General features: G+C 48.3%; 2 protein-coding genes across 3 annotated transcripts; one reads left to right on the forward strand and one right to left on the reverse strand.

The window, feature by feature from the left end:
• Positions 1-829: 829 nt before the first annotated feature.
• On the reverse strand, positions 830-33,803 carry gnl1 (guanine nucleotide binding protein-like 1). The gene is made up of 12 exons (XM_038815618.1): positions 33,489-33,803; positions 24,110-24,278; positions 21,374-21,510; positions 14,279-14,430; positions 13,806-13,877; positions 12,472-12,679; positions 10,523-10,618; positions 6,490-6,675; positions 4,490-4,668; positions 3,407-3,581; positions 3,101-3,241; positions 830-1,297 (listed from the first exon to the last, which is right to left on the reverse strand). The coding sequence occupies exons 1-12, from the start codon at positions 33,562-33,564 to the stop codon at positions 1,041-1,043; spliced, it is 1,848 nt and encodes a 615-aa protein (XP_038671546.1). The 5' UTR covers positions 33,565-33,803; the 3' UTR covers positions 830-1,040.
• A 10,200-nt stretch (positions 33,804-44,003) lies between these two features.
• On the forward strand, positions 44,004-106,148 carry atat1 (alpha tubulin acetyltransferase 1). Of its 2 annotated transcripts, XM_038815295.1 has the most exons (12): positions 44,004-44,527; positions 55,295-55,355; positions 58,086-58,177; positions 60,485-60,542; positions 61,800-61,913; positions 70,958-71,059; positions 74,392-74,437; positions 80,947-81,030; positions 83,726-83,936; positions 101,407-101,513; positions 102,288-102,333; positions 105,371-106,148. In XM_038815295.1, the coding sequence occupies exons 1-12, from the start codon at positions 44,433-44,435 to the stop codon at positions 105,786-105,788; spliced, it is 1,434 nt and encodes a 477-aa protein (XP_038671223.1). In that variant the 5' UTR covers positions 44,004-44,432; the 3' UTR covers positions 105,789-106,148. The 2 variants fall into 2 exon arrangements, with proteins under 2 accessions (XP_038671223.1, XP_038671224.1); XM_038815296.1 differs by lacking the exons at positions 101,407-101,513; positions 102,288-102,333; positions 105,371-106,148 and adding an exon at positions 84,883-86,432.
• Positions 106,149-127,879: the final 21,731 nt, after the last annotated feature.

The following is a 127,879-nucleotide window of genomic DNA, read 5'->3' on the forward strand; positions in this document are numbered from 1 at the left end:
AAGATCCCGAAAGGGCTACAGATCACAAACCCACTCAAGTCGACCTAACCTGTGATTATCCCTCTCCCTGGATCTGTAATGATTTGATTACCTGCAAATACTCGCATTCCAAGCATTGTCCAGCATCTCTGACTTTGTCTATATAAATGTTTCTGGAACATACCTCGCCATTCACCTGAGGAAGGAGCTGCGCTCCAAAAGCTCGTGTTTGAAACAAACCTGTTGGACTTTAACCTGGTGTTGTAAGACTTCTTACTTGTAGATATCAGATAGTTTCCCTCCTTTCTTGAACACAGGTGTCACATTTGTGGTTTCCCAACCGGTGGGACCCCTGTACTAGCCAGGGAACTTTGAAAGGTCACAACCAATGCATGCCCTACCTCTGCAATCATGTATTTTCGCGCAAAGTACACAGGCCATCAGGAGGAAACCCAGAGGGGCAGCTAGGTGGCGCAGTGGTTAGCACTGTTGTTTCATGACACCAAGGTCCCACGTCCGATCCGGGCTCTGGATCACTGTTCATGTGGAGTTTGCACATTCACCCTGTGTCTGCGTGAGTCTCACCCCCAGAACACAAAGATGTGCACAGTAGATGAATTGGCCACGCTAAATTGGAGTACTCTAAAGTTATTTAAAAAAAGAACCCAGCCCTTTACTGTCCCTTCACACAAATGGAATCCCGAATCCTAGGAACCATCCAAGTAAATCAGTTCTGCCACTTCTCCAAATCCTTCCTAAAGTGTAACCTGACTGCAGAGACAGCAACCCTCTCGCATTTAGCCCTTCCTGCTCAGAGCCCAGTAAACACGAGATGAAGAGCAAGCTCCAATTGCTAAGGTAAATAAAGCTTTATTGAAATAGAACAATACATTAACAGTAAGGTTTGGAATGGGTCTCCCCAATACACTCCGGAATGAAGTAATACACAGCAAGGTACAAAGCTGCTGCAGGAAGATGCACATGCATCGTTTCTTCTTTTAAAGTTCACAAAAGGTCCCCCTCCCCGGGCCTGGCACCACATGGTCCGGTGCAACATGAGTTCAACACTCATCATTTTGGAGAAGAGCAAACTTGTTCTTGCTGAGGAAGGCTCCCTTGTGCCTTTTACCCACATCCCCACCCTCGCTTCCCTCTTCCTCCTCCTCCTCTTCCTCGTCTGCGTCGTGGTCTTTCTCGTCATCCTCCTGATCGGAGCTGGAGATCTCGTCCTCGTCTTCGGAGCTCTGCTTGCTCTGTTGCCTGTGCGCCTCCTGAAGGGCTGCAATCTCCAGCGTCTCAGTGTGTTGCTGCCAGTCCGCTAAGAAGGTAAGGGCCGGAAGAGGTAGGGGGAGAGAGAGAGACATAGACAACTGAAGTTACTTCATTTGCTTAGTTTCCTCCCCACCACCCCACTTTCCGCTCTTCCCTTTCAGATGCCCAGTATCGAACCAGTTGTCAGCTACAAGTGTAGATTCAGGCTGGAGGAGCTGCTAGGCCTAAACGGAGGCGATGGCGTGCAGTGGCATGATGCAGTCGGGTAAGGCGCCGGGGCCGGATGACTTCCCAGCGGAATTTTATAAGCAGTTCACGATGGAGATGGGAAAGTTGCCGGCTACACTGAGAGGAGCATCGATTTCGCTAATCCCAAAAAAGGGGAAACACCCACTCGAGTATGGGTCCTATAGGCCTATCTTGCTTCCGAATGCAGATGTGACAAGTCCTGGCAACGGTATTGACAAGACGTTTGGAGGGGTGTGTACCAGAGGTGGTCTCTGAGGATCAAACAGTGTTTGTGAAGGGGAGGGAGCTCTCTGGTAACATTAAGAGGTTTTTGAACTCGGGGTATTTTTGGTTCCACAGGTGAACTCGGGGTATTTTGGGTTCCACAGGGTATCAAGGCAGGGGTGTCCATTGTCCCCGCTGTTATTCGTGTTGGTGCTTCGGGCCTTGTCTTGATTTAGGCGGGGTGGGTGGGTGGGTGGGGGAGGAGGGGGGGGGGGGGGGGGGGGTGGGGATGTCCTTGTATTCCGATGACCTGCTCTACGTGATGGACCTAACGGTCCATCAACAAACAACAATAGGTCATTGGCATGGGCAGAATCATGGGCAGACTGGAGAGGTTTGGGGCCTTTTCGAGCTATAAATTATTTATTCTTAAAATAAATTTAGAGTACCCAATTCATTTTTTTTCAATTAAGGGACAATTTAGCGTGGCCAATCCACCTAGCCTGTACCTCTTTGGGTTGTGGGGGCGAAACCCACGCAAACATGAGGAGAATGTGCATACTCCACACGGACAGTGACCCAGAGCCGGTATCGAACCTGGGACCTCGGCGTCATGAGGCAGCAGCACTAACCACTGTGCCACCGTGCTGCCCTCGCATAGGTGGAATTTGACACGGTTGGTGGAGCAGATTAAGAGCAACATTAAAAGGTGGGAATCGCTGCATCGACATTGACGGGGCGGGTGCAGGTGGGCAAGATGTAAATACTGCTAAGATTCCCGTTTCAGTCCCTCCTGATTTTCCTCCCCAAGGCTTGTGTCGGAGGGTAGAAGCGTTAATCTCAGAATATGTGTGGGCAGGAAAGGGGCAGACGGTGAAGAGGGCTCTGTTGCAAAGGCAAAGGCGGGAAGGAGAGCTGGCACTCCTAAATTTGCTGAATTACTATTAGGCAGCGAATGTGGAGAAAGTGAGACGGTAGTGGCCTGGGGAGAAGTCTTGCAAGGGGACGAGCCTGAGGGCTCGGGTGACAGCACTGCTGCCATTCGCCCTAAGGAAGTACATGAGTAATCCGGCGGTGGAGTCGTCCATAAGAATCTAGAACCCTCGGGCACATGTCAGTGATGGCTCCACTGTCATGTCGAATGCGTTTGGAATAAAATACCTTTCAAAAAAAAAATAATAATAATTCGATCTCTCATGTCAAGAGTTACAAGCAAAGACAGGACAACTTTTTCACTTCATAACTAGGCAAACAAGACATGCTCTTAAACGTTGTATGGAAATGGCATAAACAGGGAAGGAGCACTCCCGAATTCACAAGGTACCTCATTCCAAACTCAAATCGGGCCCGATTCCCCACACTGACACTTTGGAGCCAAGGTTGACTGGGTGCTCACCTTTCTGCACGGTGTAGCCTGGGGGTCTCATGCACAGACACAGGCGCCCATCTACTGACAGTCGAAGGATGCTGTTCGCCGCTCTGTACACATCATTCCGTGCAGCTTTAGCTGTCTTGTAACCTCTCTTCTCTGCCCAGGCTGCAAAGAGACAAATAACAGATGGTGTGAGGAGGAGGTCATGGACTCCCACTCCTGGTCCAGCCATTAGTAATATTAGTCAGATGAACAAAGAAGCCAACCTGTAGATTATTTTTCTAAAAAAATCAGCAACCCACCAGCCTTCCGTTCTGGCCATGCAGTTACCTTCACAGATGTCCCAGGCTGTGAACTTGGCCTCAGCCTGCTCCCCAGGCCTGTCTTCCTCCAAGTCGGGGTGTCTGAGCTTCAGCAGCTTCGGTACAGGAATCCTCGTGGCCAGGTAGCCAACCGAGGTGTAAGGCTCCTGAATCTGTGCTATCGGATAAATTCCGGCAAGAATCTAGAGAGAGGGGGAGGCAAAACTACATTCGTTAGGAAGTTGGCAAGTGGCTCAGCCAAGTGGAAAGTGAATGGGTTTGTGCATTTAAGGAAAGAAGTCGAGCATTTAAATGACAGCCCATTAATGACATCCCCTCGAATCAGAAGTCTGTGGGTTCATGTCTCATTCTAGAGCATGGAGCACAAAATCCTGCTCAACATTAAAGTGCTGTACTGAGGGAGTGGCTAACGGTCTTGTGGTGCAACGGGTAGGCAACCTCCGAGCCAGAAGTTCCAGGTTCGAGTCCCACCCCGGATTTGATGGCAAAAGGAAGATGTGTTCACAATGCAGCCAAGCAGGTTGAGCAGAAACCTGCAAAATCCTTCCATCACACACCAGTGGCAGGCGGTTAAGAGCCCGCACTCCTATGGAGCACAGTGTTGGGCAACCTAGGCCAGTGAATGGGCTGCAAGATTGAAATCAGGCACGTTCACCAACTATGGCCGTGATTAAGACTGAATACATTTAATGCACGCCGAATATTTCATAAAAGTTATGGAAAATGCTGACACATTCATACATTAAAAGAACTGTCATTGACTTCAAATGGTAAAAATAAAAAATATTTACACTTTGTTGTGTGAACCGTGCGCGATCAGCATGCACCTCACTTGCCCTTGCTTTAAGTGCATGTCACTTCAGTCACACCAGTAGGTTAAAAAAAACAATGTGGTCTGAAATCAGCAGAATGTGGCACCCCTTCACGTGGGCAATGGTCAAAGACAAAAATCTCTCGCCCACCGGGCTGCAGGTTGCCCACCGCTGACAGCACCTTTAAAATGCCCTAAGCCAAGTGCAAGCTCCAGTCGCAGTATTAACCATCAACCTCCTGAAACCAGTCTTTCCTGCCCGCAAGCCGTTAAACTGACCTGCTGCTGACGGTCCACCAGTGACGGGAAGATGAGACCCGGGCAGTCGCAGAGCTTGACGGTGGGAGTCAGGAAGTAGGTCTGGAAATACTTTGTGTGACCCGGGGTACGGGACACGCTCACCACCTTCTTCCCCACCAGGCCATTAATGAGAGACGACTTGCCCACGTTGGGAAATCCTGTTGGGAGGATGAAGTGAGGAAAGTAAAAAAAGAGAACAAGTTTGCACCATATTTGCCCCGCACAAATTAACGCCACGGGAGGGAGGTCGAGCTCCTTTCTTTCTCAGAGGCAGCTGAGGTCCGCATCGGATTCTGAACAACTTTGTACATTTGATCACAGAGCCCCTGTTAGAAAACGTGATTAGGGAAAGGAACGAGGGGGGGAGAAAAGGAACGAGGGGGGGAGAAAAGGAACGAGGGGGGGAGAAAAGGAACGAGGGGGGGGAGAAAAGGAACGAGGGGGGGGAGAAAAGGAACGAGGGGGGGAGAAAAGGAACGAGGGGGGGGGAGAAAAGGAAACGAGGGGGGGGGAGAAAAGGAAACGAGGGGGGGAGAAAAGGAACGAGGGGGGGGAGAAAAGGGAAGGAGGGGGGGAGAAAAGGAACGAGGGGGGGAGAAAAGGAACGAGGGGGGAGAAAAGGAACGAGGGGGGAGAAAAGGAACGAGGGGGGGAGAAAAGGAACGAGGGGGGGAGAAAAGGAACGAGGGGGAGAAAAGGAGCGGGGGGGAGAAAAGGAACGAGGGGGGGAGAAAAGGAACGAGGGGGGGAGAAAAGGAACGAGGGGGGGAGAAAAAGGAACGAGGGGGGGAGAAAAAGGAACGAGGGGGAGAAAGGAACGAGGGGGGGAGAAAGGACGAGGGGGGGAGAAAAGGAACGAGGGGGGGAGAAAAAGGAACGAGGGGGGGAGGAAAAGGAACGAGGGGGGGGAAAAGGAACGAGGGGGGAGAAAAGGAACGAGGGGGGGAGAAAAGGAACGAGGGGGGGGAGAAAAGGAACGAGGGGGGGAGAAAAGGAACGAGGGGGGGAGAAAAGGAACGAGGGGGGGAGAAAAGGAACGAGGGGGGGAGAAAAGGAACGAGGGGGGGAAAAAAGAACGAGGGGGGGGAGAAAAGGAACGAGGGGGGGAGAAAAGGAACGAGGGGGGGAGAAAAGGAACACGAGGGGGGGAGAAAAGGAACGAGGGGGGGAGAAAAGGAACGAGGGGGGGAGAAAAGGAACGAGGGGGGGAGAAGGAACGAGGGGGGGAAAAGGAACGAGGGGGGAGGAGAAAAGGAACGAGGGGGGGAGAAAAGGAACGGGGGGGAGGAAAAAGGAACGAGGGGGGGGAGAAAGGAACGAGGGGGGGAGAAAAGGAACGAGGGGGGGGAGAAAGAGAAAGAACGAGGGGGGAGAAAGGACGAGGGGGGGAGAAGGAACGAGGGGGGAGAAGGAGCGAGGGGGGGAGAAGGGAAACGAGGGGGGAGAAAGGAACGAGGGGGAGAAAGGAACGAGGGGAGAAAGGAACGAGGGAGAAAAGGAAGAGGGGAGAAAGGAACGAGGGGGGGAAGGAACGAGGGGAGAAGGAACGAGGGGAGGGAAGGAACGAGGGGGGAAGGAACGAGGGGGGAAGGAACGAGGGGGGAAGGAACGAGGGGGGAAGGAACGAGGGGGGAAGGAACGAGGGGGGAAGGAACGAGGGGGAAGGAACGAGGGGAAGGAACGAGGGGGAAGGAACGAGGGGGAAGGAACGAGGGGGAAGGAACGAGGGGAGAAAGGGAGGATATTTACAGAACTTGTACAGTAAGGCAATATTTTAAAGCTTTCTGAAACTGCAGCCGATAAGTTAAGCCGATAAGGCACTGCCACCTGCTGGCCATTCAGGTGTCCTGCAACAATAGCTGTAACCACTGGGAAAGGAGGCTGTGGGCATTTAAAGGTTGGTGAACAAGCTGCATGATTTCAGCAGCTTCCCAGCATTGCCCTGATAAAAGCCAATGGTATTGGTCGTGCCTGCTCACCCACACAGCCCACGGTGAGGATGCCATCCTTGTACAGTTCATCCACTGGCACGCACATTTCCATGGCAGAATCCGTCTGATGCTCCACCAGGACTGCGTCGTCTTCGTCCTCCTCGTCAGTCAGGTCTTCGTGCTGAGTGTTTGCCGCGTCCCGCTCCATCTTCTCTTTCCAACTGGTCAGGTCCACTATAGCAAGAGACAGAGAAACAATTACACAACTGGGAGAAGGTGGGAAGGACCAGGGCTGGAATATAAAGCACAACCATTCACTCCCACCACCACCACCGACACAGTAGCAGCCGCTTATACCATGCAAGACACACTGCAGGAACTCACCAAGGTTCCTTAGGCAGCACCTTCCAAACCCATAACCGCTATCATCTGGAGGGACAAGAACAGCAGACTCATGGGAACAACATCACCTGGATGTTCCCCTCCAAGTCACTCACCATCCTGACTTGGAAATATATTCACTGTTCCTTCACTGTCGCTGGGTCAAAATCCTGGAACTCCCTCCCTAACAGCACTATGGGTGTACCTACACCACAGGGACTGCTGCGGTTCAAGGCAGCAGCTCACCACCACCCTCTCAAGGGGCAATAAATGCTGAGCCTAGTCAGCGACCCCTACATCCAGTAATTTTTTTTTTTTTTTAAACGGAGAACGCTTTGGTACAGTTGTACTGAGCTTTGGAATAACAGCATTCTGAAGGTAACGTACGAACCCACAAGACAAATCTGGCTTTGGACTAGAGACAGAGGGCAAGTACAGTGCAGATTTACCAGAATGATACCAGAGCTAAGCAGCTTACATTCCAAGAACAGCGTGCACAGACCAGTCATGCATCACCTCGGCTATAAATGACTAAGGGGTTGATCTAAGGAGAGGTTCAAAGGGGTTGAAGGCTAGAGCTACAAGGAGACAATATATTTCTTACCCCTGCGCCCGTGGCGAGGGGCCCAAAACAAATGGGCTTTAATCTTAAATACACAGCTGGCTGTTCAGGGCCGATGTCAGGAAGCACTTCATCACACAAAGAACTGTGGGAATCCGGAACTCTCTTTCCTCCATACAGCTGTTGAGGCAAGGATTCAACTGAAAACATCACTACCGAGACTACAGATTTTTATTGGTATTAAGGGTTAACGAATCAAGGTGGCAGATGGGTTTGACATGCAGGTCAGTCAAGGTCTAACGGAATGGTAGAACAGGTTAGAAGGGCTGAATGGTCTCCTCCTGTTCCTCAATTTCTTTTTGATAGCAGTCGTGATAGATTGAATAGGGAGAATCCAGTTCCAGTGGCAGGAGGGCCAGTAAGCGGGGTCGCATGATTTAAGGCGCTGGAGGAAAGAAAGCCCAGAGGGGAGATGGGTCTCCCTTTCAACCTATAGCAAGATGTGACGATCTAGAACATCCTGCCTGAAAGTATGGTGGCAGCGGATTCAATCGAGTGAAAAAGGAACTGGAGAAACATCTGCAAAGTGTCACGCGAGTGTCTTTTTAAGAAAGGTTTGGTTTGACCATATAGCTTGTAGCACAGCTTTCAGAGATGTCATGTGTGGGTGGAGCTGGACTGTGGCTGTCAGGTGAGAGGGGGTTTAGTGTTTTGGTTCCTTTTTTCAGTTTGTTGGTTTGGACTGCAGCAGGAAGCAGTGTTACCCTGTTTTCGGTTTTCATTTTAAAGCTGTTTCAGGGAACTGAAAGCACATTGGGTGTGGCAAATTACCTTGGTAACTTTAAAGATAGAGTTGCTTCCCGGAAGGAGTTTTGAATCTGTTGGTTGGAGGCTGGATCTCGGGGAAAGGACCAGTCCCATTCAAGTGAAAGGGGTTTTGGTTTATCGGATTTTTGTTATTGAATTGGAACAGCTACTAAGGGGGATTCATTAAGAGTTATATACATAGATTACTGTAACTGTTCTATTTTCTTCATGTTTGTAATGGACAACAAATTCTTGCTGTGTTTTATATATGTTGATTACATTCTTATGATAAACTTGTTTTGATAAAAGCTCCTTGGAAGTCCGATGAATCACACCTGAAGTGAAGGCTCTTGTGCTCATCCTAGTCAAGCTCAACATAAAAGTTATAGGTCAGGTGAAGTTCATAATACACTTTGGAGTTTCTGAGCCCTGGCCCAAAACAAAAGGAAAACTGAATCAATGTGACAGAGCAAGATCTACCAGAGGGACAGTGGGACTCACATTAAAGAAAAACGAAGGGAGAAGGGATATCTGAACTAGGAGCAGGAGTAGGCCACGCAGCTCCTTGAGCGTGCTCCATCATTTAATAAGATCATGGCTTCTCTGATTGTAACCTCAACCCCACATTCCTGCCTTTTATATATGATAACCTTTCACCCCCTCGATGATCAAGAATTCAGCTAGCTCTACCTCAAAAATATTCAGAGATTCTGCTTCCACGGTCTTTTGAGGTATAGTTCCACAGACTCACTGCCCTCCGGCACAAAAGTCTCCTCATCTTTGTCTTAAACGAGTGATCCACTCAATTTTAAACACAGACCACTAATTCTAAACTCTCCGACAAGAGGAAACATCCTCTCCACATCCACCTGGTCAATGCCCCCCAGGATCTTAAAGGTTTGGATCAAGTCATCTCTCGCTCTTCTAAATTCACATGGATACATACCTCACCACTCTTTCCTCATAAGACAACCAGCCCATTCCAGGTATTAAGTTTAATAAACCTTCTCTGAACTGCTTCTAATGCATTTCCTTAAATAAGGAGACCAATAACTGGGCACGATACACTAGCTGTGGTCTCACATCGGTACAACTGAAGAACAACATCCCTGCTTTTGTACTGAATTCCCCTCACAATAAACAGTAATATTCTATTAGGGAGAGCAAGCAACAGCAGTTACCAAAGACCAGGAAGGAGAACAAAAAGCCAGCATCGGTCAAAGGGACAAGACGTTGAAGGGGGATTTTGGTGGGAATTTTGCCGTTGAAAATTGTTTCCTCAAGAGTGTGGTGAGGTTGGAAAGACTTCACTACTGCTTTTTTGGGTTTCCCCAGCCACGTGGAAGAGTTCCAAGCGAACCAGGGAGTGCCAACTGGTTCAGCTGGTTGAGCCTCACAGACCAGGCAGTCCTGACTTCATTCAGGTCAGCTCAGAGATACTCGACTTCAGCCAGTGGCTGCACTGGGTACATCCAATAGACCTCTGCTCTCCAAATGGGGAAGAAACTGGGGGCTAGGAGGGTGGGAGTGCATGTGTGCGAAAGGCTGGACTCCGCCCCGTTCAGCACTATACCGCGACAATCTGTTCAGGTGAGGACACTAGCAAATTGGTCTGCCATGTGCCCACTATTTGCCCCCGGGGGGGGGTGCTGCTGCTAATACCAGGCACTGACGGTCATTACTGCAAAGATTGTGGGAAACACAGCTGAGTTTTGTAATCTGACAGGGCATTATTGTCTGCAATCCTGAGCACAACGCTCAAGGAAGGGTGTCCAAGGCCTTTGCGGGGAGTTCAGTCACTTAAAACTGGGATTACTCCTCTTCGGGCAGAGATGGATAAGAGGGTGGAGGCATTCATAAAGACACTGCTGCCTCACAGCCCCGAGGTCCCAGGTTCGATCCCGGGAGTTTGCACTTTCTCCCCATGTTTGCGTGGGGTTTCGCCCCCACAACCCAAAGATGTGCAGGGTAGGTGGATTGGCTACGTTAAATTGCCCCTTAATTGGAAAAAATGAATTGGCTACTCTAAAAGAATCAAAAAAAAAGACGAGAAGGGAGGAGAAATTTCTTCACACAGTGGGTCTCTGAGATCTGGGACGAACAAACCGTAAAAGGGGATGGTGAAATCCAATTCAAACACAAAGCAACTGGGTGTTTGCTGAGTTATGGAGGGAAAGGCTGTGGTATGGGATGTAATGTGAAAAGAGCTAGCACGGGTAAGAATGGCCTCTTTTGTTCCCCCCCCACCCAACACACACGTTTATGATTAAATTAATTCTATGGGATCAGAATGTTTCATTCCCTTGAGCAAATATGGGTAACACGCCTTACCTTTCCCCTGCGTGATGGTCTCGCAGGCTTTAAGGAGCTGCTTCGGTCCCACGGCCATCGTCTTGACCCGCCTCCTCCGCCTCCGCTTCTGAAAAACTAAACTCCACAACAGACAACCAGAATGAAAAACACAGTCCTGCTGGTCAATCCTTCATGACTGAAGAGATGCATTTTTACACTCTGAAAATGTTTTATCTAACGCCAATAAAACTGGCCATCACTTACAGCACCTGTCACAAAGGATTTGGTGGTGGTCTTTTGGGGAGAGGGGGGGGGTGTAGAGATTGAACTTTCACGCACCTCTCATGTCAGGGGACTAAAACCTAGCATTGTTTTTTTTATATATAAAATACATCTAGATGTCTTCATGGCTATTTCTACAATGTTAAAACTGGACAAATATCTTCTTTTTTTTTTAAAAAAGCTGAATCTCTATCTGTCTATGACCTTCAAACAGAAGGAGTTACCTGGTTGTATGGAAGAAACTTGCACCTGGTTATTCCCGACACCTATTGGTGGGCTACACAGACCAAATTCAAAGAGAACTACACAAACCTTATCTGTATTTCCTAGGTTGGCCAACCGGAGTGTACCTGTTGGCTAGCACAAAGGGCCCTGCTATCATTCTTTAAATTCTTAACGGTTGAGATATTTAACTATCTTAGGGACCTGGGCGAGGAATACAATGTAGAGATGTGACCCATGTGAGATGGACTCTGGTTGATGGAACCAGTTACGCGCTGCAAAGTCAGTCTGCTGTTTGCCATCCTATAAACAGCCTACAGAAAAAGGGCTGTGCCCCTGACTGAATACTTGGCCCCAGTTACGCTGCTTCAACGGGAAAATTTCATACCATCACTTACAAGACCGACTCATCTCTGCGTGCCTATTCCAGTGTGAAGTCAACTCCACTGGGAAAGTGAATTACACAGCATTGGTTTTCAACCCGCCGACTTCCGCGAAGGAATACCTCATTGGACTTTAATTCTGGACTTTGGATCCACGTCAAACAATATTTATTTTTTATGTGGTCTCCACACTAAGTCTTTCGTTCTCTATCCCTCTTTTACTGTATGAATGCAAAAGAGGCAACACTGCAACCTCCCCTTCCCCCAATGGTTAGAATATGTGCAGATAAACTAACTCTTTGAATTCATCCTCTCACGAGTTGGCTGTGGGGTTAATAGGAAACTGGATCATACCAAAATGGAGGGGTTTGGAAACATGTCACTGTTTATAATGGGAAGAAAATCAAAACGCCCTTCTGTTGACGTTTGGTGGTAGAGGATAAATTAGTGCTGTCTAAATTAAGAAACACCCCCAACCCACCTCCTGCCTGTTACAGAAATTTATGGTCAAGACTGAGCAGCCTGTTCCCAGTGAAGGGGATTAACCCTCTCACCCCATTCACAGTCAGACACTGGGCAGCCTGCTCCCAGTGAAGGGGATTAACCCTCTCACCCACCTCTCCCCCCATTCACACAGACACTGGGCAGCCTGTTCCCAGTGAAGGGGATTAACCCTCTCCCTCTCCCCCCCCCCCATTCACACAGACACTGGGCAGCCTGTTCCCAGTGAAGGGGATTAACCCTCTCCCCCCATTCACAGTCAGACACTGGGCAGCCTGTTCCCAGTGAAGGGGATTAACCCTCTTCCCCACCTCTCCCCCCATTCACAGCCAGACACGGGGATGCGTGTTCCCAGTGAAGGGGTTTAAACCTCTCACCCACCTCGCGCCATTCAGCCTAGTTCCATCACAGCGTAGGGTGGAAGGAGATTGGCAGTGACCAGGTGAAGATAGTTTAGACAGTAGGTGACACAGGAGAGGGCTCTGTCCCTCCACAGCAATGTGGACCAAGCTAGATAAAGACTGGACACAGCTCACTCTGACTCAACACCACCACTATTGCGAAACCAACAGCCATGGCACAGGTCCAGCCACTACTTACCAGCGCTCGGGTCTGTCTCACCCGGTTTCTCCCGCGGGTACGACGTGAAGCAGAGTATGTGGAGCTGAGGAAACTTCTGTTCGAAATAATGTTTCCAAGCCGCGACTAGGGAGGGTGGAGCCAGATCAATCTTATTCAGCACCAGGATAATATTCCTCTTCATTTCCCGGGTTACATAGTCATAAAGTGCTGGGGAAAAGTGAATAACCTGGAAAGGGGGGTCGGGGGGGTGGTGAGAGAGAGAGGAAGGAACTGGCTCAAGAAAGAAATTTGTAAGTAAAAAGGTGTACCAGGTAGAATAATCACAGCTAGCTTTTCTTAATATACTGGTGCGTATGGAGGAGCATGTACACTTATGTTAGTGCATATTTCTGCACATATTTGTTTGTAATGTGCATTTATACGTGTCTGTCTTATAAAATGTGTAGTTACCTTATTACCCACAAAACAAAACGAGAGGAGAGGTTTAGTCGGTAGATAATAAAATCAGTCAAGAATATACAACATGCAACAACAGCCACCTGTAGTTATATGGCAGTTTTAATGCAGTGAAGTGTCCCCCCCCCCCCCCCCCCCCCCCCCCCCAAGGCATTACCCAGGGGTATAATCAAACAATATCTGCCATCGAGCCATACATCAGGTGGTATCAGGACAGGTGACCCAAAAGCATGGTCAAAGAGTTACACTTTGAGAAACGTAGCTTGAAGGAAGTAGAGAAGGCAGCAAGAGGGGTTTATGGACGGAATTCTGGAGCTCAAGTCTAAAGCACGGTTTCCAATGCTGGTGCCATGGAGGTGGGGAGACAGGGGAAGGTCAGTGGACAAGAATTAAAAGAGCACAGAGGTATCGAACAGTCACCAGGGCTGCGGGATGTTACAGAAAGCCGTGGGTGGCAAGGCCACAGAGGGAATTTGAAAATAAGGATGGGAATTTTTTTTAAAGTGATGAAAACCAGAACAGAAAACCAGAGTTTGTCATTCAGTGAGCACCACGAACAAGAAACAGGTATTACGGTGCAGTCTCATTGCATGGAGATCAACTCGGTGGGTTGGGGGACACCAGGACAGAACATCAATCAAGTCCAGTGTGTCAAGCCAAGCAGCCAAGACAGACACAGCAGCAGCGAGGAGGAAGAGACAACCACTTGATGTGTGACAATAACACTGTCCGAGGTACGTCGCAGAGGCTAAAGGGATTCCAGAGAGACTAGAAGTCACTCAAGTGGCGAGTTTGTACAGAGCAGTAGCAATTACCAACATCCTACGCAAAAGCCCCTTTGATGTCCAAGCCTACTTTTCCAGGCTGAAGCCTCATGGCCCTTCCGCAGTACATACCGGGTGCCTGATGTCTGTGATCAACAGTACAATGTCGGACATCTCCAAGACTCTCCACAGCTGGCGCCAGGTCTACAGGTTAGAGACAGCGAAAGAATAAATATAAAAACTACTATAAAAAATAACAGGAAATAAATAAATAACTTGTCAGTGGCAGAGTGCATTCTCTGTATGGGAGGCAAATCACAAAAAGAGTCCAGAAATTCCAACTGCAATAATGAATAGACAAAATTAAAAGTAGTAAATACCCACTACACAAGCCTTCCACCCCACCCAGGTTATTGCATTACAACAGCGACTACACTCCAAGAGGGACTTCGCCTGCTGCAAAGCACTTTGCGATGTACTGAGGTGATGAAAGACACTGATAAATGCAAGATCTTCCATTACTCAATCTTCTTCCATATTTCTGTCACTTCCTACCCTCGTAACCACTATCTTGATGACATATCCGCAACACTCACGCTCCTCACCTCCAGGTTGTGCTCAAAGTAACTGAGCTTCACAGGATCGAACGTGCTGTAAATCTTCTCTAAGTATTCACGGAACGCCTTCTCCTCTTGCACCAGAAGCTGCTCCTTCGTCATTGTGTAGTTCCAAGGAGATCGTTTTGGAAAATCCAACACTGGGCAAGAGAGGAAAACACACATACACAGAAGGAAAGAAAGAATAAAATCATTGAAAAGCACACAGCTTATGAAAAACACAGGGGCAGCATACAGCAGCTGAACTACACCTGGCTGTGAAGACCCTGCAGCGCAGAAGGGACACAAGTTGGGCTCCTCTGGTGAGTCACACCCAGTGAGAATCTTTTCTTTTAAATTTAGAGTAGCCAATTATTTATTTCCCAATTAAGGGGAAATTTAATGTGGCCAATCCACCTCACCTGCAAATCTTTCTGGGCTGTGTGTATGCGTGTGTGTGTGGGGAGAACCTGCAGGCTTCACCAACCAATGTGGGTTCATTGCTGGAGTTGAAAAACAGGAGAGTTCAATGAACCTCTACTGAACCTTCGTTGGACCACACTTACTCCGAACAGTACTGGCCCACAGAAGAATCCACAGAATTCCTACAGTGCAGAAGGGGGCCATTCAGCGCATCAAGTCGGCACTGAAAGTCTCAAAGAACACCCTACCAATGCCCTCCTCCAATCCCACCTAACCTAGACATCTTTGGACTGTGGGAGGAAGCTGGAGCACCCAGAGGAAACCCACGCAGACACGGGGAGAACGTGCAAAATCCGCAGTGTCACCCAAGGCCGGAATCAAACCCTGGTGCTGAGAGACAACAGTGCTAACCATTGTGCCACCCATATTATTATAATTTCCGAATTATAAGAAGGATGTCGGGGCACTGGAGAACATGCAGAAACAATTCACGTGGATGCTACTAGTTAATAATAATCTTTATTGTCACAGTAGGCTTACATTAACACTGCAATGAAGTTACTGTGAAAAGCCCCAAGTCGCCACATTCCAGCACCTGCTTGGGTACACAGGGAGAATTCAGAATGTCCAATTCACCTAAAAAGCACGTCTTTCGGGACTTATGGGAGGATGCCAGAGCACCCGGAGGAAACCCACGCAGACACAGGGAGAACATGCAGATTCCACAGACAGTGACCGAAGCCGGGAATCAAACCTGGGACCTGGCGCTGTGAAGCCACAGTGCTAACCTACTAGGAGAGGATACATATCATCAGGAAAGGTTGAACACGTTAAGCTTTTTCTGGAACTGACTTAAGGGGTGACCAAGTAAAGACTATTGTAACAATGAAGATTTTCAATAGGATACATGAACAGGGGCTGATATAGGTGCCATAAATAAAAGGGTGACTAAAAAATCCGATCAGGAATTCAGGACAACTTCATTACTTAAAAGGATGTCAATTGCATTATTAGAGTATTTGAGGTGAAAAGCGTACATCAAGGACTCTATACGAAGAGGTCTGCAGCTCCCTGGGGTCTGAGAACATTGCAAGAGGTGTGCTGCCTCCCGTGGGTTTTCCTAACACTACCAATCTCTCCCCCAGGTGCAACAGAGACGGCAACGCCTGGGAGACCCTTGCTCAGAAGAAGCCTACTTGAAGGCCCGGAAAAAGGAGCCCGAGAAAGGAATACCAGCGATCTACAGTCCAAGGACCGACCCCACCTCCCAGAAACACCTGCCAAGTTTGCGGTCGAAGATGCAGCTCTAGGATCGGGCTCATCAGCCATACAAGGGCCCACAGAACCCATGACCACAGGAGTTTCTTAGGTGAACAATCATACTCGTTAGCGAGTGATCGCCAAAGACAACCGACTAATCAATAGTCAGAGTCAGCACCGTTCAACTCCTCCCCCCCGCAACCCCAACTATCATGAGATAGCATGTTTTACAACATTAAAACTGGATTTCCAACAATAGGAACTTCTTCACGTTTGAATCTGATCATAAATGTTATTTTATGCTGATGTGATGTTTGGTTTATTACCATTCTCTCTCAACACTCCCTCCCTGGCTGAATTATCTGAACACACTGGGATAGAAGTTTCTATGCAGCCAAGGTACTGAAGGCAGCGAGCCCTGGGTCCAAATCCTATTTGGTACAACCTACTTTAGGGGAGGCAGGATTTTCAACAAAAAAAAAAGGACCACGCCAGGCCGAAGTCTGACCATGATATGAACGAGTGCTCGTCAAAAATAGCACCATACTGAGACAGATTTATTGCTCGACACGACCAAGTTTCCTACCAAAAGTAATTAAAAAATAAGTACTGCTGCCTCACGCCGCCAAGGACCCGGGTTCGATCCCGGCCCCAGATCATTGTCCATGTGAGGTTTGCACATTCTCCCCGTGTCTGCGAGGGTCTCACCCCAGCAACCCAAAAAGGATGTGCAGGGTAGGTGGGTTGGCCATGTTAAAATTGCCCCTTAATTGGATAAAATATATATTTTTTAAATAAAAATATATATAGTCATTTGGTAGTACAGAACTTTAGTCGCGCTAAAAAAATATTTTGTCAAAGCTTTTCGTCTTGCACTCATCAGGACAAATTACAAGAACACCAATTTCAAGAAAAAACACTTTCTATTGTATGAGAAGAGGGTGCTGATTGATTGGCAAGTGGACTCTGATTAGTGGACACGTTGCCATGGAGAACGCTCCAGTTAATGTGTGACTGACAGTCGCGTCCCAGGCATTGTTTGAAAATTTAAGCCTCGACAAACAAAACAATACTCAAAATAATGTCCAAACGCATTATTAATTTTAATACAGAATGAACTCTTGTGTTGTGTAAGAGGGGAACGTTTTGACTGGTTGGCAAGTTGACTTCCATTGCCCTTTTCTCCTGACCCGAGGGATATCATGTCTGGTTGTCAGAGAGGCAGATAGATACCCAGTTAGTTCCAGTGATGGAAGTGTGTTTTCATCAGAACTGGAACAACTAGTGGGAAGTGTCAGGTGTGGAGAATGGGGTTTGTAGTTGTGGGTGCCAAGAAATATATTGTATGCTGTAAATGGGTAGCTTGCTGATATTTCACCCTTGGTCCTCAGATTTAAATCCAGTCCAGAATGAGAAGAGTGAAAAACTCCTATCTTTTTGATTAAAGGGTAATACCTTTAGTTTTCCATACCCTTTCGGGCACAACCCACAAGATACAGCCGACTTCACTTACAGCATTGTCACTCATTGAAACTCAGGAGTTTCATTGTATTGAACCCTATCCTGGGAGTGTTTGATGGGAACAGGGTAGAGGGAACTTTCATCTGTATCTAACCCCGTGTTGTACCTGTCCTGGGAGTGTTTGATAAGAGACGGGGCAGAGGGAGCTTCACTCGTATCTGACCCTTGCCATTCTGCACTGGAGTGTTTGATAAGGATTATGCAGATTGAACTTTACTCTGTAACTACTTTGGCAGGGCTTGATGAGTGAATCAAATAGGAAATGCTGCCTATCTCGGTGCCAATGCCCTGCAGCATTTAAACAGCAAAGTTATACAAATCTTCTGCACAAGTTAATCTCGCTGCTACCAAAAACATTCTAATGACATTCTGCCAGCAGGGACAAAAAGCAGAGAATCTCCTGCAGTATTCACTATTGATGGTGACAGGGCAGTTTTCACACAGCGTGGTGTCAGCAACGTTAGTCATAGAAATGCTGATCATTGTGGAATGTTAAGAATCCAGGTTTTGTGTGAAGAGAGTTGCAGCCCTGGGGCCTAACTGGAGGGAACACCCAGCACTATCCCCAACTAGCTGTAATCAGCTGACTCCCCTTTCAACTGGCTGCTGCTGATAAACACTGGCTATGACCGGGGCAGCGGCCTTTTGTATTTCTTGCAGTTCTGTCCTGAAAAGGCACTGGCACACTCAATTCCAAAGCTGCCAGCTGCCAACTCAGTAGTTTGCCCGTGCTCAAATGTGTGAGGCCAGCCAGCGCAGTATTCGACTGCACACAGCGTCACACCCAAGGCTGTTCATGCCCTCAACCCTTGTCCACATGCTATTGTCCAGTAGAATAAAGGACAAGAATTCCAGTTTTGGACCAGGGTTGACAGGGGTCAATTATAATTACTGACCATCACCCAGGGCAAAGCAGCCCACTTGATTGGTTACTCCGCACCATTCACCAACTTCAAAGCTCACACCCTCCACCACTGACACACAGTGTCGACCATATACGAATTGCACTGCAACAACTCGCCAAAGCTCCTTTGACAGCACCTTATAAACTCCTGACTAATACTATCTGGAAGGACAAGGGTAGCAGATGCATGGGAACCCCACCATACCTGTGAGTTTCCCTCCAAGCCCCCCACACCATCCTGACTTGGAAATAAACCTGCCTTTCCTTCACTGCGGCTGGGTCAAACTCCTGGAACTCCCTCCCTACACCACAGGGACTGCAGCGGTTCAAGAAGGCAGCTCACCACCACCTTCTCAAGGGCAACTAGGGATGGGCAATAAATGTTGGTCCAGGCAGCGACACTCACATCCCATAAAATAATAAATCATAAAATACACACATCAACAGGGATGAACTAACTCGGTCCATGTTTCAACTGGTGCTGAGGACCTTCCTGGTCTGTCCCACTCTGCTCCAAACCTCTGACCCAGCAGGGGAGCCTCACATTCTCAGATGTTATAGCTACGTCTTTTTGAAAACTTTGCTGTGACCAACTACCTTGTTTCTTCACCCATCCCAGTGCTTTGTCCTGGTTCAGAGATTACTTAATGGTGCCAACCAGGAAGAGGTTTTTTTTTTTTTAAACAGACGTGTGAAATATTATGACGGGTTTTCGATAGAATAAAGTGAGAAATCATTGCCACGAGTAGGAGTTTCGGTAACCCGAGGATCAGACTTGAGATCATTGAAAAAAAAAAGAGCCGAATGGGAAGTTGAGAATTAATTTGTGCAGCACGTACTAATTTGTTGCTCTCCACAGTCAAACAGCCCACCGGCTGGCCTCACACATTGCTGCAAGTGCTCAGCTGATCAGGCAGCAGCTGAGGGGAGGGAAACACTCACCGAGATAATATGTCTGTGATCTTCCCTCGGAAACTGAGAAACGCTAGAAATATAATAGGCTTTGAGCCAGGAAGACGTTGGAACAAGGACAAAAGGGAAGGTCTGTGACAAGGAGGAAGACAGAAGAGTCTGAGCAGCAGAAGAGTCAGTCTTCCAGAGCAAAGAGATTGGTGATGTGGCAAGAACATAGACATAGGGCAACACTGTGGCGCAGTGGTTAGCACTGCTGCCTCACGGCATCAAGGTCCCAGGTTCGATCCCAGCTCTGGGTCACTGTCCGTGTGGAGTTTGCACAGTCTCCCCGTGTTTGTGTGGGTTTCACTCCCACAACCCAAAGATGTGCAGGCCAGGTGGATTGGCCATGCTAAAATTGCCCCTTAATTGGAAAAAAACGAATTGGGCACATTTTTTAAAAAAAATTTCAAAAGAACATAAACATGAAGTGTGCCGCTGCTTGAAAGAAAAATAATTTTTTTAAAGGTTCATTTACCTGGGGCTGGAGGAGATCAGGAAGGGAGAGGTCACAAAGGGTTTTGATGATGTGGAGATGCTCACCTGATGAAGGAGCAACGCTCCGAAAGCTAGTATTTCCAAACAAACTTGTTGGACTTTAACCTGGTGTTATCGTAGAATTTACAGTGCAGAAGGAGGCCATTCGGCCCATCGAGTCTGCACCGGCTCTTGGAAAGCGCACCCTACCCAAGGTTAACACCTTCACCCTATCCCCATAACCCAGTAACCCCACCCAACACTAAGGGCAATTTTGGACACTAAGGGCAATTTATCATGGCCAATCCACCTAACCTGCACATCTTTGGACTGTGGGAGGAAACCGGAGCACCCGGAGGAAACCCACGCACACACAGAGACGATGTGCAGACTCCGTACAGACAGTGACCCAAGCCGGAATCGAACCTGGGACCTTGGAGCTGTGAAGCGATTGTGCTATCCACAATGCTACCGTGCTGCCCCTTACCGTGTTGTAAGACTTCTTAAAGGATTTTGAGAACAAAGAGAGAATTTTAAAAATTCATTCTTTGGCTTAGCCAGAAGCCAGTGTCAGTGAGCGAGCACAGGTTTGCCGGCCGTTAAGGGCTGACAACACAGAAACAATTTCAATTTATGCGGCACCTTTAATGCAGTAAAACACCCCGAGGAGCTTCACTGGAATAGAATGAGAAAACATTGACAAACGGTGGGAAGATCTAGGGAGCAAACCCCAGAGCTTAGTGCCTATATTTAGATGTCAGCCGTGGCTCAGTTGGCAGCACCCTTGCATTCGGGTTAGACAGTTCTGGACGCTATTGCCAATCCAGAGAGCACATACTCCAATGCAGTACTGAGGGAGAGGCTGCACTGCCAGAGATGTCAGCTTTTCCATGAGACATCAAACCGTGGAGCCCGCACCCCCATTATCGGAGTAAGGGGTCGCTCATTTATGATAGAGATGAGGAAGAATTTCTTCCCTCGAAAGGGTAGTGAATCTGTGGAATTCTTTACTGCGAAGGACTGTAGAGACTGGGTTGTAAGTATGTAGAAGACTGAGATAGACAGATTTTTAATCAACAAGGGAATCAAGGGTTATAGGGATAGGCGGGAAAGTGGAGGTGAAGATCGTCATTTCAGATCAGTCATGACCTTACTGAATGGCGGAGCAGACACGATGGGCCGAAAGGCTTACTTCTGATCTTATGGTGAAGAGCAGGCCAGTTCACCCAAATGATCCCTTCCAATATTTGTCCCGCTGATTTCCTAGCGATTATCATAGCACCATTGTTGGGTTTGCTTATGCGAATCGACGGCTGCCTTTCATTGGCCATCAGGTGCTTTGGAAAATACTGGGATGGTTGAAGGCGCTATATAAATGAGAGTTCTCCTTCCTTAAACCCCAAAGCTGTTAAATGGAAGCCAGCAGCCAACGCTCTGTAGGGACCGAACTCACAGAAGTATGTTTTTTTTTTAAATAATCGATTTGACCTTTAGAAACTATTTTGCTCATTCCATAGGCAGTAAGCGCTGACCTTTAAACAAAACAAAGCACAGCTGTCACTCACCAGACCCCGGCTTGTAAATGTCAACAATGTCTACTTCCAGCTCAGCTTCTGGGGTGAGCTCCACGATTTTCTCTTGCGTGACCTTCTTCCTTCGCTCGATCTCCTCCCGGCTCTCTTTCTCCAAATGCAGCCGGAATCTGAGCGACACAGGAAAATGAGACAGAGAGAGAGAGGAAACATAATTTGGCTGAAAAAAGACCCGAAATGCTCTGAAACATGCAGCAGGCAGACATCACGTGGTCGAGATAATGGGTAATCAGGAGGCCAGCTTTCCAATTCACTCCATGGTCCACCCTCCGGTGTCTGCTGCCGGTTACTTGATCCAAGTAATGATGAAATCCTTTCTCTCAAAAAAGATTGCGTTTCCATGAAGAATGCACTGGGACTGAGGATGCAGTAGGAAAGGAAGGAAAAATTATTGCTGCTGTCAACTTTATGTCAACACATTACAGGTTAATGGGGGAATGATATTGATCGATTTATTGCCTTTGAGCACAAACCTTGCAGCCTGTTCAGTACATCTTAAAAGAAGTTTGTGGGCCTTGAATGAAAGGTAATGGTGTTGACAGTGACCATGCCCCTCTGGAGTGACTCCATGCGAAGGGGAAGCACACGTAAACACAATTGCAGCAGGGGACCTGGGCACCGCTGGCCAGGTCAGCATTTTAATTGCCCTCAAGGAGGTGATGAACCACCTTCTTGAACTGTTGCCGGCAGGTGTGAGAGGGGAAGAGGATGAATGCTGCATTCAATGAATAAACCTACTACCAAGCGACGGATGTGTGTGGTTTCATATTTTGCTGGACTGTATCTCTTTAGCCACTGAGAGATGAACTGGCTGGCTGGTGCACCTAGGGAAGAGATCTCAAGCGAGCTCCCAATGTCCCCGAAGGGTACAGAGTCAAGGACGTAATAGAGGAACAGAAAGATATTGTCCCTCCTCTTCCCCCCCCCCCCCCCCCATCACAGCTAACTCTTGCACTACCTTGAGACCAGGTCACAACAGGATGAGCACAATCAACCTGCCAACACAACAGTCTGCATAAAACATAGATGGAGGCCAATAGGTCCATTATGCCTGAACTGTGCTAGCTCTTTCCCAGCAGCCCTTCACATCTTTTAAACCCTCAAATGCAGCCATTATAATTATGCTAATAATGGTGATAATAAAATTTAATCCTGTTCTGCCCTTACAAATAGAGATACATTCAGCATTAAATCCTCCTCCTCCTTTAGGTACAATGTCCTACGAAGGCATTGGCAACCATGGACTTCCATTGGATTGGATATGGTTGTGAATTGGCAAGGTACTGCAGTGCTTTACCGTTGCCTTCTACACTACAGCTGACCCACAAACCCTCCCACACTCATTACCACCTGCCATCAGGCTCATTGGAAGGATTTACAGGCTGATAACTGGCCGAATACAAATAGGCTTGAATCAGAAACCAAAACTGAAAAATCTCTGCAGGTCTGACAGCATCTGTGAAGAGAGAAAATAGAGCTGACGTTTCAAGTCCATGGCACCCTTCACCAGAGCCAAAGTTTGCCACATTGCCAACAATGTGGCCATCAAGTCCTAAAGTGAGACTTGAAAACCGGAGCTTCTGGCCCAAAGGTAGGGAACACCACTCACTGTGCCACAGGATTCATGCAGCATTAAATCACATCTTCAAAATCAGCAAACCCTGGAAACACTCAGAAAATCTGTTAGCATCTGCAAAGAAAGAAACTGAGTCAACGCTTCAAACTATTGAATCTGAAAAGTTAACTTTCTCTCTCTCGCTCCATGGATGCTGCCTAACCTGGAGTGTTCATAACCCTCATATTGTATTTTAGTCATGGAAGGATATGTTGAAAGGCTGACACGGGGTCTAAATTTCAGCACAGGTCAAATGGCCCGTCAGTGCTCATCAAATTTACGTTAATTTTTTTTTTTTAAATCAGGGCGGCATAGGGCGCAGTGGTTATCACTGAGACTGCAGCACCGAGGACCCGGGTTCAAATTCCAGCCCTGGGTCAGCGTCTGTGTGGAGTTTACACGTTCTCCCCATGTCTTCGTGGGCTTCACCCCCACAATCCAAAGATGTGATTAGGTTGATTGGCCACGCTAAATTGCCCCTTAATTGGAAAAGAAAAATAATTGACTACTCTAAATTCCTCTTCTCTTCTCAGACCCACCGGCAGCAGTTCAAGAAGGTGGCTCATCACCTTCCTGAGGGCAATTAGAAATGGGCAATAAAAATGCTGACCTAGCCAGTGGCGCCCAGGTCCCCTGTTGCAGTTGTGTTTAAGTGTGCTCCCCCTTCGCATGGAGTCACTTTGCAGAGGGGAGTGGTTTCTATCAACCCCGTGGCCAATCCACCTATTCTGCACATCTTTGGGTTGTTGGGGGCGAAACCCACGCAAACACTGGGAGAATGTGCAAACTTCACACGGACAGCGACCCAGAGCCAGGATCGAACGTGGGACTTGGCACCGTGATACAGCAATGTTAACCACTGTGCTGCCCTGCCAAATTTACATTAATGGCGCTTCCAAGCTTAATGGACATTAGGACGGTGCGGTACTTCCTGAGTGCTTTGTCCATAGTTCAGGCAAACATTGTATTAAAAGTTCCTGGTAAAGACGTCACTGAAATCCTAATGGTTGCCAGGATGTGATCACCCCCTCCTCCCAGCCCCCGAGTGTGCTCGAGTGTTTGCAGGGGCATCAGCGCCCTCCGGTTTCCCTCACCTGTTCGAATCATATCCCGGCTCTCCCGCTTTCCACAGCGCTGGCTGCTGATTGAGTTTCCGCACCTGCAAGGTGAAGGATTCGCTGTCCGACGTGTCCGTGTGCTCCTCATAACGATCATGGCTCCCGCTCCGGCTATGGGAGCTTGACCTCACACCGTCGGGTAACCCTGAAACAGATCCCAGAGGAATGCTAGAAGGCAGCAGCAAACAAGGCAGTGAAAGCTCAGAGATTTTATGCTGACCTTCGTTGTTGAAAACACTAACAAAATAAAACATCCCGAAGGACAAGAGGAGATTTGATGGAGGTTTCCAAAATTAGGAGGGGGCTGGACAGAGTAGATAGGGCAAAACTGTTCCCACTTGTAAAGTGATTGTGGCGCAGTGGTTAGCACTGCTGCTTCACGGTGCCGAGGACCTGGGTTCTATCCCGGCCCAGGGTCACTGCCCATGTGGAATGTGCACATTCTCCCGTGTCTACGTGGGAATCACCCATCCCCCACAACCCAAAGGTGTGCAGGGTAGGTGGATTAGCCACGCTAAATTGCCCCTTAATTGGAAAAATTAAGGGGGAAAAAAAAAAGTAAAATTATTGTGAATGAGGGGGCGCAGATTTCAAGTGATTTGCAAAAGAAGCAAATGCAATGAGATAAAATGAAACCTTTCCACACAACGAGTGGTTGGGGTCTGGAACAATGCCTGAAAGTGTGGTGCAAGCAGGTTCAATCCAGGTATTTAAGAGGGCGGGCATTAGATGATTACTGAAATAGGAACAGTGTGCAGGGGTAATGGGGGGAAAGGCCGTCAAAGGGCACTAGGCCATGTTGCTCATTTGGAGATCCAGGCCAGACAACACACCGAATGGCAATTCTGAGATTAAAAGTCACTTCACAGGAACGCCATCAGGCAGGAAGGAGACACAAGTACACTGGACGAGAAGCTTGGTCAGACAGACAGTTTTCAAGGAGGATCGTAAAGGAGAAGGGAGAGAGATGAAAATCAAGGATGTGCAAGAGGTCAGAATTTGATTACGCATGAATGCTCAAATTACAAGCAAGCCATTCGGCCCATCAAGCCTGGACTAAAAATTCAGAAAGATTGTAGTTGATCTGATTGCGGTCTCTCAACTCCAAAGTCCTGCCTACACTTGATAACCTAATCTATCTACCGCTGCCTGGAAAATATTTATTGACACTGCTTCCACCTCTCTCTGGGGAGGTGTTCCAAAAGTTCACGACCCTCTGAGAAAATAATTATTCTCCTCTCCATCTTAAATGGGAGACCTTTCCTTTTTAGACTACTACCCCTACCCCTGCATTCGAGTCTCTCCTACAAGTGGCAACATCCTCTCAGCATCCACCTGGTCAAGTCCCCTCAGTAGCTGATGATTCAGTAAGATCACCTCTCATTCTTCTAAACTCCAATGGATGTGGGCCCAGCCTATCCAACTTTTCATCGCAAGATTAAACCCCTCCTAGAGGCATAAATTGAGCGAGCCCTCTCAACAGTTAGAAACGCATTTATATCCTTAATTACAGGGATGAGAACAGTGACGTCACGCAATGTTTAGAATAAAACGTGCTTGGCAGCTTCCCTTCTTCCTCTGCCTCTTTCAGGCGGTGTGAACAGAGACGGGAACAGTCCATTCAGCTCCTCGAGCTTACTCTGCCATTCTGCTAGATCATGACCTGGCTTTTTACTTAATTTACCTGCTTTGCCTTGTAGCCATCTGGGATGGCCACTTACAACCAGGAACAGAGAAGCTTGCAAAAGCATGGCGGGTAAAATGGACAGAGCAAGATTCAGGCAGGCTCAGAGCCTGAAATGTATATTTGCAAGTGAGGAATCCAGACTGTATCGAAACTCCGACCAATTAGCATTTGATAGCCCATTTCCACCAAGGCAAAGGACTGGTACTTGACTGACTGGTACAGTCCCAGACATTTCAGCACCACTCCCTGTGCTAGGGAAGCGTAAACAACAGGGTCAGTGACCGCTTGGCACCCGCCCATTTATTGGTTCGAAATCGAACAGTGTGATCAGGGATCACCCAATTAGTGGGGTCCAAACTGAAGGACCGCCCAAAAGAGCACGAAAACCCCCAAGCATAAGAAGAGAGTCACCATGGGTTTGTCCTCTTTTGGACCTGGCGCCCCGGCAACGGCCGTCTCCAATCACAGCACCACCAGAAGCAAGCCCACGTTCAACGCCCTCTACCAGATGGATGAGCCTAGCTGTGCAGCAGTTACTTCTACAGACTCGATAGATTCAGAATCGAACAGCAGCCACTGTTCCTCTGACCTAAGCCAGGCGCCTGAAGTTAAGTACAGGTTGTCTTAGTCGATAGGTGTAGTTAACTGGTAGTGTTTATGTTGCATGACTAATTGTGTGTGTAAATAAAGTACCCTTGACCTTGAACTAACTAACTGGTGTTTGGCTCTTTGATCGATAGCCGGTTGAACCTTGTGGTGGTATCATTTGATACCTGGCGACTCTGAGCATTAGAATATATATATCAAAAGGAGGGCACCCTCACTGACTGCCATAGTTACAGCAGAGCCACAGAAAAGGCAACAGCTTCAGTTCCCCTCGATACCATTCCCCAAAAAAAAACCACCTGCCAATCTCACTTTTTAAATTTTCAATTGACGCCCAAGCCCAACAGCTTTTTAAAAAGGAAAGATTCCAGATTTCCGCTATGAAGAGGTGCCCCCTGACATCGGAATGGCCTAGCTCCAATTTTATGGTCACCCCTTGCTCTACAATTAGCCCACCAGACAAAATAGCTTCTCTCAAATCCGTTAAAACATCTTAAATGGGCAGCATGGTGGCGCAGTGGTTAGCATGCAGCCTCACGGCGCCGAGGTCCCAGGTTCGATCCCGGCTCTGGGTCAAAGTTTGCACATTCTCCCTGTGCTTACGGGAGTTTCGCACCCACAACCCAAAGGCTAGGTGGATTGGCCACGCTAAAATTGCCCCTTAATTGGAAAAAGAATTGGGTACTCTAAATTTTAAAAGGGAAAAAATAAACATCTTAAATACTTCAAAGAAGCAAGCAGGAATAATTAGATTTAGCGCAAGCCCTGATCCTCAACAGGTTTACAGCCTCCAGTGCGAGGAATACCCATTCACCATTATTCTGTTTCCTGTCACTCAGCCAGCTTTAGTGCTGGAACTGGCCCTTTTTACTTTGTCCATAAATTTGTTATGGGGCACCTCGCGTGGCCTTTTGTAAGCCTCATGTAAGCCACACAGACAGCACTAACCTCATCAACCTACACTTTCCAAACAAACCTCAAGCAAGCTGGTTGAACACGATTTTCCCTTTTTTTTTAAATCTCCATCCCTGCTTTGCTTAATTAATCCAAGTGATCGCACATTTTGTCCTTATCTGGAATTATCCGAAAAGCTCCCCACCACTGAGGTTAGACTGATTAGCCTGCACTGTTACTGGCCTTATCCTTACACCCTTTTTTGAACAAGGCTCGAATATATGCAATTCTTTATATTTTCTGTATCAGAGGAGGATTGAAAGATTAAGCCCCGCGCCTCAGCAATTTTCACCCTCAACTTTCCTCCATATCCATGGATACATCTCATCTGGCTCTGGTGACTTATCAACTTTTTTTGGATCAGCCATTCCATTTAATACATCAGCTTTAACTCAGTGTATCAACCACTTCCTCCATTATGTCAGGTATTTTCTTCCTTGGTAAAGACAGATGCAGAGTACTCATTAAGAACCTCCGCCATGGGCAGCACGGTGACACAGTGGTTAGCACTGCTGCCTCAAGGCACTGAGGACCTGGGTTAGATTCCGACCCCGAGTCACTGTCCGTGCGGAGTTTGCACATTCTTCCCGAGTCTGCGTGGGTCTCACTCCCACAACCCAAAGATGTGCCAGGTAGGTGGATTGATTGGCCATGCTAAATTGCCCCTTAATTGGGGAAAAAAATGAATTGCGTACTTTAAATTTATAAAAAGATATAGAACCTCAGCCATGCCACCTATTCTATGCCGTTCTCTGATCGCCTCTCACCCCCTTTTAACATTATAAAACTAGAGGAGATTTTTGCTTCAACACTCTCACTCTCTTTCTTCTCTTATTTGTTTTTGACTTCCCTTCTGAACCTTCTAGATTCAACCTGGTTGGCAACTATATTATCCACCTGACATCCATCTTTTTCTGCTTTGTTGTACTCTTCCAGAAAGCTCTGCACTTCCCCCTTGTGAGAATGTACCTCAACTGTACTCAAATCATCTCCTCTTTCAAAGCAGTTCCGTTAAAGTTTTGCCTGCCAATCGATGATTCCACTTTATTTGGGCCAGATTACGGATTGACATTCCCCAGTTAATTATTCTCATCAGGATTCGTCCTTGTCCTATAGCCGCCAAAAGTCTGAGGATACTATGACCGCCGTCCCCTAAATGTTCCCAGACGGACGCTAGATCCATCTCATTCCACAAATCGAGATCCAGCATTGCCTCCTTCCCTCTGGAAAAATACTGATAAAGAAACCTTCCCAGGACATACCCTATAAACTTTTTTCCCCTTGGCGCTATTACCATCCCAATCTACAGTCGGGTAATTAAACTTCTCGCACCCTTTGTGTTTCCTCGCAATTTTGTTCCTCTACATCTTCTGAGAGCGGCCGACAGAATTCTGCCCTTGACCCATCTGGGACAACATATTCTCCCTCCCAACACTAATGTTCTCCAAATTAACATTGTCTGCCCCCACCCCTACAACCTTCCTGCTCCCTGGACATTGGTAGAGCACAATGAAGCAGAAGAGGGTTACATGTATCGGCCCTACACATCATCTATGGAATGTCACTCAGATAAACAATAGGAATTTCTGTGTTGGGTTGGGGGAGGTTCAGGTGAGGCACCAGTCACTTATTTTGTGTTTCTCCCTTCAAACATGAACCACCTCCTCTCAGGGCGGCATGGTGGTGCAGTGGTTAGCACTGCTGCCTCACGGAACCAATGACCCGGATTTGATCCCGGCCCTGGATCACTATCCGTGTGGAGTTTGTACATTCTCTTGTACAATTTTGCTTGGGTCTCACCCCCACAACCGAAACAGGTGAATTGGTCATGCTAAATTGCCCCTTTAATTGTAAAAGAAGAATTGGGCACTCTAAATTTTTTTTTTTTAAATTAACCCACTTGTCTCACAACCCGTGTTCGTTCTGTGGAATGGTTACTTTCCAATGGCTCACCCATGCTGTCTATCCTTCACAAGCCCACATGTCAAGTCTCTTCATGCTGCTCGACTTAGGCTGGCATCACACGCTGTGTTGAACATGCCCTCTGTCACCCTTCCCCCACTCCTGGTGTCAGCTTGCAAAGCCCTCCTGGAGCGCAGCCCAGGCTGACACCAACAACAGTGCCCCAGCAACAGCCAAGTGGAGATCAGGCTAACTCAGCAAAGCGGTGGAAATCAAAGCCAAGACCTGCCAGACTCTATGCTGGCTCAGCTACATGTCACTTCTCACTAAGGACTCAATGGTTAATCTTTGATAACGTACAGTAAAATCTGGTTTCACCAGTATACGTCAGCTGTCAAGAATCAGGTAAACATTGTTCCTGGCCGACAAGAATAGTCGAAGCTCACAACGTTCAGCAGGCAGGCGGGACAAGAGGTGCAGTGATTAGCACTGCTGCCTCACAGCGACAGGGGCTAATGTTCAATTCAGACCTCAGGTGACTGTGTGTGGAGCTTGCACATTCTCCCCATATGTGCGTGGGTTCCCACCAGAGTCCAAATATGAGGTTAGGTGGACTAGCCATAAGTGTTAGGTGGGGTTACGGGGATAGGGCAGGGGAGTGGGCCTGCGTAGGTTGTTTTTGGAGGGTCGGTGCAAACTCACTGTGCCAAATGGCCTCCTTCTGAACTGTGGGGATTCTATGAGTCTATAGACCATAATATGCAAGGTAAGCGAGAGGGAATAACCCAGAGATGTGTCCATGCTCCTGGCATGTGTGTGAGTGAGTGATTCAGTAGTCCGATGTCTCATGTATATGTGGAACCTTCTGTTGCGCCTCTTGACCCGCCTGTGCCTTTTGATCCGTCTGCGGGCGGATATTATGGTCTATATTCTTGCTTTTTTTTTTATTTAGAGTACCCAATTCATCTACTCCAATTAAGGGGTAATTTAGTGTGACCAATCCACTACCCTGCACAACTTTGGGGCGTGGGGGCTAAACCCATGCAGCCAGGCGGAGAATGTACAAACTCCACACGGACAGTGACTCAGAGCCGGGATCGAACCTGGGACCTCAGCGCCGTGAGGCAGCATGCTAAACACTGTGCCACAATGCTGCCCTGGTCTATATTCTCTATGACTGGGTTATTCTCATCATTCACCCTGTATATTCTAGTCTATGCTCTCTACCACTGGGTTATTCTCATTCACCCTTTATATTAGGATTGGATTTGTCACATGTACCGAGGGACAGTGAAATGTATTTTGCTGCGAGCAACTCAACAGATCATTAAGTATATGGGAAGAAAAGGGAATAAAAGAAAATACATAATAGGGCAACACAAGGTATACAGTGTAACTGCATAAGCACCAGCATCGGATGAAGCATACAGGGTGTAGTGTTAATGAGGTCAGTCCATAAGAGGGTCATTTAAGAGTCTGGTAACAGCGGGGAAGAAGCTGTTTTTGAGTCTGTTCACGTGTGTTCTCAGACTTCTGTATCTCCTGCCCGATGGAAGAAGTTGGAAGAGTGAGTAAGCCGGGTGGGAGGGGTCTTTGATTATGCTGCCCGCTTTCCCCCGGCAGCGGGAGGTGTAGATGGAGTCAATGGATGGGAGGCAGGTTCATGTGATGGACTGGGTGGTGTTCACGATTCTCTGAAGTTTCTTGCGGTCCTGGGCCGAGCAGTTGCTATACCAGGCTGTGATGCAGCCAGATAGGATGCTTTCTATGGTGCATCTGTAAACGTTGGTAAGAGTTAATGTAGACATGCTAATTTTTTTAAGTTTCCTGAGGAAGTATAGGCGTTGTTGTGCTTTCTTGGTGGTAGTGTCGACGTGGGTGGACCAGGACAGATTTTTGGAGATGTGCACCTCTAGGAATTTGAAACTGCTAACCATCTCCACCTCGGCCCCTTAATGCTGACAGGTGTGTGTACAGTACTTTGCTTCCTGAAGTCAATGACCAGCTCTTTAGTTTTGCTGGCATTGAGGGAGAGATTGTTGTCGCTGCACCACTCCACTAGGTTCTCTATCTCCCTCCTGTATTCTGACTCATCGTTATTCGAGATCCGGCCCATTTTGGTCGTATCGTCAGCAAACTTGTAGATGGAGTTGGAAACAAATTTTGCCACGCAGTCGTGTGTGTACAGAGAGTAGAGTAGGGGGCTAAGTACGCAGCCTTGCGGGGTCCTGGTATTGAGGACTATTGTGGAGAAGGTGTTGTTGTTCATTCTTACTGATTGTGGTCTGTTGGTCAGAAAATCAAGGATCCAGTTGGAGTGGGGAGCCAAATCCTAGGTTTTGGAGATTTGATATGAGCTTGGCTGGGGATTATGGTGTTGAAGGCAGAGCTGTAGTCAAAAAATAGGAGTCTGACGTAGGAGTCCTTGTTGTCGAGATGCTCTAAGGATGAGTGTTGGGCCAGGGAAATGGCATCTGATGTGGACCGGTTGCAACGGTATGCGAATTGTAGTGGATCAAGGTGTTCTGGGAGTATGGAGGTGATGCGCTTCATGAGCAACCTCTCGAAGCACTTCAATACAACTGAAGTCAGGGCCACCGGACTCAAGTCATTGAGGCACGTTGCCTGGTTCTTCTTTGGCACCGGTATAATGGTGGCCTTCTTGAAGCAGGTGGGGACCTTGGAGTGGAGTAGGGACAAGTTAAAGATGTCCACGAATACCTCTGCCAGCTGATGCGTGCAGGCTCTGAGTGCGCGACCAGGGATCCCGTCTGGGCCCATTGCCTTCCGAGGGTTCACTTTCAGGAAGGCCGATCTGACTTCGGAAGCTGTAATGGTGGGTATGGGTGAGTTATGGACTGCTGGGGCACTCGACAGCAGATTGTTGGTTACCTGCTCAAACCGAGCACAGAATGCATTGAGTTCATTGGGGAGGGGAGCGTTGCTGCTGGAGTTACTGCTCGGCTTCGCTTTGTAGCCCGTTATGTTGTTTAGTCCTTGCCACAATCGCCGAAAGTCTGTCTGTGACTCTAGCTTGGTTTGATAGTCTCCTCTTGACATCTCGGATGGCTTTGCGGAGGTCGTACCTGGATTTCTTGTATAGGTCAGGGTCGTCTGACTTGAACGCCTCAGATCTGTCCAGTAGGGAGTCAATCACGTGATTGAGCCATGGTTTCCAGTTGGGGATTGTATGTACTGCTTTCTTTGGCACGCAATCGGCCACACATTTGCTGATGAAGTCTGTGACAGTGGTGGCATACTCATTTAAGTTGGTCGCTGAGTTCTTAAATATGGACCAGTCCACTGTCTCTAAGCAGTCACGCAAGAGCTCTTCTGTTTCCTTGGACCAGCACTGCACGACCTTCTTAGCTGGATTTTCCAGCTTGAGTTTCTGCTTGTATGCCAGGAGAAGGAGCACCGTCTTATGGTCTGATTTCCCAAAATGCGGTCGGGGTATGGAACGGTAGGCACCCTTGATTTTTGAGTAAGAGTGGTCAAGAGTGTTGTCGCCCCTGGTGGGACAGGAGATGTGCTGGTGGAATTTTGGCAGTTAACGGTGGTTTATTCTCACTCACTGCAACTAATGGTCTATATTCTCTATCACAGATTTATTCTCACTCACACTGTATATTATGGTCTATATTCTCTATCGCTGGGTTATTCTCACTCACACTGTATATTATGGTCTATATTCTCTATTGCTGGGTTATTTTCACTCACCCTGTATATTATGGTATATATTATCTATCACTGGGTTATTCTCACTCACTTACTGTATATTATGGTCTCCATTCTGTCACTGAGTTACTCACTCACTGTATATTATGGTGTATATTCCCTATCACTGAGTTACTCTCACTCACTATATTATGGTGTATATTCCCTATCACTGAGTTACTCTCACTCACTGTATATTATGGTGTATATTCCCTATCACTGAGTTACTCTCACTCACTCACTATATCTAATGGTCTATATTCTCTATCACTGAGTTACTCTCACTCACTTACTGTATATTATGGTGTATATTCTCTATCACTGAGTTACTCTCACTCACTCACTATATCTAATGGTCTATATTCTCTATCACTGAGTTACTCTCACTCACTCACTGTATATTATGGTCTATATTCTCTATCACTGAGTTACTCTCACTCACTCACTGTATATTATGGTCTATATTCTCTATCACCGGGCTATACTCACCCTGGCGTTTCCTCTCCCGCCGCTCCTGCAGTTGTTTTTTCTTCTGTTTCACACTGAAGGGTTTTTTCCGCGGCATGGCGCCTCTGAGAAACCCACCCTCAGCCACAAACTGCTGCTCCTTCCCGCCTCCCCCCAGGCGGGGCCTCCGGCTGGACTCTTTGCCTGGACTTGTTACGGGTTATCCTCCTCAGGCTGCTCGGCCAGGTAACTGCTACTCGCCTTGCTCACGGGCTCTCTGCCACTCCGAGCGCCGCTCAGCCTGTCCACCAGGCCGCAGCCTCGAGCAACCCCATCCGCCCCGCCCCCTCCTGCGTAACTGCATCATGCACGCTGAAAGCCCCGCCCCTTCCTTGCGCAGCCGCACAATGCCCGCATATAACCACGCCCCTTCGTTGCGCAGCCGCACAATGCGTGCGTATAACCACGCACCTTCCTTCCGCAGCCGCAGAATTCACACGCTAAGCCCGCCCCTTTCATGCCCAGCCTCAAAATGCCCGCTGCTAGCCCCACCCCTTCTTTGCGCAGCCGCAGAATTCACACGCGTAACCCCGCCCGTTTCATGCCCAGCCTCAAAATGCCCGCTGCTGGCCCTACCCCTTCCTTGCGCAGCCGCATAATGCTCCGTAATAGCCATGCGCTCTCGGTGCTCGCCCTCTCTGCGCAGCCGGACAACGCCACATTCTGGCCACGCCCCCTCCCTACGCAGCTGCGGGAGGCTCGTCCCATCTCCGCCCAGTCGCATGACGCTCGTTGTCGGCCCCGCCTTGTCCGATCACGCTGCGCCCTTTGGCACAGCCGCAAAACATCGTCTGTCCTCGTTGCCGCCCCCTCTCGCTGGAGCTGCGCGATCCCGATTCTGAGCCGTGCGCGTGCCCCGCCCTCTCCGTGCTCTGCTCGGCCCGCCCTGACCTGCCTTTCCGGTCTGCGCAGCCGTGTGGCGTTCCGTGCTGGCCCCGCCCCATTGATTGAGCCGCCGCCTTTGCCCCGCCCTCACTGCCCGACCCCGCCCCCTTTGCAGACGTCCGATATCGCGCGCAGCCTCAACCCTTTCCAATCACAATCCTCTTCAGGTGCCCTCACCGCGGGACAGTTGTTGGCCCCGCCCCTCTGACGTCAAACCCGTTGCAAACCCACCTCTTTCCTGTCCTGACTGACAACCTCGTCCTCCGGCAGGTTGTCCCGCTCCCTGCTGCATTCATTCGCTCCGTCGGACGCAACCTCTTGCATTCCTCCTGACATCCCCGCGCTGGCGGACCTGCCTCCCTGCTGTCCCTGTCACTCAGCGGCCGCTCGTCCCGCCCCCTATTGTTCTGTCACTCATAACCCCGCCCCTCCTCCACAGAATCAACAGTGCAGAAGGAGACCATTTGGCCCATTGTCTCTGCACCGGCCCTTGGACGGAGCATGTGATTAACACTGCTGCCTCTCAGCGACAGGGGCTATGAAGCAACTGTGCGAACCACAGTGCTACTGTGCTGCCCCTTTGACAGCATCTCACAAAGTGCGCAAACCACAGAACCATCTTCACAAAGTCACATACTCGCCTAGTCAGTTAATGCTTCAAATGGCTAGCAATGAAACCAACACGTCCAACAATCTTTACCTCAATCACCCCCCCCCCCCCCCATGTTATGGATCAGTAGATCCGACTGCGCTTTGAAATGCACCGAACTCAACAGTACCATTCAATATTTTGGGGGCTAGGTGTGAAGCATTTGTCCATCCAAATAACAAGGTTCAATGAGTTCCTGCAAGAGGCACTCTTGGAGCGCAGTGGTAATGTCCATGCCTCTAAACCAGATGTTCTAGTTTCAAGTCTTACTCCACAACCTACTGGGTTAGGATTTGATTTACTGTCATGTGCCCTGAGGTACAGTGAAAAGTATTGTTCGGCATACATTCCAGACAGATCGTTTCCTACATGGCGAAAACACGGCATCAGGGAAGCAGGCAAGTTGTTGTCAACCTGACTAGGTCATGCATTTGACTTTTCACTCACCTGATAGCTCACTTTTAGTGTAGAAATATGGCATCCATGACTCCGAGGGACTGTCTCAGAAGAATAAAGTCCTTCTGATGTGTTTATGATAGGCAGTAAGAGCAGAAGAGTCTCCTGGTCAGCCAGAAACTGCAAAAGGCAATGGCAAATAACTGCAGTACCTTTAAATCGTAGAATTACTGCAGTGCAGAAGGAGGCCATTTGGCCCAACAAATGAGCTCTGACCCTCTGAAAGAGCACCCTACCTAGGCTTTTGAAATAGGGTTGGGAACTATGATTAAATATATTCCTGCAGGTACCATCCCATGAAGTTGTCCCATCCTCTAAGCATTAGTTGACCAACACTACATCCTCTTGATGTGCTAACTCCCTACTTGGGAAGCAAAAGGGCTCATTGTCCAATTGGATGGTGCTTCACTGCCAGACAAGAATGCATTTTCTCATTTTCAATATGTTTCTATCGTGTAAAGAGACATGTTCAAAGAAAATGACAAAAGAAACCCATCTTTTTCAGTCCTAAAGATATCTGTCCAGGATTGCACACACTTTGTTCTGGAGATCGATCAATGACTGGAGACTCCAAGCCAACCCAGAAGGAAATTTGATCGTGATCAAAAGTTTGGTCAAACAGAGAGATTTTCAGAAGCGTCTCAAAGATGGAGCAAAAGGTAGAGAGAGGCAAAATGGTTTATGGAGCAAATTGCACAGGATCTAGGCAGCAGAAGATAGGTCCACCAAAGATGTAGTGGGGTGCTGAAAATCAAGGACGGGCAAGAGGCCGAAATTGGAATAGCGCAGAGATCTCGAGGGTGGTCGGGTTAGTGGAGGCTATAGGGATGGGCATGATCAAGGTCCTGGAAGGATTTGAATACAAGGATGAGAATTGTACAATTGAGGCATTGTCAAGACAGAACCAATGTTACATGGGTGAAGAGGATTACGGACCAGAAACCCACCTTGAGAGGGCATCAAAGTTATGAATATTCTGGTTTAGCCTGGGACAGTGGCCAGGGAGAGGGACAGTAATGGTGGCAAGGGCATGCAGTTTGCATCGGAGGTCAAGGTCTTGGTCTTTCCAATATTTAGGCAGAGGAAATTGAAGTTGTCCAAAACATTTTGGCAACTAACAGTCAGGCAATACAGTCTCCAGGATTTAATGCTTCATCTCCTGGACACCGAGAAGTCAAGGAAAAGTACCATAGATGCACTCAAAATATTGGGTGCTTTTTTAAAAAAATTATTTCCTTTAATTTATACGGTTTAAGAATGTTAAAGATGAAGCAAAACTGCACTTTGACATTCGAGAATCATCTAGTTGGATGACAAAAGAGTAAGTTCATTTTACAATGAACATGGAAATGAATTGCCAGGTGACCAGTGGTGGGAGATTAGGTGATGAATATTTTGCAACACGAGGTCGGACCCTTTACAAGATAGATGCGCCATCCAAAAACAGTAACATGCTTTCCTTCTTTTTAAGCACAGGTCAGGTCAGGCAACTTCTGTAGTCTTGAAAAGTAAAATGGAGTTAACATTTCAGGTCTGTAACCTTTCATCAGAAGAAGATCACCGAATGGAGAGTTACAGCTGGATATCATCAGTGTACCTTTGAAAACTGAATGCATGACCATAGTATCTGGGCAATGAAAGCTCATTAACCGTTTCTGTCTTTACTTCAGATTTACAGCAACCGCAGTATTTTGGGTTTTTTTGGTTTCTTCATGGATGCCAGCTACAGTGAAATTGCAATGAATCAAGTTCTGATGACAAACAATTTTGCCATGTCAAAGTTGTCAACTGTTCCCACTGGCAGAATTGCAAATCCCGTGGAACAATGCCCATAAATCAAAATCCAGCACTGGTAACTCCTGTTTAGCTAAACTTGTCTATGCTTGTCGTATGTCGGCACCGACCAATCAGAGTGGAGTTAGGTCACACAGGATACACAAAATCACATAGCCCCAGAGAAGACCCTGTCCAATGTTCGCAACGGGCAAGGTACAGACTGTACCCAATCAGCCTGTGCTTGCAAAACACAAAACACGGTATCCAACATTCGATGTGACTCTGTCATTGGACAACATTTGCTAAATAATCCTCAGTATGCTAAGAATTACACAGGCCAGCAATTTAAGATTCTTAGTCAGGCTTGCAGTGTGGCACATTTGTGTGTACTGGAAGCTACATATATTAGTGCAATCTTTGCAGAGATAAAAACATGTACCCGTTGAGCCTGCCTCAGCTAAACAAAATAAGTGACAGCCATTCACTAGTTCATTCTTCAGGACAATGCCTTGACCACTCACAGGCGAGCTGCCTGCTTTAAATTTCAAACAATTTGAAATTATCTGTCAGCTGCCATCAACTGGTGCATTCTCCATGGTAACACCTCTGCAATCAGAGTCCACTTGCCAACCAATCAGCACTCTCTTCTCGTTTATATATATATATATATATATATATATATGCGTCGATTTCCCTTACATTGTATTCTTGTCACTGTCCTCACAAGTGCAAGATGTACAGAATGATCTGTTTGAGCTGCATGAAGAACAATGCTTTTCACTGTAGCTTGGTATACGTGACAATAAACCAATCCAATCCAAATTAAAAGCTTTGCCAAAAAATTTTTTTCCAGAAATACTCAAGGCAGCACAAGCCTTTTGCAAAGTCAGGATATTGTAAGGCGTGATCAAATTTAATAGACTTTTTCACAGTTCTGCTGTCCTTTCATTTAGCAATTGAAGCTGTTGTTTTTGACGTAGACCGGGTTACATTGAGATGTATTCACGTGGGAAAGGAGCCTCCTCAGGGCTGTTACGAGGCTCCTGTTCGCACAAATTTAGAGAATCCCCAGGGATTTGATTCATCAAGATTTTTTCTTTAATTCAGCATCTGGGACTATACATCAAAACATTTTTAAGTAAGAAGAAAAAAGATATATTAATTTTAACCTCAGGCTGATTTCTTGTGTAAAATACGCAAAGGGGTCTTCCAAAAGATTTAAAGTATTCCACAGCGGTGTAACGTTTGAAAGGAGTAAACACACCCAGAACCAGGCTTTTGGAAAGATGTGAACCCTGATCAGAGGGTTAGATAGGGTGGACAGCGAGAGCCTTCTCCCGCGGATGGGGGTGGCTAGCACGAGGGGACATAGCCTTAAATTGAGGGGTAATAGATATAGGACAGAGGTCAGAGGTGGGTTTTTTACGCAAAGAGTGGTGAGGCCGTGGAATGCCCTACCTGCAACAGTAGTGAACTCGCCAACATTGAGGGCATTTAAAAGTTTATTGGATAAGCATATGGATGATAAGGGCATAGTGTAGGTTAGATGGCCTTTAGTTTTTTTTTCCATGTCGGTGCAACATCGAGGGCCGAAAGGCCTATACTGCGCTGTATCGTTCTATGTTCTATGTTCTATTGGAGAGTGCAGAAGTGGTTTTGCAAGAATGGATCAGGGGGGCACGGTAGCACAGTGTTTAGCACTGATACTTCACAGCTCCAGGGTCCCAGGTTCGATTCCCGGCTTGGGTCACTGTCTGTGTGGAGTCTGCACGTTCTCCCCGTGTCTGCGTGGGTTTCCTCCGGGTGCTCCGGTTTCCTCCCACAGTCCAAAGATGTGCAGGTTAGGTGGATTGGCCTTGATAAATTGCTCTCAGTGTCTAAAAAGGCGAGTGGGGTCACTGGGTTACAGGATATGGTGAGGTGTAGGCTTAAGTAGAGTGTTCTTTCAAAGGGTCGGTGCAGACGCAATGGGCTGAATGGCCTCCTTCTGCACTGTAAATTCTATGATTCAAGGGATGATACCAAGATCGCGCCGGAGCGAGGCAACTCCCTGCGAGCTCTCCCTAACAGATCCACGTTCTACTTAACTTATACTCGTTCTCATCTTTTCAAATTTAATTCTAAGACTAACATTATTACTAACCTCTCTCTTTTATCTTTTCTTGCAGGCTTGAACATCCTCCGAGGCCCGTGGAGATCTTTTGACTCGATCCGACCTCCACGACCTGGAAGTGGATGGGCCCAAACCGGAGGTGAAGCCCCGACCTCGATTTGGAGCCGACCCGGATCTCGGAGATCCCAACCCGGCCTAACACCAGCCCGCTGAATGTCCAGCCCAGTCCCTGGAACTCCTGACCCGACTTCCAACAACGAGACCCGGCCCAACCCGACCCCGAGAGACCCACCCAACGACCTGACCCGAAGTGGCCCACCCAGCAACCCGACCTACCTGGAGGTGGAAGAAAAATCCACGTGGAGGCCCAAGCGGCAACTTAAAGACCCGATCCCAGGACATAGGAAAGAATATAGAACATACAGTGCAGAAGGAGGCCATGCGGCCCATCGAGTCTGCACCGACCCACTTAAGCCCTCACGTCCACCCTATCCCTGTAACCCAATAACTCCTCCTAACCTTTTTGGTCTCTAAGGGCAATTTATCATGGCCAATCCACCTAACCTGTACATCTTTGGACTGTGGGAGGAAACCAGAGCACCCGGAGGAAGCCCACGCAGACACTGGGAGAACGTGCAGTCTCCGCACAGACAGTGACCCAGTGGGGAATCGAACCTGGGACCCTGGCGCTGTGAAGCCACAGTGCTGTCCACTAGTGCTACCATGCTGCCCAGGATCGCCCAGGGAGGGATCAGACCATGGGACTCAGCCCAACCTGCCTCAGGAAGCCCCTGCCCATGACCCAGGACCCCCAAAATGGTGGAGACCGCGCGCGAGGACCCGAACGCGCTGCAAGATATTCCCATGCCCATGTTTGCCGGGATCCATCCAGATCGCAAACATGCCCCCTAGCAACCCCTCTACCTCAACCAGCGCCTGGACCCCGCCAGACGCAACCACCTACCTTCCACAAGAGCTGACGTCTGCCATCGGATCCTGGCACCATCCAGCCGCAGCCGCCGTCCGAGGAAGCGAGGGAAATGCGGCGCTCTGTAGGTTAGACTGAAGCAACACGGTTTCAAGACACCTATCCCCAGCATACTCCTGGCAAATGTCCAGGCGATCGAAAATAAGCTGGATGAACTTGACGCTAAACCTACCTCTCAGAGGGAAGTAAGAGACTGCTGTGTGCTCTGATTTACAGAGACATGGCTCAACCCCGCCTCACCGGACTGTGCCATTCAACCTGATGGCTTTGCAATTCACCAGGCGGATCGCACTGCGTCATCACGCAAAGCAAAGGGTGGAGGGGTTTGCCTCCTCATCAACTCCCCCTGGTGCTTGGATGTGGTGACCCTGGCGACCTACTGCTCCCCGGACCTGGAATACCTGACCATGAAGTGCCGCCCATACTATTTTCCACGTGAGTTCACTTTCGCCATTATCACAGCAGTCTACATCCCACCCCAGGCAGAAGTGAGGAAGGCGTTGGATGAACTGTATACAGTTATAAACAACTACGAAACAGAACACCCGGAGGCCTTGTTCAATGTGGCTGGAGACTTCAACAGGGCCAACCTCAAGAATGTACTGCCAAAATTCCACCAGCACATCTCCTGCCCTACCAGGGGCGACAACACTCTTGACCACTGCTACTCAAAAATAAAGGGCGCCTACCGTTCCATCGCCCGACCGCACTTTGGGAAATCAGACCATAAGACGGTGTTCCTTCTCCCAACATACAAGCAGAAACTCAGAGAATCCAGCTAAGAAGGTCGTGCAGTGCTGGTCCGAGGAAACAGAAGAGCTCTTATGTGACTGCTTAGAGACAGTGGACTGGTCCATATTTAAGAACTCAGCTTCCAACTTAAATGAGTATGCCACCACCGTCACAGACTTCATCAGCAAATGTGTGGATGACTGCGTGCCAAAGAAAGCAGTACATACGTTCCCCAACCGGAAACCATGGCTCAATCGCGAGATTGACTCCCTACTGAAGGACAGATCTGAGGCCTTCAAGTCAGACGACCCAGACTTATACAAGAAATCCAGGTAAGGCCTCCACAAAGCCATCCGAGATGCCAAGAGAGAATGTCAGACCAAGCTAGAGTCACAGACAGACTCTCGGCGGTTGTGACAAGGATTAAACAACATAACGGGCTACAAAGCTGAGCGTTATCTCCAGCAGCAGCACACCCCTCTCCAATGAACTCAATGAGTTCTATGCTTGGTTCGAGCAGGTAACTAACAATCCGCTGTCGAGTGCCCCAGCAGCCCATAATTCACCCATACCCACCATCACAGCTTCCGAAGTCAGATCGGCCTTCCTGAAAGTGATCCCTCATAAGGTGATGGGCCCGGTCGGGATCCCTGGTCGTGCACTCAGAGCCTGCGCGGACCAGCTGGCAGAGGTGTTCGCGGATATCATGAACCTGTCCCTACTCCACTCCGAGGTCCCCACCTGCTTCAAGAAGACCACCATTATACCGGTGCCAAAGAAGAACCAGGCAACATGCCTCAATGACTACCGTCTGGTGGCCCTGACTTCAGTCGTAATGAAGTGCTTCGAGAGGTTGATCATGAAGCGCATCACCTCCATACTGGGCAGCACGGTAGCATTGTGGATAGCACAATCGCTTCACAGCTCCAGGGTCCCAGGTTTGATTCTGGCTTGGGCCACTGTCTGTGCGGAGTCTGCACATCCTCCCCGTGTGCGCGTGGGTTTCCTCCGGGTGTTCCGGTTTCCTCCCACAGTCCAAAGATGTGCAGGTTAGGTGGATTGGCCATGATAAATTGCCCTTAGTGTTGGGTGGGGTTACTGGGTTATGAGGATAGGGTGGAGGTGTTGACCTTGGGTAGGGTGCTCTTTCCAAGAGCCAGTGCAGACTCGATGGGCCAAATGGCCTCCTTCTGTACTGTAAATTCTATGATACTCCCTGAATGCTTTGATCCACTGCAATTCGCATACCGTTGCAACCGGTCCACAGCAGACGCCATTTCCCTGGCCCTACACTCATCCCTAGAGCAGCTCGACAACAAGGACTCCTACATCAGACTCCTATTTATTGACTACAGCTCCGCCGTCAACACCATAATTCCAGCCAGGCTCATATCAAAGCTCCAAAACCTAGGACTTGGCTTCCCACTGCAACTGGATCCTTGATTTTCTGACCAACAGACCAATCAGTAAGAATGAACAACACCTCCTCCACAATAGTCCTCTAAACCGGGGCCCTGCAAGGCTGCGTACTTAGCCCCCAACTCTAATACCTGTACACACATGACTGTGTGGCAAAATTTGGTTCCAACTCCATCTACAAGTTTGTTGACGATACAACCATAGTGGGTCGGATCTCGAATAAGGACAAGTCAGAATACAGGAGGGAGTGGAACATCGACAACAATCTCTCCCTCAATGCCAGCAAACCTAAAGAGTTGGTCATTGACTTCAGGAAGCAAAGTACTGTACACACCCCTGTCAGCATCAACGGGGCCGAGGTGGAGATGGTTAGCAGTTTCAAATTCCTAGGGGTGCACATCTCCAAAAATCTGTCCTGGTCCACCCACGTCGACACTACCACCAAGCACAACAGCGCCTATACTTGCTCAAGAAACTAAAGAAATTTGGCATGTCTACATTAACTCTTACCAACTTTTACAGATGCACCATAGAAAGCATCCTATCTGGCTGCATCAGCCTAGTATGGCAACTGCTCGGCCCACGACCGCAAGAGAGTCGTGAACACCACCCAGTCCATCACACGAACCTGCCTCCCATCCATTGACTCCATCTACACCTCCCGCTGCCTGGGGAAAGCGGGCAGTATAATCAAAGACCCTTCCCACCCAGCTGAGTCACTCTTCCAACTTCTTCCATCGGGCAGGAGATACAGAAGTCTGAGAACAAGCACGAACAGACTCAAAAACAGCTTCTTCTCCGCTGTTACCAGACTCCTATATTATCCTCTTATGGACTGGCCTCTACACCCCTGTATGCTTCATCCGATGCTGGTGCTTATGTAGTTACAGTGTATACCTTGCGTTGCTCTATTATGTATTTTCTTTTATTCCCTTTTCTTCCCATGTACTTAATGATCTGTTGAGCTGCTGGCAGAAAAATACTTTTCACTGTACCTCGGTACACGTGACAATAAACAAATCAAATGAGAAACTTCAGTAATAAGGGTGGATCAGTGAGGTTGGGACCGTGATCCTTGGAGAGAAGGCAGCTCAGAGGAGACTTGAGAGAGGTGTTAAAAATTCACGAGGAGGCTCGACAAAGATGAGGAGAAACCATTCCCACTTGCCAAAGGCTCGAGAACGAGAGGGCATAGATTTTAAGGGATTTGCCAAAGAAACAAAATGCAATGTGAGAAAAAAGGGGTGGGGGTCCTTCGCACTGGAACTTAGGTCCCTTTCCTCCCCCATGATGGCGAGCGATGGTGGCTGGAGCGCCTCACCCAAGATGGCGGGCCGGCGGCGAGGTTGCGCCTCACCCAAGATGGCGGGCCGGCGGCGAAGTTGCGCCTCACCCAAGATGGCGGACCGTGCTAGACGCTGGATCTCCGCCGACCTTCTTTGGCGGAAGCGTCGCCTGGGCGACTTGCTGTCTGAGCGGCTGTCTGCAATTGTAATTAACGCCGAGGGTGGGAAAGGGGGAGGAGGGGGTGCGGAATGGAAAATGTTATTTGAAAAGAGCAGGAATCTTTAGTCCTTTCCCACATGTCCGGGGTGAAGCAGCAGCATTTCACTGTGGGAGGCGGTGCTGCTGGCTTTGGGAACCACCCTGAGTTCTGGAGAAGAAAGAGGGCCAGGGTCCCCTCTCCCTTCATGTCAATCATTGTTTGATATATTTTTTAAATACACCCTGCTCTCAGGATCTTTTTGTTTATTCTCACATTATTTTTAATCCATCAACAGTTATTCTGCAACATTTATTTTTGTGTATCTTTTACTTGTTTTTAAAATCCTTTTTAAAAAAAAATTGTTTGAGTGTTTGCTGCTGCTGACCCCCCCCCCCCCCCCCCCCCATCGAGGTTTCCTCACCATGGAGTTCCCTTTTGATATTAACTCCCTTTTCCCCGAGAGAATCTCAGTCCTGGATCACCATCTCCAGCCTGGTCGCAGGACTCATACCAGCAAGTAAGTGGTGCTCATTCTGCAGAATCTTGTTCTGGTTCATGTCCGTGCCCCTCCCCCAATCCCCATCACAACCTCCTCTCCCCATCATGATACCCCCTCGCTCGCGTTTTCTCCATCAAAACCTCAATCGTGTCCCGTCTCTCAGTTGCTCGCTCGTTCTCAATCATGAATCCCAGTTGCTTGCCCTCTCAATTGTAACCCCCAATCTCTTGCACTCAATTGTGAATACCCAATTGCTTATGGTCACTCTTGGCCGTGACCCCCCAACCGTCGGTTCTCTCTCTCGGTCGCGACCCCCAACAGTCGGTTCTCTCTCTCGGTCGCGACCCCCAACCGTCGGTTCTCTCTCTCGGTCGCGACCCCCAACCGTCGGTTCTCTCTCTCGGTCGCGACCCCCAACAGTCGGTTCTCTCTCTCGGTCGCGACCCCCAACCATCGGTTCTCTCTCTCGGTCGCGACCCCCAACCGTCGGTTCTCTCTCTCGGTCGCGACCCCCAACCGTCGGTTCTCTCTCGGTCGCGACCCCCAACAGTCGGTTCTCTCTCTCGGTCGCGACCCACAACCGTCGGTTCTCTCTCTCGGTCGCGACCTCCAACCGTCGGTTCTCTCTCTCAGTCGCGACCCCCAACAGTCGGTTCTCTCTCTCAGTCGCGACCCCCAACCGTCGGTTCTCTCTCTCGGTCGCGACCCCCAACAGTCGGTTCTCTCTCTCGGCCGTGACCCCCCAACCGTCGGTTCTCTCTCTCGGCCGTGACCCCCCAACCGTCGGTTCTCTCTCTCGGTCGCGACCCCCAACCGTCGGTTCTCTCTCTCGGTCGCGACCCCCAACCGTCGGTTCTCTCTCTCGGTCGCGACCCCCAACCGTCGGTTCTCTCTCTCGGTCGCGACCCCCAACCGTCGGTTCTCTCTCTCGGTCGCGACCCCCAACCGTCGGTTCTCTCTCTCGGTTGCGACCCCCAACCGTCGGTTCTCTCTCTCGGTCGCGACCCCCAACCGTCGGTTCTCTCTCTCGGTCGCGACCCCCAACCGTCGGTTCTCTCTCTCGGTCGCGACCCCCCAACAGTCGGTTCTCTCTCTCGGCCGTGACCCCCCAACCGTCGGTTCTCTCTCTCGGCCGTGACCCCCCAACCGTCGGTTCTCTCTCTCGGCCGTGACCCCCCAACCGTCGGTTCTCTCTCTCGGCCGTGACCCCCCAACCGTCGGTTCTCTCTCTCGGTCGCGACCCCCAACCGTCGGTTCTCTCTCTCGGTCGCGACCCCCAACCGTCGGTTCTCTCTCTCGGTCGCGACCCCCAACCGTCGGTTCTCTCTCTCGGTCGCGACCCCCAACCGTCGGTTCTCTCTCTCGGTCGCGACCCCCAACCGTCGGTTCTCTCTCTCGGTCGCGACCCCCAACCGTCGGTTCTCTCTCTCGGTCGCGACCCCCAACCGTCGGTTCTCTCTCTCGGTCGCGACCCCCAACCGTCGGTTCTCTCTCTCGGTCGCGACCCCCAACCGTCGGTTCTCTCTCTCGGTCGCGACCACCAACAGTCGGTTCTCTCTCTCGGCCGTGACCCCCCAACCGTCGGTTCTCTCTCTCGGCCGTGACCCCCCAACCGTCGGTTCTCTCTCTCGGCCGTGACCCCCCAACCGTCGGTTCTCTCTCTCGGTCGCGACCCCCAACCGTCGGTTCTCTCTCGGTCGCGACCCCCAACAGTAGGTTCGCTCTCTCGGTCGCGACCTCCCCCCCCCCCCCCCCCCCCCCCCCCCACCCCCCCAACAGTCGGTTCTCTCTCTCGGTCGCGACCCCCCCCCCCCCCCTCCCCCAAACAGCCGGTTCTCTCTCCCGGTCGCGACCCCCCCCCCCCCCCCCCCCCAACAGTCGGTTCTCTCTCTCTCGGTCGCGACCCCCAACCGTTGGTTCTCTCTCTCTCACCCGCTCTGCCTGGCGATCCTGACCCTTAGCCACTCGCTCTGCCTGGCGATTGCGACTCACTCGCGATCGCGACCCCCCTTCGCTTGCCCGTTCACTCTCCTGATCGAGAGACTAAATGTGCGTGTGCTTTTTCTTTTACTTCCATGGTGAAACTTGTCGCTTTGGCCTTCACCTCACCGTCACCATTTTTGAAAACATCTTTTTCCATATGTGCTTTTGATGATCTGTCACCAGGTGTTATGCTGATGGCATATATCATGAGCCCAGCCCATTCCAGTTCTCCTGCTTTCCTCCCAGCCCAATGTACAACCAGTGCATCACAGCCCTAAGCAAACAAGGAAAGAAAAAGTTGCATTTATAGAGCACCTCCTTGCTCATCTACTCCTGGGCCCGGGTCAAAGTGGGCTTCAACGGATCGAGGCAGCGGATGATTGAGCGCATGTCATCCAGCCTGATTGTCCTTCCCTTTCCCATGGCTAAGTTTGGGTCTGGGTGTGCCTCGAGAGGCTTGAGGCTTCCAGCCGGGGGGGCTGGAGTGCTGCATCAGCATCCAAAACAATATTTAAATTTAATTAGATAAGCTTCCTGTACATTTTTGTCCTATTGAAGAGGCATGATAGTCAGGATGTTGTCGGGGCCAATGAGCATTCAGCAAAGGATAGTCTGCACAGCTGCTCCTTGCTATGATGAGAAGTGAATCAAGTTGTTTTAAGACCGGGACCTGCCGTGTCGGAGTGGCAGTACTGGGTGGAACGGATGCCACGTTCTCCGAGGGACAGGTTTACGGTGAGGGGTAGGAAGGGCAATGCTGGGGAGGGGGGGTTGTGCGCCACACTGTCAGGTAGTTCTAAAGGGATGTCACACTGTGCAAAATGTAGTACTGAGCAGTGGTGGCTGCAGTATCGGAGTGGTGGTATGGAGTGGGTGGGTGGGGTTCAGCTGTACTCAGAGCGACAGTACTTGCAGTGTAGGGGGCTGCACTATTGGAGGGGCAGTACGGGGCAGCATTGCCCTATTGGAGGGGCGGTACTGAGGGGCAGCCTGGCTCTATTGGAGGGGAGTTACTGAGCGGCAGTGATGCAGTATTGGAGGGGCGGTACTGAGGAGCAGCGATGCACTATTGCAGGGGCGGTGCTGAGGGGCAGCGATGCACTATTGGAGGGGCGGTGCTGAGGGGCAGCGATGCACTATTGGAGGGGCGGTGCTGAGGGGCAGCGATGCACTTTTGGAGGGGTGGTGCTGAGGGGCAGCGATGCACTATTGGAGGGGAGTTACTGAGGGGCAATGTTGCACTCTTGGAGAGACACATAAATCTGAGGCCATGTCTGCCCGGTAACATGGCAACATGGTAGCTCAATGGCTAGCCAGGGACAGGGCTTCAGTTCCAGCCTCTGGTGACTGTGTGGAATTTTCACGCTGTCTGTGTGGGTTTCCTCCCGCAGACCAAAGATGTGCAGGTGAGGTGGATTGGCCATGCTAAATTTGCCCTTAGTGTCCAACAGGTTAGGTTGTGTTGCGGGTGGGCAGCATGGTGGCACCGTGGTGCCTCACTCGTGGCGCCGAGGTCCCAGGTTCGATCCTGGCTCTGGGTCACTGTCTGTATGGAGTTTGCACATTCTCCCCGTGTTTACGTGGGTTTCGCCTCCACAACCCAAAGATGTGCAGGGTAGATGGATTGGCCATGCTAAATTGTCCCTTAATTGGACACTAAATTTTTTTTTTTAAAAGGTTGCGGGGATAGGGTGGGGGTGTGGGCCTGGGTAGGCTGCTCTTTCAGAGGATCGGCGCAGACTCGACTGGCTGAATGGCCTGCTCGGGATTCTATTCTATGATTCTGTTTTGATGAAGAGCAGGAGGAGAGTACTTCCCGGTGTCCACGACAATATTTATTCCTCAGCCCTCCTCAAAAACAGCGGCCTGATTCTTAGCTCATTGCTATTTGTGGGAGTTTTCTGAGCAGTGATGACATTTCAATGGTACTTCATTTGCTGGAAAGCTGTTTTTGGAATGTCCTGCCATAGCGAAAGGCACTGTAGAAATGCAAGAACTTTCTATTTCTCTATGTGCTGCTCACGTGAGCAGTTTGAAATGTTCTGGATGGGTGCCTGCCCTGGACTGACTGCACAAATCACCCCCACCACTGGGCTGACAAGTACGGTTTGAATTGTTGCTGTTGTGCGATCTGCCAAAAAGCTAAAACCAGCCTGAGCAACGCAAATGCGAGCACAGAGCCTCGATTGTTGCTGCTTCCATGACTTACACAACAGCTGCTCCTATTTTACACGGATGTGATTCCTTGGTTTAATAAAGAAGCCTTGACACAGCTTTTCCATCAGTATTTTTTTCAAGGTTTCTGATTAAAATCTTACAATTAACGTCCCCTTGTTTCCTACCCACTGCAAACTCTAGACCCCCTGCCCCCCACCATTTCTCTGCTACTGACTGTATCTTGATTGACATTAACCCCTTGGTTTCTGTGGCCATCAGCACCCGGTTCCCCTGGGTTTCTGTGGCTATGACTCATCTTTCATTCTCGCACCACAGTATAAATATTTCCCGCTTTGTCTGTTAGCTTTGACAAAGAGTCATCAGACTCAAAACATTAGCTCTTTTCTCTCCCTACAGATGCTGCCAGACTTGCTGAGATTTTCCAGCATTTTCTCTTTCGTTGACATTAATCCAGTTGCCTCATACTGTCACTCAGTAATGCGTTTGCCCCCACCCCAGCTCAGCCCCCAACCAAACAACATTGTGTCACTGACTCTGTTTATATTGATAATACAATTCTCATGTTGTCGCTCAGTAATGCCTATTCCCCTCCCCTTGAGTGCCATTGTTACTGACTATATTTGTACAGATGTTAGTCCAGCTCTCTCACACTGTCACTCAGTAATCCCTCCTCCCTAACACTCTGTTACTGACTTATCTGTACAAATATTGTTCATGAAAGCCCTGCCTTCTCAACCTTGCCCATCGCCTGAGGTGTGGTCGTCCTCTGGTTATTTCACCACCAATTGGCTCTCCCCACACAAAGGGAAAAGCAACCTATGGTCATCTGGGACTATGGCGACTTTACCTTTTACAGATGTTAATTCAGCTCTCTCACACTGTCACTCAGGAATCCCTGCTCCCTAACATCCTGTGTTGCTGACGATATATGTACAGATGTTAATCCAGCTCCCTCTTGCTGTCACTCAGTGACTCGATTGGTAGTATAGTCTGTATGGTATGCATTAGTCATTTTCTTTGTTGAGCCAGATGTTGGAAGATTCTGCACATAGCCTTTCCCTGAATGATGCTAGAGCATGTTAACTGGTCAGCTAACAAGGTCAAAGATGATCTTGGCTTCATACATGATAATTTACAAACACTTTTTTTACCCATTTTATCTCGTGGGGGGGGGGGGGGTGTGAGGACATGGGGATGTGTGGCGAGGTGTGAAGGTGTGCGTGGGGTTGCTTTGAAGGCTAACATATTGGCCTTGATAGAAAGAAAACGGAGTATGTGTAAATGGTTCTTTGATTGGCAAGGCGTGATGAGTGGAGGGCCTCAACTTTTTACAATTTGCATCAGTGACTCCGATGAAAGGAGTAAAGGCCTGGTAGCTAAATTTGCAGAGGATACAAAGATAGTTAGCAAAGTAAAGTCGCCGTAGTCCCAGATGACCATTGCTGGTGTGGTTCAGAAGGCTAGGTCTTCATGAAAAGCCCCAGGGAATTGAACCCACGCTGTTGGCCTTGCACTGCATCAAAAACCAGCACTACAGCCAATTGAGCTAAACTATATAGTTAGGAAAGTATGTTGTGAAGAAGTCATCAGGAGTTTGTAGACGGATATAGATAGATGGGCTGAGTGATGGACAAAAGTCTGGCAGGTGGAGTATAATGTGGGAAAGTACGGAGTTGTTCACTTTGGCAGGAAGAATAAAAAAGCCGAGATGTATTTAAATGGAGAATGCCTGCCGAATGCTGAGGCGCAGAGGGATCTGGGTGTTCCAGCGTACGAGTCACAAAGTTAGTATGAAGGTTCAGCAAGTAATTATGAATGCTAATGGAATGCTATCCTTTAATATGAGAGGAATTGAACATAAAAGTAAGGATGTTATGTTTCAGATATACAGAGTAAGAAGTCTTACAACACCAGGTTAAAGTCCAACATGTTTGTTTCAAACACTAGCTTTCGGAACACTGCTCCTTCCTCGGGTGAATGAAGAGGTATGTTCCAGAAACATATAGACAAAGTCAAAGTCGCCAGACAGTGCTTAGAATATGAGCATTTGCAGGTAATTGAATCTTTACAGATCCAGAGATAGGGGTAACCCCAGGTTGAAGAGGTGTGAATTGTCTCAAGCCAGGACAGTTGGTAGGATTTTGTAAGACCAGGCCAGGTGGTGGGGGATGAATGTAATGCGACATGAATTCCAGGTTTGGGTTGAGGCCGTACTCGTGTGGGGAACTTGGCTATAAATTTCTGCTCGGCGATTCTGCGTTGTCGTGCGTCCTGAAGGCCACCTTGGAGAACGCTTACCTGGAGATCCAAGGCTGAATGCCCTTGACTGCTGAAGTGTTCCCCGACTGGAAGGGAACATTCCTGCCTGGTGATTGTCGCGCGATATCCGTTCATTCGTTGTTGCAGCGTCTGCATGGTCTCGCCAATGTACCATGCTTCGGGACATCCTTTCCTGCAGCGTATGAGGTTGGCCGAGTCGCACGAGTATGTACCGCGTACCTGGTGGGTGGTGTTCTTGCGTGTAATGGTGGTATCCATGTCGATGAGCTGGCACGTCTTGCAGAGATTGCCATGGCAGGGTTGTGTGGTGTCGTGGTCGCTGTTCTGAAGGCTGGGTAGTTTGCTGCAAACAATGGTTTGTTTGAGGTTGCACGGTTGTTTAAAGGCAAGTAATGGGGGTGTGGGGATGACCTTGGCAGGATGTTCATCTTCATCGATGATGTGTTGGAGGCTACGAAGAAGATGTCGTAGTTTCTCCGCTCCGGGAAAGTACTGGACGACGAAGGGTACTCTGTCGGTTGTGACCCGTGTTTGTCTTCTGAGGAGGTCGGTGCAGTTTTTTGCTGTGGCGCGTTGGAACTGTTGATCGATGAGTCGAGCACCATATCCCGTTCGTATGAGGGCATCTTTCAGCGTCTGTAGATGTCTGTTACACTCCTCCTCGTCTGAGCAGATCCTGTGTATACGGAGGGCTTGTCCATCGGGGATCGCTTCTTTAATATGTTTAGGGTGGAAGCTGGAGAAGTGGAGCATCGTGAGGTTATCCATGGGCTTGCGGTAAAGCGAAGTGCTGAGGTGACCATCCTTGATGGAGATGAGTGTGTCCAAGAGTGCAACAGAATTTGGAGAGTAGTCCATGGTGAGTCTGATGGTGGGATGGAACTTATTGATGTCATCGTGTAGTCGTTTCAGTGATTCTTAGCCGTGGATCCAAAGGAAAACAATGTAATCAATGTATCTGGTGTATAACGTCGGGTGAAGGTCCTGTGCGGTGAGGAGGTCCTGTTCAAACTTGTGCATGAAGATGTTGCCGTATTGAGGTGTGAATTTTGGCCCCATGGCTGTTCCGTGCGTCTGCATGAAGAACTTGTTGTCGAAGGTGAAGACGTTGTGATCCAGAATGAAGCGGATGAGTTGCAGAATTGCGTCTGGAGATTGGCAGTTGTCAGTGTTGAGTACTGAGGCTGTTGCAGCAATGCCGTCGTCATGGGGGATGCTGGTGTAGAGTGCCGAGACGTCCATCGTGACGAGGAATGTTCCTGGTTCAGCTGGTCCGTGGGTGCTGAGTTTCTGTAGGAAGTCCGTCGTGTCGAGACACCTTGTACGATGGGTTTTAAGATGCCCTCTATGTAGCCAGAGAGGTTCTCACACAGGGTCCCATTGCCTGAAACTATAGGACGGCCTGGTGTGTTGGCCTTGTGTATTTTCTAGGAGGCAGTAGAGACCTCCAATGCGGGGAGTACGTGGGATGAGAGCACGTGGGGTGCTCTGAAGGTCCGGATCCAAAGTCTTGATCAGTCTGTTGAGTTGGCGGATGTATTCCTTGGTTGGATCTGCAGGTAACTGTCTGTAGTGTTCCTGGTTGTTGAGTTGTCGGTATACTTCTTTGCAGTAGTCCGTTCTGTTCAGTATGACGGTGGCCCCTCATTTGTCTGCTGGTTTGATGACTATGTTGCAATTGTTTTTGAGAGCGTAGATGGCGTTGTGTTGTGCTTGGGTGACGTTTGGGGCTGTCTTGTGAATGCGACTGATGAATCTGGCATTGAAGCGACTCCTCACGGCTTGAGCATACATGTCGAGTCTAGGGCAGCGGGCTTCCGGAGGGGTCCAATTCGACTCTTTCCTATTTGGTTGCCGCACCGCAGATCTCTCGGTCTGTTGTTCATTGGTAGTCTCCTTGGGTTCGATGTCGGACTCTTGGGGTCTGTGGAAGAATTCCCGGAGCCTCATTTGCCTGATGAATTCCTCCGTGTGACACCGAATGAACGGACATCGCGCGACAATCACCAGGCAGGAATGTTCCCTTCCAGTTGGGGAACACTTCAGCAGTCAAGGGCATTCAGCCTCTGATCTCCGGATAAGCGTTCTCCAAGGCGGCCTTCGGGATGCACGACAACGCAGAATCGTCGAGCAGAAATTTATAGCTAAGATCCGCACACATGAGTACGGCCTCAACCGGGACCTGGGATTCATGTCGCATTATATTCATCCCCCACCATCTGGCCTGGGCTTGCAAAATCCTACCAACTGTCCTGGCTTGAGACAATCCACACCTCTTTAACCTGGCGTTACCTCCATCTCTGGATCTGTAAAGGCTGAACTAGCTGCAAATGCTCGCATTCTAAGCATTGTCTGGCAGCTTTGAATTTGTCTATATGTTTCTGGAACATACCTCTTCATTCACCTGAGGAAGGAGCAGTGCTCCAAAAGCTAGTGTTTGAAACAAACCTGTTGGACTTTTAACCTGGTGTTGTAAGACTTCTTACTGTCCTCACCGCAGTCCAACGCCGGCATCTCCACATTATCAGATGTACAGGGCATTGGTGAGACCGCAGCTTGAGTATCATGTGCAGTTTTGGTCTCCTTATTTCAGGAAGGATGTGAATACGTTGGAAGTGGCTCAGAGGAGATTTCCCAGATTGATACCTGGAATGAGCGGGGCCTGTGAATATTTTTCAGACGGAGGTAGATTTGCTCTTGTTAGGCAGTGGAATAAAAGGTTATCGGGGTAGATGGTGGCACTGTGGCACCATCGGTGATAGTGTTTAACACTGTTGCCTATGGCGCTGCGACCCGGCCTTGGGTCACTATCTGTGTGGATTTTGCACATTCTCCCCGTGACTGTGGGTTTTATCCCCACAAATCCAAAAGATGTGCTGGTTGGATTTGACCTGCTAAATTGCCCCTTAATTGGAAAAAAAATAATTGGGTACGTTAAATTTATATTTGTTTAAAAATCAGGGGTAGATGGGAACCTAGAATTAGAAACGCAAACCGATCCAATTAAATGGCAGAGCAGGCTCGAGGGGACGAATCGCGTATTTATTGAATCGCGCAGCATAGAGGGAGGCCATTCAGCCCACCATTCCTTGTGCCAGCTCTTTGAAAGTACCATACAGTTAATCCTGCTTTTCCAGCTCTGCATTTTTGCCTGTATTCTGAAAAAGTATTTCAGAATTCATCCAATTCCCCTTTGAAAGTCGCTATTGAATCCAATTTCCCACCCTTTTTAGTTCCTCAGAGCAATCACTGGGATGGCGGGATTTTTTTTGTCTTACAAGGTGAGATTCCCTAAAGTTTCAAGAACAAGAGGTGATCCTGTTAGAACTTACAAAATTCTTACTGGGCGTGAGAGGGTAGTATCATAGAATCCATACAGTGCAGAAGGACTGCACTGACCTGCCGAAAAAGCACATACCCAGGCCCACTCCTGCATCCTCGTAATATAACCTATACTAAGGGGCAATTTAGCATGTCCAATCCACCTAACCTGGACACATCTTTGAACCGTGGCGTAACGGGCGCACACGGAGGAAACCCACGCAGACACGGGCAGTAGGTGCAAACTCCACGCAGACAGTCACCCAGGGATGGAATTGGACCCAGGTCACTGCCGCTGTGAGGCAGCAGTGCTAACCACTGTGCCACCGTATCAACCTAGGTGAGGGTAGGATGTTACCCCTGGCTGGTGAGACTGCGAGAAGAGGAGGAATTTCTTCACTAGAGGGTGCTATATGTTTGGAATTTTCTGCCCCAGTGGGCTGCGGCATCTCAATCGTTGAGTATGTTCAAGGCTGAGATGAATAGATTTCTGGATGCTAATGACATCCAGGGATATGGCGACAGTTGGGAAAATAGTGTAGTGGTAGAAGATCCGCCATGATCTGTTTGAATGGTGGAGATGGCTCAATGGTCTAAATGGCCGACACCTGTTCCTTTTGGGGTCATGCACTCCAGACATTATAACTCGCTTTTTAAAAAAATGTCTCCCCTCCGGTTCTCTCACCAACTTTCTTAAATTTGACTCTGATTACTGGTCGTTCTCCTACCACTGGGAACTTTCTCCCTATCTGTCCTAACAAAACCTGTTCATGATTTCGGCCACTTTTATTAAATCTTCCATTTATCCTCTCCACCAAGGAGAAACCCAGCCTCTCTTAATACCTCCCGATTAGATGGCGTTCCTCATTCCTGGTGCCGTTCCCAGCAATTTCCTCCGCACCCTTACCTGGTCGTGCTTTAGAGCTGCCCTATTCTCCCCTTGCCTTTTGCGGAGGTAACTTCCACGTTCGCAGTAAGGAAGCCTGCTTGTTTATACTGTCGCCATCTTCTCTTTCCCCACAGGGCCACGCTCGAGAACCAGCTGGCTACAGTTTTGGACAAGATGGGGGAGGCCTCGGCCAAGGTAACGTCCACAGCGTCTCGCCGTGCCGATTGTCCATGTCTCCACTTTGCGCGGCCGCCCTGTGATCTCGTGGGAGACCCTCCCCTCAACCCAGACATTTAGAGTCAATGCACCAGTGCAGTACTTGTCATGTTGAGCATGTTCTTTTTACATTAACTGAATGGCCCACCTGCACTGAAGCTTAGGAGGTAGACTAACTGAGATGTTTATCATGATTGAAGTGTTGAGGTGGGTATTTTTTCTGGTGGAGGACCGGGGACGATTGTTTAGAACAAGAGGGGACAAAACCATCTTAAAGTTGGAGCTCTGCTGTTGGGGATGATATCCGGAAGCAGTCCTTCACAAAATGGAGTTGTGGATTAAGTTGAATGGTCCACTCATGTTCCAAAATAGCATCCCAATTGCTGCCCAGCTCTGACCAGCTGAGTCGACACCTCTTGGGTTAGAGAGAACCTTAACAGTTGATCATTGGTCAGCGACAGGAGGATGTGACAAGCAGCCCCTCGCCTTCATCTGAGCAGAGTGCTTTTATAAATCCTGTTCCTGTCCAATGGGATATGGGAAATTCTCCTCATTGTGCCGGAGGAGAGGGATTCAGCCGCTGACTCTGCCCCCGGGGCACCCAATTATTGGGTGTCTTGAAGATTCGTCTTCTCTTTGTTTATGGGGTGTCCCTGGCTGGGGCTGGAGTGATTCTCTTTTAGTGTAAATGGGGGTGGTGCACAACCCTGGGTATGGTTGGTGAGGTGCAGGGTTGGCTGGGATATAGTTTTTTGTGTGTCCTGCAGGTCTTGGGGGTACTGATCAGCAGATGCTGGCCGAGACCAGGTCCGGTGCTGTGGTTGGTATCCTGTAGTCCCTCGAAGCTTAGGATGTCCATGCTCGAAAGCCCTTATTAGAGACATCCCCCCCCCCCCCCGAATGACCAGCTTGTTCTCTTCTCCATTAATGGGTGATAGGCGTGTGCCAGCGATTACAAGCCAATGGTGGGGGTCTCAATCTTTTCTTATCCTGTGGTTCACTCTTGGTAGCTCTCATTCTCCTTCCTTTTTGTTTTCTTGCGAGGTATTGACGGCACAGATCATAATCCAAATATGTTGCTGCTGGTCCTCTTCTGTTTAAATGTGTGGAATGGTGTTGGTTCTGTACTGGGTCTGAGACTGGGGTCATGTTCCATTGTGTGATCTATATGTAACACCCTTTTGGAACTCGGGTTAGAATCATAGAATCCTTACAGTGCAGAAGAGACCATTCGGCCCATCGAGTCTGCACCAACCCTTTGAAAGAGCACTCCACCTAGGGTCTGGCCCTGTCCTATCCTATAATCCAGTAACCCCACCTAACCTTTTGGACACTAAGGGGCAATTTATCATGGCCAATCCACCTAACCTGCAAATCTTTGGACTGTGGTAGGAAACCGGAACACCCAGAGGAAATCCATGCACACATGGGGAGAACGTGCAGACTCCAGACATAGTCACTCGAGGCTGGAATTAAACCTGGCCCCTGGTGTTGTGAGACAGCAGTGCTAACCACTGTGCCATCATGCTGCCCTTGCGGTGCTTGTGTATTTTTGTTGTAAGTTTCCTTTTTTCTAACGGTGGGCATAAAGAGTCTGGGATTGGTTGCTGCATGGGTGCAGATGGGTCTTGTGTCTGAGGAGAGGAGGCTGCATTGTGTCATTGGTGCCTCTGGCACTGCTGGTGTGGAGGAAGATGTAGAACATACAGTGCAGAAGGAGGCCATCCGGCCCATCGAGCCTGCACCGACCCACTTAACCCTTCCTCACCTTTTTTGTACACGAAGGGCAATTTATCATAGCCAATCCACCTAACCTGCATGTCTTTGGACACACATCACTGTATATTGATGGCTGCCCGAACAGGGTGTGAAAAAGTTATCCTGAACTCCTGTGGCAATTGCGAGCAATCGCTGCGTGGGAAGGTGTCCATCATTTTACCTTCCTTGTTCCCTTGTCTCCCTTGTTCTCTGGTGGTGGTGCTTCTAGAGGCATCAAGTTATGTTTAATGATTGTGTCAAGCTCATTGTACAGCTGTTCTCCTGTCGCCCTCTGTATTCGTTTCTGTGGAGCCTATTTTTTCCCTGGTTGTCTTGTGGAATTGTTGCGTTGTTTGTTAAAATATAAAACCTCAATAAATACTTTTTTTTTAAATGGACTGGGCCTGTATTTTCTGTAGTTCAGAAGAATGAGAGTTGATTTAATTCATGTTCTTACCCGGGCTCTACATGGTGGATGCAGAAGGATGTTTTCCCTGGTTGGCAAGTTTGTAACGTTCGATTACCTTGGGTGTACATAACCCTCCTCATTGCTGCTAAGTGAATGTGGAATTTGCTCAGCACTGACAGCAATTGAAATAAAGCTGCAGACCAGAATGGGACTGGAAACAACTGGGCAATAGATTGCAACACTAAGTGAACACTCTTGTATAGTAACAATGCCGGTGCTCGCTGACAGTGGACAGATTTGCATATGCATAAACATGCTTGCTGTAATTGGTGGGGACTGTACTGAAACAGTTCAAATTAAAGAATAAGAAACTTGTGTAATATCCTGGATTCCAAGTCATTTGCTTGGGATTGTGTTTGTTGTTGGACTGCCATTCGCATGATGGACAACCTTGCCCAGGGTGCCCTGTGCGTGCAGTGTTCCCAGGCACCGATTGTCCGCAGTGGAATAGCTGTCAGTTACAGTGCTGTTTCTGTTGGCAGGCCCAGCAGCTGTCTGCGCCCATCACCAACACCTTGCGGATGCAGACCAACCAGCACCGGCTCTACCTTCTGAAAGATGGGCACGCTAACCAGTAAGTGTGGATTTCAGTTGAACTTCCTGCTTCTGCACAAGGGCCCGAGGGAAATCTGTGCTTAACCAGCAGGGGTGCTTCGAGCAGGGATGTGCGATGGCTGCTTGGGGGATTTGGTGAAGTATTTGAACGTGGTTGCACATGCTTTGCTCATGAAGTGCTTTCCCATGCTTGAGGTGCTTCCAGGCAGATGAACCTTGACAGGCAAAGCAGTTCAATTGGTTTATCATTGGGACGTCACGGCCAAGGCCGATCTGGCCCTCATGTACTCTCCTTCATCTGCCTGTTCTGATCCACGAAGGGAGGCACAGAAGCGCCTGCTCTCTCCTGCACAGACTTGCACCACTCTCACTTGCCCGCTAATGCAGGTGCTCTTCTGGAAGCCAGAAGCCGCTCTGTCTGCTCCCAAAACCCCATCTGTTGCCCACAGGCGTTGAGGCCAGTTGCAGCACCCCAGCTGCTTGCCCCGGGCAGCCTTGATGCGAAAGTGAGACCATCTGCACTGGCCCACTTACTCCATCAGGGCCAGATAGATGAAGCCTTTTGAAGAACTTTGAAATGCCGTAAGTTTGAGGACAAAGGAAGAAATAGGAGCAGGTGTAGGCCAGTCAGCCCTTTGAACCCATACCACCAATCACTGAGAATATGGGCCATGTTCTACTTCAACTCCATTTTCCCACACCCACACTATCCCCATATCCCTTGATGTTTTAAGAAAGGTGTTGCGTAAAAGCAAGTCTGTCTTTCTTCAGGTGTAAAAAATGGATTCTGAAGGTAAAATGACCGTACCATCTTATATCTAAAATTTTGCTGAGTGCAGTCAAGGCTGATCCTTGGGGTGGCAATTTTACCCAACCATGAACATCCGGAAATCCGTGAGATAGGTTGGAATGCCGGTGTTATCAATAGTAACTGCAGCAAAGAATAAACTGAGCACTCCTGATGCCACCGGTTTCCCGATTATTTGGGTTGGGTTATCCTCGCCACGTGGTCAAAGGTTCAAGTCATGACCAAGAGGGGTTTGGGTTTTCCTGCCTAGATATAGGCAGTATCTGAAAGGTAGACTCGGAGAAGGGCACATGTTAAAGGTAAATCTGGGTAATTTCAAATTAAAAAGGCAAAGGGTCACAGGTTCAAACTAGTAGAAAAGGCTAATGTGTCTGAAACGTGATGTTCGGACACAAATAGGAGCAGGAGTAGGCCATGTGACCTGTTGAGCCTGCTTCGTCACTCGATACGATAATTGGCTGACCTTGGGTTTCACTCTCCTGCCCAGCTCATCAAATCCCTTAATTCCACGGGATGCCAAAAATCTTTATCTATCCCAGATTTAAATGTATCCACAAGATGAAGCGTCCACATCCCCCTGGGGTAGCAAATTGGTCGGACATGGTTCTCCACAGAGCAATCAGCACGTGGTGTAGACTGCCGGATAACGTGCCGGCGGTGAAAGCCGGGAATCACCTGAGAGAACTGAGAGAGTATTCTGCAATTATTGGAACACTGGGCAGTGCGATTGAATGGGAGCCCAATGGCTGCAACTTCTCCCATGCTGTTGTGACCGACAATTTCCTGCCTTGGCACCCGCCCTCCGCCGTGAGATTCCGATTTCAGCCCCTAAGAGGGAGGATATTCGATTCCCAGCTCGTGTGGAGCATGAAAACTGACACTGACCCGTTGGGCTGAATGGCCTGTTCCAGCTCTCACAAGTACAATATAGAAGGAAAATTAAAACCCAGGAGGGGGTTGTTCCATTAGAGCTCCATTGTTAATTTTGAGGAAGGGCTATGCTGCCAGTGGTCTTTTCTGTTCACGGCCTTACTCCTGGGTAAAGAGGGACAGATTTGGAACCCCATCTCTGATACTTCCCACATTGTAATTCATTCATGGGATTTGGCCGTCACCGGCTGGACTAGCATTTATTGTCCATCCCTAATTGCCCTTGAACTGAGTGGCTTGCTTGGCCATTTTGGGGTCAACCTTGTTGCTCTGGGTCTGGAGTCACGTGTAGGCCAGAACAGGTAAGGATGGCAGATTTTCTTCCTTGAAGGACACGAGTGAACCAGATGGGGTTTTTTGGCACAGTCGACAATGGTTTCATGGCTATCATTGGACTGTTAATTCCAGGTTTGTTGGACAGAGGCATTTGACATAGCTGGGTTGTTGAGGGGTAGCGGAGAAAATGGAGGGGGCAGGGGTGAAGGGAGTGGTCCCAAGGAGGGGTGGGGAAGCCACGCCAATACGTGATATTGTTCACCTTGCCTGAGCTGGTAATTGACTGTGAACTGATGTGCTCTCTCTCCGCAGTGGGAAGGGGGTCACCATTGGTTTCCTGAAGGTCGGTCACAAGAAGCTGTTTGTGCTGGTGAGTCACCCCTCTTTCTCTTTGAACTGAAGACTGCAGTGAGGATGTGCCTGGCCCCGCGTGGGCTCTGAGTGGTTCAGGTTCCCTAGATTGTTTTTAACGGCAGGCTTGTAGATCAGAATGGTAGTGATCACCCATCACTAATCCACCAGTAAATTTAAACAATAGTGACCTCGCCAAGGATCAAGCTATATCTGTTGCATAATATGACACGTGCCCGATAGTCATTCTTGCCTTCTTCTCGTCACAAGTAGGCTTACATTAACACTGCAATGAAGTTACTGTTAAAATCCCCGAGTCGCCACATTCCGGCGCCTGTTCGGGTACACAGAGGAAGAATTCAGAATGTCCAATTCACCGAACAAGCACGTCTTTCGGGACTTGTGGGAGGAAACTGGAGCACCCGGAGGAAACCCACGCAGACACTAGGAGAACGTGCAGACTCCGCACAGACAGTGACCCAAGCCGGGACCTATAAACCGGACTCTCAGAGCAGAGGAAATAATATCTTATCTTATCTACCCTATCACCCCCTTCTTGATCATGTCAATCGATTCAACATCTTGATTCGATCACCCCTCAATCTCCTACGCACGAGGCCACAACAAGCCTAGGTTTACCACTTGTCCAGTTCTACCATGAGCCACTCCTGCTGATGAGTAAAAAGCAAAATGCTGCAGATGCTGGAGACCTAAAATAAAAACAGAAAATGCTGAAAAAAAACTCAGCAGGTCTGACAGCCTAAGTGGAGATAGAGAGAGCGAGGGAGAAAAACACACTCCAGAGTTAATAGTTAGAGTCCGATACGCCTCCCCTTTAGACTCCTTTGTTGGTTGGTGATATTTCTGGTTTGGTTTCCTCCCCCCACACCAGACTGTAACACCCGATTTTAATCCTTCCACCATTGGTGTCTGTGCTGCCTCGCATCTAAACTCTGCAAGTCCCTCCCTGAACCCCTCTGTCATCCTTTCAGTCGCTGATTAAAATCTAACGTTTTGTCCGAGCTTTCCATCACCCAGCTTAATATCCCCCCTGATGTAGCTTTGTGACATCAATCCGGTGATGCTCCAATGAAACTACGTTTGAGGGGCTGCACAAATGCTGGTCCTTGAAGCAGTCACTTTCCTTCGCAGCCTGTTTTCAGGATGTGAGGGGGTTGAATCTGATGCATCGTCAACCTCTGCCTTGCGCAAAGCGAGCGCTCACTTTGTCGCTCAGTAACACCACAGCTTTCTCTCTGTCCCCTTGGATATCTAGGACGGGCGAGGTGCGCACATCGAGATGGAGCCCCTGTGTGTGCTGGACTTCTATGTGCATGTTTCACTACAGCGGCATGGATATGGGAAGGAGCTGTTCGATTACATGATTCAGGTACAGACTTAAGCTATAAATGTCCGCGATGTGGTGGGTGGACGTACATTTGATGAGGTTTCCGAAGGGAATTGGATAAATAGAGGGAACAAGAAGAGGGAATGGTGTCCTGCAGTCAGTATTGCAGTGAGGCCTTGTGGGAACGGGTGTCCTGCAGTCAGCATCGCAGTGAAGCAGTCTGGGAACAGTGTCCTACAGTCACCATTGCAGTGAAGCAGTCTGGGAACAGTGTCCTACAGTCACCATTGCAGTGAAGCAGTCTGGGAACAGTGTCCTGCAGTCAGCATCACAGTGAAACAGTCTGGGAACAGGGTCCTGCAGTCAGCATCGCAGTGAAGCAGTCTTGGAACAGGTGTCCTGCAGTCAGCATCGCAGTGAAGCAGTCTGCGAACAGTGTCCTGCAGTCAGCATCACAGTGAAGCAGTCTGCGAACAGTGTCCTGCAGTCAGCATCACAGTGAAGCAGTCTGCGAACAGTGTCCTGCAGTCAGCATCGCAGTGAAGCAGTCTGGGAACGGTGTCCTGCTGTCAGCATCGTAGTGAAGCAGTCTGGGAACATTGTCCTGCAGTCAGCATGGCAGTGAGGCAGTCTGGGAACAGTGTCCTGCAGTCAGTATCACAGTGAAGCAGTCTGGGAACAGTGTCCTGCAGTCAGCATCGCAGTGAAGCAGTCTGGGAACAGTGTCCTGCAGTCGGCATGGCAGTGAAGCAGTCTGGGAACAGTGTCCTGCAGTCAGCATGGCAGTCTGGGAACAGTGTCCTGCAGTCAGTATCACAGCGAAGCAGTCTGGGAACAGTGTCCTGCAGTCAGCATCAGTGAAACAGTCTGGGAACAGTGTCCTGCAGTCAGCATCAGTGAAACAGTCTGGGAACAGTGTCCTGCAGTCAGCATCAGTGAAACAGTCTGGGAACCGTGTCCTGCAGTCAGCATCGCAGTGAAGCAGTCTGGGAACGGTGTCCTGCAGTCAGCAGTGCAGTGAAGCAGTCTGGGAATGGTGTCCTGCAGTCAGCATCACAGTGAAACAGTCTGGGAACAGTGTCCTGCAGTCAGCATCACAGTGAAGCAGTCTGGGAACAGTGTCCTGCAGTCAGCATCGCAGTGAAGCAGTCTGGGAATGGTGTCCTGCAGTCAGCATCACAGTGAAGCAGTCTGGGAATGGTGTCCTGCAGTCAGCATCACAGTGAAGCAGTCTGGGAACAGTGTCCTGCAGTCAGCATTGTAGTGAAGCAGTCTGGGAATGGGTGTCCTGCAGTCAGCATTGCAGTGAAGCATTGTGGGAACGGGTGTCCTACTGTCAGTTCTAGTTGAAAATAGTTAACTGGGAAGCAGTAATTAAGTAAAAGTCGGAGACAACATAACAATTATATTAAGTAATACAGAATAAGTAAATTGAACGAGAATTGGAGAAAGAGACTAAGGTAATGTTAGAGAAGTATCTTTTAAGATCTAGTAATTTGAAAAATTAGCAAGTAAGATGTAGTACATTTAAGTTTTAAGACTTGGCAGGTAAGGTCAGCCGAGTGGAATATGTGACCTGTCATATGTGGGGAATCATGTACCATATCCTAGATGACCACATACAGGAAATGCTGCCAACTGCAGAAACATGAGCTCTGGAGCTGGAGCGCCGGCTTGAGACACGTTAGAACATCCGCGAGGCTAAGGAGGCACACGGGGTGAGTTAAGGGTGTGAATTGACGTGTGGAGTTGTGATAGGGGTATAGGATCTTGACGTGCGACAGGGGGGTATAAAAGAGGAGGAGGTGTCGCATTATTAATTCAGAAGTCAGTTACTGCAGTAAGGAGGGACAACATCTTGGAAGGGTCTTCAAATTAAGCTTTGTAGGTAGAGTTTAGGAATAAAAAGGGAGTAATCACATTGCTGGCCGTGTATTATAGGCCCCCAAAAGGAAAAGATGGTCTGCAAAAAAACGGCTTTGGATTGGGGATTGGAGTAGGAATAAGACGGGATCCGGTCAAAGTAGACTGGGAACAGATTCTTATGGGAAAACCAACAGAAGCAAAATGGGTCAGTGACCAGAGGGCACGGATTTACATTAAAAGGAGCAGGAGGTTTGGAGGGTCTACAGCACGAAAAGGTCCCACAGCCCATTGCATCTGCGCCGGTCAAAATAACAATTTATAGTACCCAATTATTCTTTTTCCAATTAAGGGGCAATTTAGCATGACATATCCACCTTCCCTGCAAATCTTCAAGTTGTGGGGATGAAATCCACGCAAACACGGAAAAATGTGCAAACACCACACAAACAGTGACCCGGGGCCGGAATCGAACATGGGTCGTCAGCGCTCTCGGCCAGCAAATTAACTATTCTGACCCCATTCTCTTGCACTTGACCCATAGCCTTGTACACTGTGAGATCGCAAGTGTACATCTAAATGCTTCTTAAATGTTATGAGGTTCTCTGCCTCAACCACCCTTTCCAGCAGTGAGTTCCAGACTCCCACTACCCTCTGGGTAAAAATGTTTCTCCTCAAATACCCTCCAAATCTCCTGCCCCTTAATTTAAATCTACGCCCCCTAGTCATTGATCCCTCTACCTAGGTGAAAAGTTTCATCTTGTCTACTCTACCTTTGCCCCTCATAATTTTATACATCTCAATCATGTCCCCCCTCAGTCGGGCAGCACGGTGGCCAAGTGGTTAGCACAACCGCCTCACGGCGCTGAGGTCCCAGGTTCGATCCCGGCTCTGGGTCACTGTCTGTGTGGAGTTTGCACATTCTCCCCGTGTCTGCGTGGGTTTCGCCCCCACAACCCAAAAATGTGCAGAGTAGGTGGATTGGCCACGCTAAATTGCCCCTTAATTGGAAAAAATAATTGGGTAATCTAAATTTATTTAAAAAAAAAAAAAAATGTCCCCCCTCAGTCTTCTCCACTCCAAGGAAAAAAACCTCAGTCTATCCAATCTCTGTTCACACTAAAATTCTCCATCCGAGGCAACATTCTGGTAAATCTCCTCAGCGCCCTTTCCAGTGCTATCGCTATCACATCTCTCCTATAATGTGGCTTCCAGAACTACACACAATACTATAGCTGTGACCTAACTGACGTTTTATACAGTTCCAGCATAACCTCCCTGCTCTTAAACTCTATGCCTTGGCCAATATACCATATACCTTCTCAACCACTGAATCCACATGCCCTGTAATCTTAAAGGGCCGGTGTATGTGCACACCAAGTTCCCTCTATTCTCCGATGCTTCCCAGGATCCTGCCGTTCATTATGTATTCCTTAGCCTTGTTTGTCCTGCCCAAGTGCATCACCTCACACTTATCCAGATTGAATTCCATTTGCCACTGATCAGCCCATCTATATCCTCCTGTAATCGAAGGTTATCCTCCTCGCTGTTTCCCATCCCACCAATTTTCGTATCATCCATGATCCATCATCCTTTGGCGAACTGGTTCAGGCGGCCACCTGTTTCAGGTTAACTACCCCAGTCCAGTACCGGGAGGTGCGGCACTGCTGGGGGCGCCGTCTTTTGGATGAGACGTCATGCCGGGGTTTTGTCTGCCATCCTACGTGAAAGTTAAAGATCCCACAACACTCAAAGGAGTAGGCCATCTGGCCCCTCGAGCCTGCTCTGCCATTTTGTGGACTCGGCTCCACTTTCTGGCCCGAACACCATAAACCCTTAAACCCTTTATTCTTCAAAACACTATCTATCTTTTTCTTAAAAACATTTAATGAAGGAGCCTCAACCGCTTCACTGGGCAAGGAATTCCATAGATTCACAACCCTTTGGGTGAAGAAGTTTCTCCTAAACTCAATCCTAAATCTACTTCCCCTTATTTTGAGGCTATGCCCCCTAGTTCTGTTTTCATCCGCCAATGGCCCGCGGACTTCTGGGAAGGATTTTCTCCTAGCCAATAAATTGTGGTGGAGAGGATACCCGAGACACTACACGTGTAGTGTCTCCCACCCGCCCTCCTCCTCTAACCTAATAATAAGACCCATTGGGGTGAGCAGGTAAGTGCTATATTATATTATTATTTTTTTATTTGTTTTATATTTGTTTACCAGAACTTGGGTGAAATTAAGTGGGATGGCAGGGAAGGTAGTGCAATGTTCCTCCTGCAGGATGTTTGAGGTGAGGGATGCCGTTAGTGTCCCTGCTGATTTTACCTGCAGGAAGTGCAGCCAGCTCCAGCTCCTACAAGACCAAGTTATGGTACTGGAGCTGGAGTTGGATGAACTTCGGATCATTCGGGAGGCAGAGGTGGTCATAGATAGGAGCTTCAGGGAAGTAGTTACACCAAAGACTGGAGATAGATGGGTAACTGTAAGAGGGACTGGGAAGAAGCAGACAGTGCAGGGACCCCCTGCGGTCATTCCCCTGAGTAACAAGTATACCGTTTTGGATACTTGTGGGGGGGACGACTTACCAGGGGTAAGCCATGGGGTGCGGGACTCTAGCACGGAGTCTGTCCCTGTTGCTCAGAAGGGAAGGGGGGAGAGGAGCAGAGCATTAGTAATTGGGGACTCAATAGTCAGGGGCACAGATAGGAGATTTTGTGGGAGCGAGAGAGACTCACGTTTGGTATGTTGCCTCCCAGGTGCAAGGGTAAGTGATGTCTCGGATCGTGTTTTTCGGGTCCTTAAGGGGGAGGGGGAGCAGCCCCAAGTCGTAGTCCACATTGGCACTAACGACATAGGTAGGAAAGGGGACAAGGATGTCAGGCAGGCCTTTAGGGAGCTAGGATGGAAGCTCAGAGCGAGAACAAACAGAGTTGTTATCTCTGGGTTGTTGCCCGTGCCACGTGATAGTGAGACGAGGAATAGGGAGAGAGAGCAATTAAACACGTGGCTACAGGGATGGTGCAGGCGGGAGGGATTCAGATTTCTGGATAACTGGGGCTCTTTCTGGGGAAGGTGGGACCTCTATAGACTGGATGGTCTACATCTGAACCTAAGGGGCACCAATATCCTGGGGGGGAGATTTGTTAGTACTCTTTGGGGGGGTTTAAACTAATTCAGCAGGGGCATGGGAACCTGGATTGTAGTTTTGGGGTGCGAGAGATTGAGAGTAGAGAGGTCAGGAGCACAGATTTGACTTCGCAGGAGGGTGGCAGTGTTCAGGTAGGTGGTTTGAAGTGTGTCTATTTCAATGCCAGGAGTATACGAAATAAGGTAGGGGAACTGGCAGCATGGGTTGGTACCTGGGACTTCGATGTTGTGGCCATTTCAGAGACATGGATAGAGCAGGGACAGGAATGGTTGTTGCAGGTTCCGGGGTTTAGGTGCTTTAGTAAAGTCAGAGAAGGGGGCAAAAGAGGGGGTGGTGTGGCGCTGCTAGTCAAGGACAGTATTACGGTGGCAGAAAGGGTGCGAGATGGGGACTCTTCTTCCGAGGTAGTATGGGCTGAGGTTAGAAACAGGAAAGGAGAGGTCACCCTGCTGGGAGTTTTCTATAGGCCACCTAATAGTTCTAGAGATGTAGAGGAAAGGATGGCGAAGATGATTCTGGAAAAGAGCGAAAGTAACAGGGTAGTTGTTATGGGAGACTTTAACTTTCCTAATATTGACTGGAAAAGATATAGTTCGATATAGTTTTTAGGTCATCATTGGCTACAGGAATAGTGCCAGAGGACTGGAGGATAGCAAATGTGGTCCCTTTGTTCAAGAAGGGGAGTAGAGATAACCCCGGTAACTATAGGCCGGTGAGCCTAACATCTGTGGTGGGTAAAGTCTTGGAGAGGATTATAAAAGATACGATTTATAATCATCTAGATAGGAATAATATGATTAGGGATAGTCAGCATGGTTTTGTGAAGGGTAGGTCATGCCTCACAAACCTTATAGAGTTCTTTGAGAAGGTGACTGAACAGGTGGATGAGGGTAAAGCAGTTGATGTGGTGTATATGGATTTCAGTAAAGCGTTTGATAAGGTTCCCCACGGTCGGCTATTGCAGAAAATACGGAGGCTGGGGATTGAGGGTGATTTAGAGATGTGGATCAGAAATTGGCTAGTTGAAAGAAGACAGAGAGTGGTAGTTGATGGGAAATGTTCAGAATGGAGTTCAGTTACGAGTGGCGTACCACAAGGATCTGTTCTGGGGCCGTTGCTGTTTGTCATTTTTATAAATGACCTAGAGGAGGGAGCAGAAGGATGGGTAAGTAAATTTGCAGACAACACTAAAATCGGTGGAGTTGTAGACAGTGCGGAAGGATGTTGCAGGTTACAGAGGGACATAGATAAGCTGCAGAGCTGGGCTGAGAGGTGGCAAATGGAGTTTAATGTGGAGAAGTGTGAGGTGATTCACTTTGGAAAGAATAACAGGAATGCGGAATATTTGGCTAATGGTAAAATTCTTGGTAGTGTGGATGAGCAGAGGGATCTCGGTGTCCATGTACATAGATCCCTGAAAGTTGCCACCCAGGTTGATAGGGTTGTGAAGAAGGCCTATGGTGTGATGGCCTTTATTGGTAGAGGGATTGAGTTCCGGAGCCATGAGGTCATGTTGCAGTTGTACAAAACTCTAGTACGGCCGCATTTGGAGTATTGCGTACAGTTCTGGTCGCCTCATTATAGGAAGGACGTGGAAGCTTTGGAACGGGTGCAGAGGAGATTTACCAGGTTGTTGCCTGGTATGGAGGGAAAATCTTATGAGGAAAGGCTGATGGACTTGAGGTTGTTTTCGTTAGAGAGAAGAAGGTTAAGAGGTGACCTAATAGAGGCATACAAAATGATCAGAGGGTTAGATAGGGTGGACAGCGAGAGCCTTCTCCCGCGGATGGAGGTGGCTATCACGAGGGGACATAGCCTTAAATTGAGGGGTAATAGATATAGGACAGAGGTCAGAGGTGGGTTTTTTACGCAAAGAGTGGTGAGGCCGTGGAATGCCCTACCTGCAACAGTAGTGAACTCGCCAACATTGAGGGCATTTAAAAGTTTATTGGATAAGCATATGGATGATAAGGGCATAGTGTAGGTTAGATGGCCTTTCGTTTTTTTCCATGTCGGTGCAACATTGAGGGCCGAAGGGCCTGTACTGCGCTGTATCGTTCTATGTTCTATCTATCCGATCTATTCGCTTCTTAATTTTATATGTTTCTATAAGATCACCCGCATCCTTCTAAATTCCAACGACTACAGTCCCAGTCTACTCAACCTCTCATCGTAATCCAACCCCTTCAGCTCTGGGATTAACCTAGTGAATCTCCTCTGCACACCACCCAGCGCCAGTACGTCCTTTCTCAAGTAAGGAGACCAAAACTGAACATAATACTCCAGGTATGGCCTCCTAGGCAGCATAACCTCCCTAGTCTTAAACTCTATCCCTCTAGCAATGAAGGACAAAACTCCATTCGCTTTCTTAATCACTTGTTGCACCTGTAAGCCAACTTTTTGCGATTCATGCACTAGCACACCCAGGTCTCTCTGCACAGCAGCATGTTTTAATATTTGATCATTTAAATAATAATCCCTTTTGCTGTTACTCCTACCAAAATGGATAACCTCACATTTGTCAACATTGTATTCCATCTGCCAGACCCTAGCCCATTCGCTTAACCTATCCAAATCCCTCTGCAGACATCCGGTATCCTCTGCACTTTTTGCTTTACCACTCATCTTCGTGTCGTCTGCAAACTTGGACACATAGGACTTGGTCCCCAACTCCAAATTATCTATGTAGATTGTGAACAATTGTGGGCCCAAGACTGATCCCTGAGGGACACGACTAGCTACTGATTGCCAACCAGAGAAACACCCATTAATCCCCACTCTGCTTTCTATTAATTAACCAATCCTCTATCCATGCTACTACCCTTAATTCCATGCATCCTTATCTTATGCAGCAACCTTTTGTGTGGCACCTTGTCAAAAGCTTTCTGGAAATTCAGATATACCACATCCCATCCCCGTTCTCTACCGCACTGGTAATGTCCTCACAAAATTCCACTAAATTAGTTAGGCACGACCTGCCCTTTATGAACCCATTCTCCATCTGCCCAATAGGATAATTTCCATCCAGATGCCTCGCTATTTCTTCCTTAATGATGGATTCCAGCATCTTCCCTGCTACCGAAGTTAAGCTAACTGGCCTATAATTACGTGCTTTCTGCCTACCTCCTTTTTTTAAACAGTGGTGTCACCTTTGCTAATTTCCAATCCACCGGGACAACCCCAGAGTCTAGTGAATTTTGGTAAATTGTCACTAGTGCATTTGCAATTTCCCTAGCCATCTCTTTTAGCACTCTGGGATGCACTCCATCGGAGCCACGGCTCCTCATCAATGAGGACTGGGGGAGTTCCTTCCAATATCCTGTGTTAATGTGCCTACGTATCAGCAAGTGTATGTTTGTGACAGTTACATTGCTAAGCCGATTACCTTATTAAAGACAGGTAATGTTTATTGGCTCAACCTCCGAGAGTATAAATGGACACAACTGGAACAGTTATGATGGGGATCTTACATGGATTGTATCTCTGTTAAGTTGGAATACTGTAAAGTTGCTGTAAGTAAAAGACAAGCTTCTGTATGATTCCCCCATCATATACTAAATGTGAGTATTAACATCCTGGTCAACATTTATTCTCGACCAAGAATAGAGTAAATGTTTTTCCCTTAGCGATCGTTGCTATGTGTGAGATCTAGCTGAGTGCAAATTGATTGCCACGTTTTCCCTAGTGCTTCAGTGCCTGTGAACTGCTTTAGGATGTTTTGTGGTCATGACACTTTATAATAAAAAAAAATATTCCTTTCCTAAATCATCTCTTGAAAACTGAAGAAAGCTCCAGCCTCACTCAAGGACCTAGTCCAACCCTGACTCCGCTGCACCACAAGGGCAAAGAGGCAGAGGTTTAGGAAGGGAATGCCAGAACTTGAGGGCCTACGCAGCTGAAGCCGTGACCGACAAATGGTGGAGCAATGGAAATCGTCCAAATTGGAGGAGGGCAAAGATCTGGTCGGGCTTTCAGAGATAGGGAGGAGTGAGGCTGTGGAGACTATCCCTGTTGGGTGTAAAACCTTTTTTTAATTGGAAACAAAATCCACCTGTATATTTTGTTTGCTGCAGTATGAAAGTGTTAAACCTGACCACCTGGCCATTGATCGTCCCTCCAGCAAGTTCCTTTGCTTCCTCAGGAAACACTACGGCCTAGCAAGCACAATTCCTCAGGTAAGCAAGGTGACAATTCTGCTTTTAGATATTGCTTGCAGTTTCAGCATCCCTCCTGTAAGTGGGGCTGTGATTCTTTGAATGTCATTAGTACCACTCCTGGGGTAAAAGCCCAGGATGCATCTGGGGAATTGCCGCTGATTTGAGAGGTCCATGTACCCACGTGGTTATATCTTCAGCGGGGATTAAATCTGCAAGTCCTTTGCGTTACAGCAAGCAAGTGTAAAGGTCGTCGGCCAGAAATGTGAACTCTGTATCCCTCTCCACAGATGCTGTCAGACCCGCTAAAAACTTCCAGTATTTTCTGTTTTTACTAGAGGGGCAGAGTGCTGGGCGACACAAAACCGGGAGACATAGAAACATAGAAAATTCTACATAGAAGTAGACCATTCAGCCCTTCAAGCCTGCTCCATCATTCAATATGATCATGGCTGATCCTCTGTCTCAACACCATGCTCTCCCCTTACCACCTTGACACCTTTAGAGGCGACAAATCTATTCATTTCCTCAAAAATATTCAGTGATGTGGCCTCCACAGCCTTCTGTGGTAGAGAATTCCACAGGTTCACCACTCTGAGTGAAGAAATGTGTCCTCATCTCGGTCCTAAATGACTCATTCAGTATCCTGAGACTGTGATCCAAGGTTCTAGACACCCCCCCCCCCCCCCCCCCCCCCCCCCCCCCCCCCGGGCCACCGGAAACAACATTCCTGCATCCAGTCGGTCCACCCCATCAGAATTTTATATGTTTCAATTAGATGCCCTCTCATTCTTCTAAATTCCAGTGAATACAGGCCTCATTAACCCAATCCCTCCTCGTACGACAATTCTGCCTTCCCAGGAATCAGTCTGGTGAACCTTCACTGCACTTCCTCTATGGCAACCAAATCTCTCATAGTACTCCAGGTGTGGCCTCATCAAGACCACGAACAGCTGCAGTAAGACATCCTTGTTCCTGTACCCAAGTCCTCTTGCAATGAAAGCCAACATACCATTTGCCTGCCTAACTGCTTGCTGTAGCTGCATGCTCGCTTTCATTGACCGATGTACAAGGAATCGCAGAGCAGGGTGTGATTCCAAAGCATCCATCGATAAGCAAACTAGTTACTGTGGGGCCGAGACAAGTGGACGCGGATCCTGAGTCTGCTCCAATGTGGTTAAACTCACTACCGTGATTGTGGGATCACTGTAGTTCATCCTGATGTTTCATGGCATTTTTCCCAATCTGTCACCATTTACATAATACTGTACCATTCTGTTTCAAAAAGTTTGACGAGCATCAAAGAGAGGAGAATCGTCATTCCAAGAATTCCAACAATGTTAGAAAGTTAGATAAACCCATGAGAGAGAAAGAAAGAGTGGGGTTTTCTTACAGAGTGAGGTGAAATGGGGGCAGGCAAGCAAGGGGAAATGGGGGCGTGCAAGCAAGGGATATGGGGCGGCCAGGCGAGTTGAGGGGATATGGGGCGGCCGGGCGAGTTGAGGGGAAATGGGGCGGGCAAGTGAGGGGAAATGGGCCTGGCAGGCAAGCAAGGGGAAATTGGATGGGCAGGTAAGCAAGGGAAAATGGAGCGGGCAGGCGAGCGATGGGAAATGGGGCGGTCGGTCAAGCAAGGAGAAATGGAGCGGGCGGGCGACGTGAAATCGGGCGGGCGAGTGTGGGGAAATGAAGCAGTCGGGCAGGCGAGCGAGGAGAAATATGACAGTCAGACGGGCAAGCGATGGGGTAGGCGAGCGAGGGGAGATGAGGCAGGCATGCGAGTGAGGGGAAATGGGGTGGTTGGGTGGGCGAGCAAGGAGAAATGGAGAGGTCGGGCTATCAAGGGAAAGTAGACCAGTTGGGCAGGCAAGCGAGTGGAAATGGGACGGGCATGCGAGCAAGGGGAAATGTGGCGGGCACGTGAGCGAGGTGAAATGGGGCGGGCACGCGAGCAAGGGGAAATGGGACGGGCACGCGAGCGAGGTGAAATGGGGTGGTTGGGTGGGCAAGCAAGGAGAAATGGAGCGATTGGGTGAGAGAGGGTAAATGGGCCAGCCGGGCGGGCAAGTGAGGGTAAATGGGGCAGGTGGGTAGGAGGGTGAAGGGTGTGAGGCGGTCGGGCAGGCGAGAGGAAATGGGGTGGGAAGGCTGTGGTGATATGCATCTCTGTAAATACACAAGGGGTTAATGTAAATACACGTAGACTAGCTAGACACTAGAGGGAGCACCAGAAACATGACACACAGACATTCAGATCAACTGCATCGCAGTTAATCCAGGTGTCATCTTCAATTATTTTTTAAAAATCAAATTAAGGGGCAAATTTAGTATGGCCAATCCACCTGCCCTGCACATCTTTGGGTTATGGGGGTGAGACCCACGCAGACACGTGGCGAATGTGCAAACTCCACACCGACAGTGGCCCGGGGCCAGGATCAAACCCGGGTCCTCGGCACAGTGAGGCAGCCGTGGTCAACTTCATTTGATGCATTAGGTGTGCTTACGTTGTAGCAAGGATCTCTTAGCTAGGGAACAAGATTGGCAGTTCTAACTTTTCCCGCTTTCCCTAACCTGTTCCCCTCCCCTCCTCCCAAAGAAAAATGCCATGAAACATCAGGATGAACTACAGTGATCCCACAATCACGGTAGTGAGTTTAACCACATTGGTGCAGACTCAGGATCCGCGTCCACTTGTCTCGGCCCCACAGTAACTAGTTTGCTTATCGATGGATGCTTTGGAATCACACCCTGCTCTGCACAATATCCATAAATGTGAAGGGTTTTGGAGCTTTGCAGTACAGAATACGTAAAGGAAGCTTGCTTACATGTGCATATACTAACTCGGACCTAGTCTCCCCACACCCCCTCCTCCCTGCAGTCCCCTGCACTCACTAACCTACTTTACTTCTTGGTCGACCGAGTCCTCAATATTTTTTAAATGTCTCATCCTTGTTTTCAAATCCCTCCTCAACCTCATCCCTTCATTCACCTCCGGCCCTCTGACATCTCTGCACTCTTACAAACCTGGCCTTTTGCCTCTCCCTGATTCACATCAGTTGGTGGCCATGCTTTCAGTTGCCTAGACTCTAAGCCCTGTAACTTCTTATCTAAACCTCTCTGCTTTCTGACTCCTTTTTTGTCAGCAAACATCTCCTTTTGTGACCTGGTGTCACCTTTGGTCTCCTGTGGGTGTTTTACTACATTAAGGTGCTATGAAAATAAATGTATGCGGGCAGCGGCAGAATCCTCTCAGTACTTGGCGGATTAACTGATGGGGTTCGTTTTCTTTGTGTGTGTCTCTCTCTCTCCCACTTCTCCCTCTCACTCTCTCTTCTCCCTCTCTCTCGTTTCAGGTTAATAACTTTGTGGTATTCGAAAGTTTCTTCCGGGACAGACATTGTGAGTAATGATGGGGTAATAGTTCGCTATAGTGTTTGTTTTCAGTGTTGTGTTATTCAGTTGAGGTTCACGTGGTGGGAAGAGATCACCGTGCTCTCTGCTCTGGTCCAGAGTTGATAAATGCCACTCCCTGTTAAACAAGCCCCTCCGTCCCTTCCCCGAGTGGGTAGCGCACTCGCCTCTGAGAATGAAGGCAGTACTTTCACATCCCACTCTTGAGAACTAAGTCACATAATTCAAGCTGACGGTCCCCAGTGCGGTGGTAAGGGACTCTTGCGCAGTCGTAAGTGCTACCCTTCAGGTGAGGCATTCGGCCAACACCCTCTTAAGGTGGCCGCAAAATATCCTGTGGTACTATTTGGGAGAAGAGCAAGGGATCTTACCCTGGCCAATATTTTCAATCAACTTCACAAAAGCCGATGATTGGCAGCAGGTGGCGCAGTGAGTTAGCACTGCTGCCTCACAGCGCCGAGGAAGAAAATATACTTTAAAAAAAATATATAAATTTAAATTACCCAACTCAATTTTATTTCCAATTAAGGGGCAATTTATCATGGCCAATCCACCTACCCTGCATATCTGTGGGTTGTTGGGGCGAAACCCACGCAAACACGAGGAGAATGTGCAAACTCCAGACAACCGTGACCCAGAGCCGGGATCGAACCTGGCACCTTGCCGTTGTGAGGCAGCAGTGCTCACCCACTGTGCCACCGTTCTGCCCTTCCCACAATCCAAAGATATTCAGATTGGCCATGCTAAATTGCCACTTAATTGGAAATAAAATGAGTTGGGTCCTTTAAATTTATATTTTTAAAAAAGTATCTCTACACATCCAGAACAAAGTAGCCCACTTGATTGCTACCCCTTCCACAAACATTCACTCCCTCCGCCAGCGACAAACATTTGTACCATCTACAAGATGCACTGCAGGAACTCACCAAGGTTCCTTCGGCAGCACCTTGCAAACCCACGACCACTACCATCTAGAAGGGCAAGGGCAGCAGATACCTGGGAACCCCACCACCTGAAGATCCCCTCAAAGTCACTCACCATCCTGATTTGGAAATATATTGGCCATTCTTTGTCAATGTCACTGGATCAAAATCCTGGAACTCCCTCCCTCACAGCACTGTGGGTGTACCTGTATCACGTGGACTGCAGCACTTCAAGAAGGCACTCCCAACACCTTCTCATGGGGAATTAGGGATGGGCAACAAAAGCTGGGCCTAGCCATCGTAGCCCACGTGCCACAAAAAAAGGACAATACCAGGAACTCTTCGGGCAGCATGGTGGAGCAGTGATTAGCACTGCTACCCACGGCATTGAGGATCCGGGATCGATCCCGGCCCCGGGTCACTATCCGTGTGGAAATGAAATGAAAATGAAAATCGCTTATTATCACTAGTAGGCTTCAATGAAGTTACTGTGAAAAGCCCCTAGTCGCCACATTCCGGCACCTGTCCGGGGAGGCTGGTACGGGAATTGAACTGTGCTGCTGGCCTGCTTGGTCTGCTTTAAAAGCCAGCGATTTAGCCCAGTGAGCTAAACCAGCCCCTGGCACCTCTGGCTGGAGTTTGCACATTCGCCCCATGTTTGTTGGGTTTCCCCCCCACAACCCAAAGATGTGCAGGTTAGGTGGATTGGCCACGCTAAATTGCCCCTTAATTGGGGAAAAAATAATTGGGTACTCTAAATTTATTTTCTAAAAATAGCAGCAACTCTTCATTGCATTCACCATCATGAGCAAAATGTTGGATTCAAATGAATCTCAAAGCTCTGTGGACTGTGCTGCAAACATTTGGATGTTCAAGGTACTTCACCGCAAACCGGCAACTGCTTCATGATGATGGACAGTCTTGACTTGGAGATCTGAAACAGACACCGTCAAAACCTGGACCGGTATCGAACAAGGCTGTGTGATGGCCCCCATACTATTTATAGTCGTCCCGACAGTGGTGATTCATCTAACCAAAAATCAGTTTCCCTCGGGTGAGAGTATTATATGCAACCTAGATGGGAAACTCTTTAACCTCAGTCGCTTCTGTGCTCAGACCAAACTGACCATCATCATCCTCCCGTGGCTGCGTGGGTTTCCTCTGGGTGCTCCGGTTTCCTCCCACAGTCCAAAGATGTGCAGGTTAGGTGGATTGGCCATGCTAAATTGCCCTTAGTGTCCAAAAAAAGGTTAGGTGGGGTTACGGGGATAGGGTGGAGGCGGGGGCTTGAGTGGGGTGCTCTTTCCAAGGGCCGGTGCAGACTCGAGGGTCCGAATGGCCAGCTTCTGCACTGTAAATTCTATGAATCATGGACAATAATGATCTACAGTTTGCGGATCACTGCAGTGCTCGTTACCCACTCTGCACCAGATTTTCAAGCCGCTCTTGATCTCTTCAATTCTGCATACAAGAGGTGTTGGCCTGTCCTTGCATGTTGCCAAAACATAGGAACTGGCCAAAGCCCCTTGAGCCTGTCCCGCCATTCAATGAAATGGCTGATTCGTGACCTAACTCCAATACCCTTAATATATTTTTGCTTAACAATCAGATTTAAAATTAACACTGATCTAGCTTCAACTGCTGTTGTCGGTGAAAATTCCAGACCTCTACCACCCTTTGAGTGAACATCTTCCTAACATCTCTCCTGAATGGCCTAGCCTAATTTTTAGACTATGCCCCCTAGTTTTAGAATCTCCAACCAGTGGAAATAGTTTATCTTTATCTACCCTGGCTTTTCTTGTTAATATCTTGAATACTTCGATCAGATCATCCCTTAACCTTCTAAATTCTAGTGCAGCAAAACTCTTAAAACTGGTCAACCGCACATTTTCCCCCCCCCCCCCCCCCCTTAAATGTTAAAGGAGAGACACCGAAATATATTGAGCATTGAACATATTAAGGGTACAGGCTTAACATGTTCCCTCTAGGGTAATAGGAAGGAGAAACAAGCCCAGAGAACCATGGATGACCGGAGACCGTCGATACGACGAGAAGGAAAAGAGAGACTTTTGGCAAGTGCAAAGGGAATAAATCAATGAAGGCATTAGTGGAGTGCCGAAAGTGTAGGATGGAGTTTAAGAAAGCAATTAGGAGAGCAAAAAGGGTGTATGAGAAAGCACTGGCTGGTAAAAGTATGGAAAAATCCCGATTGTCTATAAGTATCTATGGGAAGAGGTTAACCAGGGAAAGAGTAGGGCCCATTAGGGACCAAGAGGGAAATCTATGGGTGGAACCAAAGGACATTGATAGGGTGTTGTATGAATGCTTCACTCCTGTCTTCACCAATGAGAATGAGGAAGTACATATGGAACTCTGGGAGAGAGACTTTGAGGTTCTTGAGCAAATTTTCATAGCGAGTGGCCCGGTATTAGAGGTGTTGGCAGGCTTAAAAGTGGACAAATCTCCAGGTCCGGATGAATTATGTCCCAGGATGCTGTGGGAGGCGAGGGAGGAGATTGCAAGGGCTCTGACCCAAATTTTTAATTCTTTAAGGAGGTGCCAGATGACTGGAGAACAGCTAATGTGGTCCCACTATTTAAGAAAGGTTGCAGAGATAAGCCAGGGCACTACAGACCAGTGAGGCTTACATCAGTGGAGAATCTATCACCACTTGGTGAAGCAAGGTTTGTTGGGAATAGTCAGCATGGCTTTATCGGGTCATGTCTAACAAATGAGGGTAGTGCAGTTGATGTAGTTTACATGGATTTCAGCAAAGCCTTTGACAAGATTCCACATGGGAGACTTATAAAGAAGGTAAATGTATGTGGGGTACAGGGGATTCAAAAATGGCTGAGCTGTAGGAGACAGAGGATAATGGCAGATGGCTGCCTTAGTGACTGGAAGCTGGTGTCCAGTGAATTATCACAGGGATCTGTGCTGGGTCCCCTATTGTTCGTCATTTATGGAAATGTCATGGGTTACAGGAAGATATCGACGGGATGGTCAAATGGGCAGAAAAGTGGCTGATGAAATTTAACCCTGAAAAGTGTGAGGTAATACACTTTGGAAGGAGTAATTTGTCAAGGAAGTATTCAATGACAGGCCTGACACTGGGAAATTCCGAGGGACAGAGACCATGGTGTGTTTGTCCAGAGATCTCTGAAGGCAGAAGGGCAGGTTAATAGGATGGTGAAAAAGGCATATGGGACACTTGCCTTTATCAATCGAGGTATAGATTACAAAATCAGGGAGGTCATGTTGGAGTTGTATAGAACTTTGGTGCGGGCACAACTGGAGTACTGTGTGCAATTCTGGTCGTCACATTATAGGAGGGATGTAATTGTACTGGAGGGGGTGCAGAGGAGATTCACCAGGATGTTGCCTGGAATGGAACATTTAAATTATGAAGAGAGGTTAGATAGACTTAGTCTTCTCTACTCCAGCGAAAATAACCTAAGGGGCGACCTGATCGAGTTGTACAAGATAATGAGGGGCATAGACAGGGTGGATAGGGAGGGGCTGTTCCCCTTAGCTATAGGGTCAGTTACAAGGAGACACAAGTTCAAGGTGAGGGGCAGGAGGTTTAGGGGGATTTGAGGGAAAACTTTTTTACCCAGAGGGTGATGACGGTTGGAATGCACTGCCTGGGAGGGTGGTAGAGGTTGGTTGCCTCAACCTTTTAAAAGGTACCTAGATGAGCACTTGGCATGTCATAACGTTCAAGGCTATGGGCCAAGTGCTGCCAAATGGGATTTGATAGGTAGGTCAGGTGTTTTTCATGCGTCAGTGCAGAGTCGATGGGCTGAAGGGCCTCCTGCACTGTATTATTCTGTGATTATGTGATTCCATATCCCTTAGCCACCTCTTCCACCATTGATGGGGAAGATCCAACATTAACAAAGACCTCCGCAAGTGGACAAAAGTTCTAGTCTGCAGTGCAGTTGTTGTTGCCTCACTGTTGTACTGCAGTGAGACCTGCACTGAATATCGGAGACACGTAAAAGCACTGGAAAAATTCCCATCAATAATACCTCCGCCCCAACCTCTGGATTCAATAGGAAGACCGTAAGACGAGCGCGAGTGTCCTTCACCTGCATTCGGGCAAAATCAGCTTTGATGGTCTGGACACCGTGTCTGGATGGCCAGAAACGTCCCTCCCCTGACAGGCCTTGTAGCCTCACTCTCAAATAGCTACTGTTCCAGGAGAGGGCAAACAAAATGTTTCAAAGACACTCTGAAACTTTCCTTAGAAGTGCATCAGCATTGACAATAATGACTGGGAGGGAGGAGCTTGACACCAAGCTGGTGAAAACGTGTCCGTCAAACCGCACCATGGTTTGAGTCACGACATCTTAATGATGATGCAGGGTGGCGGCAAAGAAGGAATAAAAGGACATCATGCCCCATGTGCAAAAATTGACCGACTCACGAGGATCCACGACAGAAACTCTCAACCCTGAATAGATGTTCATCCTCTTGGTCGCGGGACAAGAGGTTGTGCCGAGCAAATTTTTCTTTTCTTATCCATTCCCTGTTCAATTGGCTGATACTCTTAGCCTCCATTGTTTTCCTGAGTATTATGTTACTTTAATACACTATATATGAATTAGCTGCATCCACCTTCCTGTTTCTAAGTTTAAGCCTGTGTCCCCTTTGTAGTGATTGTAATTCTGTCAAAAAGAGTTAATTTTCTTTTCTATAAATTTAAGAGTACCCAATTCGTTTTTTCTAATTAAGGGGCAATTTAGCGTGGCCAATCCACCTAACCTGCACATCTTGGATTGTGAGGATGAAACCCACGCAGGCACGGGGAGAATGTGCAAACTCCACACGGACAGTGACCCAGCGCCGGAATTGAACCTGGGACCTCGGCGCCTTGTGGCATCGGTGCTACCACTGCACCACCGTGCTGCCCCGAAAAGAGTTAATTTTATCCACATCCCTTAGAATTGCAAATGCATCAATGGTTATGCCCCCGCCCCAGCGACCTGTTCTCCTGTTCTGCAGTCAATATTCCTGGCTTTACGTTTCACCCTTTCTTATGGATTAAGGTGCCTAATTTCAGTGAAAATTATTATTGATATCGCTAGCGGCGGTCAGTTCCAAAATTGCTTCTTCATATGGCCACTATTAAATCCCCCTGGGAATTCACAGGGTTGAGTTATTGAATGGCCAGGTTGTGCCTGTGAGCCTTCAGAGATCTGAAGGGGGGGTGGGGGTGTTTCATTGTCAAAGCTGCTGTGGTTTAAATCTTGGTACCATCTGCCTGCCCCATCAACTCGTCTTGGGTGTTCAAATTTGGATGGTGTTTGTAAAAAGAGGAGTGGTGGTAGGTTTTAGGTGTTTGGACTAAACGTTGCACCCCTCCCCCGCCTTGCCCGATGACAGATGTAATTGGATCAGCTCATCATTCACCTCAACACTATCTGAGGATGGTACTCAATGCAAAATGGCAACTTGGGTAGAAGCTACACCTACGCGAACGCATTTGAGCTGCAGTATGAATATGTCTTTTGCTTTCTGCATTATTTGCAATTTTGTATTCTCATTATTTTCTCTTGTTCTGTGATGCAGTGCCTGGGGAAAGGCTGGTTCACAGGCCCATCCCCAAGAAGGTGGAACAGGAGATCAAACCATACTCCATTGCCGTGCGGGATGGTGAGAGATTCCTTAATCTGTCACAGCGCGTGATAGTCGCTGACCCCTCGCTCCATTTACTGCATGCGGACAGTCAATGACCCCTCGCTCCATTTACTGCATGTGACAGTTGCTGACACCTCGCTCCATTTACTGCATGTGGACAGTCGCTGACGCCTCGCTCCGTTTACTGCATGTGGACAGTCGCTGAGACCTCGCTCCATTTACTGCATGTGGACAGTCGCTGACGCCTCGCTCCATTTACTGCATGTGGACAGTCGCTGACGCCTCGCTCCATTTACTGCATGTGGACAGTCGCTGAGACCTCGCTCCATTTACTGCATGTGGACAGTCGCTGACCCCTCGCTCCATTTACTGCATGTGGACAGTCGCTGAGACCTCGCTCTGTTTACTGCATGTGGACAGTCGCTGAGACCTCGCTCTATTTACTGCATGTGGACAGTCGCTGAGACCTCGCTCCATTTACTGCATGTGGACAGTCAATGACCCCTCGCTCCATTTACTGCATGTGGACAGTCAATGACCCCTCGCTCCATTTACTGCATGTGGACAGTCAATGACCCCTCGCTCCATTTACTGCATGTGGACAGTCAATGACCCCTCACTCCATTTACTGCATGTGGACAGTCGCTGACGCCTCGCTCCATTTACTGCATGTGGACAGTCGCTGAGACCTCGCTCCATTTACTGCATGTGGACAGTCGCTGACCCCTCACTCCATTTACTGCATGTGGACAGTCGCTGAGACCTCGCTCTATTTACTGCATGTGGACAGTCGCTGAGACCTCGCTCCATTTACTGCATGTGGACAGTCGCTGAGACCTCGCTCTATTTACTGCATGTGGACAGTCGCTGAGACCTCACTCTATTTACTGCATGTGGACAGTCGCTGAGACCTCGCTCTATTTACTGCATGTGGACAGTCGCTGAGACCTCGCTCCATTTACTGCATGTGGACAGTCAATGACCCCTCGCTCCATTTACTGCATGTGGACAGTCAATGACCCCTCACTCCATTTACTGCATGTGGACAGTCAATGACCCCTGCTCCATTTACTGCACGTGGACAGTCGCTGACCCCTCGCTCCATTTACTGCATGTGGACAGTCAATGACCCCTCGCTCCATTTACTGCATGTGGACAGTCGCTGACACTTTGCTCCATTTACTGCATGTGGTCAGTCGCTGGCACCTCGCTCCATTTACTGCATGTGGACAGTCGCTGAGACCTCACTCTATTTACTGCATGCGGACAATCGCTGACACCTCGCTCCATTTACTGTGTGTGGACTGTCATTGACCCCTCACTCCATTTACTTGTAGCCACTCGAGGCTGTTGCACCATTCATTGAGATGGTGTCTGGCTTAACATGGACATTGAAAATATTTTGGAACCTTACAGCAGGGAAGGAGGCCATTTGACCCATCGCACCTCTACTGGATCTTGGAAATTGCTGACCCCACAATTAAACAAAAAATTATTTCTGATGCGTGGGCGCCGCTGGATAGGCCAGCATTTACTGCCTATCCCTAATTAATCTTAAGAGGTGGTGGTAAGCTGTCCCCTTGAACGGCCGCAGTCCATGTTTGTAGGCACATCCACAGTGCTGTTAGGCAGGGATTTTGCCTCAGCGACATAAAAGGAATTACGATAAGTTTCCAAATCAGGATGGTGTGTCTACTCGCACAGAATTCCCAGCTTGTCACCACAGTATTTAGATGGCTAGTCTAGCTGAGTTTGTGTTCAGTGGAAACCTCCTGGATGTTGATGGTAACGCCATTGAGCGTCATGGGGAAATGGTTGCATTCTCGCCTGTTGGAGAAAGTCATTGCCTGGCATTTATGTGGCGCGAATTTTACTTGCCGCTTGTCAGCCCCAGCCTGGATATTGTCCAGGTCTTTCTGAAAAAAATGTCTCCTTTTCAAATTCACCTAATTCTGTTTTGAAAATTGTACAAACTTCCACAAAGCAAACTGAGCAGAAAAAGGTCAATAACCAGAGGAGCGTAGATTTGAAGTAATTTTCAGAAGTGTTAGTGGGGAATTGAGGAGTAATCCTTGTCATCCGGAAATGGTAGGGATCTGGGTCTCACTGCTTGAAAGTGCAGTAGAGAGGGGCAATGCAGTGGTTAGCACTGCTGCCTCACGCCGCCAAGGACCCGGGTTCGATCCCGGCCCCGGGTCCCTATCCGTGTGGAGTTTGCACATTCTCCCCTTGTTGTCGAATGAAAGAATTTGAACACACTGGGGGCTGATTTCTGTTGCAGATTCTCCCCTTGTCTCCAGTTCAAACATGACGGACTGAATGGCCTCTCCCGTACCATAGGTTTTCTGTGTAACCTATCGGGTAGTACAGATTATTCTAAGAAAATAAGAGCGAAGGGCAGACGTAGACCCCACACAACCCGTTGAGCCTGTTCCACCATTCAATACATTCATTAGAGATCTTGGACTTCAACTCCATTTTCCCATCTGCTCCCCAAATCCCTTTATTCCCTGAGGGAATTACCCCAGAGCTGTGAGTCCCACCAGCCCAATGTATTGAACGATTGGGCATGCACAGCATTCTGCGGTAGAGAATTCCTCTTTTGCAGCCAGTTCTCTTGCACTTGCTCCTCCTGGCAGTAGAAAGGGTTTCTCCTAATCTTCCCTTGGCACAAGGGCTGTTGGCTCACTGCGGTTTGCTTCTGTGACAGGCGCCCCCGAAGATCAGGAGCTTCCTTGGCCATTCAACCAGTCGCACTCCCTGACCCGCACAAACAGCCTGGGCCGCAGTCCCTACCGGCAGCTAGGTCGACCCCAGATCAACCACCAGGAGGCACTGCGACACATCAGAGTGGCACACCCCCAGTCGGTGAATGGAGCGAGAGAGACTGACGACCTCATGAACCACAGGAGGAGGACCAGGTGAGCCAGATGGTGTGTGTGCGCGCGCGCGGGGGGGGGGGGGGGGGGGGGGAAGAGGATATGGAGACCATGATAAGAATTTTAAAATCGAGGTGTTGGTGGAAACGGGAGCCAGTGTACGTCAGCACGGGCAGCGGGTAGGTGGATGGATGACACTTGGTGTGAGTTAGGGCACGGTCAGCAAGAAGTTTGGAAAAGCTGGCATTGATATTTTATTAATAAATTTAAGAATACCCAATTATTTTTAAATTTCCAATTAAGGGGCAATTTAGTGTGGCCAATCCACCTACCCTGTACATCATTTTGAGGTGCGGGGGTGAGACCTGTGAGACGCGGGGAGATGTACAAGCGCTGCACGGATAGTGACCCGGGGCCGGGATCGAAGCTGGGTCCTCAGTGGCGTGAGGCAGCAGTGCTGACCACTGCGCTGGCCAGACAAGCTGGCATTTATGATTGGCAGAAGGTTTTGGGGTGGACAGGAAAGGATTAGAAGAATCGAATATAAGAAGGGAGAAAGGTTTGGGATTAGGGTTTCAGCAGCAGATCAGCCAAGGCAGGGCCGGAGACTGGCAGTTCCACAGAGGTGACAAGAGTAAATTGGAAGGTCTGTTTGGCATTCTAGCGTGGGAACGGAAGAGCAATCTGTACAAGCTGTTACTTGGAAGGGATTAGACCTATTGGATTCCGACCAACTCGAATGATTGATGGGTACAATGTAAATTAATGGGGAAAGGTTTGATGTGTTGTGTTAGATCTGGGTGCATTTATTTGGAGCTGATTGCTTCCTTGTTTCTCGCTTGTGCCTTGTGTGTCGGCCTGTGCCTTGCGTGTCGGCCTGTGCCTTCCATGTTAGTGTCATTCTCATATATACTTCTATCAGGATCTTGCTTGCTCTTTAAGGTCTCCTTTTCTGTCTCTGACTCTCCTTCCTTCCTTCCTTTCCCAGCTCCCTCACTCGTTCCCAACTTTCTTTTAAATGACATTCTCCTGATGTCCAACATGCTCCTGTTTCCATAGTTCCTCAACGATGTCCAACTCCTTCCGTTAACTAAATTAATTTGTTTGAAAGCTTTTTTTTTAAAAACTTGTAAGATCAGCAACTGTATTAATTAACCTTTTACAGATCTCTCGGATGTCTTTTTTACTTAGTCCTGTTTTTTCTTAAAAAAAAAAGCCGTGTTGTTGACCTTGTAGTCTCTGTGCGGGAAATTGCTTTTTTAAAAAAAAGTTGCTTCCTCATGATTGCTTTGGCAATTTTAAAGTTGATAATGTTGCGAGCCAGCTGTCCCAGTGCCATCTGTTAGCCACACAAAATGGTTCCTTCTCTGTCCTGAATTCGCTGAATTCGAATGGGGCTGGGACAGCAGCAGGAGAATTACAATTGGCCTCAGCGTCCCTGAATTAAGGTGGGGTGGGAGGTGAGAGGTAGCAGAGAATCAGCATGGGTTCTGTGGTTCGCAGATCATTCAGTCACTCCCAATGTGGAGAAAAGTGTACCCGTGTTGTGTGCACGAGAGAGAAGAGAATTGGACTTCTCTGATGCCTCTGCAGTCAAATAGTCTGCCAGCAGCATTCACCCACTTTGCTTCATGTTTTAAAAGTGAGCAGTTGGGTCCTTGAGGAGGACGGTGTGCAACTAATATTGGACAGTTGACACCTTCTGTAAAGCAGTCGTGTGGGAGTTGGGGGGTGGGGGGAATGCGGGGAGGCGGCATGGAGGGAGGGATAAAATTGGAGAACAGTTTTACTTTCTAAAAGCAAAAATAAAATTTTGCATGGTTTCGGTGGAGAAATTAGGTTTGCAGTGCTAGTTCCCAAAATGGAGAAATCGTTGTTGATCCTTCTGAGCAAGAGGACTTGGGGCCCAGAAAGATATAGATTGTGGGCTCAAAGGTGGGCCGTGGATGGTGAGTGAGCACTGGTAACTTAACTCGTGACTTTTTTAAAATGGAAGGCAACTTGGTTAAGGGGCAAAGCAGGTTTTTGTTTTGTGAATGAATGTGTGTGGAATCCAACTCCCATCTCCACGTGCTCCAAAAGGTTTGGTGGGGAAATGTGGATAGGGCGGTGGGGTGGGCCTGAGTGGGGTGTTCTTTCGGAGGGTTGTTGCAGACCCAGTGAGCCAAGTGGCCTCCTTCTGGCCTAATTTCCTTTTACTATCACAGGGGATATCAGCATCTCGCCAGGATCTCTCCATGTTTTGACCCTGGTTAGTATTCTAGGTTATTAATGATCTATGGCACCTAGTATTCAAAATTCACAAATTCTCCATCTCCTCCAGGAGACCGAAGTAGAAACAAAGGTTTTTCAGATTGCGCACTTCCTGACCCAAGGATACATTCTAAAGTACTTCACGGTCAACCAAAAATGCTACATTTTGTTTTTGGTGCGGTCGCCATTGTAATGTAGGAAACGTGGGAGCTGGCTTCCGCACAGCAAGATCCCACAAGCAGCAAGATTGTCAAATCATAAAGCTGCCTTTGTTTAAAAAAAAAATCAATGTTGTTTGAGCGATAAATAGTGGCCAGGGCACCGAGGGGAACTCTTCTTCAAAATCAAACCTAAAGAGGGTGGACGAGACATTTGGTTTTGCATCACATCAGAAAGCTAATACACTCCCACGGCTAGTGGCATCGTAAGTAGCATAAGGTGAAAGCCTAAAAGCGCTGTGCGCCATTGATAAAAGTGAATTGCCAAAACATGTGGCAAGTGGATTTTCACATTGACCTAAAAAGAATTGGGGGGGGGGGTTGGGGGTGGGAGGGGAAGAATGCTGGCTGTCATATCTAAAGGACTAGAATCAAAAGGGATTAGAAGTTGTGCTGCACAAAGGATATATTGACCTTGGAGGGAGGTTTAATGGGATGATAGCTGGACTGCGAAGGGTTAACATACAGGACTGATTATGCAAATTAGGAATGTTTTTCCTGGTTGAGGGGGGGAATGATTTGATTGAAGGTTTCAATATATTGGGGAGAGGGGGGGGGGGGCGCTGAGTGGAAACCGATGATAGGGTGAATGACGCACAATTATTTGGGAGAATTTTGAAATGGGATGTGGACTAGAAATCAGAGCCAGGCCTTTTTCAGGCGGAAAATTAGGAAATGTTCCTCCGCGTGTAGAATGCTGGAAGCAAATGACAATTGAAGCACGATAAATTGTTCATTTTAAATCTGAGCTTGATAGATTTTTGTTAACCAAAGGTATTAAAGGCATAGAAAAATTGGAACTCTGAGCAGGAGGAGGCCTTCGAGCCTGCTCCTCCATTCATTATGATCATGGTTGATTATCCAACTCGGTAGCCTAATCCCGCTCCCCCCTCCCCCCATATTCTTTGATCCCCTGCGTCCCAAGTGCTATATCTAACTGCTTCTTGAAAACACACAATGTTTGTGCCTCCGCTATTCCTGTGGTAATGAATTCCATCGGCTCACCACTCTCTGGGTGAAGAAATCTCTCCTCATCTCAGTCCTCAGGTTTACCTCGTATTCTCAGACTGTGACCCCTGGTCTCGGCACCCCCACCATCGGAACGTCCTTATAGTAATAATAATCTTTATTAGTGTCACAAGTAGGCTTACATTAACACTGCAATGCAGTTACTGTTGCACATTCGTCGCCACATTCTGGTGCCTGTTCAGGGACACTGAGGGAGAATTCAGAACATTCAATTCACCTAACAAGCACATCTTTCAGGACTTGTGGGAGGAAACCCACACAGACACGGAGAACGTGCAGACTCCGCATAGACAGTGACCCAAGCGGGAAACTGCTACCTTGCCGCTCTGTATTCTTGCATCTCCCGTGTCTAGTTCTTTTTTTCAATAAATTTAGAGTACCCAATTCTTTTTTTCCAATTAAGGGGCAATTAAACGTGGCCAATTCACCTACCTTGTACATATTTGGGTTGTGATGGATGCCCCCACCCAGACACTGGGGCAATGTGCAAACACCGCAGAGACGGTAACCTGGGGCCGGGATCAAACCCGGGTCCTCGGCATCGTGAGGCAGCAGTGCTAACCACTGTGCCTTCCCACCCTGTCTAGTTCCGACAAAATGTTATACATTTCTATGAGATCCCCCCTCATTCTTCTGAACTCCAGCGAATACAATCCTAACTGACTCAATCTCTCCTCGTACGTCAGTCCTGCCATCCCAGGAATCAGTCTGGTAAACCTTCGCTGCACTCCCTCTGGAGCAAGGACGTCCTTCCTCTGGGGCAAAGGCGGATATTTGGAGTTGGATTGCAGATCAGCCATAACCCCACTGAGTGGTGAAACAAGCAAAGGCCAAATGCTCCCTTGCTATGAAATGAAAATAGTCGTTTGGTAGAGAACTTGAGCATTGCTGAAAAAGTGGTATGCTGTCAAAGTTTTTCATCTCACACTCATCAGGAAAGATCACAAGATTGCCAACAGAAACAATCACAGCAGTTTATACTGCATGAGAGGAGAGTGTTGGTTGATTGACAAGTGGACTCTGATTGGGGGGAGGGGCAGCTGTGGAGGATGCAGCAAAGGACAGTGAACTGCGAAGCCCTCATTCACATCGGTGGCTATGCCTTGACCAAGAGTCGGCCTGCTTGGTTTGAACTTCAGCAATAGCTTGGTCGTTAGTTGTTCCTTCTGGCATCCTCCATGGCATTGCCTCCCCAGAGTCCATTTGTTAATCAATCAACACTCCTCTCGTGTAGTATAAATTGTTGTGGCCTTTATTGTTAGTAGTTTTGCGATATAAAATCATCTGACCGCATAACAAAGGGCATGTTTGATTTCAGATTGGCTATGGGAAGGCGATGCACTCTCGGACGAGTCAGGCGAACAGTGGTGGGGCAGCAGGCAGCCTGGGTGTTTTGAGGGGGGGGGGGGGGGGGGGGGGGGGGGGGGGGGGGGGGGGGGGGGAGACAGTCATGCCAAGACGCCTCCAGAAATATGTCCAAACGGAGTTGGCACCCCGATTCCCAGCCCTAATTTTAAAATATGAGCATCTTAAAGTGACCCACAAACCATTCCCATCGGCTCCATGCTGACTGGGGTAATTCTTTTACCCATCATCACACAGGGAGACCATGCAGTTGTAAGTGACTGGGTTTGTACCTATCCTCCACCAACTGCATTTTCTGCAGGAGTAATCCTGCTTTTATTGGGAGGTGTTGCTGTAACTTAGTCAGGAGTTCAGCTTTCTGTAGTTGGTAGAAACTCTTTAGATAGACTCTGTAGACTGTTTGCTATAGTGCAGTGTTCATGCTTGTTGAATAAATAGACGTTGTCGTATAATAGACTGTTGGCTAGAATCTTCCACCCCGCCTGCCACAAGATTGCCCCAGGTGGGATGCGGACCGTGTAACGGTCTATTGGCCTCGGGTGGGAATTTCTGGTCACCGGGAAGGGGGGGGGCGCAACCGGAGAATTTGCCCCGTGAGTCCTGTTGTAAGTTCTGCTCTCGCCTCCATCCAACTTGTCGACCGAGATTGGTTTTGGTCGACTTTTTTTGTTTAATAAACGAAAGGCAGTAATTTTTTTTGTTTTTTAAACGCATTTTATTCAAACTTGTATCAAAGTAGGTTACAGCAAATAAACACCCCGGCAAACATTCTTCCCAACAATCAACTATACAGTTTGGACAGATTTTTCTCCTTTTTCACCCCCCCTGCGACGAACAGTTCCTCAAACACGGTCACAAACATCCACCACCTTTTCTCAAACTCCCCTGCTGAGCCCCTTAACTCATACTTTATCTTCTCTAACCGCAGGAAGTTGTACAGGTCACCCAACCATGTTGCTACCCCTGGCAGCGAAGCCGACCGCCACTCCAGCAAAATTTGTCACCGTGCAATCAGAGAGGCGAAGGCCATGACATCACCCTTCCTCCTCTCCATGAGCTCCGGCTTCTCTGAAACGCCAAATATCGGCATCAAAGGGTCCGGGTCCACTCCCTCCTCCACTATCCTGGCTAAGACCGCGAACACCCCCTCCCAGAATCTTCCCAATTTTTCACAAGCCCAAAATATGTACGCATGATTCGCTGGCCCCCTGCCCGCACCTCTCTCAGTCATCTGCCATCCCCTGAAAGAACCCACTCATTCTCGCCCGAGTCATATGCACCCTGTGCACCACCTTAAACTGTATCAGGCTCATCCTTGTACAAGAGGAGGTCCCGTTTACCCTTCGCAGTGCCTCACTCCATACTCCCTAATTGACCTCCCCTCCCAACTCCGCTTCCCATTTCTCCTTGATCTTCACCACCTGCTCACCTCCATGCTCCCCATATATATCCCCATTTCTTCCCTCCCCTTCCAGACCTTTCGTGCGAAGTCCCTAACCTGTAGATACCTGAACTCACTACCCCTCGGCAGCTCTACTCTCTCCCTTGGCTCCTCCAGACTGGCGAACCCTGCCTCCAAATACAAATCCCTCACCTTGACCAGCCCCACTTCCCTCCACCTCCTCTATACAATATCCATCCATCCCGGCTCAAACCTATGATTCACGCACAGCGGCGTTGGCACCGACATCCCTTCCACCCTAAAATGCCTCCTCAGCTGATTCTATATCCACCGTGGGCTGCACCACTGGGCTCCCTGAATACCTACTGAATACAATGCTGCCGTCACCATAGCCCTCAAACTAGACCCCTTACAAGATTCCTCTTCCATCCTAACCCACTCTACCCCTTCTCCTTCTCACCACTGCCGCACCTTATCCACATTCGCCGCCCAATAATAATGACGCAGGTTTGGCAATGCCAATCCACCCCCCCCCCCCCCCCCCCCCCCCCCCCCCCCCCAAAGCTGCCTCTGCCTCTGTAGCAGGGTCCTCTCCACCCTCGGCACCTTCCCCACCCAGACAAAGTCAGAGATGATTGTGTCCACTTTAAGAAAAAAGGCCTTTGGTATGGAGATCGGGAAAGCCTGAAAGATAAACAAGAACCTCGGCAGAATATTAATTTTCACCACTTGGACCCTCCCCGCCAACGTTAAGTGCAGTTTTTTCCATCTCTTAAGATCCTCCCTGGCCTCCTCCACCAGCTTCGTTTTTCCACTTGTGGAGCCCCGCCATTCCCTCGCTACCTGAATCCCCAAGTACATAACCTATCCCTCGCTACTGTAAATGGCATCACCCCCTAAATTAGCCCACTGTGCCAGCTCATTCACCACGAATACCTCGCTTTTCCTCACATTCAGCTTGTATCCCAAGAACCCTCCAAACCTCCCAAACAGGCCCATAATCCTTCCCATACTCTCCAACGGATCCGAAACATACAGCAAGAGGTCATCGGCAGAGAGCGACACCCTCTGTGTCCTCATTATCCCCTGTCACCCTGCCGACCCCCTGAGAGCGCCATCGCCAATGGCTCTATGGCCAGCGCAAACAGCAGCGGCGACAGCGGGCACCCCTCTGCCTCATACCCCTGTGTAAGTCAAAGCTTCGTGAGCTCATTACATTCGTCCCCATCCTTGCTCTTGGCACCACATACAGCAACCACACCCATGCCACAAATCTCGGCCCAAACCCTAACCTTCCCAAAACTTCAAACAAGTACCGCCACTCCACCCGATCAAATGCTTTTCCTTGTCCATGGACACCACCACCTCCGGTACCAGAGCTCTCGATGGATTCATCACCACATTCAACATGCGTCTTCTATTACTTGCAAGCTGCCTGCCCTTCACGAAGCCTGTTTGATCTTCTGCAACCACCTCCCGGGACACAATCCTCCACCCTCCCCGCCAACAACTTGGCCAATACTTTCACATCGGTGTTCAATTGTGATATGTGTCTACACGACCCACATTCCACCGGATCCTTCCCTTTTTTTGGGATTAGTGTAATTGCTGCTTGCATCATCGTCTCCGGCAACTTCCCCTTCTCCAGTGCTTCATTAAACGCCCCCAACAGATGTGGTGCCAGGTCCACTGCAAATTCCTTATAAAATTCTGCCGGGTACCCATCTGGCCCAGGGGCCTTCCCCGACTTCATACCCCTGATACTATCCAGCACCTCCCTCAGCCCCAGGGGCTCCTCCAATACCTGCCCCTTTGCTCCCTCCACCTGGGGAAATTCCAGCTCGTCCAGAAACCGCCCCATGTCTCCCTCCTCCTCTCCTCCTGGGTTTGCCTCATAGAGTCCCTGGTAATACTCTCTCAATGCCTCATTTATCTGCCCTGGCCCTGACACCACATCCCCAGCCCCAATCCGGATCTTCAATATTTCCCTGGACGCAGCCTGCCCATGCAGCTGGTGTGCCAGCATGCAGCTCGCCTTCTTTCCATACTCGTATTGCACCCCTCTTGCCCTACCGCCCTCCTCATTATCAGCCTGTCAAATTGCCCCAGCAACTTTTTCCTCCTCGCCAATCCCTCCACGGTGGCACCTTTGAATAGTCCGTCCACCTCCACTTTCTTGCTCGCTAGACGGTCATGCTCTGCCCTCCTTTTCTTATTCGCACGAACCATAAATGAGAGAATTTCTCCCCGGGCCACTGCCTTCAGTGCTTCCCAAAAAATGCCCGCCGACACCTTCCCATTCTGATAGAACTCCACATAATCCCTAATCGCCAACCGCACCTTATCACAAAAACCTCCATCCACCAACAACCCAGAGTCAGACCTCCACTCCGGCCTTTGCTCTTGTCCCATACTGAACTGAATATCCAGCCAGTGGGGTGCATGGTCCGAGATAACTATCCCCACATTCTCTGCCCCCTACACCCCAACTAAAATCTCCCGACTCACTGCAAAGTAATCAATCCTCGAATACACGTTATATACGTGTGAAAAGAAGGAATGCTCCCTTCCCCCTGGGTTCTGAAAGTGCCATGGATCCACCATACCCATCCTCTCCATAAACCCCCCCAGCTCCCTTGCCTTTCGTACCCTACCGATCGACCTGGGGCTCGATCTATCCATCCTCGGCTCCAGGTCACAGTTAAAATCTCCTCCCATGATCAACTGGTACATGGCCAAATCCCGGATTGCTGCCAGCAACCCCCTCATAAAACCCACATCATCCCAATTTGGGGCATACACATTTACCAAGATTACCGGTGCCCCTTCCAATACCCCACTCACAATCACATATCTCCCACCTGGATCACTCGCCTCATTCGCAATCCCGAATCCCATTTTTTTGATCATTAAAATCACTGGACCCTTCAATTTCAAATCAAACCCCAGTGAAAAACCTGCCCGACCTACCCCTTCCTTAACCTAACCTGGCCCTTCATACGGAGGTGAGTCTCCTGCAGAAAGACAACCCCCGCTTTCAAGCTCCCGAGATGCGCGAACACCCGCAACCTTTTAACCAGCCCATTCAGTCCCCGGATGTTCCACATTACAAACCTTACCGGAGGCTTGTGCCTCCAATCCCCTCTACCGTCCGTCATCTTCCCCACTTAATGCCTGCCCCTTTAATTCCACTCTGTACCTAGCCCATCCTAGATGGCCCCTTTTTTTCGTCCTTGACCACATCATCTCACCCCCTGCCGCATCGCAGAAACCCCCCTCCTGCTTTTCCCCTTCCCCTTCTTCCCTCCCCCCACTTCCCCTTTCCCCGGGCCACCCCTCTTGGCCTTCTCCCCCACCACTTCACGTCCGTTCACCAGCATAACCTGCTACCGTGGCTGCCCCTGCCCAAAGGCACAATCTCTTTCCGCCCCCACTCCTCCACTCAAAGAAGAAGGCCTCCTGCTAGCCTTACCCTCCCCCACCCAAACAAGGACCTCTTCTAACTCCAGGTAGCCTTCTCCAAAAGCAAACAAACAGATGATAAACACGCACAGTCCCATAAAACAGGAGGGGGGATGGGAACATCCATCCCCACATAAACTTTTCACCCCTACAACTCCTTACAATCTCAACATTGAACATAAACCCCCCCCCCCCTCCCCCCTGCCGCAAAACAGACGGCAGAATGTGGCGACTAGGGGCTTTTCCCAGTAACTTCACTTGAAGCCTACTTGTGATAATAAGCGATTTTCATTCAAAAAAAGACGAAAATCCCCCAATCCCTACATCCACTTCAAACATGCTCCCGACCATTACATAGTGCCAGCACCCTGGTTCCCAAGCATTGTCCACTCCAGTTTATTCTCCTTAATGAAGTCTTCGGCTGCTTCTGGGGTCTCAAAAATAATACTCCCTGCCTCCGAACGTCACCCGTAATTTCGTCGGGTAGAGCACCCCAAACCTGATATGCCGCCGGTACAGCACCGCCTTCGCCTTGTTGAAACCTGCCCGCTGTTTTGCAAACTCAGTTCCGATGTCCTGATAAATCCAGATGTTATTTCCCTGCCAGTCGCAGCTACGCTTCTCCCTGGCCGACCGTAGAATTTTCTCTTTCTCCACAAATTTATGGAGTCTCACGATCACCGCCCGCGGCGCCTCCCCAGCTCGAGGCTTTTGCCTCAGAGACCTGTGCGCTCGGTCCACTTCAGGTGCCTTATCTAGCACCCCTTCTGCCACAAGTCCCGCCAGCATCCTCGAGACGTACCTTGTGGCACTCACACCTTCCACTCCTTCAGGCAGTCCCACTATTCACAGGTTCTGCCTCCTCGAGGCATTCTCCTGCTCCTCCACTTTTGCCCTCAGTGTTTTACAAAGGTCTCCTAGGAGCCCCACCTCCGCCTCCAGAGCCACCACACTATAGCTGTGGTCCGAGATCACTCCTTCAATCACCCAAATCTGTGACCCCTACACATCCAAACACCTCTCCATCTGCTCCAAAGTACTCTTCAGGGGTGCCACAGCTTCTGAAATGGACTTTGCATGATCCTCATGCATTTCTTTCCTCTGTTTATGGAATTCCTCCTTGATAAAAGTCATCAGTTCCTGAATCTGGGGCCTTACAGCTTGCCCCTCCCCCGCCTGCATGCTGGAAGAGACTGTCTGTGAAGCACAAGACTGTTTTAACTTTCCAGCCAAACCTCTCTCTGTTTTCTGCCGGGTCCGGTGATCAGAAGACATACCATTCCAGGGGTAAACTACTCCTCTAACATTCACCTACACCTTTTCATCAAAATTCCACCTGGATCTGGGTAAAGAGAGCCCTTTTCTGTGAATTTGAACAGGAACAGCCCTTTATGTGACCAATCACTCCATGGTCACAAGTGGAAGTTGAAAGAAAGGCAGTATAGTGAAGATGCTGGAAGTGCACAGCGTTTGGGCAACTTCGGTGGAGAGAAACAGGGTTAGTGTTTCACGTCGAGGTGTCATTTCAGCAGAACGGAAGAAAAATAGAAATGTGATAGATTTAACTTTTCCTTCTCACTCTCGCGCTCCCTTCATGCTGCATTCCAGTTAGCTGCGAGTAGCCATTCTCTCCTCACCTGGACACATCCTTTGTTTCTGCCCACGCTCTTTGGAACCGTGAAATAGTTTGTTCTTTAATCTCTTCTAGCACAAGACCGTCCCTTTTGTTCTTTATCCCCCACCCTGCCCTTCCTCTCACTCAAAGCCTATTACATTTTTATCTTTATAAGTAAGAGCAAAATAGGGCGGCACAGTGGTTAGCACTGCTACCTCACGGCGCCGAGGACCCGGTTTCGATCCCGGCCCTGGGTCACTGTCCGGGTGGAGTTTTCTCATTCTCCCCGTGTCTGCGTGGGTTTCACCCCCACAATGGATTGGTACCCATCAACAAACATTCACTCCCTCCACCACTGGTACACAGTAGCAGCCGTGTTTACCATCTACATGATGCACTGCAGGAACTCGCCAAGGCTCCTTAGGCCACATCTTCCAATCGCGCGACCTCCACAATCTAGAACAGGGGTGGGCAAACTTTTCCGTGCAAGGGCCACATTCAGAAATTCACAATTCACAAAGGGCCGCATAGTATATTAAGTAAAATAATTACTTCACCCGGTTATGATTCTGGGCGCCTCATATAGAACATAGAACAGTACAGCACAGAACAGGCCCTTCGGCCCTCGACGTTGTGCCGAGCAATGATTACCCTACTCAAGTCAACGTATCCACCCTATACCAGTAAGTAACCCAACAGCCCCCCCCCCCCCCATTAACCTTAAAAAAAAAATTTTAAAAAAAAAAAACATTTTTTTTTTTTTAATGACTTGGTGGGCCGCAGAAATACCTTTGGCGGGCCGCATGCGGCCCGCGGGCCGTAGTTTGCCCATCCCTGATCTAGAAGGACGAGAGTAGTGGGTGTATGGGAAAGCCACCACCTGTGAAGTTCCCCTCCAAGTTACTCATCATCCTGACTTGGAAATATATCGGCCATTCCTTCACTGTGCCTGGATCGAAATCCTGGAGCTCCTCCCTAACAGCACAAGGTGTGACCTACACCACATGGTCTGCAGCGGCTCAGGAAAATGGGTCACTCGCCACCTTCTCGAGGGGAATTAGGTAACAAATGCTGGCCTGCATTGCCCATTTCCAATGCACTCCTGCCCTCCCCTCGTACAACTGAACGGCAACCTAGAAGGGATCACACTGGCTACTCGTTGTCTCCTTTTGTTTTTAAATTTAGAGTACCCAATTAATTTTCTCCAATTAAGGGGCAATTTAGCGTGGCCAATCCACCTAACCTGCACATCTTTGGGTTGGGGGGGTGACACCCACGCAAACACGGCGAGAGTGTGCAAACTACTCGTTGTCTACTTGTATCGTGCGAGGACAGCAACGCCGACACCATGCAAATAAAAGAACAGGTCATGCACAATACTTAGCGACAACATTGTCCACGTCCTGTGACTGAATTTGTTGGGGGGGGGGAACTTTTTAAAGCATTTTCTGAGTTAGTGAGGGAAAAAGCACATGGGTTTGTCCAATTGAAAAAATATGTGCGTGGAGTGAGGCAGCAAAAGGGATTTTATTTTTATTTTTCTGTGGGATGGTGAACTGAATTTATTGCCACACTCTAGTTGCCCCGAGTGACTTCCGAGATCACTTCATAGGAAATTGCATCCACCACATAATGTGGGAACAGAGTCAAGTGTAAAAGGGAAAGTTGCCATAGTCTCAGGTGACCATAGGCTGCTTTTCCCTTTGAGGGAGAGAGCTGACTGGTGGTCACCACACCTCAGGCGAATGGAATCCCCACTACTGGCCTAGCTCTGCTTCATCAACCAGCAGTCTAGGCAATTGAACTGAACCGGTCCTGAGAGTCAAGTGTAGGCCAGGGCAGATGGATGTTAGGGGCAGCAGGATCCAAGTGGCACTCCCATCCTTGCAATACTCTTTGAAGTCAACAGAGATTGAAATCGGGTGGGGTGTAAAATCGTCATCACGTCCAACCCCTCCGGTTTTCTCAGCTTGACTCCTGTAGCTTCTGGTGCCAATCCAGAAGTGGTGAGATATATTGAAGTTGGGGGAGGGGGGGTTGGGGGGGAAGGTTGTCAAACCTTTGGCAGGCGGGGGGAGCGGATTTGTCTCTGGGTTCTGACTCAGATGTGGCTTGTGATGTTACGGTTAGGAATAGCGTATCTGTTGGCTGTCGGATCGGTGTGATCTTCTCTTCGTCTTTCTCAATGGTCCTAGCTTGGATGTGTGTGCGTTTGTTTTAGTTCCTGCATGTCTGTAACAAAATAAGTGATCGAAAGACCCTGCAATGTAGTTTCTATGTTTACAATAAAGCCCTGGGTGATCAGACCTCCCAATTTCTGGTGCTTGTTTTGTTTTTTCTGTTCTCCCCCCCCCCCCCCCCCCCCCCCCCCCCCCAACCTTCCTACCGATTTCTCAATAAGCCTTCTGCTGGTGTGCCCTGCGGTGTGAGTTCCTGTAAATCGGAGCTTTCCAAACGGTGGGCCATGAGCCCCAATGGGGCTGGGGTGACGAGATTTGAGGTTGCAAGCTCCGAGGCAGCAGTAGTTGCCATGGAGGTCGAACTGATTGCTGACAGTTGCAAGGTCCCTTGAAATCCTCCCCCTGCCCCCGGACCCCCTCCACCACACATCCTTTTTTATTTCCGATCGGTGGCCAAATGGACATTTTTGAGGGTTGCTTGCTGCTGCAGAAATAGGCTATGAGACAATAGTTTTTTTTTTGGAAGTCTTGCACTTTAAGCACTTCCCGCCGTGCTCAACCTCCCTTTCACACCAGGCACGACAATGGGGGTGGGGAGGGCCTCAATGTAAAACTCCATATCTATCCACACTGCGGGTTGGCAGGAGGGAACAGTGCATCTCCTGCATGTGCCTGCTGCTGTGAAATGCGTTAGCTGAAACATCCACTGTATGCGATGATGTTTTCAGTCGGGAACTTTTATTAGATTGGAAACTGCAGATTGGAGGTTTATTTTTCTTCTTTCGTGGGATGTGTGTGTCGCTGGCTGGGCCTGCATTTTTTTTGCCCGCCCCTAATTGCCCTTTAATTGAAGGCAGCTCAGAGTCTTTTTTTTTAAATTTAGAGTACCCAGTTAATTTTTTCCAATTAAGGGGCAATTTAGCATGACCAATCCACCTACCCTGCACATCTTTTGGGTTGTGGGGGCGAAACCCACGCAAACACGGAGAATGTGCAAACTCCACACAGACAGTGACCCAGAGCCGGGATCGAACCTGGGACCTCGGTGCCATGGGGCAGCAGTGCTAACCACTGTGCTGCCTGGGCAGCTCAGAGTCAACCACGCACCTTGCTGGCTGTGGGAGCCTGGAGTCATAGGCCACACCGCTTTGACTGGCAGATTTCCTACCTGAAAGCAAGGTCGTTAGTGAGCCTGATAGCCCTTAATGACACGAGGTAATGGTCGTCGTGATCACCGTTACTAAGACCAGCTTTATAATTCAAGATTTATTCATTCAATTTAAATTCCACCAGCTGCTGTGGTGGGATTCGAAGCCCTGTTCCCCAGACATTAGCATTGACCTCTGAATTGCTAGTCCTGTGACACTTCTACAACACCACCATCTCTCCCTACGCTCAGTGTGGGCATCTCCTCTCTTGCTCCATTGCATCTGAAAGCCATGACTGTTTCACCTGGCAGCCGGATAGTCTCAGGCTCAACGGTGAAACAATCACGCCGTTTATTAGCGTCCGTCGGCAGCTTCCCCTGCTTTCTAGTCAAAATACCACCCGAGAGCAGGTAGGTTCCAGCATCCCACCCTCTGGACGAGAGTCCCACACCGGAGCCTCATCCAAGCGGCTTTTCTCCTGAGCCCAGGTGGTCCGTGTGGCATTCAAGTAAAAGTAAAGTTGCCATAGTCCCAGATGACTTGAGGGGGAGAGCTGATTGGTGGTGATTTAACCTGAGCATCACCACACCTCATGAATAGCCTCAGCCGGAGCAGGAATTGAACCTGCAGCTTTGGCCTCACTCTGCATCAAGAACCAGCACTCCTGCCAACTGAGCGATAGTGCAGGGTGCATCATCGCTGATTTCTTGATCAACACTTGCGTGCATGCGCACACCTTATCGTAGGAGTCACTGGACTGTTTAGAGTGTGAACATTGGGCTTTGTTTTTCCTATCCATGTCTGGGGACATGAAACGTGCACACAATTGCTCCTGCCCCCCCCCCCACTAAAATGAAAACCAAGTTGAACACTTATCCAATTTTCCCAGAAATAACTCCCTATGGTAGATCACTCGCGCTGTCGCCATGCTCTGTGTGGATAAACCTCTCCTCGCTTTGCTCCACACTTTCTAAATGGCCATTTTAAATTGGCAATTCCTGTTGAGCCAAAAAAAAAAGAAAATCGGTCCTCAGAATTATAAAAGCCTATTTCAAATTTCCTGACAGCCTCCTCCGCTCCAGTGAAAATAGTCCCAGGGTCACCATATCCTAGTAATTGCAGCTTCCTATTTCTGGAATATTCCTGGTTAGTCTGTGCTGGTCGCACTCATTTGGCTTCAATACCTCTCCTATAATGGGAGACAGACCACTGTTTTATCCACATTTCTCATTGCTCCTTTACACTGTGGCTTCATTAGGTTTACAGAAAATGCTGGACAACCTCAGCAGGTCCCCATGGAGAGAGAGAACTTGTCACCCGGGCTTGAAACACGAGTTCCCGTCTCTCTCCACAGATGCTGTCCGACCTGCTGAGGTTGTCTGTTTTTGTTTCAGATTCTGCCATCCGTGGTGATTTGCTTCTATCTTTGGGTTTTGTTTTCTGCCCAGCTTAATTTGCCCGCATGTGTCCCCAGATGTTCTCTCGGGCTTTTTAAACCGATACTCCTCACTCAGTTTCGCAACTGATCTATGAGCAACAATTTTGCAGATGTGGATATATTCACACTTCGCGTGCTGCCTGATGCAAATCTGTGTGTCATACCTCTGGGGACGGGGGGGGGGGGGGGGCACTGGCAAGTGTGAAGACATGGCAGCCAATCATTTCCAATGTGTGCACTGGAAGAGAAAGCTCAAGAGCTTGAATAACTGCAGCCTCTCAGCTGACCTGCGTAGATTTAAGCAGCAGGATAAGCCATGGTACCCCTCTCCTTGTCAAACAGCATATCACCCAACTTCCAACACGTACAATCCCGTGGGAGTTTTGCGAACAGCGTGCTAAAAGGAGAATGTTACTACCTTCACTGTAATGGGGGCATCAACTGGTGACTTAATGCCAGCAGTCGGTGGCCTCTGAACCGGAGGCATGCTTTCGAATCTGAAAACTTCCCTGAACAAATGTTGAGTAAATAGCGACTCACCTCACAGAGAATCACAGAATCCCTGCAGTTCAGAAAGAGGCCAGTCGGCCCATTGAGTTTCCCTGAAAGAGCTCCCTACCTAGGCCGTAACCCCATCTAACATTTGGATAATAAGGGGCAATTTAGCATGGCTGATCCACCTAACCTGCATATCTTTGAACTGGGTTGGTAATCGGAGCACCCAGAGGAAACTCACGTGGACACGGTGGAGAATGTGCAGACTCCACGCAGACGGTCGCAAAATGTTTTGCAGCCATGTGAACTGGTGTCGGCAACATAGCCACCAATTTGCTGGTCAGCAAGATCCCACGCAGCAGAGATGTGGTGATGAACCAGCTGGCGTTCTTTTAACTTTTATGTTGGTTTAACTTTTTTTTTAAAGAGAGAGAAAAGGCAAGGAACGCCATTCCCAATCTGTAACAACCATCGATTTGGAAGAATCCCAGCAGTTACACCTCCTAAACTACAGTGGTGAAATAATACAGTGTGCATCACACGGAGGGTGGTTGGTTAGTTTTTAGATGAAGTAAAATACTGCTGTTGCCCTCCTGCCAAAAGAATGGTTTCATTCAGCTTTTGAGTTTATTTGGATCATTACCTGTCTCATTCATAGCTTCATTAGCTTGACATTCTCATTATTTTGTTTCCACCCATCCCATTATTTTCCACTTCGCTTCCGCACACTGCATTGTCTCCTTTATCCTTTTCTCCTCGCGATGTTCTCTGCCTCTTCTGTCTTTCCTCCACCACCCATCCTTTCTCCTCCTCATCAATCAATTCTCCACCTTTTCCCCTCGCCCACATCCCAATCCTTTTTCTGCACCCCCACCCTCCCTGTTTTTCTTATCTGTCCTTGGAGCAGCACACCGGAGCAGCAGGGGATGGTCGCCATGGGCAACATGTACAGTCGCTACAACAAGAATAGCGTCCAGTCTCCGGAATGCGTGGCAGAGAGGCCAAGACCAGCGGGTGAGCAATTAAATTGTTAAGCAGCTGCCTTTCCAACCAGTTTCCAGGTAATAGCTGGGCATGTGGGGGGGGGGGCTGCGTTGTGTCGCCCGTGGGTGGGGTGGCTGCAGTGTGTGCGCCCGTGGGTGGGGGAGCTGCAGTGTGTGCACCCGTGGGTTGGGGGGCTGCAGTGTGTGCGCCCGTGGGTGGGGGGGCTGCAGTGTGTGTGCCCGTGGGTGGGGGGGCTGCAGTGTGTGCGCCCCTGGTTGGGGGGGGATTGCAATGTGAGCGCGTGGGAGGGGGGGTGATGGGGCAATGTGTGTGGGGTCACGGTGCTCTGGTGTATGCGTGTGTCTGTCTGAATGCACGCCACTGTGACCAACTCTTGGCGCACTTGGGAGCAACAACTAGGAGTGCGTGATAAATGCCGACCATGCCAGCACCACCCAGTTCCCAAGAATTATCATTTAAAAACAAAATATACTCCCAAACGGGGTAGCGCAGTGGTCCGCATTACTGCCTGTGGCACTGAGGACCCAGGTTCGATCCTGGTCCTGAGTCAGTCCATGTGGAGTTTGCACATACTCCTCGTGTCTGCGTGGGTTTCACCCCCACAACACAAAACAAGCGCAGGGTAGGAGAACTGGGTAGTTCATCGTACGCAAGCCCGTGCATGAGCTGAGACGAAGGATTCTATAATCCTTGTCCTTTTGAGGCACCCAGTGGAAAATGGCGGGCGGGTGCCGGGGGGATGAAACTGTTAATGTAGAGTATAACAGAAGCTTCTTTTTCCAGATTCTGACCAGGACCCGCCAAGGCAGGCTGAACATCGGGAACAAGGGTGAGCGACAAGCATCTATCTCTTGTCTAGCCTCACGCCACCTGCTTCTGCCTGTCCCCTCTACTTGCGTGCTACCGATTTTTAAAAATAGTTTCTGCACATGTCACTGACCCTCTTTCCTCCCCCCACTCCCACTCCCACTCCAATCTCTTTGTGAATGTCTGATACTTGCATATTAATGAAAAGTGAAACATGTTGCCAAAGCCTTCCGTCAGGACAGAATCAAGAACTCCAAATTTCAAACACTCACAACAATTTATACTGCAGGAGAATAGAGTGCCGAGTGGTTGCAAGTTTGACTCTGCTATCCGAGGCATTGCCATAGTGGGACAAACATAGGAATTTCAGATATGTTACAGTATCTGTATTTGGTGCAGTCAGGGTTAAACACCTGGGTTAGTGTGTGTGACTGCTACAGTGGTGTTTTTTAGCAATCCTGGTTTGCAGGACAGCTCGGCTTTCTGGAGCCAGAGGTGCAATTAAAGCATTGTAAAAGTTTGGTGGGATGGACTTTTATTTATATTGAGTGTTTCCTGTGGAGTCGTTAATTAGAGACATTGTGTTCGGCTTAACACGATGATGTAGTTAATGGGAGGAGCCAGGGGTTGAACAGCCAAGTGTTAAAGTTTCTTCAGAGTTTTAGCTTTTGGCTGGAAGGTGAGCTGAGAAGGGTTCTGGAGAAATTCAGCCAGAGATCCTGCATTATTCTGACAGGGTGTCAGCTCTCCTTTAAAGCAGGGCATAGGTTTAAGGTGTGAGGGGCAAGGTTTAGAGAAGTACGAGGCAAGGTTTTTACACAGAGGGTAGTGGGTGCCAGGAACTCGCTGCCGGAGGAGGTGGCGGAAGCAGGGGCAATAGTGACGTTTAAAGGGCATCTTGACAAATACATGAATAGGATGGGAATAGAGGGATACGGATCCTGGAAGTGTGGAAGATTTTAGTTTAGGCGGGCAGCATGGTCAGCGCAGGCATGGAGGGCCGAAGGGCCTGTTCCTGTGCTGTACTTTTCTTTATTCTTTTCAAAAGATCTCTCTTTCTCAAAGTGAAATATTCTTTTTTTTAAATTTGAGTACCCAATTATTATTTTTCCCAATTTAAGAGGCAATTTAGCATGGCCAATTCACCTAACCTGCACATTTTTGGGTTGTGGAGGTGAAACCCACGCAGCCATGGGGAAAATGTGCAAACTCCACACGGACAGCGACCCTGGGCCGGGATTCGAACCCGGTTCCTCAGCTCCGCAGTCCCAGTGCTAACCACTGTGCCACATGCCGTCCCCAAAGTGGAATATTCAAGACATCTATACAGAAGGTATTTCTGAGTGCTAACTGTTTTTAGTAGTGGACTGGGACTTGAGATAGTCTTGTTATTTGAGTGGAAATAAAGATGGCAGTTAAGGGTTATTGTATTGATTAGCATTGTTTAAGGGATAATTGTAAGCTATTTTCTGGTGTGCTGTTAAAGTTATTTTAAAACTATGTTAGTAATACAGTTTATTTTAATATACCACATTCTTATTTTGTGTGAAATCACTCTGGAGCGAGGTACCCTTGCATCATAGCCTTACAAAATGAAAATAAAATATTGGGGTTTCTGTCAAATATCATAGCCACTATTGGGATCTGGTCCTGGATCATAAAAATGGGAGAAAGAACCGGGGCACAAACTGGGGGCAGGTTCCCGGAAAATTCAAACAACGTCGGAAGGCTTGAACATGTTGTCGACGGAGAACGGGTCCCTGTTTAGGAGTCCATGTTGCTTTCTCCAGAGAGACAGAGAATTGGATCAGTGTTTGAGGAAGAAGAAGCATCACAGGATATGGGGGATGGGGAAATGGGTGGCGAGGGGGTGAAGTGAGGCTAACCCGTTGAATGATCCAATGCAGACTCAATGGGCTGAATGGCCCCCTTCTGGGTTGTACTATTCTATAAAACTTTGGCAGGGACCGGTTGGGCTAAATGAAATGAAAATGAAAAAAATGAAAATCGCTTATTGTCACGAGTAGGCTTCAAATGAAGTTACTGTGAAAAGCCCCTAGTCGCCACATTCCGTCGCCTGTTCGGGGAGGCTGTTACGGAATCGGACCGTGTTGCTGGCCTGCTTGGTCTGCTTTCAAAGCCAGTGATTTAGCCCTGTGCTAAACAGCCCCCTTGTGCTGTACATTCAGCTGTACATTTCATGTAATCCAGTTGCGCAAATGCAGAGCGATTGTTCTTCGCAGCCTTTGAAGATCCCCTACACAGAATAATCCCCTGTGCATCATGTGGTTAATTTAACACCGCTGGGGCAGCACGGTGGCCTAGTGGTTAGCACTGCTGCCTCACGGCGCTGAGGTCACAGGTTCGATCCCGGCTCTGGGTCCCTGTCCGTGTGGAGTTTGCACATTCTCCCCGTGTCTGCGTGGGTTTCGCCCCCACAACCCAAAAATGTGCAGAGTAGGTGGATTGGCCACGCTAAATTGCCCCTTAATAGAAAAAATAATTGGGTAATCTAAATTTTTTTTTTTTAATTAACACCGCTCATGGGTGGCACGGTGGCGTAGTGGATCGCACTGCTGTCTCATGGCACTGAGGACCCGCGTTCGATCCCGGCCCCAGGTTCGATCCTGGCCCCGGGTCACTGTCCGTGTGGAGTTTGCACATCCTCCCCATGACTGCGTGGGTCTCACCCCCACAACTCCAATGTGCAGGTTAGGTGGATTGGCCACACTAAACTGCCTCTGGGGAAAAGAAGAATTGGGTTCTCTAAATTGATTAAAAAGAAATTTAACGGGCAGCACAATGGTGCAGTGGTTAGCTCTGCTGCCTCCCGGCGCTGAGATCCCAGGTTCGATCCCGGCCCTGTGTCACTGTCTGTCTGGAGTTTGCACATTCTCCCTGTGTTTGTGTGGGTTTCACCCCCACAACCCAAAGATGTGCAGGGTAGGTGGATTGGCCACGCGAAAGTGCCCCTTAATTGGAAAAAATTAACTGGGTAATCTAAATTTAAAAAGAGAAAGAAATTTAACGCAGCTCTTGTGCTTTGTGTTTTAATTCAGAGTAACCAGCCAGCCGGACCAGCCCACCCAGAACGTGCCACCGTTGGATCTCAAGGGCCTCACCTGCGACTCTGACTCGAACCGGAAGCCGCCCTGCGCTGGAGACATCGAGCCCCCACCAGCACCCAGGGGGCCAGAGCGGTCCCTCGTCGGACAGCGAGACCCAAAAGCAGTATCCCCCCTCGCCGAGAACACCCAGACTTGGGAAGGCCCCAGCCTTGGGAAGCCAGAGGAACGTCCCCACGTAGGACGGTCGAGGGACGGTGACAGGCAGGTTGCCTCGGTGCAGCAGGCCCAGCGTGAGGAAGAGGCAGCCAGTCTGCGAGGCGCCGCCATTCCCTGGGTCGAGCTGGGAGTTTCCCTCAGCGCCCAGTGGATACGACGTAAGCATGAGTTCAGAAACACCAGGCCCTGGTGAGCCCTGTAATATCAGGCCACTGCCATGTCGCTGATAGCGACAGCACATTCCCTAGTTCACCTAACCCAATGCAAATTGTATGTGTCACAGATTTTAACAAAGGGACGAATGCGAGGAAAGGGAAGAGAAACAGTTGCACCATGTTTGTTTTCTTCTGATCCAGAGTCGGGCACAGGTGGGGCCCTTTCCTTTGCCCACAGCAACCAATTGGTTAACTGATAGCAGTTTGTGCTGATTGTGGGTTCTGCGGAATAACGCTCGTTGTCAACAGCAAAGCGACCCCCCCCCCCCCCCCCCCTGCCGAGCACAAGGTGTAATGCTCGGGGAGATCTGCCAGTGTCCCAGTACTGAAAGCGGGGGGGGGGGGGGGGGGGGATTTGGTCGAGTGCGAGGCAAAACAATAAAGTGACAAATAGGTCACCTTACTGATCAGCGGAGCCACCATCCAACTGCACAGCCATCGACTTGAGCGGTGTTCACCAAAGATGGATTCTCACCATCGCCTTACGCCACCTTGTGTGTTGCTGCAGTTGGGAATACTTGAAAATTTGTTGTGAGGCTATTCCTGTAGTGGAATAAGAAGTGGGGGGTGGGGGTGGGGGGGGGGGGGGGGGGGGGGGTTGGAGTTTGGAGGAAATTCAGTGAAGTATGTGGCACGCACACATAAACCCCTCTCTATGCTTGAGACGCCGCACCAATCTGCTTCATGAACTGTGCAAGGTCGACAAATGCTGGAAATGCGCAGCAGAACTGGCAGCGTCTGTAGAGAGCTGAGCATTTGAAAGTTTCAGGTCGCGACCTGATGTAAGGTCAACTCGAGCTGAACCATTAGCTCTGTTCCCCGCTGCAGACGCAACCAAACCTACAAAGCATTTGCAGCATTTTCTGTTTTTAGTTTCAGATTTCCAATATCTGCAGCGTTTTTGCTTTCCGATTCCGGTTATTGTTTGTCGTAATGGGGTGGGAGGAGGCACATACCTTCGCTGTGAAGGATCATCTGCACTCCCAGCCCCCCCTCCCCCCATTGGGGTATTGGCTTACAAAGGGTAGCTGCAATCGAGCGGAGAATAGCACTAGCTCCCATCTACAGGCCGCATTGTTGAGCGGGATGCGTCAGAATTTAGGAACCTGAAGGGGCTGTTGCAATTTGACTTTCACATCTTTTCAGGTTGTGCAATACTGTTCCTCATGGTTGCAGGGTCAATTGCTGGAGGGCATAGATTTGAGATGATTGGCAAAAGAAACCAAAGCAATATTCAGAAAATCTTACTTCATAGATGTTTAGTGCCCGGTTTTGGGATGCACTGTCTTGCATGAGTGAGGTGCCATCCTTCAGGTGGGGTATTGCAATTCATAAATAAGTCTGGCCATTCATCCAGCCAAAATTTCAAGGTGATGATCAAAAGAGGGTTTCAAATTAACATGAGACACACTCTGACATAAACACGCATGCTCACACAGATACACACAGACACACTCACCAGACACACGCATGCAGTCTCCAGACATGCATGCTTACTCCCCAGACACATGCGAGCATGCTCCCCAGGCACACGCACGCACGCTCCCCAGATATTGCTGCAGTTGTATGACTGACTCATTCGTCCACATTGCAATAGTTAAAGCTACTGAAAGGAATTAACTCTGTGAAGAGCTTTGAGCCATTTCAGCCTCACAATTGGACATCATGTTAGCCAAAGTCCTTCTGTTCTTTAACCCTTAGCCATGCATTTGGCACTGAGCGAACAGCCCCAGTTGGTGTATGCTTTTCATTCTGGAGAGCTGCTACATTTTGTTTCAAATGGCTTTTGGCCATTTTGTTTCAAGCCAGATTTGTCGACCATCCCCAACCCAAGATTGGTTGCCTTCCTCTGGTGGTTACTGCCTTTTGTGATCAGATGGGTGCATTAAACTATTAATTATGGCATTTGACTGCTTTTAAATCCAACCTCTAATGGTTAAACTGGCCAGGTATCTCTGTCTGCACAAGGTTTCCTCACGCCCTCTGCAAGTACAGTTGCTCTCCAGCCGATTGCTTTCATTTTCCGGGCGCTGATTTTGCAGAAATCGAAAGGACAGGTGATTGAGATGGAATTTGTTCACTCTGGTATTTAACTGAATGAGGAAGCTGTGAAATTCAGCGAAGAGGAGCCGGAAGAAACTAATTAACTGTGCAGTGACGCTATAACAGACCAGGTTTTGTTCTCCACAGAAATAACAAATGGCTGCTGGACTGTTTGGAAAATGAAGGTTATCTTGTCAATGTGTCAATTTAAAAGTGCTGCTGTATTAAACCATGTGCATTCAAATGTAAATATGGAGTTCATGTTTCAATCAGGTCAGCTGTTCAATGGCAGAGCAGGTTCAAGCGGCAGAGTGACCTGCTCTGCTCCGCTCCAAACCTGGTATGTATGTTTGTGATCTGCTTGATGGAATGTATATTGTAGCATCATTATTGCCTTGATTTACTGAAATATTGCACAGGGAAAGCTTTTAAATATTTGTCAGGGTGTGGCGTAAATGATGTAATTGTGCTGTGTTGCATCTCCTGCAGACACCCAATTTTTTTAATGCATTGTATTCAATTTAAGAATTCCATTTGGGTCATACTTACTACATTGAAAGTATAGCACAGGAACAAGCCATTCGCCCTATGCTGGTGTTGATGCTATGCACAAAGCTCCTCCCAGCTCCATGTCGTCTCCACCATCGCCGCCTCCTATTCCCTTTTCCCTCTGCTGCCTATCTAGTTCCCTCCCCATTACGTCTGTCCTCAATTACATCTCCCTCAACCATTCTCTTAATTGGGAGCGTGTTCCACTTTCTCACCACTCTGGGTAAAGAAATTTGTCCTGAATTCCCAAATTGTGTTCTACTCGCAGTTACTTTGTAATAACCGATTAAGAGTCATTGGCGTAATGGGTACTGTCACTGGACTAGTAATCCAGAGACCCAGGTAACACTCTAGGAACCACTGCAGATGATTGAGCAGAAATCTCAGAATAAAAGTAATGATGACCAGGAAACTATTGTCAGTTGTTAAAAAAAAACATATAGTTGACTAATGTCCCTTGAAGGAAGAAACGCTGCCACCCTTACCCGGTCTGGCCTACATGTGACTCCAGACCCACAATGTGGTTGACTCGTAAAAGGCCCTCTGAAATGCCACTCACTTCAAGGGCAATTGGGGATGTACAACAAATGCTGGCCCAGCCAGTGACGTCCACATCCCTCCCCATAAATGAATTTAAAAAAAAAAAAAACATTCTCACCCAAAGCTAATAATTTTGAGACTGCAGAATAGGTCAGCAATAATTGCAGGGCAGCACGAGCGCTGGTGGCAAGGGGCATTTTGTCTGTACATCAGTTCCTGTTTTAAGCCATTATTTTTTAATATAAATTTTAGAGTACCCAATTCATTTTTTCTAATTAAGCGACAATTTAGCGTGTTTAGCTTTGACAAAGAGTCATCGGACTCCAAACGTTAGCTTTTTCTCTCCCTAGAGATGCTGCCAGACTAGCTGAGATTCTCCAGGTAAGGATGGCTGCTTTCCTTCGTAACAGGACATTGCTGAACCAGATAGGTTTTTACAACCAGCAATGATATTGCAAAGAGCTTTGCAAAGAGTATAAGAGCAAGGAGGTTATGCTGAACTTATACAAGACACTAGGTAGACCTCAGCTAGAGTGTTGCCTATGTTCTGGGTGCCACACTTTAGGAAGGGTGTGAACATGTTGAAGGGAGTGCAGAAGAAGTTCTCAAGAATGGCTCCAGGAATAAGAAACTTTAGTTATGAGGATAGATTGGAGAGGTTGGGACTGTTCTCTATGGAGAGAAGAAGGCTGAGGTTTGATACAGGTGTTGAAAATCATGAGGGGAACTGAGCAGAGTAGATAACTGTTCCTGCGAAAAAATGATCGGGAACGAGAGGGCAACAGATGTAATATTATTTACAAAAGAAGCAAATGTGATGTGAAATTTATTTTTATCACAGCAAGTGGTTGGAGACTGGAATGTGCTGCCTGAGAGTGTGGTGATGCAGGTTCAATTGAGGCATTGAAGAGGGCATCAGATGATTATTTGAATAGAACAATGTTGATGGGTTACGGGGAAAGGCAAAGGAATGGCACTAAGTTATGACGCTCATTTGGAAAGCCGGTGCAGTCACGATGGGTTGAATGGTCCCCTGCACTAGAAACATTGTGATTTTTGTCATGGGCACTGTTACTGAGAATAGCTTCATAAATCCAAATGTCTTCATTGTGGCTATTGTGCAATTTGATGTCCTTCGAAGAGCATTAGCCAGGGCAACATGGTGGTGCAGTGGTTAGCACTGCTGCCTCGCGGTGCCGAGATCCCAGGTTTGTTCCTGGCTCTGGTTCACTGTCCGTGTGAAGTTTGCACATTCTCCCCCCGTGTTTGCGTGGGTTTCGCCCTCACACCATAAAGATGTGCAGGGTAGGTGGATTGGCCATTCTAAATTGCCCCTTAATTGAGAAAAATGAATTGGGCACTCATAATTTCTAACAAAAGAAAGCACTAGCCTGAGCCTCTGGATGTCTAGCCCAGTGACTTTACTACTATGCCAGCTACCACCTCCCTACCAATAGCTATCAAATTAAGCAAGACCTATCTTATTAATCACCCACCACCTACAACCTGCCCTTTCAAAGGCTTCCACAGGCTTGTAACAGGATCCCTGTTGTAAATGCAGACTGCACACACTTAAGAAAATTCCGAGCTTGTACTAATTATTTGTAAGTCCTTATTTTTGCCTCACATTTTTATGTCATTTTGCATGGAAGGGATTCCATTCTGGAATGGTTAATGCATCCTGTGGCGATGGCTCTGGCCCGTCATGCTTTATCCTGGGTGGGAATACTGTACTGTGAAATCAGTGTGATGTTGGGATGTTTAGGGCGGCATGTAGTGCAGTTGTTAGCACTGGCACTGCGGCACTGACGACCTGAGTTCGAATTCCGGCCCTGGGTCACTGTCCGTGTGGAGTTTGCGCATTCTCCCCGTGTCTGCATGGGTTTCATCCCAACAACCCAAAAGATGTGCAGGTTAGGTGGATTGGCCACGCTAAATTGTCCCTTAATTGGAGGAAATAAAAGTTGGAATGTTTGCCATTAAAACGGGACAGCCCTGCTCACGCATGAGGAGTGAATGAGAATGAGGCATGGCAACGTATTCCCCTCGAGTACCTTGGAGCTGGGATGACATCCACTTGCGCGCACACACAAGCCGCCTCCATCATCTTTATAGTACAGATGGTGCTGATGATGAAATTGTAACAGTAACAATTATCAACAGACCCTATAATGTAGCATTGAGAAGCTTCATTATATTCGTACAGAGAGCAGACGTAATAAAAGTATTTTTGTATTCACTGTCTTTGTTTCATTTGTGCTGTGCCTTTGATGCACCAGGAAGTTGTGAAGAGATCAAAGATCCTGTCCAAAAAAGGAGAACATTCTGTAACATGTTATTTGTATGACAAAATGTGAATTCAACAATTGATTTCAGGATAAGAGATGTGTGAGTGAAGTCAGCCCATAACTTTATACAGAATAGCATTATCAAATCGAAATTTGGTTCAACCTTGAGTGAAAGTAACATTTTCTTCTTTTTTCAATAAATTTAGATTACCCAATTCATTTTTCCAATTAAGGGGCAGTTTAGTGTGGCCAATTTACCTACCCTGCACATCTTTGGGTTGTGGGGGCGAAACCCATGCAGACACGGGGAGAATGTGCAAACTTCACACGGACAATGACCAGGGCCGGGATCGAACCCGGGTCCTTAGAGCTGTAGGCAGCAGTGCCAACCACCGCCACCTTACTGCCCCAAAAGTATCATTTTCTGAAAGATTTTTAAATTGCTGACCATCTATTTTAGAGAGAAAGAGCAGGAAGGGGGAAAATCCTGTTCCCATCAATCAGCAGAAAACCCGTGGTTCACCTCAATGGACCAGAAATCAGGATTGGAAGTAGACTGTTCGGCCAATCAAGTCTGTTCCATTACTCAATGAGATCACAACTGATCTGATGTGTCCTCGACTCCACTTTCCCGCTTTATCCCCATAACCCTTCATTCCTTTGCCGATTAAAAATCGGTCTATCTCGGCCTTCAACATAAATTATTTTTTCTAAATTTAAAGTACCCAATTTTTTCCCCCAATTAACAGGCAATTTAGCGTGGCCAATCCACCTAGCCTTTGAGTGGTGGAGATGAGACCCATGCAGACATGGAAAATGTGCAAACACCATACAGACAGTGACCCAGGGCCACGATTGAACCCAGGTCCTCATTGCTGTGAGGCAGCAGTGCTAACCACTGCACCACCGCCAGTCTTCAACATACTCAACGGCCCAGCCTCTTCAACCCTCTGCGGTAAAACTTCAGTTAGGATCTAATGAACAGTATAGGTTCATGTGGTGTAACGCATGTAATCTGACAAAACCAGGAGCTGATGATCATAAAATTTGAATGATAAGGCAATGCTCGGGGTTATATTTCAAACGAAAAGAGAGAGAGAGAGACAAAGATGCACTGAAATCATGAACTGAGGACGGAAAAGGCATTGTCAAGTGAGGGCCTAATGGGTCGGTTTAATTTTGTGACCATCTTTACTGGACCCGGTTCCAAGCAATTCAAAGGAGACTTCAGATCAAATGCAGAGTGAGTTGTGCAGTTACGCAAACAGCAGGTGTAAGGTACCCTCTGACTGTATGGACCAGCAGACCATTGTATTCATTTGTGGGAATGTGGGCATTGCTAGCAAGGCCAGCATAAGACATGTGAGCAAGGGTTGGACCATGAGGTGACCCTTAAGTCTACTCCACTCTCCACAGCTTCCACTTCCCTGCGTCCTCGGCTCCTCACATCACCTTGATTCCCCGTGGATTCAATAATCTATTAACCCCAGTCTCTAATGTATTCAGTGATGGGTCGCTAACAACTCTCGGAGCTAGATAATTTCAAAGATTCACATGAGTCTGAATGTAAGCATTTCACCTCATCTGAGTCCCAATCTTCACCTGAGACTGCATCCTCATGTCCTTGATTCCACAACCGCTCAGTGTTGACCCTTGAATCTTGTCTGATCCAGGGAGAACATCACTTCACTCTTTGAAATTCCAGAGAGGATGAGGACAATTTATTCAGCTTTTCCTCACAGAACGATTCTCTCATCCCAGGAATCAATCTAATGGACTCTTCCTGTATCATATCCCTGATATATCTTTCCTCAGATGGTAAGACCGATACTACATAAAGCTCTCCAGCTATGGTCTCATCAAAGATCTATGCAATTAGAATTGGTTGTTCTTGTACTGCTGGCCCTCTGTAATGACAGCCAAGATTTTTAAAACTTTGTTCATTGGATGGGGGTTGCGCTGGCTAGGCCAGCATTTATTACCCATCCCTAGTTGCCCTTGAGAAGATGGTGGTGAGATGCCTTATTGAACCGTGCAGTCCATTTGATGTAGGTGCACCCACAGTGCTGTTAGGGAGGGTTCCAGGATTTCGACCCACGACAGTGAAGGAACAACAATATAGTTCCAAGATGGGATGCTGTATGGCTTGGAGGGGCACATGCATGTGGTTGTGATCCCAGGCATCTGCTACATCTCCTAAATGGTGGGAATATTACTTGTCACTTATCAGTCCAAGCCTGAATATTGTCCAGGCCTTGCTGAATATGGGCATGGACGACTTCAGCATCCGAGCAGTTTCCAGTGCTGCTGAAGATTGCTCAGTCATCACTCCTGGAAGGAAGGTGATTGATGAAACTGCTGAAGCAGCTTGGGCTGAGGAACTCCTGCAGTGATGCCCCAGGACTGAGATCATTGATCGCCAACCCCCACAACCGCCTTACTTTGTGCCAGTTAGGTCTCCAACCAGCGGAGAGTTTTCCCCCTGATTCTCATTGACCTCCGTTTTCCTCGGGCTCCTTGATGCCACGCTCAGTCAAATGCTGCTTTTTACCTTTCTAATTGCTTGTTGTACCTGCATGCTAACATTTTGAGTTCCTTATAGGAGTACAGCCAAGTCTCTCTGAAAATGGTAATCGCTGATTGTCACAAGTAGGCTTCAATGAAGTTACTGTGAAAAGCCCCTAGTCGCCACATTCCGGTGCCTGTTCGAGGAGGCTGGTATGGGAATTGAACCGTGGTGCTGGCCTGCCTTAAAAGCCAGCTATTTAGCCCAGTGTGCTAAACCAGCCCCCAAGTAAATCAAGGAGATTCTGTGGTCGCGAGCGAACCTCCCGGAAGGTATGTTGCCTCCCGGGTGCCAGGGCCAGGGATGTCTCAGATCGTGTCTTCAGGATCCTGAAGGGGGAGGGTGAGCAGCCAGAAGTCGTGGTGCACATTGGTACCAACGACATAGGTAGGAAAAGAGGTGTGGAGGTAATAAACGAGTTTAGGGAGTTCTGCTGGAAGTTAAAAGCCAGGACAGACAGAGTTGTCATCTCTAGTTTGTTGCCGGTGCCACGTGATAGCGAGGCTAGGAATAGGGAGAGCGTGCAGTTGAACACGTGGCTGCAGGAATGGTGTAGGAGGGAGGGCTTCAGGTATTTGGATAATTGGAGTGCATTCTGGGGAAGGTGGGACCTGTACAAGCAGGACGGGTTGCATCTGAACCAGAGGGGCACAAATATCCTGGGAGGGAGATTTTCTAGTACTCTTCGGGAGGGTTTAAACTAATTTGGCAGGGGCAGCACAGTGGCGCAGTGGGTTAGCCCTGCAGCCTCACGGCGCTGAGGTCCCAGGTTTGATCCCGGCTCTGGGTCACTGTCCGTGTGGAGTTTGCATATTCTCCCTGTGTCTGCGTGGGTTTCGCCCCCACAACCCAAAGATGTGCAGGGTAGGTGGATTGGCCATGCTAAATTGCCCTTTAATTGGAAAATGAATTGGGTACTCTAAATTTATTTTTAAAAAAGAAAGAAAAAAAACCTAATTTGGCTGGGGAATGGGAACCGGATTTGTAGTCCAGCAACTAAGGTAGCCGATATTCTGGACGCCAAAGCGTGTGGTGAGGCAGTGGGGAAGGTAACACTGACAAAGGGGAGTACTTGCAGGAACGGAGTTGGGTTGAAGTGTGTATACTTCAATGCAAGAAGCATCAGGAATAAGGTGGGTGAACTTAAGTCATGGATCGGTACTTGGGACTACGATGTGGTGGCCATCACGGAAACTTGGATAGAAGAGGGGCAGAAATGGTTGTTCGAGGTCCCTGGTTATAGATGTTTCAACAAGATTAGGGAGGGTGATAAAAGAGGTGGGGGTGGGGTGGGGGGGGGGGGGGTGGCATTGTTAATTAGAGATCGAATCACAGCTGCAGAAAGGCAGTTCGAGAGGATCTGCCTACTGGGTTGAAGTCAGAAATAGGAAAGGAACAGTCACCTTGTTGGGAGTTTTCTATAGGCCCCCCAATAGCAGCAGAGATGTGGAGGAACAGATTGGGAAACAGATTTTGGAAAGGTGCAGATGTCACAGGGTAGTAGTCATGGGTGACTTCAACTTCCCAATTGAGTGGAAACTTTAGATCAAATAGTTTGGATGGGGTGGTGTTTGTGCAGTGTGTCCAGGAAGTTTTTCTAACACAGTATGTACATTGTCCGACCAGAGGGGAGGCCAGATTGGATTTGGTACTTGGTAATGAACCAGGGCAAGTGTTAGTGGGGCAGCATTTTGGAGATAGTGACCACAATTCTGTGACTTTCACTTTCGTAATGGAGAGGGATAGGTGCGTGCAACAGGGCAAGGTTCACAATTGGGGGAAGGGTAAATACGATGCTGTAAACAAGAATTGAAGTGCATAAGTTGGGAACATAGGCTGTCAGGGAAGGACACAAGTGAAATGTGGAACTTGTTCAAGGAACAGATACTACGTGTCCTTGATATGTATGTCCCTGTCAGGCAGGGAAGAGATGGTCGAGTGAGGGAACCATGGTTGACAAGAGAGGTTGAATGTCTTGTAAAGAGGAAGAAGGAGCCTTGTGTAAGGCTGAGGAAACAAGGTTCAGACAGGGCGCTGGAGGGATACAAGATAGCCAGGAGGGAACTGAAGAAAGGGATTAGGAGAGCTAAGAGAGGGCATGAAAAATCTTTGGCGGGTAGGATCAAGGAAAACCCCAAGGCCTTTTACACATATGTGAGAAATATGAGAATGACCAGAGCGAGGGTAGGTCCGATCAAGGACAGTAGTGGGAGATTGTGTTTTGAGTCTGAAGAGATAGGAGAGGTCTTGAATGAGTACTTTTCTTCAGTATTTACAAATGAGAGGGGCCATATTGTTGGAGAGGACAGTGTGAAACAGACTGGTAAGCTCGAGGAGATACTTGTTAGGAAGGAAGATGTGTTGGGCATTTTGAAAAACTTGAGGATAGACAAGTCCCCTGGGCCTGACGGGATGTATTCAAGGATTCTATGGGAAGCAAGAGATTAAATTGCAGAGCCGTTGACAATGATCTTTTCGTCCTCACTGTCAACAGGGGTGGTACCAGGGGTTTGGAGAGTGGTGAATGTCGCGCCCCTGTTCAAAAAAGGGAATAGGGATAACCCTGGGAATTACAGGCCAGTTAGTCTTACTTCGGTGGTAGGCAAAGTAATGGAAAGGGTACTGAGGGATAGGATTTCTGAGCATCTGGAAAGACACTGCTTGATTAGGGATTTGTGAGGGGTAGATCTTGCCTTACAAGTCTTATTGAATTCTTTGAGGAGGTGACCAAGCATGTGGATGAAGGTAAAGCAGTGGATGTAGTGTACATGGATTTTAGTAACATAGGATATCAGGGATATAAGGTTCCCCATGGTAGGCTTATGCAGAAAGTAAGGAGGCATGGGATAGTGGGAAATTTGGCCAGTTGGATATCGAACTGGCTAACCAATAGAAGTCAGAGAGTGGTGGTGGATGGCAAATATTCAGCCTGGAGCCCAGTTACCAGTGGCGTAACGCAGGGTCTGGGTCCTCTGCTGTTTGTGATTTTCATTAATGACTTGGATGAGGGAGTTGAAGGGTGGTTCAGTAAATTTGCAGACAATACGAAGATTGGTGGAGTTGTGGATAGTGAGGAGGGCTGTTGTCGGCTGCAAAGAGACATAGATAGGATGCAGAGCTGGGCTGAGAAGTGGCAGATGGAGTTTAACCCTGAAAAGTGTGAGGTTGTCCATTTTGGAAGGACAAATATGAATGCGGAATACAGGGTTAACGGTAGGGTTCTTGGCAATGTGGAGGAGCAGAGAGATCTTGGGGTCTATGTTGATAGATCTTTGAAAGTTGCCACTCAAGTGGATAGAGCTGTGAAGAAGGCCTATGGTGTGCTAGCGTTCATTAGCAGAGGGATTGAATTTAAGAGCCGTGAGGTGATGATGCAGCTGTACAAAACCTTGGTACGGTCATGTTTGGAGTACTGTGTGCAGTTCTGGTCGCCCCATTTTAGGAAGGATGTGGAAGCTTTGGAAAAGGTGCAAAGGAGATTTACCAGGATGTTGCCTGGAATGGAGAGTAGGTCTTACGAGGAAATGTTGATGGTGCTAGGCCTTTTCTCATTAGAACGGAGAAGGATGAGGGACGACTTGATAGAGGTTTATAAGATGATCAGGGGAATAGATAGAGTAGAGAGTCAGAGACTTTTCCCCCGGGTGGAACAAACCATTGCAAGAGGACATAAATTTAAGGTGAATGGTGGACGATATAGGGGGGGTGTCAGAGGTAGGTTCTTTACCCAGAGAGTAGTAGGGGCATGGAATGCACTGCCTGTGGAAGTAGCTGAGTCGGATACATTAGGGACCTTCAAGCGGCTATTGGATAGGTACATGGATTACGATAGAATGATGGAGTGTAGATTAATTTGTTCTTAAGGGCAGCATGGTAGCATTGTGGATAGCACAATTGCTTCACAAACTCCAGAGTCCCAGATTCGATTCTGGCTTGGGTCACTGTCCGAGCGGAGTCTACACATCCTCCCTGTGTGTGCGTGGGTTTCCTCTGGGTGCTCCGGTTTCCTCCCACAGTCCAAAGATGTGCAGGTTAGGTGGATTGGCCATGATAAATTGCCCTTAGTGTCCAAAATTGCCCTTTGTATGGGTGGAGTTACTGGGTTATGGGGATAGGGTGGAGGTGTTGACCTTGAGCCAGTGCAGACTCGATGGGCTGAATGGCCTCCTTCTGCACTGTATATTCTATGAATATTTAAGTTTCATATATTTGAAAAACAAAATCCTGCAGTTCTGTTCTCATTACCAAAATGAATGACTTCATACTTCCACGGATTATACCCCAGTTATCACCTTGTCGCCAACTCACTTTACCTGTCTATATCTATTTGCAGTCTCTTTGTGTCTTACTCGTTGCTTACATTCACAACTAGTTATATATCATCACAATCATATATTCCCAGAATAATTAAAGAGAAATATTGCAGATGCTGGAAATCTGAACGAAAAACATAAAATACTGGATAATCCCAGCATGCCTGACGGTATCTGTGGCGAGAGAAGCAGAAATAACATTTTGAGTCCATGCGACCCTTCTGCAGAACTGAAGGGTGGTGCCAGACCTGCTGAGTTTACCCAGCACTTTCTGTTGAATATGTCACTCCTCCGTCTCTTTGTCTAAGTCATTAATATAGGAAGCAAATAGCTGAGGCCCCAGCACCGATCCTTGACACTCACTAGAATCAGCCCGTCAACTCCCCAATCTCTGCTTCCTGCCGATTAACCAATCCTATGTCCATGCTAAACCTAGCACCCAACTCCATGTGCTTGCCTTGCACATAAACCTTTTGTGTGGCACTTTACCCACAGCTATTGACTTCCCTTTATCTATTCTACGAGCTATATACTAAAGAAACTATCTATTAAATGTGTCAAATTCAATTTACTTTCCATACAACCAAGTTGACTCTGATTGCATTTTTTTCTTTTTATTTTGTATTCTTTATAATGAAGGGGCAATTTTGTGTGGCCAATCCACTTACACTGCACATCTTTGGGTTGTGGGAGACCCACACAGACATGGGGAGACTGTAGAAATTCCACACGAACAGTGATCTGGGGCCGGGATCTAACCTGGGTCCTCAGTGCCGTGAGGCAGCAGTGCTTACCACTGCTCCACCCTGCTGCCCTATTGTCCCAGTAACTATCACCTCCACCTTATGCCTTGAATGATCCTGTGCATCACTTAATGTGAGATATCTGTGGGAGCTAACTTGAATCGATTGCACTTACCTCTCAGCAGAATAATCTTAAATGGCCAGGTTGCCTGATAAAGTGGCACAAAGATGTGCAAGTATTCTGCCGGCTTCCATCCTGGTCAATACTGTGGCAGTCTCACCACAACTCAACACCAAGAATCATCTCCCGCGCCAAACTAGGAAGCCCACGCAGACACGGGGAGAACGAGCATTCCGCACAGATAGTGACCCAAGCCAGAATCGAACCTGGGACCCTGGTGCTGGGATGCAACAGTGCTAATCACTACGTGTTCTTGGGTAAATTGGACATTCTGATTTCTCCGTCTGTGTACCTGAACAGGCGCCAGAGTGTGGCGACTGGAGGCTTTACACTGTAACTTCATTGTAACGTTAATGTAAGCCTACTTGTGACAAGAAGAAGATTATTATTATTAAAGTCTCCTGATAAGCCATTGCTAGGTGAAAGGTTACCAGGAGTAGGTTTGAAGGATACAATCAGACCAGATTAGATCTTATTGAAAGCAGCAGGCTCAAGGGGCCAAATGGTCTACGCTTCCCCATTTGTACATTTGCACGTGTTCATAACTAATATAGTAATGATGTAACCTCCCTACATTCTCCGCATGTTTGTGTGGGTCTCACCTCCACAGCCCAAAAGATTAGCAGGATAGGTGGGGGAGAAAAAAATTAGAATAGTTACTGTGGCAATCGATTTGTCCGTTTTCCATACCAAATTGATGTGTTATACAAGTTATGGGACAATGAAAGCAATGCATTCCAAGGCGGTATGGCAGCACAGTGGTTAGCACTGTTGCTTCACAACACCAGATTGCCAGGTTCGATTCCCAGCTTGGGTCACTGCCTGTGCGGAGTCTGCACCTTCTCCCCCTGTCTGCGTGGATTTCCTCCGGGTACTCCGGTTTCCTCCCACAAGTCCTGAAAGACGTGTTGTTAGGTGAATTGGACATTCTGAATTCTCTCCCTGTGTACCCGAACAGGTGTCGGAATGTGGCGACTAGGGGCATTTCACAGTAACTTCATTGCAGTGTTAATTTAAGCCTTTTTGTGACACTAAGATTATTATTATTAGATATTTAAACTATGTGGTCTTCAAGCTTTTTTACATTTGCATTATCAACTTGTGATGTATTTCAGTCTCTGTCCAAATACCTTGTAAATAAATCAAACTTGAGTGGATGATCCTTTTTTTTTAGAATTAGAACAGTACAGCACAGAACAGGCCCTTCGGCCCTCAATGTTGTGCCGAGCAATGATCACCCTACTCAAGCCCACGTATCCACCCTATACCAGTAACCCAACAACCCCCATTAACATTATTTTTTAGGACACTAAGGGCAATTTAGCCTGGCCAATCTACCTAACCCGCACATCTTTGGACTGTGGGAGGAAACCGGAGCACCCGGAGGAAACCCACGCACACACGGGGAGGACGTGCAGACTCCGCACAGACAGTGACCCAGCCGGGAATCGAACCTGGGACCCTGGAGCTGTGAAGCATTGATGCTAACCACCATGCTACCGTGCTGCCCCTTTTTAAAAATGTATTTGCGGGATGTGGATATCACTAGTCAGACCAACTTTATTGCCCATCCCTAGTTGCCCTTCAGAAGGTGAGCTACCTTCCTGAACCACTGCAGTCCTTGAGGTGTAGGTATACCCACTGTGCTGTAGGAAGGGAGCTCCAGGATGTTGCCCCAGCAACAGTGAAGGAGAAGTGATATATTTCCAAATCAGGCTGGTGAGTGACTTGGAGGGGACCCTCCAGGTGGTGGGGTTCTCAGGTTTCTGCTGCTCTTGTCCTTCTAGAGATGGTGGTGGTCGTGGGTTTGGAAGGTGCTGCCTAAGGAACCTAGGTGAGTTCCTGCAGTGCATCTTGTAGATGGTACGCAAGGCTGCCACTGTTTGTTGGTGGTGGAGGGTTTGAATGTTTATGGAAGGAGGAGCAATCAAGCGGGCTGCTTTGCCCTGGACTGTGTTGAGCTTCTTGAGTGGTGTTGGAGCTGCACTAATCCAGGCTAGTGGAGAGTATTGCAATACACTCCTGACTTGTGCCTTGTAGTAGATGGTGGACAAGCTTTGTGGGGTTAGGCCTGGGTCAACAATATGGCAGGGTTTATTAAATTGGAGAAGGTGAAATTTGCCCTAAGGTGGTCAGTGCAGGTGTTTTTCAGGAGATGGCAACCATTCCTAGACCTCCTGGCAGAACGGTAAAATCAAAAGGTCAGCAGCAACCCGGGGGGGGTTCTTTGTTTTTGTTTTGTGTTGAATCTTCGCTAACGATGGGCGTTTATTTATTGTTTCTCTTTTGTATATATGGGGGGGGGGGGGGGGTTTGTTCTTTTTGTTCTTTGAATTTTCTGTTACTGTTTTCTTTTTTTGTGAAAATGTGAAAATTTGAATAAAAATTATTATTTTTAAAAAATCTTTGGGGGGTTAGGAGGTGAGTTACGTGCGTAGGATTCCTAGTCTTTACCTGCTCTAGTATCCACAGTATTAATGTGGCTAATCCAGTTCAGTTTCTGATCAATGGTAACCCCCAGGATGTTGATTGTGGGGGATTCAGTGATGGTATGCCATTGAATATCAAGGGCGGTGGTGAGATTCTCCCTTGTAGGAGATGGTTATTGCCTGCCAAGTGTGGTGTGAATGTAACTTGCCACTTGTCAGCCCAAGCCTGGATATTGTCCAGGTCTTGCTGCATTTGGACATGGACTGCTTCAGTATCTGAGGAGTCACGAATGGTGCTGAACATTGTACAGTCTTCGGCAAACATCCCCCTTCTGACCTTATGATGGAAGGGAGGTCATTGATGAAGCAGCTGAAGACGGTTGGGCCTCGGATACTGCCCTGAGGAACTCCTGCAGTGATGTCCTGAAGTTGAGATGATTAACCTCAAACCACCACAACCATCTTCCATTGTGACAGGTTTGACTCCAACCAGCAGAGATTTTTCCCTCTGATTCAAATTGACTCCAGTTTAGCTAGGGCTCCTTGATGCCACACTCACTCCAATGCTGCCTTGATGTCAAGGGCAGTCACTCTCACCTCACCTCTAGCATTCAGTTCTTTTGTCCATCTTTGAACCAAGGCTGTAATGAGGTCAGGAGCTGAGTGACCCTGGCAGAAACCAAACTGTACGTCCGTGAGCAGGTTATTGCTGAGTAAGTGCCGCTTGATAGCCCTGTTGATGACTTATTCCACAACTTTGCTGATGATGGAGAGCAGACTGATAGGGTGGTAATTAGCTGGGTTGAATTTGTCCTGTTTCTTGTGTACAGAACAGACGTCCCAACTTTGGCACACGCCCCCAGATGTTAGTAAGAAGGACATTGCAGGATCGGCAGGGCTGGGCTTGCCGTTGCCGTTTCCGGTGCCTGGTTCGATGCCAAGTGGTCCGTCAGTTTCATTCCCTTTTTGTGGCAGTTGAATACAATTGAGTGGCTTGCTGAACCATTTCAGAGGGCATTTAAGAGTTAACCACATTGAAGTTAAAAACTCACCACTCTTCTTAGAATTCACCCAATACCAAAAAGGGTCGATATTCTAAATGGTAAACAGGGATTCTCACTCCCTGACTCTGATGCAGGCTTCAGTGGGTGCTATTCAGGTCAAACTATATTTTCAAGTTATCCCCCGGTATAACCCATACCTTCACCAAAGAATTTTACCTACTTACCCCTCAGTAGCATTGATATCCTGGGTCCTGCGTTGCTAAGTAAGTAAAGTAGGCTAATAACCACTGTTTCAGGTTAAAACTTTTAAGTTATTTTATTATTATATATATTATTTTTCTTTTAAAAAGATGCAATCACTGTCTTTACAGAAAGTAAAAAGATCTTGCTTCTGGATCCTTCTGGTTAGTTGAAGGGACCTTCAGGCCCAACTTGACAATCAATCTTCTTTTTAAAATCTGGTCTTCTTTAGATGTATTCGCCGGTGAGCTCGGTTGCTGTGTCCTATCTTTCCTATGTCCCGAGCTGTGAGAGCTGGCTCTGCTGGCTGTCCCCTTTCTTCTGGTTTATATTCTCTTTCTAACAGTTATTAAGTTTTTATGACCTTATTGTAAATTAACTTATTTCACTTTGATTGTAAAAAGTATCTTTGATCTAAACATTCTAATACAACTAAGTATTCATTTTGGGCATAACTTTAGCCCTCAGATCTGATTACATTGTCTCGTTTGTGATGTTCAAAGTTGCTTTGGTTTCAATAGAGGTGTGAATTTTGGTTTGGTTCCTGTCATTTCTATAGTTTTATTTTCCAATTGTGTCCCCAGCTCATAATTTTGACTTTGATTTTGGCTTTATTTTTGTTATGTTTCTCGTAGACATTGTTGTCTCCAGTTTTCTTTAACTTACTTGGCGTTAACAGAATTCACACCTAGAATTGTCACCAAATTCAACTGAACCTCATCCTTTCCTTTCCAGCTGTTTACTAAGGTAGTTAATTTCAATGAAGGTGTGAAACATTGCTTTTAGCGTAATGCTAAAAATTCACTTGGTTATAACTTGAAAGACCTGCCTGTTTAAACATTTGTCACTTAATTCAACTGAAACTCTGATCCATGCTTTTCCAGATGCTTACGAAGATAGTTGCTTTCAATGAAGGGCTGAGCCATTGTTTTTAGCTTCATACAAGAATCCTGTGTGTTTGCTAAGGCTACTTGGGAGAAAGAATCTGCATTTTATAATCTTGCTCTTTGCAGCTGCTATTAACCCTTTGTGGGATCTTTCCCTGTATCCTCTCATGTTTCTCTCAGACCACATATTGTCAGACTTCCATGTTTCAAATGACACATCTTTCCATATTTTCAATTACAACATTATTGTGGGTCTGGAGTCACATGTAGGCCAGACCAGGTAAGGATGGCAGATTTCCTTCCCTAAATGATGTGAATGACCCAGCATCACAGATATTGGTCAGTCTTATGTAATTCGATTCATCCCATATGATATCAAGAAACAGCTGAAGATGTGGGATACTGCGAAGGCTATGGGCCCTGATAACATTCCAGCAAAACTACTGAAGCCCTGTGCGCCAGAACTTGCACACCCCTATCACACTGTTCCAGGACAGCTGTGGCACTTGCACCTGCCCGGCAATGTGAGCAATTGCCCAGGTGTGGCCTGTCCACAAAAAAGAATAAATCCAATCCACTGGTATACGATCGATCATCAGTAAAGTGATGGAAGTGGAAGCACCAACCACCTACCCACAGATGCTCAGTTTGGATTCCTCCAGAACCACTAGGCTCCAGGCCCTGTCCTCAATACAGCCTTAGTTCAAACATGGACAAAAGAGCTGAACATGAAATAGAAATTTGTCACAAGTCGGCTTCAAATGAAGTTACTGTGAAAAGCCCCCAGTCGCCACATTCTGGCGCCTGTTTGGGGAGGCTGGTACGGGAATTGAACCCGCGCTGCTAGCCTGCCTTGGTCTGCTTTAAAAGCCAGCGATTTAGCCCTGTGCTAAACACATCAGAGATCAACCAAGAGTGACAGCCCTTGCCATCAAGGCAGCATTTGATCGAAGATAGTATCAAGGAATCCTCGCAAAACTGGAGTCAATGGGAATCAGGGAGAAAACCCTCCACTGGTTGGGAGTCGTACCTGACACAAAGGAAGGTGGTTAGAGGTCAATCATCTCAACTCCAGGACATCACTGCAGGAGTTCCTCACGGCAGTGTCCCAGGCCCAATTACCGTCAGCTGCTTTATCAGTAACCAGGGGCGGGATTCTCCAACCTCCCGCCGGGTCGGAGAATCGCCCGGGGCCAGCGTCAATCCCACCCCCGCCGTATACCGCATTCTCCGCCACCCGAGAATCGCCGGGGGCGGGAATCGCGCCGCGCCGGTCGGTGGGCCTCCTGCAGTGATTCTCCGGACCGCGATGGGCGAAGTCCCGCCACTGACAGGCCTCTCCCGCCAGCGTGGTTTAAACCACCTTCCTGACCGGCGGGATTGGCAGCACAGGCGGGCTCCGGGGGGCGTGCGGGGCGATCTGACCCCGGGGGTGCCCCCACAGTGGCCTGGCCCGCGATCAGGGCCCACCGATCGGCGGGCGGGTCTGTGCCATAGGGGCACTCTTTTTCTTCCACCCCCGCCATGGCGGAGGCAGAAGAGACCCCCTCCCCTGTGCCGGTATGACATCAGCAGCTGCTGACGCTCCGGCGCATACGTGGATTTACGCCAGCTGACGAAGTCCTTTCGGCCCCGGCTGGCATGGCGCCAAAGGTCGTTCACGCCAGCCGGCGGAGTGAAAACCACTCCGCCGCTGGCCTAGCCCCTAAAGGTGCGGTGAATTCCGCACCTTTAAGGGGGCCCGACACCAGAGTGGTTGATGCCACTCCAATACGGTGGGACCCCCCCGCCCCGCCTGGTAGGGGAGAATCCTGTCCCATAAGTGGGATGTTCGTTGATGACTGTACAATGTTCAGCACCATTTTGGACTTCTCAGATTCTGAAAGCAGTCCGTACTCATGCAACAATATCTGGACAACATTGAGACTTAGGCTAAGTGGCAAGTAATATTTGCACCACACAAGTGCCTGGCAATGACCATTTCCAATAGAGAATCTAACCATCACCCCTTAACTTTCAATGGCATTACCCATTGTTGAATTCCCTACTATCAACATCCTATGGGGAGGTTAACTATTAACTAGAGATTGAACTGGAACAGCTATATAAATTTTGTGGCTGCAAGAGCAGGTGAATCTCTGCTGTGAGTAACTTACCTTCTGACTCCCCAGAGCCCGTCTACCTTCTGACTCCCCAGAGCCTGTCCACTATCTACAAGGCACAAGTTATGAGTGTAATAGAATATTCTCCTGTTTGAGTGTAGCTCCATCAACAGAAGCAGTTCAACACCATCCAGGGCAAAGCAGACCATTTGATAGGCACCCCATCCACCATCCATTCCCTCCACCACCTATTCAGTGGCAGAGGTGTGTACCATCTACAAGATGAACTGCAGAATCCCAAGGCTCCTTCGACGGCACCTTGCAAATCCCTGAACTCTACCATCTAGAAGGACAAGGGCAGTACATGCATGGTAACACCAGCACCTGCAAGTTTACCTCCAAGCCACACACCCTCCTCTCTTGGAACAGTTCCTTCAGTGTCACTGGGTCAAAATCTTCAAACTCTCTTCCCAACAGCACTGGCATATGCCTACACTACATAGACTGCACCAGTTCAACACCACCTTCTCAAAGGTAATTAGGGATGGGCAATAAATACTAACCCAGCCTGCAGAAACCCAAGTCTGATGAAAGAGTACAAAAACTGCAATTTGTAGCCCAAATGTGACGTTCACTATTATTGCAGGGAGAGAAGACAATCTGGTCAGCTGCCCAGTATATTGACATTATTCCTATGAAACACTGCTCCATTCCTAGCATGCAGAATGGTGCAGTTTTCAGTGTGCTGGTAATGAATCCTTCTAGAAATAACTCATGCTTTGTTCCTTTAACTGATTGTGCTAATTATGTTTCCTCTTCATATCCACTTTGACATATCTGCATAGCTCATTCCCCCCCCCCCCCCCCCATATAATCCTCACTATACTTATCTCTGCAAGCACAACGTCTCAATCCCAATATATCTAGTTGTTGTGCACCCTGTCCCATCAATTTTACCTGCTATACTTCTCAGTCCATAAGACATCACAGATTATCATGCAAAGAGGCGATTTAGCCTATTATGTCTGCATCAAGTTTGCAATATAAATAGATTAATCAAACTTTCCTGCAAATTAAAGCACAAATACTGAAGGACATGGAATACATAGAACAGAACAGGCCCTTCGGCCCTCAATGTTGTGCCGAGCCATGATCACCCTACTCAACCCACGTATCCACCCTATACCCGTAACCCAACAACCCCCCCCCTTAACCTTACTTTTATTAGGTCACTACGGGCAATTTAGCATGGCCAATTCACCTAACCCGCACATCTTTGGACTGTGGGAGGAAACCGGAGCACCCGGAGGAAACCCACGCACACAGGGGGAGGACGTGCAGACTCCACACAGACAGTGACCCAGCCGGGAATCGAACCTGGGACCCTGGAGCTGTGAAGCATTTATGCTAACCACCATGCTACCCTGCTGCCCATGGAATACCATCTATGCAATTCTCTCTTTCCCCCAAAAATCACTTCAGTGTAAGAAACGCATTAACAATTTTCTCCTAGGTGATTGATTGAAGCAATATAAATATAATTCTAGGTATAATTTCTCTCCACCCAATTCTCCAAACTGTTCAAACAATCCCCACAATGGCAGACACGAGGAGTTGTCTCACATTTGGGAGAAAAATCAGAGGTTAATTTGAAAACTGCACCACACAAAACACAATTCATTTTCACAGCTTCACACAGCCACTGATGGACAGGATATATGGGATAGGTTTCAAAGGCAATCTGCTCTATTACAGAAATGCACTGGCTTACTTTTAGCATATGCACTTTTTTCCAGTTTCAACAAATTTTAGATCCAACAGAAGTGGGCAGATGGTGTGTTGTCATTCGGAAAGACATAAGTGGTAGGACAGGCTAACCAAACCTAGGGTCTCATGTATTAGGTGAACATATATCTCACTTCCTGGTTACATACAAAATTTGGATTATTAGAATGAATTTATGATCATTTATTATTCTACCTCAAATGAACATTTGGATTGGTGTGTGACATGTACAAGAGCAGATATTTAAAGCTTTAAGGAGCATGTCTCATGGTAATTTTATGTCTGCAGAATGGATAAAGCTAGTTAATGCAGGATGGTTATGTACAAAGCACTAAAAGAGCCCCTAGATTTTTCTCTTCTCCCAAATTAAAGTTAGTTTTCACATTTATATGGATTCAG

The sequence above is a fragment of the Scyliorhinus canicula genome, chromosome 13 (assembly GCF_902713615.1).
Source record: "Scyliorhinus canicula chromosome 13, sScyCan1.1, whole genome shotgun sequence".
In the NCBI taxonomy this organism is placed as follows: Eukaryota; Metazoa; Chordata; class Chondrichthyes; order Carcharhiniformes; family Scyliorhinidae; genus Scyliorhinus; species Scyliorhinus canicula.

Coding starts and splice junctions, on each gene's coding strand:
- gnl1 (XM_038815618.1), bottom strand. CDS start 33,564: ATGCCGCGGAAAAAACCCTTCAGTGTGAAACAGAAGAAAAAACAACTG. Junction 13,878..14,278: donor ACTTTGAGCACAACCTGGAG/GTGAGGAGCGTG, acceptor TCTAACCTGTAG/ACCTGGCGCCAGCTGTGGAG. Junction 10,619..12,471: donor TGAGACAGACCCGAGCGCTG/GTAAGTAGTGGC, acceptor TGTGGAGTTTAG/TTTTTCAGAAGCGGAGGCGG.
- atat1 (XM_038815295.1), top strand. CDS start 44,433: ATGGAGTTCCCTTTTGATATTAACTCCCTTTTCCCCGAGAGAATCTCA. Junction 83,937..101,406: donor AACCACAGGAGGAGGACCAG/GTGAGCCAGATG, acceptor TCCTTGGAGCAG/CACACCGGAGCAGCAGGGGA. Junction 101,514..102,287: donor AGAGAGGCCAAGACCAGCGG/GTGAGCAATTAA, acceptor TTCTTTTTCCAG/ATTCTGACCAGGACCCGCCA.